The sequence below is a fragment of the Heterocephalus glaber genome, unplaced genomic scaffold (genome assembly GCF_053883595.1).
Source record: "Heterocephalus glaber isolate CG9 unplaced genomic scaffold, H.glaber_assembly_v1.0 deba00001428, whole genome shotgun sequence".
NCBI classification, from domain to species: Eukaryota; Metazoa; Chordata; class Mammalia; order Rodentia; family Bathyergidae; genus Heterocephalus; species Heterocephalus glaber.
Window position 1 is genome coordinate 4,224,506 of NW_028258293.1, and position 144,179 is coordinate 4,368,684.

Consider the following 144,179-nt stretch of genomic DNA (forward strand, 5'->3'; position numbering starts at 1 on the left):
ATGGTCATCTGAGATTTCCAACCCATTTTATAACACCCCAAAGACTCCGTGGTCTTTAGCGGTCACTGTGGCATCCATGCCCCACCCCTATATCCTTAAGAAATTCAATCAAACCAAAGACTATCTTGGTTAGGAGACACAGCATGGTATCTGGAGACTTTGCCACCCTATAAAACTAAGTCTATTTCTGCTTGCAAAGTTTCTGAACTGACCACTCACTAACTGGCCAAATCAGACTCAACTCCTACAGTCAAACTCTTGTTTAGTTTTTCACAGCCAAGGGGCTTATCAAGAGGGTTAAAGAATGGGCTGGAGAAGTAGTTTGCAGACATCAGCCAAGTCGGACCAGAAGAATGCTTACGATTCAATGTGATGTAACAAATAAGAATAAAAGCAATAACAAAACACAGCTGGTATTAAGCATTTACCATGTGCCAAATAATGTACAAAGAGGATCTCGGGGCTTGATGTCTAAAACCAAGTCTATGTCTCTTTTTTTACAATTAGTGACCATGCAACTTTTACCAGGTCACTTAGCCTGCTCCTTTATGAAATCCACACAAGGAAACCTGACCACCAGCTTCCCAGAATTGTTGGAAGGACAAAACAGTTGCTATAAGTGTCCTCAGTCAACTACATATTGCTGTGTAGAGTACATTGTTTTATTTTAGTTATCAGTTCTCTACCAGTGCCCAGAAAACCATTTATGGATTCTACTGGTTCAGTGATAGATGTTAAAAGATATTAGAGTTTAAAGACCTAAAAAGAGAAAAATATGCTCTTGGATTGTAATAAACAATGTAATAGTATAATAAGAAACAGGTTTCCCAAAACTTGTATAACCTAGGATGCATCAACCTGAAGTTTTACAACCTCAAATAAGTTCTTTGATTAAATTGCTCATATTTAGAGTGGGGATATTATCACTGCATTTCAAGATTGTTATGATAATCAAATGAGACATGACATGTAAAAGCAAGTTATGAAACTGAAAAGCATCCCACACATAAAAGATATAATTATTTTTGCCATGTACCTGAATATTCAGTTTCTGTAATATACAGAATTTAGACTCTAGATCCCCTTATAATTAGCACTTAAGCTGCCCCCAGCAAGAATATATTTTGAATTCCATTCAAGAAGGCATTTCACTTAATTTTTAATAGTCTGCAGCATTTCTATATTGGGCTGCAACGAAATGTAGTATGTCATAAAATGTTCCGCAAGACCTTCCACAGGTAACATTTCTGGCCTGGTTCCATTTAACACCACTAAGTGACATTAGTTAGAAATTTCTCTCATCCTACACGGGAAGCTATAGATTCTACTGCCTGAGGAAAATAACTATGGGAATAGCGGATGCTCTCTGCTTCCCCACCCATTACGCTCTGTCTTAAGTTTAGAAAAGATGCTTTCAAATATGCTTTCAATGGAAATCAATCCTGCTAGGCAAATGTACCTCCTGAAGGGTTAATTTACGGCTGTTTACTAATAATTATTCTAGAATTGTCTTGTACTGACTTTGTAATGGGGGGCATGAGAGTAAAGAGGAAAAGAGATAGAGAAAGGAGAGGGAGGAGGGAGGAGGAGAAGGGGAGTGAGTGGAGGGGGAAGAGCAAGAAGAGAAGAGAAGAGAGTCAGAGAGAAGGGGAAATGGAAGTAGAGTAGGAGGGAGGGAGAGAAAGGAGCTGACCGAGTTCTTGCTGCATAAATTCTCTGAACGTAGTCTCTGATTTCTACTTATTCTATTTCTACTCACTCTATTTCTACTCAGAAGGGGCCTCCTGTACCCGAAAGAAGCCACACACCACAGTCAGTGAGGCCGGAGTCCCAGCTTCCTCTCCTAAACCTAGGCACTTGCCATGCCCAGCCTCCTCTGGGCAGTGTGCTGTGGTCTCTCCCCTTGGGGAAATGGTGAGTGCAAGGCATGGCACCACTGTCACCACTCACCTTCACCTTCTACTTCCCCTTTTCCCTTAATCGTTAACTGCTCAGCCAACTTATTTATATTTTTAATGCCAGAAACGTGTAGTATTTGGAGCATAATTCCTTGTGTTGCTGTTTGTTATATACGTAAATTGCCCTTGCATAGTAACTTCTTCATCTGTACAGCTGGTTCTGTGGAAATGCCCCTGAGGCTACCCTAGGGCAGGGAATGTTTGAAAGAGAAGGGTGGACAAGTTTCAAAGCTTGGGACTCCTAGTCCTCTATCCCTCTGCCCAGCAGCTCTGCATTTATCTATTTTAAAAACTGAGATTTCCACATGGAGAGAGAATTCCACCAATGTGAAGTAAAGCAAACAAAGAAAGAACAAACAAAAAGATCTGCCAAATATCTAATGCCAGGGTTACATTTCCATTTTAATTTCTGATGGTTCTATCTATTCCTGGAAGGGTTTTGGAATGTTCTATCCTGAAGACCTACTTTTTTTCAGGAAGCTATAGAAGCTATTGGATTTAAAACACGGTTCTTACTCTTACAACTCAAAGTCTCATAGAGAAGAAGGAAATTTGGTCATGTGACTGGGGAAAACTTATGAGGGCAAATAGTACTTCAAGGGCTGGCATGGTGAGTGTGTTCAGCTGGGTGGAGAAAAGAAAGGGAGGGATTGGAGTTCTAAGAAAAGCATGGGAAGGCCACACACAGCCCAGAAGCCTGTCTGTGCAAGACACCCACTGATGCCAAACAGGCCACCAGCCAACCCTCTGGGAGCACCAAGTGCAGGTGTCTGGTAAGACCTTCAGTGGCAAATGTGGGCAATTTGGGTTTCAGCATGTGGTAACACAAGCCAGTGAGAACTGTTCGGACTAAGGCATAATAAAAACCATACTGTAATTTAATTATGTCCCATTTAATTTAACAATGTCAAATGACATTGAGAAAATTGCACGAGAATACCAAGATTCTGCTCAAGGAACATGTCGATAACACTCACACATCTCTACAAATGAAAAAGAAACCCAAAATCAGTTATTACATTACCTACTGGAGAAAAAAATGAAGGAGATGGTCTGGGATTGTCAGTGGACTAGCTCCTGGTCACCACACTTCTTTTAGATGCACATAATTGCCGTGCAATCAGTACCCCCTTTCTGAAAGAGAAGTGGTGTAAATGAGGGGAAGAATGCCTCCTATCATGAAGGAAAGATTGCTTTTCATGAGGGAAATCCTCTCCATATGTTAAGGAAAACAAAGATAACTAGAATTTCTCACTTTCAAAAATTTTGTCTTCCAAGACAGAATTATCAGTAAAAAAAGAGCTTTTAAAGACCCAGTCCAAAAATGGGCATCTGAAATGAACAGACATTTCTCAGATGAAGAAGTAGAAATAGCAAATAAACATATGAAAAAATGTTCAACATCACTGGTCATTCAAGAAATGGAGATGAAAACAATGCTGACATTTCACCTCACCCCCAGAAAGAATGGCTGCTATCAAGAAATCAACCAATAACAAATGCTGGCAGGGCTGTGGGGAAAGAGAAACCCTGTTCCACTGCTAGTGGGAGTGTCGACTGGTGCAACCACTGTAGAAATCAGTATGGAGATACCTCAGAGAACTAGGACTGGAAGTCCAATTTGACTTGGCTATTCCCCTGCTGGGTATCTTCCCCAAAGAATTAAAAGAATCATACCACAGCAATATATGTGCACCCATGTTTATAGCCGCACAGTTTGTAATAGCTAAAGCTTGGAAATAGCCCAAGTGCCCATCAACTGGAGACTGGATAAAGAAAATGTGGATTTTTTTAATAAAACAGAGTACTACTCAACCATAAAAAATGAGAAATTTGAGACATTTATAGCTAAATGGATGCACATTGAAGCAATACTCTTAAGTGAAATTAATAGGACACACATATGTAAATACTGAATAGTTTCTCTAGTGTGAGAAATTGAAATTGTAAATAAGGACTAAAACGTATAACAGATAATGTGAAATAGGAAGAAAAGGAGCAAGAAGGAAGGGGAAGTGGGAGGGGTAGGGGAAAGGAAAGAAGGGAATGGAATTAATATGAGAAAAAGAAAAATGGAAACAAAGTCTTTGTAGATAGGGAGGGGTGGAGGAGTTGAAGGGAGGGCAGGGGAAGGGGGAAAAATAAGAACCAAGACAGATTGTGTAAAGGTGCAAATTCCCAATGGTGAATGTCATTGTATTGTATACCTAAAATGTACCAATAAAATTAATTTTTTAAAAAAGTTAAATGACTTGCCCAAAGATAGAGTAACCATTCCTTGGAAACAGGGATCCTGATCATTTTCTTGGTCTAGAGCCTACTATAGTGCTTGACATTTAGTTGGCACTTAATGAATCTTGGGAGAATGGATTTGGACAAAAATATATTCAGGAAGTTAAGAATTCATTCTAAATCATCAGACCTTTATATACCGAGCACTGTCTGTTTAAACAACTTAATTAGTTGTTTAAAAGGGTTTTTTTATTAACACCTAAATATTATGCTAAGTACAAAACAAAAAGACAAAAATAAATAATGTGCTCCATAATCATCAATAAATTTGTGCCCATTAACTTAAAGCATATCATCCCTTGCCCTCAAGAAACTTTCAATCTAGTGGCAAGAGTAGCATACTAGAAAAAATCTACAGACAAATGTGACATATTATATTACTCAATAGAATCATTAAACAGATAAGAAGTTGGGTTGTATACATAGCCATGTAAGGGAATCAGAAAGGCTTTATTTGGGTGATCAAATACATAGTCCCTGGGGTGGGGGTGAAGGAATTGGTAAAGTCGCAGATTAGAGAGGAGAAAGGTAAGAACATTCTAGATGGGAGAATCATCAAGAAGGGGTCTCTAGAGCAAGTCACACACAACATCACAAAAAAAGAGAAGATTGCTCCCCAATTCCATAGGAAGACACAGTTTCCCAGAACTCACAAGAGCCAGGCCAACACTTACTTGAGAAAGAGCCTCAGGGTCCCCAGGTCTCGACAGTCCCTCAGGAGAGGAGATGCTACTCAGCACTTTGGGCTTCCCCATGTTCCAGAAAAGAGCCTGGGCCACGGAGAGATGGAAGGAGCAGCTCTCTGAAAACCCTCCTGCAAACCAAAGGAAATGAAGCCTTGGAGAAGGGAGAAAGAGGAGAGCTGAATACTCCTAAATCTTGACATTGCTCAGCAAAGCACCGTGCTTTAATAAAAATGAAATCTTCACAAGTTATACATATTTAATTTACTGATTCAAAGATGAGTCAGAAGAGGAAAACAATAGTTGTGAACCTTTCAGTGGTAGAGAGGGATGTTTTCTAAAGTGTTCCCAGAGCCTTTCTGAGGTCAAACTCAGATGAGGTCGCAACCAGGCACAGGATTTGTATTCAGAGATGCAGGTTGAGGAGACTGGGAGAATCATAATCCTTAGGTAGTAGATGCTATTAATCAATGGGGGGGAATGAAAAATGTCACAGTCCTCCCTCTGTGCGCCAGGAAAGGATGGCAGTCCATTTCCGGATGTGTGCCACAGCCGGCTGAGTGACTCATGATGTGCCAAAATACCACAGGGACATGAGGGGAAAGGAAGAGGTGAGGGCTATGACAGACCAAGAGACCAGTGGCCCCAGAGCCATCTGAAACAAGCCTCTGCTGAGTCAGAGGCCTTGGGAGCTGGAAGGGGCTTCACGGGGCATCTAGTCCAGACCCCTCATTTTGCAGATGCAAAACAAGTCTCAGAGGAGGACAGCACCAGTGCAAGATCAGAAAACCCTTGAGTGGGCAGAATTAACACAGGGCTGAGGTCCCCAGAAAGTGTGTTCTGTGATGGATGGCTGTCCATGGCACTTGTACTAATGGGAAGACATTCCACCAGCTGTGGTCAGGAACCATTTGCACAGTTGTTGGAAATTAACCCTTTGTACAGAAATCATGGTGTACAGCTTGGGGTTTGTAGAGCATGACGGAAAACTGGAGGGAGCTGGAGTAGTAACCTGGGGGTAGTTTCCAGGTTAGCCTCAAAAGCTTACTTAATTCATACTCTGCTAGAATAACAGTTCTACAAATGAAATCTCCTTATAGCCATAGCATTTCCATGGAATAATACAACTGGAACACTGGTCCAGGAGGCAGGCATGTGCATGGCGCCTTGAGCATCAGGCCAATGGTCTTCCCTGAGCGTCCAGATGGAGCAGGAAAGGTGGGTCTTCCACTCAATCTCTCCTTGGTTGTCCTGATAAGAAGGCAAAAGTGCAGCCACCTGACTCTGCCAGGCCCTCTTCACATGTAGGTCATTTTAACAAGTCCAGTTCTCCACTTCCAGGACTTTGGTTGTCCTGCTTCATGAGCTTTGCTCTGAACTGGGTGATTTTATATCACTCAACTCATAAACAAAGCCTGGCAGTTGTTAAATGACAAGGGAGGACCAGCTGTGACTATACCAACAACAATAATAAAAATAATAAGTAGCTAAATATTGCTGTTTGTTTTCACACACTAAGTGGGATGCTAATCATTTTATATCCATTATCAATAACCTTTGTTACACTTTTTAGTTGAAGTTATTAGCCTCACTTTGGAAAAAATGAAACAGGAGCTCGGGGAATTCAGTGACACAACTTTTCTATACAGCTAATAAATAAGAGATCTAGAATTCTAAGTCAGAATCATCTGGCTCAAAAGTCTCATCTCCCAAACATGTCATAAAGTCAAGTCACAGGGCCACACAGCCTCCAATTTTCCTTAGTATTACAAGGATGGCAAGGCTAGGAGGATATATTGTATCTTCACTCATCAAAAGACTATCAATAGGAAGCACACATTGTGGAAAGTGCTAGAAAAACAAGATGGGCAATGCCCTCCAAATTTCTGGAAGTCTTTCCCGTGACTTTAAAGGAGAACACCAAGGCCATGTGTTTTCTCATTGACTGAACCATTTACCGTGTGTTTTTGGAGGCCAGTTTCTATTTTAAAAACCCACCACTTGGTCAGGCCTTTCGGTGACTATCTTAGCTTAGATCATGTCACCTTTCTCCCATACTGGCTTCTCATCTGCTCTCTCAATCAACACACATTCTCTTCTCTAGACTATCATGTTTACTTCTGCCAAAGTCATTCCCCTTTTTATCCTCTATTTACAGATGAAGAACCGAGGCTTAGAGAGTTTCTGAGGCCTGGTAGGAGTGTCATAGTCAAGAAATGCTGGAGCATAGCTCAGAGCCATGTTCATCTGGACTTAAGTCCAAGCTCGAACCTCACTCCTTATCCTAATTTTGGAAGCTCCAAGTCCTATTTTTTGCAGAGGAGGGTGTGCTCAAGGAAGTCTGTTTCAGCTGAGTGGAGGAAATGCACCCAGAAACTCTAAACAGACCCACTGTCTACACAGAAGAGACAGTAGGCCAAGCAGTTTCAGAGAAGAGTGAAAACAGCTAACCTGTCTATGGAAAATAAAATAAAACAGTGACCACATCTCTCTTAACTCTGGTAGAGCTCTCTGTCACAACCTTTGGACACAATAGCCTGTCAGAAATTTTCTTGAGGGAAGGAGACATGGTAGCTTCTGAAATCAAGGTGTTAAATCTCTGGAGCACGCACTAGGTGGCTAAAGACAAGTGCTCTGTGATATCTGTGTCACATCTTCCTGAGATGGGGCCCTCTGTCTTTTATTCCTCTAAATCTCCATGAGTGGCTTGCTCATGGTGAGGGGAAATTCTCATTAAACATTTATTCACTGATTTGCACACCAATCTATTCATAAATCGGTCAAGATGGCAAGCCAGATTACATTCGGAATAGAAATATCAAGGTGGCCTTCCAAGTGTTATTTAACAATCACTGCCCACCCCCGCCCCATTTTAAGACCAGAGTTTTGAGACACAGCACACAGCAGAGCTGCAGAAGTGCAGGGCACAGGGCGCCTTCTGCACTGGCTGAAAGGAAGCCAACTTCAGCTTGTCATAAAGGACCACAGGTATCCAGATTTTGAACACTTTTTTTTAATACAGTACCAAGTAAGATAAGCATGGATATTGGTTTCCCCGACAGGGAGATTAGCATCAGCAAATAAAAGACAGAGAAGGTCGACTAGTACTAAGGAAAAGAGAGTTAATGGTCCACTAGCTATTTAGTAGGTAGAAATGATAAAACACCAAATAAGCATATAAGTGGTTTTTCTTAATCACTCTGAAAAATATCACTTAACCCTGAGGTCACTTAGTATGGCTCAATTGCCCTGCCTACTTGATAAGATCTGAGAAAGTTATACCTTCATACAGCAAATGTGGAAGTGTCTTAGGATGTGAGAGGTCTGCTTCAACCAGTTCATTAGGTAGGAGGAAAGAATGAAGATCAGAAAGATACCAAGTAGCTTATCCAACATCCTCCTTATGGTTACTATGGGTCAGAAAAGTTTTAGCAGAGTGTACCACACATTGGCTTACATGTTAGAGAGAGACACAAGAGTTCTAAAACATGGAGTATCTTTGCCCTCAAGGAGCTCAGATTGGTTCCACTGAGCATCCTTAGGATTGCACATCCCCCTGCTACAGTTCTGTGCTTCCTCATAGATAAAGAAGGGGTTGATGACGCAGCCAAGTGGGAGGGGTGAAGGACAGCAAAGGGGTCACCTGGACATCAGCAGGGGCTGAATTCCATGCCGACCCAGTGTAATGAACATCTGAAGCATTTCACTAATCCAGGCTAGAATTCCTACCTAGAAGAAGCCAGGGCCCTGGGGTTAATATGTCTCACATATACTCAGTCATCCCTACCACATGATCATTAGTTGTTTTCAAGAGCTCATAAGACACACCTTTAACAACCCACTTTGGAATTTTCCTGGAAATTAATGTGACATCAGTTAATTTATGATTCCCAGAATCTAGTTTTGCTTTTGTAGAGAGGAGTGGTACAAAAGTTGAATATGAGGGATTTATGAAACTAGCAAAGGATTTTAAGGGGGAAAGCGTGACCCCCACCCACCCCCAAGGAAAGGTAGAAAGGATCTGTCTGTCACTGGGGGCCAGCAGGGGGCAGCAAATAGCAGTTGAGGCTGAGTTCTTAGGCTGCAACTCTTGAATAAAGGGTGGGTAGTGATTTGGGGTACCCCAAACTCTATTGCAGAGTAAGGTGCGAACAATAAGGAAATAGAGAGATTAAGGGTGCACCCCCAAAAGGAATAACCTTTTAGTGCTATAAATAGGAACGTTAAAGTATGTTTATTACACTGCTTAAGAAAGCAGAAGTGTGCCAAACATTTTATAAACAGTCTCACTAACAGCAGTCAAACTCTGGATGAAGGTAAAAAAGTGTGAAGAATAGGACTTCCTGTTACCCAGAAAGCTTCTTCTATGGAAGATACCAAGTGGCAAGGGAATTATTTCAGTGAGTTTTTACTGAACTAAGATTCTGAGCATGCATATATAAGCAGGTGTCTGCCTGGATCTTACTAGGAAAAGGAGAGAAGGAAGGAAGCAGAAAGAAAAAGAAAGGAAGAGAAAGAGAGAGAGAGAGAGAGAGAGAGAGAGAGAGAGAGAGAGAGAGAGAGAGAGAGAGAGAGAAAGAATGTTTGGGAAATAGCATAGACAAAATAAGAGATGTCTGTCCCAAGCCTATTTTCCAAGTTTTCCCATTGTCTCTTTAAAAATAAGTCCTTCTTATCTAAAGATATTCACAGCTCATCTGAACTCTAAGGTGAATTTCTTTAAAAAAATTTATGTGAATCCATTCAGATCTCTTTTTGTCCCCAGCTACATCAGGATGAATAAAATAAAATTTTCCATTCTAAAAAAAGCCTGCAATGATTTTTCTTTCTACTCACCTAACTCGACAAAGAGTCAAGGCTAAAAAGTTCAAAGCTGACAGGATCTGAGCTCTCCTGGAAGAAGGAAAAGCATGACAAATATTCAGGAAAACAAAGGTTGCACATTTTGTGAATTACTAATGCTCTGGGCTGCCTCGCAGTAGACCCATTCCTTCTCAGGCCTGAGACCCCTTCTGAAGTCATCTGCGGAGATGCTCTTCAGTCAGGGTGTCAGCTTCTCCTGTAAAGTGCTACTAAAAGAAAAGGACAGAGATATTAAAAACAAATAATTTTAGGGAGGGCTGTCAGTGGTGGGTTTGGGTTTGCCATGATTAATGGCCTTCATTTAGTTTCCTGAAATCATAAAAGCAGAAATGTCTTGGTCATTAAAGATTTAGGCAGTTGTGGGAAAGGGGCAGAGGTGAAAGGGAGTTTGAAGTTGTCCAAAATAAAGCCTGAACTCGACTTCCACCTGGGCTCCTCCAGGGCCATGCACTGTGTCCTGACCGCACTGCAGACCGCCCGCTGCACCTCTTCCTTCCTCGGCTTTGCTTTAGCACTGGCATTTGATGGGTTCACACCCAACACACCCACAGTCTCTCTCTGAAACCCAGAAAGTGCCAAGCCTGTTGCAAGGGCTGGTCTGTGTCGCCTTTTCTGAATGAGTTTCCCGATTCTGAGGCACGGAACACGTACAGCTACTAGAGCACATGAAATAAGCACCCCATTTATCCGGCTGTGTTGGGGCCCCAGGTAACTGTCACCTTCACATCAGGCCTTTGTCTAGGACTCGGCTGTGCCCCTGCATTGTGCCAGGCAGTGTGGCACACAGAGGTCACATAAAAACTTCAGAAACGTTAGGGTTTATGTCTAGATGCCCCCCAAGAGCCTCGTGCGCTCCTAGGCAGAGATTTTGGAAGAAGGCGGTTGGATTATAGCAGTTTACAGAAGACTTGCTCTTGGTCAGAAGAGGAGGGTCACTGGGGCTGTGATCTGCAAGGGTTCATCTCCCTCCCTGGCCCCTCGCTTGGCTCTGCCTCTGCTTCCTGTCCACCGTGCCATGGGCAGTCACCTCCCCCTGCCCCTCTGCCACGCCACCCTGCCTTAAAGCCAGACAACCATGGGCTGAAACCTCTACAAACTGGGAGCCAAAATGAACCCCTCCTGCTTACAGTAGTGGGTGTTAGACTTTTTCCCAGTGATGAGAAAAGTGACTCCGACAGAAAATTAATGAATAAGTGATGCTCTATTAGTTACTTCGTACGGATTATTAATGACGCACATTTTATCCGCCGGTAATTCCCAAACCTATCGGTCTAAGTGTGTATTTTAATACAGTGAGAATTAATACTCAGTAGTTTGAGCAGACGTCATCGCGTCTCCTGAGGGACTGGATGGCTTCTCGAAAGACACCGTGATGTTCTTGAAAAGTAGATGACTATATCTATTATTCAGAAGAGTGAAGCCATAGCCAGCCAGGATGGGAAGGAAGCCATGTCCACGGAGAGCCACTGTCACCTGCAGGGATGGCCATGGTCTACATCCGTCCAGGACCACTCTGAATCCTCGTGCCCTCGTTTCACTGACCATTTCCTTTATCCTTCTTCACCTCCTTTATCTTTGTACCTTCAATGTTTTTACTGCAGTGCACTGGCCACTTGTCCCATTTCCCCTCCTCGTCTTAAAATATCTCATATCAGAGGTTCCATAGATGATTAGTGAAGGAATAGAAGAAGAACTAGAGAAGACTCTGAGAAGATTCTGTATCTCCATCCCAGTTAGGAATCCAAGCAAAGATTGCGATCATAATTTTTGTACAAAAGAGCATTTTGCAGGGAGTGGCGGTTTGGTAAACATTTTGAAGTGTGCTTAGGAAAGCTTAAAAATTCACCAGCAGTGCTTCATCTCCCCATTGGGGTGTTCTCGGGGTACCATAGGCCTAGTCATGAAGATGGAGGGTTATCCAAAATAAACTGTACCTGGACCAAGTCGGGGGACAGGGGCTGCACGTGGGAGGGTGCAGTTGGGCAGGTCGTTACCATTTGGAAGCCTCCGGGTTCTCACTGGTCAAAGGAGAGCCCAAACAGTGCCATGCTGTCAGGTTTTTTGGGACTCACCTGAGATAACCCAGCAATGCACATTCCACAGCACCTAAATGCAGCAAGCACTTCAGTATCAGCTCATCTCAGAATAATAATATGAAGCCTCTGCTATCAGGAAATTTTCTAACAGCTGATCTAGCCTACAGAATAAGAGAAAATTATTTTTATTTGGGGGCTCTCAATAATATAATCTGAATTCTTCTGTCATTTAGGCATCTGCTGGATGCTCTGTTCTTTTATTTTGATTTATTTTTTCATTGATTTGAATGAGTCTGAACTTTAACAATGCCAGGAAATTGAGACATATCAGAGTTTCGGGGGCATTCAGGAGTGAAAGGTGATCCCAAGCACTAGGGCAATAGGTCTCTCATCCACCCCACTGATAAGAAGGTGAGGATTCTGTTGCTCCTGTGGATCCACAAGTAGGAGCTGCAGCACTAATAGACCACCCATGCAGAAGCAGTGCCTGCAGCTTGTAGCCCTGTTGCTCTGGGAGGCTGGGGCTAACCCTTCTGCAAATGACAAGGTGCTTTTGTAACTCTTTTCGTAACTTTCCTTGGGGCAAGAATAAGGAGAACTTGAATTTCACCTCCTGTGGTGGAACTTGTTCATGGTATCCCTTTAACTCACTGCTTGCCTGAGCAGCAGCTCCTTGCTGGTCCTCATCAGCTCAAGGGAGTTCAGACCACAACCCCAGGGAGATCAAATCTCAAACCTGAAGTCCAGTCTCTACTGGGTGCATACCCTCTGTGTGCCCTCAAGCTGAAAAGCCCTAAGTCAAACGGTTGTAAGTCGGGACCATCTGTATTCGACAGTCAAAGAAACCAGTTCTTCCTTGAAAAATGAGACACACTGAAAACTGCCTGACTGAAGGCCTCGCAAGGAGGGAAAGATACTGTGTTACACATTCTTCTCCTATGAATATTGTTTATAGAAAGGAAAGAGCAGCAGTTGATGGCAGCAGACTAACCAAGCAGGACCTGGTTTAGTTGGTTGGTTGATTGGTTGGTTGGTTGGTTTGCTAGTTAGTTTCCTCCTATAAAGAATAGGAAGTAGACAGTCAGATGCCTGTGCTGCTCTTCTAGAACCTTCTCAAGCATCCAGCTCATTCTGTTGTCTTAGTACAAGGCTTGAGTCCTTACTGTGCACTATGGCTGTGCCTCCTGACATTAAGTTTGAGGCAGAGCCAGGAACGTCTGGAAGGGGCAAAGGGAAAATCTACTTGGCAGATAAAAGTGTCCCTTCTCCAAGAATGTAACTGCCTGTCCTGAAGCCTTCCACCCTCTCTGGAAGTTTGCTGGGACCTTTGGCGAGAACAGGGTCATTCGCCACCCCAGTTGCAAGGAATCGGGAGACGAAAGGTTTTAACTGAGCATGCTGATAGCTCTTACGGAAACAGGGTCCTAGTGGTAAAGCAGAAGGAAAAAAAGAGAATAACAAAATTAAGCGGGTATTTAATAGCATCCAGCTCACTTTAGAACAACACTGATCCATTTGTTCTCAGAGAACAAAATTGTTGCCGGATAACATTTCTTTGTGAGATTCCCTGGGAACGACAGTAATATTAACTTCTATTCAAAGCAGAATGACTAAATGACGCCTCTCCCTTATCATGACATTTATAATATTATCCCCTTCCTCCCAGGCGGGCTTCTCTCTCCCTTGTGTTCTCCACTGAAATCTTTTTCACATTTCGTGAGTCAAATCAACAACTCTGAAGCCTCCTGCAAACACTTCCTTTACTGTCCTCATACTGTCACTGTAAGGCTTCCCATTCCTGCAGGTCACTCCAGAAGAGCATATTAACATGTCAGCTACATCAGAATTTTATGGTAATCATGAGTTCAGAATTGATTATTAGTAGGCAATATTCATCGAGTGTCATATTCCACTGCTATGTACTTCATATGCATAGCTTTATTTACCTTTGTAACAATCACACACTTCTAATTTTACTGTAAGACTATTCACCATGTTCAAAATATGAAGAACACTTAAATGTTCATTATCAGATGAAATCATAGAGAAAATATTGCATATACATACAATGGAGTACTACATAGCTATGAAAAGGACATTCTGCTGTATGTGTCAACATGGATAAACCTAGAAAACATGCTCAGTGAAATAAGGTAATCATGAAGAAGTACTATATGAGTTGATTGAAAGGAAGTCTCCAAAACAGTCAAGTTTACAGAATTAAAGTGAAGGATTTCAGGGGTTAGGAGAAGAGACTAAGGGGATTGCTACTAACAGTCATGAAGTTTCAGGTTTTTAAGAAGGCGGTTTGTTACCTTCACTGGGCTGACGAGTAGTGGATCTGAGTTTGGAATCCCAGTCAAACTGAGTTGGGTCTCAGTGCCTGAGCCTGTCCTCTCTACACCACTCGTGAAAGTCTCTCTAGGAAATCACTATCCTTTTTTTTTTTTGGTGCTGGGGATCGAACTCGGGTCCTTGAGCTTGCACAGCAGGCGGCGAAACCACCGAGCTAAATCCCCGATGACAAGCACTGCTTCCTAAATTTGCTTTGACTCCTGTATCCCTCATACCACTGAGCTTTGTTCGCTACAGGGGTTCAGTCAACGTTTCATTTTACAGGTAAACAAATGACGAGTGAGAGCACCTACTAGTCACAGTCTGGGAGCACAGCTACTGTGCCACCCCCGCTGCCGCCCTGTCCACGCGTCTGCAGGGGAACATCTGATCTTTCCGGAACTCCACACAGAGATGGAGGGACCATGGGCCAGGCCGCTGCTGTGCCTTGCCTAAGTCCAGGGTCCTAGGCTTGAGGATCACAGTCTTGTGTGCTGGGAAGAAGCAAACAAGCAGACATCCCGGGAAGGCTCAGATAAAGCGTTTTCACCTTTTGGCTCGGGATTGGGAGAAACCAGGGCTGGTGCAGGGTCCATGGGAACCCTGGGTTGAAAGCCATCAATTCCAGATCCTTTATCGTTTCTCAGACCATGAGCTTCTCTGCCCCTGGGCCCTCCTCTCCCCACTGCAGACCGTTTCTGATGGACCAGCGGAGCAGCCCTGCAGATGACGGGCCTCTGGAAACACTCCACTTTTCTCTCCCAGCCTGAGTCATGCACCTGTCCCACAGCCTGGGGTAAGTCCAGCAGGGAACCTCCCAAGGCTTTAGATGTCAAAACTGTCATCGTCTGCTGGGAGATTTTGGGGTCTGCAATCTTTGAAACCGTTTGCAAAAAGGACTTCAGACAACTCAAGCTTTTATGCCAGGGAAAGGGTACAGAAAGCCCTTTGCTCTTTGCCTTCAGATGAGCCAAGCCACCACCCCCTCTGACAGCAGCTAGAATTAAACGCGGTCTGCAGGGAACTCTTCCCTGCAGGGGTCTTGCTGACAATGAAGTTACAATTAAGAGTACCCATCTCTTCAGATCTAGCTTCGAAGCCAAGTGTTCAGTGAAGAAGAGGGAGGGAAGCACACGTGAGCCATGGCCGGGAGCAGTCTGTCACCCCAAATGTCCTCTAAATAAAGGAAACTGACCTGGCTGGGTACGCTAACTTCGCAGAGTGCTCCCAAATCTCTCATGCAGCCATCGTGTAAGTGATAAAAATATTCTTTCTACCTCTTCAACATGGACCAACTCTTACTTATTCTCCTTCTTGGTCTTTTTTTAGAGAAGATGAGGTGGTATAAATGTCCCTTGATGAAGATATCTTGAATTATTCATGCTTCTAGAAATTCATTTTAGCAGCAACTCTTTTTCTTTGAATCCTCTCATCCACTTCTGAGAATATAGGAATGCGTCTACAAAGCCAATGCAGATGACTCATTCGAAAGGCCGGGGTCAGTTTGGTACTCTCTCCGAGAGGAAAACAATGGATCAGATGTTTCAGCAGGAAAGGCCATGTGGACCTTTAGAAGATGCCTCTGGTGCCCGCTCTTCCCATTCTATGGGCCTGCCTGCAACTTCAGTCCCAACTCTACCAGCTGATCTCAGCAGAGCGGAGGGTCCCCTCCACCTGTGAGCAGTCCCCATCCCAGGCTTTGCCTGAGGTCTGCTCTGATGCAGCATTCTGCTGCAGCCACAGCCTGGCCATGCCGGAGAATCAGTGCCCGTAGGGGAGACTTCCTGGCAGTGCGTAGGAGCAGGGAAGTGCGCCAGCCTCCCTCCTGCAGATGCCTCTCTCTGGGGACAAACGCACATCTCTCCAGAGGCTTCGGCCACCACCTCATTAACTGATCCCTACACTGGCCACCCCTCCACCCCATTTCTTCCCCTAGCCTCTTTGCTCCTTCCTGGGCCACCTCCCTGTCTTCAGTTTCTCTTTCAAAGGAATCCAAACCCAGACACTACCTGTATCAGATCATCTCGTTAGCAGATTCAAGCCAGTCAACTGGGTAAATTAGAAAGAACAAAAAGGAAGCGATGCATACTCATTGTTTGACATTATTTAGGCTTAGGAAAAAGTGTCTGATTAATTTTTCAGCGATCATGTTGACAGCACTTGAAAGCAGAGGATAGGCGACTTCGCACTTGAAACAATTGGCCTACTGTAACACAGGATTGTGTAAAATACATTAGCACAAAGATTGCCCACACAAAGCTGCCTTGGCTCCTTGCCATTCTTACCCAAAACAGACTCTCCTGCCAGGTGGGACTTCTGCCAATTTGGTGGTCAATTTGGCTCCTGAAATTTAACTCATTTGCATAGTATAAACATATCATAGCCTATCCAGGTATCCAGGTATTGTAATTCAAGCAAGAAAAGACAGGAGTTCTCCCTTTGCCATAAGGAGGCCTTTGCCACAGGCTGGGGTTATGATCGAGGACTGTGATTTAGCTGCAGCTGCTCTGACAACCTACAATAACATAGTTAAATGCAGTTCACCTGTACCTGGGTAATTATCCTCATCTGGCTTGCGTTGGCTGGGTACAGAAATAGGGCAATTGTGTTGTCTGTCTCATTTCATTGAGGCAGAATAAGTTGAAAATTGAGCAGTGAGGATTCTGCAAAGAAATAGAACCAATAACTGATATAGATATAGATATAGATATATAGATACTTATAATGGGAATCGGCTCGTACAACTATGGAAGCCAAGGATTCTCTCAAGTGTCTACAAGCTGAAGAGAGAAAGCAGGTCATGTTAGTCCAAAGGCCGAGCCCTGAAAACCAGCAGGAGAACAGGTGTAAGTCTCCGGGCCTGAGAACCGGACACTCAGATGTCCAAGGATAAGGGAAGCTGAGCATCTCAGCCCAAGGAGGGGAGAGAAGCTTCATCCCTCCCCCACCTTTTTGTTCTGTGGGGCTCCTTCAGACTGGCTTAGGCCAGCTCTGTTTCAGTCCAATGACTGAAGTACAAATATCCCTGAAATAATGTGTCACCAGCTATGTGGGCATCCCTTAAAGGTGACACATAAAATTAAGGAGTCATCCTAGGTTAAAATCATGGCACTGAGGTCTTTATTTTTCCCAGGTTTATTCCTCTCTCCCAGGTATACCTGTGAGTGACAACCCTAATATTCATCACAACATATTTTAATAATTCCATTTACCAAAATGCACTTTGAGGGACAATATACTCCACATGGTGCTCAATACATACGTTGGATGATAAACTGATCCATTCAATAGTCATTAAGCCAAATAGAAGGACATTCCACTTCACTGAAGACTTGTGAAATCCACAAGTTGCGACCCATTTTTTAAAAGTGAAAATTACTGGGCCGGGGATTTAGGTCAGTGGTTCCAACACCTGCCTCTCAAGCTCAAGGTCCCAAGTTCAATACCTGGTACCAAAAAAAAAAAACCAAAAAAAGTCAGAATTACTTAACAGGTTTAATGTTTCTTGTCCAAAGTGCTTCCAACCAGAAATGTTTCAAATTTTGTTTTGTTATTTTGATCTATTGCATGTATATAATGAGATTTCTTAAAGATACAACTGAAGTTTAAACATAAAATTCATTTGTATCATATGCATATTTTGAACATAGCTTGAAAGTAATTTTATGCAATATTTTAAATAATTTTGCACAAAAAGTAATGTGGAATCTTCCATTTGGGGCATCATGTTGGCATTCAAAAAGTTTCTGATTTCGAAGCACTTTGGATTGTGGATTTTTGAAGTGGGGACACTACCTGTAGGTTATGTTGTTCCCTTCTTTCGAGTGGGATGTAAAGTCCCTAGAATTGGTAACATATCCACCCAGATCTGCGATTGGGTGTCCTGTCGAGTCCCTTGCTGCTGAGCTATCCCTTCCCCACCCCAGAGCCTTTCTATCTGGAATGAAGAGTTACACTAAATGAAGGTAACTGGTAATCCATGAACTGAACCCTTTGAAACAGTGAATCAAATAACCCTCTCCTGCTTTCAGCTGCAGGTTTGGGTCTTTTGCCCCAGTGATGGGAAAGTAACTAGTCATTCCTATTGCCAGAAGACAAAGCTACAGAGACAGCCCTGAAGTACAGAGCTGAGAATGCTCACTCCAACATCTTCCTTGCCTTGCTGTGAAAACAGAGAGCAAAAGGAAGTTACAAGTTGGGAAGAAGAAATTGTAGAGTGGAGACCTTGCCCATGGGATTCCCAGGTGTGTTTGGAGTGTGTGTAAATTCCCACCCTTGCTACTCCATCATGACTTGTCTGTTTTGTTTTTACTGTTTAACATTTCCTGTGCACTTTGTACAAACTTTTATTGTTAGAGCAAACATCACAGAATAAAGCAGTTCCTGCTGACATGGAAGCCAGAAGAGTATGTAGGAAAGGCAAGAAAACAGTTTGGCTGAATCTGAGAAAACCATGTCATTCTGCTGGACCATTTTCTCTTGAAGGGAAGGAGGTTTGTCTTTGTATTCCTAGGCCTGGCATAATGGTGGGACTCAACAAATATACTTACTGAAAAAATAAATAACATGTGATTTTCTCCTATTAAATACAATACACACTTTAAATGCAAAGGCCTAGGGTGTTTCTATTTGTTGAGGCTTAAAAGAATCCAATAAATAAAACCACTCTCACAGCCAAATTCTGAACACGAAGAGAAATAGAATGTTAAAGCAGCTAGACATCAAAATAATACCCTTATAAATGAGAGAGCTCATTCTGGAGAATGTAGATTATTTCTGCCAGGAATGAGCTGCTTTAGACTACACTGCAGAAATAGCAGATATCTGTATAACCACAGAATCCTAGATATCTGTGGGCTTCTGGCCGTACACACAAGGTCTTTCCTACCAAACTCCTGCCTTCTGGAGGGGAGTGGATTCTCCAGAAGCAAAAGGAGAAGGGGCTGAGTTATTCCAACTCACCCAGTGGATTAAGCCTCTCCTCTCTGGGGAAGGGGTCAGCCAGAGGCAGAAAAACTACACTAGCGAAGGTCTCTCCCTATGAGGGCAACGCTAGGGAAAGGCTGTGTGGTAGCTCCCAGCTGTGTTCCAAAGCAGCGAGGATAAAGGGCATCTCGAGGCTGCAACTAACTGCTGCTGGCCTCCTGCCAACCATGAGGAAGTCCGAGAGAGGTCGGCTGATTTCTGAAAAGAAAGAAGCAGCCACTGAAATCTTAGAAGTTTCAGGAGGAAAGAAAACAGAAAGAAAACCTGCAGAAAGTAAGTCGAGTTCTCTCAGGGTAAGTCTTATCCTGATAAAACTGTCTCAGTGCAGAAAGGGCTCAGCAGCTGTGAGAGCTCCTTTTTAAGATTTTCTATGAAGTGCATGAGAAAGTCTGGACTGTGCCCTGCAGGGCAACATTCTGCCCAAGGTTGGAGGTGGTTTCCGCTCAGCTGTATGGCCCAGGCTGAAGGCACACTGGGACCAATCTGTCTATCACTGGGCCAACCTTTGTGGTGCAAACGGCCTGACTGCAGACCAGCCTGGAGCTTGCATTTGCTCCCAGGAGATGCTGCATACAAACACTGACCACCTTGGAGGATGGATCCTTCTGTTTCCACAGCGATGGCTTCAGTTTGGGAAAAGCACTGATATCCTTTCCTGGCATTTCAGCAAATAAATGAATGAGGGAGAAAAGAGTGACTTTATTTTTAAGTTAGAGAATCCTACAGCCAGCATCGCAGGGAGACTTAGAATTCAACTGTCTCCCTTACCGGAAACCATCTCTTAAATAATGCAAAGGTAAAGCTGCATGAACATCCTCGAAGAGCCAGTGCAATGGAAAGGGGAGAAAGCAGGCCGAGCAGATCCCGGAAAATCCCATTGCTGCCCTGAGGGCGCCGGCTCCTGGGGTGGACTCTGCCAGTCAAAGGGCTGTGCTGGGGGAGCAGCCCAGTGCCCAGAGCTCAAGAAAGAGCTCAGACTTACTTCTCCCCTCAAAGTACGAGAGATTTGTTGGATTCAGAACACATCAGCCCTTGTTCTTGGGATTGGTGTCTTTGCTCAGAGCCTGCACGTTAACACTTGGGGAAGCCGGACAAAAAAAATTTGGCTCAAAGAGGGGAAATTTTGAATTTGGAGCTCAGGACCCAAGTTCTGCATTTCACTAGCCATTTGTTTGACCTTGGGCACATTCTTTAAGTCCTTGACCCTCTGGGTACACACTCACGAAGCTGAAGTCCTAGCCTCTGCCCTGAAGGTTCATTGAGATGAACAAGGATGTTGATTATCCGGCTGCATTTTGCAGGTTGGCAGGGACATCGGACGACTCACAGTCAGGGTCCAGCAGAGGCCAAGAAGGCAAATCCCTGGGAATTTGGGCAGAAACAGGCCTGGAGCCGCAGCCCAGCCAGCCTTTATCTTTGCTGGTCCTCGATTCCTCTGCCCCCTTAGCCTTCCTGCAGGGTCTTCTGTCCTGTGGGTTCCTTTGGCTTTCACCTTAGGCAAGTGCCAGGACTTGCTCTTCTTTTTCTTCCATTCCCTTGCAGTCTTTCTCTTCCCTTAGGAAGGAGGAAATGGTGAGGAAGCTACTCAATGGCTCCCACACACAGTCCTCCCTGTGTCCATGTGGATTTGTTCCAGGGCAGCCTCAGATACAAAAATCCCAGAAGCCCAAATTCCTTACACAAAGTGGGGTACTATTTCCATATGACCTAGGCATGTCTTCCTGCACGCTTTATTTTGCAATATGTACAAACTTATAAACTTTTTTTTACAGTGCTGGGGATCAGAGATGGAACCCTCATGGGTACCGGCCAAGCGTTCAACCCCTGAGCTACACCCCAGCCCCTCAAGTGTACTTTGAGTCTCTTCTAGGTGACTTGTAATACCTAATGCAATGTGAATCCCATGTAAATAGCTATCATGCTGTATTTCTTAGAGAATAGTGACAATTATGATATCTTATGTGAGCATTCTCCAAGTTCAATCCCTAGACCACAGGCATTGGCATCTCCTTCCTACATTGGAAGAAATGGAAATTCTCAGGCCCTGTCACTGACCTATAGAACAAAGAATTCTGGAATAGGGCCAAAAAATCTGTATTTTAACAACTTCTCCAGGTAATTCTGTGAACCCTCCAATTTGAACACCACAAACATGATGTAATCCTCCCTACAAAACAATCATCATTAGCATCATTCAGTTAAGAAAACTGAGTTTGAGAGGTTAAATAACTTGCCTATCATCACACTGCTTGGGAATAGCAAGGCTAGGATTCAGATTCAAGCCAGCCTGGCCACACAGCATGCTCAGGCCCACACGCCCTCCTATGACACTATAATGTCTGGGACTAAAAGCAGCATCTGATTCCTAAGAGATAGAATTGTAAATCTCACAGCCTCTTGGTACTAGGGTTGGAACACAGGGTTTGGAATACTTAAGCCAAATACAAAAACTCTGACCAGGAATTAACTATAAAACTATGGAGGAGTCACAACATCAAAGCCCTAATTTCTTCAGCTTTAACTTGGTTTTATTTTGCAAACTTTAGCAATAAAGATTCTACATAGTTTTCTTGTTATTCCGGAAGAACAATGACTTTGAAGGATGGTCTTTATCTTATCTCTGGTGCTGCAGATAAATCTGTGTTTTGCAACTCTGGGCTTCTAGAAATTCATTCAAGTTTGAGTGTCCAAGTGAGGGAGCACAACCCTTGGCTACAGGAGAGGAAAAGGAGGAGAAGCTGAAAACCCACGTGTTCCTCAAGCCGACAGCCAGAGTTAGGGACAAAGCAACTCGGGTGTTCAGGGCCCCAAGCCCAGTTGGAGAGAACGCAATCTCTCATCCAACATGGGCGGAAGTGGAGTGAACACTTGTGAAAAGGAAAATAGCCCCACCATTAGCTGACATGACAGAAGTTGCATGTTTGAGTCTGTCACAAACGACACAAGAAGGGGTCGGGCCTGGTTTTACCATTTTCCACTGCTGGAGCTCATCCCTGCCTCACACTGACAGAGCCAACCAGAGCATATTTTCCTCAGCTCAGATCTGAATGGAAGACGCCTTCTCTTTCCTCTTCCATCTACCCAGTCTCCTCATTTGTAAAACAGAGATACAGAGAAATAACACTCCTAGAACAGCTTCAATAACAATACATTTACAAAGTCAAACTCATTGCCTGCCACCTTCTAGTTGTTTTTGCTGGTTGCTGAGAAAGCCACGGGAGGCTTCTGAAGCTGAGCACTGTAGTTGATTCATAGCAAATGACCTGAACATGGAAGGGCTCTGAAGTTAACATGCAAACTCCATGGCATGGCTTAAAAATAACCTCAGGGTCCAGCCTCATCATGTCTCTTAATCATATCTGTCCTCCTCAGCCCCCTAATCTGCTCTAATCAAGCCTGATAATTGTCGCTACCTCGGAGATAGCACTACAATATGTTCACCAGCCCAGAATGATTTGACTCTTACCTGTGCTCTTTACAACGTTTTATCTCTTTGCAATGTTTTTTCACTCTCTCTGTGCGCGCGCGCACACGCACACACACACACACACACACACACACACTCCACCACCATCAGCGTCACCACACTGTTTTTTGCAGAGCTTACACCAGTCATATCCTCTTAGGATCTACTGCTTAGCGTTCCACCCTAGCCATGAGACATGATGAACTGCGATAATCATCTTTCTTGCTTCCCTCTTTCCCTTGATTCTTATCTCCTTTGGCCATTGACCATGTGCCTGCTGTTACCCGATGTGGTCTGTATGTCCCATGTAGAGCAAGTTCTGTGTAAATAGTGTTGAATTCACATTTAGCAAACCAGTGATGGATACCTACAGTGGTCCAACAGACGACAATACGAACTGCAGTCTTTGAACTCTTCACATATAAGCCAGAAGCTGAATGTAATTAAATTATTAAGTTTGTGTCTCAAGTTCCTCAACTTTAAAATGGAGATATCACAGTACCTTCCCAGGCAAAATAAATATACAAAGAATTTAAAAAGTGTTTAGCCCAACATATATTTCAGCCATGACTATTATTCGCTGTTATTAACCAGTTATTTTGAAATCACCAATATCTAGACGATTTCTTAGTCTTGATCACACCAAAAGAGTCATACTGAATGTGTGATTTTTTAAAGTTAGGCAGTAAAGCTCGCAACAGAAACTTTAGCACTTGAGTGTGAGCCCTCCTCATGGACACCATTCTTACAGTAACTAGAATTCTTCAGTTCTTCAGCACTTAAACACTCATATGAATCCCACAGTAAACTCAAATGCATTGCCACAGAGTGTCCCACACAACACAACTAGTCTATACCATTTTATTAACTTTGGAATGCATATTGTTTTCCATTTTTGCTTTCTTTGGACTGGTAGACAATAGAGTAATCACTAGTACATTAAAAACTAAGTAAATGTGATTGGCTATGAACAATCATTCTCTCTGCTTACCTCATCTATTAGCACTTGAGCATCAGGTTTTTGATATTCTTAAAACAATTTCTTAATAACATTGAATACCTAGATCTAGATCTATAGCTTTAGCTATCGATCGAAATACCTATCAGTACTGGACTGTGAGGAATGCAGATAGTGAGGTGGGTAATGGCTAAAGCATGGCCCATATTCGACTCTCTTGGGCTTTCTTGCTTTGAGGTTCAAATTCAAAGCAGATTTAAACTTTAAACCTAGAACCTCTATTCTTCAATATAGGTAAAATAGCCAAAGAGTGTTAAAAATACCAAGATGTTTAATAAGTTTCAATTCAAGCCAACATTCTTATTCGATTCCCAAATTCATGGAAGACAACATGGAATCCATGTTCTTTGCATAATCAAAAGTCAATAATATCTTATATAGCAATGATAAGTGAATAAGTCAATGTAGATCTATTATTATAGGTCTGCAAAGATTGTGGATTATAAAAAGGAAAGAATGAAAACTTATACTGGCCAGATATAACTGATAAAGTTCTGAAATTGTGCACACTTACCAGTATGTTCACTATAAGTAATTCTATTTAAAAAAATAAAGGCTCTTGAGATTTTGTGTAAGTTAAGGTGTAGGGGAGGAATTACCAGTTTGAAAAGAATTGATGATCCAACTCCATAACCCTTGAGCAGAACCTGTTCTCGCCTTTTTAGCTCCATGCCCACCAATGGAGAAGGCACATAGTAGGTACTCTGGAAATATCTATCGAATGGGCTGTAGCTGAAGTACAGCCAGTATAATAAGGATTTCTCACAGGTTTAATTAATTCCAATCACATACAAAATTTATTTCAAAACTGCATTTCTCCAGCAGGGCTTAGTGTCATATACAGCTACATTTTCTACAGGGAATTGCTTTTAATTTGAAAACCCAACAAATGTAAATCCAAAGTCATGATTCCCAGTTGAGTTTTCCTTAAAACAGCATAACATGAACCAGCGCTCATTGTCAAATAAGCAACATAAGCAGAATCCAAGTCTCAGAATAATTTCATTGCTAAAGGAAAATGCCTCTCCACCTGTACACTGGTTAAAGCAAGGACTGTCAGCGAGGGTGTTGATACCACTGATGCACCCCAGGGAGAAAGCACACAGAAAGAATGACTGCAAGGTTCCCTCCATCAGAACCCTGCACATGATACCCACACCAGGTTAGTGAACAAGAGAGCTGAGAAGAACAAAAGACTCAGTTATTATAAAAGGGTCTGTGAGCCTAGGGGACCCTGCAGGCCCTACAGAGCCACTTGAAAGGGTGCCGAGGAGCGGGGTTGTCACCATGCACACCCCAACGGCATATGGCCAATAGTCTGTTGGTAAATATTTAATACACAGAAACGAGAGAGTCTGATGTCAAACCACTAGGGTTACAAGGAAGCAGAACCACTGGGACAAAGCTGGGCCTGCTGCAACTATGGGGCACTGCTGGAGCTCAACTCTGCAGACTAAAATTGAGCCTTGCTCTGGTCACACAACACTACTCCCTGCAGGACACTGTGTAGATTTCCTCTTTAGTTAAAGCTGCCTTCCGTGCTTCAGTGGCCTTAACGCAGAGGGAAATTACATTGCTAGACTCCCACATCTGGCCTATGTACTTAGGCACTGACTCTGCTTGCTGTTTGGTCTTAGAATTTCCAAATCCCCGGTGCTGACGTTTTGTTAAATTTGTGCTCCTCAGTTTGGTAACCTGGGACAGATTCTCTGGTAGTTGCCCAACATGGGAGCTAAGCTATCTGATGGTGATATATTTTAATTTTCTAGTCCAAAGTCTGATTTTTGGATGATGATAACTATGGTCCACTTGTCACCTGGTCTTGAAGAAATTTTAGAGTATTCAAAAGTGCACTAAATCCCTGCCACACAATACCACTGACTCATACCAAACATTCAAAATATGAAGTGTTACTATTTGTGATGGCTTTTTGCACTGGCCCTGTGCTAAATGTCATATGGATGTTATTTCCTTTAATTTTCATAATAAGGTGTACAGTAGCTATTATTACCTGCATTTTGTGGAAGAGAAATTAAGACTCAACGTCATCTGTCCCAGAGGGGAAAAAACTCCAAATGAGAACACGGTTCATCCCATATAAAGCCAATGCTATTCATTATCAAACTGTAATAAGAGTTTCTAACGAGCCCTTCTAAGGGAAGGGTCTCATGAAACCAGCCAGGTTTAACAAAAATGTGAGAAGCTGGCTGAGGGGAAGAGAGAGGTATAGCTATAAGAACTACATTTCTTAGCCAGATATAATGGTCCATGCCTCTCATCCCAGCCTCCTGGGGGCTGAGGCAGGAGGATCATGAGTTAAAGAGCAGCTGGGAAACTTAGTGACTTAGGGAGACCCTATCTCAAAAACAAAACTTAAAAAGGGGCTAGGTATGTGTGTCAGTGTAAAGACCCTGGGTGTAATACTCAGTACTAAAAAAATTGTACTTCTCAATGGTATTCCTGTTCTCTGCTGCTAAAGGAAAGCCCATTAGTTGCAACTGAACCTTGTTTTAGTTTCAGGGGTACAGGGGCCGGTGCTGTGGCAGTCAGCCCTGGTGAAGAGGGTTGAGCCTCAGGTGGCAAGATGGGTCCCCGGGGCTGACCACGGGTAGATGCCGATCCCAGAGCAAGGTCTGAGGTTCAGTAAGCCTCTTACTTCTCCTCTCTGACGGTAGCACAGAGTTTACACGAAGCCTGGCGTAGACTTGGTTTAGTGTGACGGAAAAGAGCAGGGTTGGATAAGGTTGAAGGGAAGAGAAGCTGCGGGTTGGGGAAGGGGAGGAGCTAGGTTTGCCCCCGAAAACCGGGACTGCCTCACACCTTAGGGTCCTGCTTTAAGGAACATCTGGCAAGAAAGCCACCTGAGAAGAGTGGCCACATTGTGTAAGAGATTTCTTTACGGATTCAACCTTCCTTGTTTCCTGGGTACAAAATATTTATTACATGCACATAAATGCATTTAACTGCTAGCTTCTTTATTTTTGAGGCAGGATCTCCTTATGTACTGCAGGCTGGCCTTGAACTCACTACATATCCCAAGTAGACCTCAAACCCATGGTGATGCTCCTGCTTCAGCCTCCTGAGTGATGGGATTACAGACATGCACACCATGCCTAATTTCCATTTAACTACTAGTGGATGAGGATTAAGATAATTGATTCCTATTCTGGTGTTCTGATCTCATTGCAAGATAAAGTACCTCTACACACATGCACGCACACCTAGACTGGTCAGCCTTGATCAGTGGGTTTTAGGGCACAGTTTGACTCATGGTTTCCAGATTCCCACTTGGAATGTTAGCTTCCAGCCAACTGGCAAGTGTGCCGGAAATCAGGTGACCAAGTCTGTGTTGCATTACTCATTGTCAAAACTTCAGCCAAAAGAGGAACATATGTAGAACTTATAGGCATTCTAGCATCACTCTTAATTAGTAACCACGATCTGAACATTTGTTATTTAAGCTCATTTAATTCTAGCCAGATTACAGTGTGTGGCGATGCAAGCTGCCTGCTGCATCATCCTGCGAGGCTCTGGGCAGGCTGTGGAGAAGCACAAAAAGTCACCGTCAGCTCCCAGAGCCCACGGCCAGGGTAACTGAGCTACAGGAGCGGCAGCTTGGCATGGGCACCACCAGGCGGCAGCATCGATGAGGGGCTGCTGGCCAGCATGGCTCAGTGACCCCCCCACAGGCTTTTCCAACTTCCCACCATATGTTCCATAATGATCATCATCTAGGAGCCCCGTCTTGTGAGGGTCTACACTCATTCACCCGATGGATCAGGGAAAGAGACTTTTTCCAACATAGATGACAGGGTCTGGAAATGTCATTGTTGACCAGGGTAGAAAGTGGGATGTTTAATGAAGATTAATGAATATTTAAAAATGAAAACAGGGATCAGATCAACGGTTCAAGGCTCTCGGGTGGCCGTTTTGCCGCACGTCTGAGGGCGCAATGCACTGTGGTCCAAATGGTACAGCTCTTTCTAATAAAACTTCAAAGTTTTGAATGAGAACTCTGGCAGGGTCTGCCTCCCCCAGACATGCAGGGCAGCGTGTTCAGGGAATGCAAAAACCAGGAGGCGCGAAGGCATCAGGAACAACAGAGACGACTGGAAAACTAGCGTCTCCTCTTTCTCCTTTCAGGGAAAAGGGTATTTCTACTCCTTGGCTGTGAGGTCTGTGCTTGATCTAGAGAAGAAGAAGAAGAAGAAAAGAGAGGAGGAGGAGGAGGAGGGGGGGGGGGGGGGGAGGGGAGGGGGAGGGGAGGGGAGGGGGAGGGGGAGGGGAAGGGAGGAGGAGGGGGAGAGCTCTAAGAGGTAAGAGGTGGAGCCCAAGCGAAGGGAATGAGCCCCTCCACTGTGGTCAGGATCAGTGCACTGTCGTCGAGGCCGTCTCTGCCATCACCTGGAAAGTCCCCAACCTGGATCCTGGTCTTCATTCCCCTCCCATGGGACTCGGGCTGAGTGTTGCATTTAACTGGGTCTCCTTTCCTTACTGTCACAAGAAGTAGTGAAATTGCATGGCCCTCCATATCTTTTCGAAATTGTATGTTCTATCATCATTTTGAGTGATGTACTCTGTCTTCTCTGTGATTCTCAGTGTTTGACCTAAGTCCTTGCTTAGTGAATTTAGACAAAGCTGAGGCTTCTGAAAAAGCTTTGCTATTGGACTTAAAACTTCTTTCAGTGGACCAGTGTGTATTTCGGGCCTTCCTGTACTCAGTCCTTGGATAAGAGCTGTTGTATGAGTCCTGTGGAGTAGCAGGGTGTTTGCAGGTCAGTCGAGAGCAACACAAACTGTACACAAAGCAATGAGCGAGTGGGTGATGTGAGACAGAGTGGTAAACTGTGAGGGACATCTGTAGAGCACTGGGTGTCAGAAGAGTGAGTGCCCAGCATGCGTTGGAGCAATCTTAGGGCTTGGAAGAGACAGGACTGATGCTGGGCTTTGAGAAATATCTACAGAAGGACAAAGGCAAGTTTAGCTTAGGCAAAGAAAGAGAAGTCATTTATAATTTACGTGACGGGTGTGAACAGGAAGGGGGCAGAGAGATTACAGGCACAGCCAGGAGACAGCCAAGACTGAAGAGAACAGTCCTAGGTGAAGCAGTGGGAAATGAGAGAGAAGCCTATGGATTCAGAAAGAAAGCCTCAGAAGTCCGCGAAATTTAAATATGTATTATTTAGCTCTATGTAGGTGTTTGGTTTTGAACATAGCTGATAATTATGCTATAGACTTCCATTGTACCAGGCTATTTTAATTTTGTATTTCTATAAGCATTTTTCATATAATAAATAGGCTTCAAAAACTTGACCTTAAAAATTTGTAAAATATCTGATCACTTCAGAGGCAACTAAATTTGAATTTCTGTTTTACACTGCGGCAGTTGGGGGACCTCGGGCACATTACTATTATCCATCTATCCCTCAGTTTCCCCATCTGCAAAATCAGAGCATTAATAAAATGCTCATGAAAACTAAATGCACTCAGACATGAGAAGCTTCTAGACAGCTGTTGGGCACAGTAGCAGCATTCGATAGCTCTTAGTGCTTAAGTAGATTTGCCGTAATTTACTCAATCATTCCCCAGTTTCAGGAATTTACATTATTTGCAATTTTTCACTATTAAAAGAGGCACTGCTGTACGTGTATTTGTGTAAAAAGCTTTTTTGTTGCTTAGAATTAGCCGTTTCTTTAGGAGAACAGTTCCCAGAATTGGAATCACCAGAGTCAAAGGGTGTGAATATTTGAAGATGTTCGTTACACATTGCCAAAGTAACTCCCTAAAGAGGCATACAACTGTGCCCGTGTGAGACAGCATCTTCTTTAAAAAGAAATAGGGGCACTGCCCATTGGCTAGAAGGGATTCAGTGTCAGTGTTTTGGGTCTGACCTGCCTCCCCTTGGCGTGTGGAAATCAACCCATCTTTGTCAAGGAGCAATCTCCCCATTTTTGTGCATTATCCCCTGATTTTTGTCCATGTGGCTCTTGAGATCTGGCTCATTTAATACTATTTTCCTTTACACTCTGTGTTCAGCTTGTGATTAGATGGCATTTAATGGGTACTGGCACATTCCCCTACAGTTGTCTTCCCATCATTGAATCCACATGCCTCTTCTACTACATGAAGCAAAATATCAACTCATAATTCCTCAGTGTCCAATCTTAACAATTCTTAGTACCTGAAGCAATGCTCTGTACAGAGTGGGGATCCAATAAATAGCTAATAATTCAAAGAGTATCATTTTTCTTTACCACTCTAATCAACAGCTTTCCAGAATTTAGAATTCTTCATGTTCAGGTCCAAAAATCTATGTTTTTATATATCTATATCTATATCTATATCTATAGTCAGCACATGACTCTTGACTGCAGTCACATGCTTTTATTAGTGGAAATGCCAAACCCATAGCCTATTTCCAAATGCACTACTGAAACTTGCGAAGGGCAAAAGAAGTATTCATTGATAAATCCAAATAGCATAACCAGGCACTTAGACTCAGGGAACTGTTCCCACAGTCCAAACTCCACCCCACTATACAAAAAGTGCTTGGGCCTGTAAAAAGTAGAGGAGAAGATGACACTGTTTCTCCTGAATACTTTTTGGGCACAGGAGGTTTGGTGGCTAGCAGGGAATAATGAAGTGCATATTCCCCTGGACAGCCTGACGTAAGCAGGGGAGGCAGAGTGGCCTATATTTCATGAAGCAGAACGTTGACAAGGGCCAAACTGCAGGCGCTCGGCACTCAGGTCATTTCATTAGCATTGGTTATTTTTATACATTGGTAGTTGTGGATGTCAATGGCATTTTAATATCCCAGCACACTCACTCCTACTAATATTGCATGCCTCATGAATCATCTCTAAATCGCGAGCCTGACAAGTGACATGTTTTAACACTTACTTTCCATAACAGGACAAGGCAAAAGGAAGGACACTCTCTCCTAGGTGCACATGCTTCTCTCCCCCTAAGTTTATGGAAACCAACATTATTTTTCATTTATTTCTAAGATTTACAGGAAGAGTTTCTTCCAGAAAAATCTACTCAGAATTGCAAGCACTTACCTCATTTGCTTGCCTGGTATTAATTTTTACTTATTTTATATTTTACACCATTTTAGACTCAGAGCTTGCTCACTATACTCCTTAAAATCCAAACCAAGCACCAAGCTCCTCCTGGATCTCCTTTCTTTACTGTCCCAAGAAGTAGTGAAATTGCATGGCCCTCCATATCTTTTCGAAATTGTATGTTCTATCATCATTTTGAGTGATGTACTCTGTCTTCTCTGTGATTCTCAGTGTTTGACCTAAGTCCTTGCCTAGTAAATTTAGACAAAGCTGAGGCTTCTGAAAAAGCTTTGCTATTGGACTTAAAACTTCTTTCAGTGGACCAGTGTGTATTTCGGGCCTTCCTGTACTCAGTCCTTGGATAAGAGCTGTTGTATGAGTCCTGTGGAGTAGCAGGGTGTTTGCAGGTCAGTCGAGAGCAACACAAACTGTACACAAAGCAATGAGCGAATGGGTGATGTGAGACAGAGTGGTAAACTGTGAGGGGCATCTGTAGAGCACTGGGTGTCAGAAGAGTGAGTGCCCAGCATGCATTGGAGCAATCTTAGGGCTGGGAAGAGACAGGACTGATCCTGGGCTTTGAAATATCTACAGAAGCATTGATTTTATGCTCAGAAGCCTTTACTTTATGATTAGCACCTCTATGCCATGCACATTAAAAGCAGAATGTAGATAAGCTTTCTTCTCCATTTCTACCACTCTATTACACAACATGGTATGCCTTGTTGTGTAGACAACGGAAGGTGTTGGCTGGTCTGCCCAGCGCCTAATGTGATAATCAAGACCTTGTATCTTGATTCAACAGATCACAGTGTTAGATTCCCAGATCCACCTTTGACAATGTAACCCACCCCTGTCTACTGCTGCATGGCTTGAAGGCAGCTGTCTGACAACTTAGGCCAAGCAGAATTTTTCTGAAGAATTTGAAATTGAGACCAAAAGAGAATTGAAGAAAAGGGAAAAGCACTCAAAAAATGGAACAGTAGAAGACTAGAGGATAGAAGGATGCATGCAGACGACCACAAGGAAATTTTACTGTAATGTGGAGTTAAAAGGAGGTGGAGGAGGTCACAGGTCTCAAAGCAGCACACACATATCCAGGGAGACCAGAAGCTCAGCCTGTAGAGAATCAGAATCAGAGGCAGAGAGTCTGGAAGGCTTTCGAGATCTCATCTCAGCCTTTTCTCTAGTTCCATTTACATTCTTGCCTTTGGCGTCAGCATAACAATATTTACTTCTTCAAATACATGTCTTCTATTTGGCTTAGACTAAATTAAATTGGTTTCCCCTGCTTACAACCAAAGTATCTCAACACATAGGTTTGTAAATGTCTTGCAATCAAAGCATCCCAGTCCATAAGATTGTAAATGTCTCGCAATTGGACCATGAATTCCTTGAGGACAGGGGCTCTACTTTACTTATCTTTATTTTTTCCCAAAATATCTAAATGGTGGATGCCAATATAACGTTCTCAATTAGTATCCATTAACAATGTCAAATCACTGAAGTATTCAATGTAAACCTGAGGTTATCACCTGAAAGAGAGCCACCCTAAACCTTTGGCAATGAACTTAGCCATTTCTTCTTGGGAGCTAGAGTAGTCTCCCTACTTTTGTGTGAGAAAGAGACAATATAATTCCAGATGATTTCAAATTTCCTTCCTGGTTAAAAAAGAGAGAAAATAAAGTGTGACCTCATGGTTTCAACTTTTGGTAAAATGTTCCTGTTTAGTGTAAAATATTCTGTACAGACATATACATTTTTTTTAAAGACTTCAACTGTTTTCCTATTCACAAGAGCTAGACAGCTACTTATTTATTAAACAATTACTGGCTGAGCTCTTTACTTCCCACTAGGTGCTGAGTTAGGCACCAATGTTGGAAGAACATCTAACCCTGAAGCATTCACTGGCTGGTGAGGAGAATTATAAAGATACATAATCATAGAATTCAACAAGGTCCTGGAGTAGAAGTCTTTATAAAACTCAATATAAAGGAAAATAGAGAAACTCTCCCCAAAGGACATATGTTTTCAACTGGATAGTGATGGGTAAATAGGAGTTAAATGATTCCAGAAAATGTAAATAGTTTATACAAAGTTGTACAAAGTAGAATATAAAATAGCAAGGGTGGAAAAGCTGTTTAAGATGGGTTATGTAGGTTCTTTTTAAAAGTCATACATATAAGCATCACTTAGCAAGCCAGGGCACAATAAAATGTGGTTTTTTTAAGTTGAAGGTACAGATTGTCACACATATGTTTAAGTTAAATATTTAATAGATGGCATTATTGAAAAATGACTAAGTGTTAAGTACGTGTTAAATATTTTACAAATGCATTATGAATGTACAAGGAAACAACTCTCTTGTAGAACTGTTGGGTGTGTTATCTGAGATTTCATACACAACTAAAATGTGCTACTACCTCCCACGTGTTAGTCCCCTTTTCCTAATTTGAGGTATACAGGAGGAGACTAATAAAAAGTTTCGATGAATAAATTGATTAAAAATTAGTCACTAGTGAATGGTAGAGGCACAATGGAGAATGATCCTATTTACAGTCAGAAAACTCTCACCTCCAGCTGGAAACTCATCTTGATCTTCCACAGTCTAGTCATCCCCTCTAAAGGATACTGCAAAGATGACAGCAAGCATAACAATGTAAAAGAAGAGACAGCAGGAGCAGAGAGAGGATGCCAGCCATTTGGGGCATAAATGATGGTGGCCATGCCACTGACCTCTCTGAATATGTCCCTGGACTCCTAGTACTCCACTTTCAAGGGTTTGGGGATCAATGTAAGTGAAACATAAGGTACTGCACGAATGCAAACAACTGTGTGAAATCCCAATAAATGAGTTGGAATAGACCTAACCATTAGGAAGGTGCAAGGTGAGGGATATGGAAATGAAGGAGGAAATGATCTTGATCTGGAGGAAACCACTTTTTTTTTCAAGGACTTCTCCAAATATTCACTATCTGTATTTTTAAATTCCTCCTCACTGAACAGGCTTCAGCCAGCTCAGACTCCATCTCTGGGGATAAGAACTAACAAGCACAAATGTTTCAGCACAAGGTATAGAGCAGTGTCCACTGAGGGGAAAGTCAAGATGAAAATAGCATAGCTGACCCACGTTTTCCACACAACCATCTGGATCAGGGCTTGGGGTTTGTGGCCCAAGCCCAAGCCATGGGTGCAAAGGGTGTCTTCTCCCCAAAGGTCTGGTCACCAGGCCAGCTGCACTGGAGAAGGGAAAGATTCATCTTTAGAAACATCTAAAATAAGCACTTGCCAGCAGCAAGGCACCAGACTCCAGGCCCCCAGCCTGTGAAATATTTTGAGAACAGATCAAAACAGTGCTTAAAAATGTGACACTGATGGAGACAGAGAGAGAGGTGCTTCTTATTCCTTTGAGGCTATCTTTCAGAAGAGTCTAGAAGACCACACTGAGACGACACAGAAAACTGAGGAACTGTTCAATAAAGGAAACCAGTACTCTCTTCACATTCTTGGAATCAAGAGACACAGATCCTAGACTCAGTGCCATGTTCTTCCTAGGCATCCAAGGAGAATCACTAGAGTCTGTGGGTCTTGGTTGGCTGTGTGTGAAATAACATTGAATCAGAAGGTGGATATTGTGGGAGTCTGGCTAAGGTGACTATAAAAGAGACTTATCAGAAGGATTCTGGTTGCTCACAAACTGAGAGAAGACTTGGAGAACCCAGCCAGGGAAAGGTAGGGACCCAAGAGGTTCTGGGGACCTACAGGGGAAACCACTACAGAGATAACAGGAGAGCCCACCACAGAGCAAAAATGGGTGTCAACTCTTCTTATTTTTTCTCTGCTGTTTTTATACAAAGTCTAGAGAGAAAGATCAAGGCTATTCACCTGGCTCAGGACTCCACTTATCTGCTGACTAGTTGAAAGCTCCCACAATCAACTATAAATACCATCACATCTGCATAGGATGGGCGAGAGATCGCTCACAAAATTGAGCATGGCTATTGTCATTGTAAATCCAGACAGCTAAAAATCCATAAGGGTTTACTTCAATGAGTACAGATGGGTTCCTTTCGAGGAGGTTCATTCTGAGATTCCATTTAGGTATTATTATATCAGAAAAAATATTACCTAGGCACAAATATTACCTAGACATATACTCAAAGGAAAACAGTGGTCCCACCAGAGAGTTAGTAAATCTTGAGTAGGCCTGCAAAGGTAGGCTTTGAACACTCCCAAGGAAATCATCAGCTGGGTCAGGGTTGGAAGGCACCACTGTCTTCCCATGGGGTTAGCACATTATAGACATACTTTCCCCCTGGGTGGCACTTACATGTCATGTAATGACAGCCAGGTGTGACAACAGATGACCTAAGATCGCAGTTCCTTAATCTTCTATCCTGGCCATACACTCTAGGCCTGGAGGGCAAAAGAGCAGAGTATTTTATGGTGCAGTTCAGCCCCAGCAGGAGCAGAAGATACCCTCCCACTCTCCTCTATTAGAACACTCAAGTGAGACTTCCTCCTCTCCATGCTGCACCCTGCTCCCCCTCCCCACCTCATACGCCATGTGCTTTTAATCATGCCCCCTCAGCTTCTCTTCCTGCAATGTTCCAGATAAATTAAACTCGAAAAGCAGAAATCTGAGAGCTTAGAGCAAACATGGAAATTCGTGACCATGGTGGCGATCAGCAACCAGGCCTAACTCTCCAGCCAGTAGGGGAGGAGATCATTCATCTGAGCCCATTGTCTGGACTTCCAAGGAGAGCTGGGTTAACCGCATTCTTGGGACTTAAACATCTTCTTCGTAGGTCTCTGAAAATCCATTCTGGATGAAATTCTTTAGAAAAATAGCCAACTCAAGAATTAAGAGTTTTCTTTTTTTTTTTTCTTTTCTTTTTCCCCCTGAGCTGTCAATGACGTACATTTTAGGAAGTTCATGAAATCTCTGACAATCTCCAAACTTTTGAATGATAATAATCATACACATCTCACTACAGTGCTCCTCCACAGCTTTCATCAGATTTTTACCAAGATTCATCTACTTCAGAAAATACAAAATCCCACTCCAGTCCCTTGTCCCAAAGGCTATAAATGTAATGAGTAAAATCTCTGAATCTGTAAATGAGAAAAATCTGCTTCAATTCTTTCCTCCATGACTTCTAAGACGGGAGCCTTGGCAATTTCTAAATCTGTTTCCACAGTCATTTGTGGCATATAAAAGGTCTGATTCATAACATAATAAGTTGGATGATTTAGAGGTATAAAGTGATCAGATAGTACCTGGCACTCAAAAAATGTTAGATCTCACCATCAGCATCACTGTCAGACAGAGAACTTGAAAACAAATGGTCCTCAGTATTATCAGGTAATTGGGAAATCACAGCATCAAGCCAGTTCCTTTTATTTCCAGTAAATTTCACCAATAGGGATAAATCTCCAATTTCATTGGATTTATTGACATCCTCTGGCCAAGAAAGGGGAAAAATTTGATAATATTAGAAGAAGCATGTTTTCAGCATAGCACGCTCCATATATAACAGACTCTGCTTCTTTTAAAGATGAATTCAACTCAAACACCAATTAGTGAAATCCACAGCTTCACAGCCTCTCAAAGACTGATGGGAAATCAGAAATCATTAATCCCATCACTTCATTTCATGGGTAGAAAAGTGAAGTGTAGATTGTTCTGGCAACTGAGACATAACCACAGTTAATTGCCCAACAGGGAAATAAGCTAAGAGGCCAGTATATACTGATTTAAATGTCATCCTGAGTCCTAATTGCATTGCCTAATATCATACCTGAGATTCAGAAAAAATGGGTTTGAATTTCAGGCTGTGTCATTTTCCTCATCACTAGGACAAAATACCCAACACCCACAGCTTAAAGCAGGAGAGGTTTATTTTGGTTCACATTTCAGAAGTCTTGGTTCTTGCATGATCAGCAGCAGTGGAAGGGCCTCAGTGGAGAAAAGCTACTCACCTCATGGTGCACAGGAAGCAGAGAGGAAAGGGTGGGGCAGAGAAAGGAGATGAACCTGTCCAGGTCATGGCCTGTGCCCCACCTCTCCCATCAGGCCCCTCTTCCTACCAGCAAGACAGCCATCACCCCCCTGACCCAGGCACCTCCCAAATGAGGGAGGATTGGGAGGCCTCTACATCCAAACCATAACAGATGCAAACTATATACATGAGCATATGTGTAGTTTACTCTCAGATATGTCTATTCTCAGAATATTTAGTAAACACTGATTAGGTGCAAGACATTGCAAGTATCAGGGAATCAACAGTGCATAAAACAAATCAGATCTGTGACCTTATGAAATTTATATTTAGTAAAGAAGATATCTATGAGATATCAAATGACAAATTGATAAGTACAACGATCCTGCCATAGCTAGGCATTTTGTCTCACACAGGGGTTAGCACAAGTGTTACATGAACAAAGGCAGGTTGGCAATGTTATCCATTGTGTTATTGTGGGTAACACCTGTTATAGCATTGTGTCCGCTTCTCCCTTCCCTACACTGCTGGCCAGCATCACTTTGTGTATAAAATACTTCAAGTAAAGAAATTTCATCTCACAGAGTGAGCTGAGTCCTGACTCCAAAGGTCACCAGGATTTAAAAAAAATGTTATGGACATACTGAAACACTTTCATGTTGTAGAGCTTGCTAGTGACCTTCTACAGTCTTATTCATTTTCTTCCCCAGTTCTGAGAAAGCCTGTCATCCTTTGACAAGTGAAATCATGAGTGACTTGAAATGAAAACGCTTTTTAAAGTTTAAACATAGAAGGATGTTTCTTTTTCTTCAGTGCTTGAAGAGGTGGAGCATAGAGCAATGTTCCAGGAGATTCTTTTCTGCTGCCCTGACCTAAAAGGCCAGGACTTGGAAGTTAAATTGCATCCATACTGCATGTCTTGGACCAGGTTGAAGCTGCTGTCTGTGGCTCTACTCACCCTGACAGGTCTCCGAGCACCTCTGTTCTTCCATCTGCTCCTCGCTGACACCACCTGTGCTGCTTCTGTGAAATCCCCGCCCCGTGCATTCCCCTGAGTTGTCTTCCTATCACTGCAGGATCCAGTCAAACTCTGGCTGACTTTCAAATCCCAGCTTGGCCTTGCGTTTACTGTGTGGCCTTGGGCTGGCTCCTAATTGTTTTAAGCCTATTTTCTATGTGTGTAGAAGGGGCCAATACCTTCCTCAGAGGATGATTACAGGATTAAATAAAATGCCATGAAACAGCTCCCAAGGCCACTTTAGTAAGGTTCAAAAACTGCTCTTTCCCCTTTCTTTCTCCAACAGGGCACCCATCCAATTACAGGGATTTTCCCAGGGTATTCTGGGAGACCTTGCCCTCTGCAGCAGAGCCTCAGGGCTACGAGGCAGGTGAGATAGAAAACAGACAGCAAGAGACCAGGCCTGTGGCCCTGAAGTGACTACAGTAAGTCCTTTTCCAGCTGCTCTGGGTATTGACATTCTGCAGAGTATTTTCTTTTAAAAGATAGTTTTAGACCTAAACTGAGCTGGAAAGTTAGCCAACAAAAAACTTAGAAGGAAGAGTCCCCAGAAACACTTCGCTTCTGATTTCAACAACTAGTTCAGAGAGGTGTCAGAGCCCACTTCAGGAACAATAATTCACCAGACAGAGGAGCAGAGCACTCTAAGAGAAGTGAGGCTCACAGCTACAGTGCGTTGCAGCTACAGGGTCCAGACGAAAATCAGCCAAAGTGTTAGGTGCCTAGTGCACAGTCCAGGAAGGTTACAGATGTGCAGCTCAAAGCTGTCCGGTCCCTGCAGGCCCCAGTGATGCTATTTTCCAGCATCGCTGTGTGAAAATGTGCTGAGAGCACAGCCAGGCAGAGCAGGTTTCTGGAGGCCCATGGTTCACATGGGGGCTCATCACATGTAGAGTTGGGTACCCACATGGCCAACCTCAGCCTCTAGATCCCTTGGGGGTGGACTGATACCATGTGATCTAAAACCCACAACCCAAGTCCACTGTTTCTATATGGTGTGGCTGTCCCACAACTCAAATCATATGGTTAGACTACCCAGTGCCACCCATGGACCCAAGCCATGACATTCCTGCTAGGCATGGCATTTTGTGTACCTAGAGAGTCCAATCCTGGAGCCAAGGGCAAAGCTCCAGCCCCCTTTTGAACCAGAATAGATTATTGTCATATAAGATACTACTCCCAAAGCCACGGGACACACTCAAGGTGAGTGACCAAGATTGGCCCACTTTGATCTCTCTTCATCTCCACCTAGGATTCCATCTTCTTTCTGCTTACCCTGAGTTCAGGCTTATCTCAAGTCACATTGTCTCACAGGGATGAGTGAGACAGGACTTAGGGTTCTATTGAACAGCAAGGACAGCAGCCCCCATATGTAGTTAGAAAGCCTGAAATGTAGTCTGCAGAGTCACCACCTCCAGTGATCTTATGAAAACATCTGTCAGGTGTCCTCTGGCTGCCTGGGACCTCCCCGGGGTGTGGTTAGGCAGGACACTGCCTCCGGGGTGCATGGGCCCTGACCGGGCACTGTGTATGCAGCCTCCTACAGGTGGAGATTGCATTGCTACACAACAGCCTTAGCTCCCTTCTAAGCCTCTTAAATATCCCTAGACAAAGAGGCCTCCTGAGCGTGCTCCTCAGAACTCCCTCCTGTCTAGTGGGAGCCTTACTTCCTTGCCGTTCTAGCTTTCACTTTCTTGCCTTTATACCTTTTCAGTGAATTTGTTTGCAGCCCACCTCCCCTGTCCTCAGTTTTGTTCTTCATCACCACAGGACACAGCTGCCGCGTTCCGCTAACAGCATCACTTTCATAACAGCCTGCCTTCCCCACACTGACCCATACCGATCCTTCATTTTCCTTATTTCCAGTGGTTCATCATTAGCTACCTCCTTGCTAGCACTTCAATTCAACAAAAATTTATTATGTGTACAGAGTTCTAGAGAAAAAAGAGAGAAATGACTAACATATTTAATCCCTGATTTAAGAGAGCTTAACATCTAGTTGAACAGGCAGGTTATTTTCATTCATTTACTCAATGAATATTTATAAAATCTCTACCATGCACCAGCCCCTAACAAGTGGCCAGAATGCATGATTATCTAGAATTGCAAACTGAAAAAAAATGTAAGAGCCAATGAAAACACATAGGAATAAAGAGTTCGGACTCTTGTGGGCCCTGTTACCATGTTAAGTGGCTAGCTAAGCTTTTATTCTGTAATAAATGGCAAAACACTTACTCTAAGATAATTTTTAAAGTTAGTAGCCATGTACTTATTTCAATGTATATGTAACCAGTATATTCCAATCTGTGATTTCTGTTATTGTTACATAAAACAAGGGAAACTCTAAAGGGTTATTTTATGTTTTAGTTTTTAATTTTTACTTGTACTAGTGCCTGTTTCCAGTACATGATGATTATATTCTTCACATGGCATTGGGAGATGTCCGTAGCACATTTTGATTCTTTTTGTGCCCTTTCCCATCTCTTCTTCTCCCTACCTACATCCCTAGATCCCCTTCCCATACAGAGTCATCTTCAATTATTTAACGACTATCATGGCCATATCATCATCCCTTGGTATGGGTGATCGACCCATGGCTGAGGTCACGTACTCAGGATGAGAGTGGCTGCAGTTCTGGGACTAGTGCTGTGAGGAAGGGGTGACATGTTCAGGGGTGGCTTGAAGTCGGTCTCCAAGGGACTGACATGGAAAACAGATTGGACTGAGGTGATGATGAAGCTAGGGAGACCAATAGACGCTGCTGGGACAGTTCTGTTGAGAAAAAGGGACCTGAGTTGGGGCTGAGGAATGGGGTTGCATAGAAGGTATAGATTCTTAGCAGTCTTTGGGAACAGAAGAATGGACCAGAAGTAGGAATTATAAAAGCTGAAAAATCTAAGATGCCCACCAGGTTGTATGACCTCAAGGTAATAGGGCAAGAAGACAGAAAACACAAAAAGATAGCATGTTTAGCAGGAAAGAAGTTGGTGCTAGAGTCTTTACTATATTTAAACATAGGTTATTATCTCACTGTTTCATGTATATGAATCTTATCTCTTCAGGTAAAATTTAATCAAAATCAATCAGCAATATACCTTTATATAATAGTGTCCCTTTTTGCATCAAAAACAAAAACTATTTTTATATATGCCAGGTCATGTTTAATGGAAGGGCATCCCCTTTTCATTGGAAAGTTTCAAGAATCCCAATCACAAATTAGTTGTGTAATCTAAAATAAGTTGCTTAACTTTTAAAAATCTGTTTCCAATTGCCAAAATGGGATACAAATATTAATACTAGTCAATGTCTCCTTGAGTTGAATTGAATCGTTTATCAAGATAGCAGTATCTTCATGCCTTTCTGTGAGCAGACCATGTTCAATAACCAAATGTATATAGCATTTCCTGCCCAATTGAACTTCCAGTCACCAAGGCCACCTGGTGACTGTATCCAGACATCAAGAGGGAAACATATTGTTCCACTGCATCCCACATTTTCTGCATTCTTGAGAAAACAGGCTCCACATCTCACATTCTCTGGTGTGGTCAAGTAGCTTTCTCCTTTCTGTCTCACCACCTCAACCCAGTGCCTGAGGCTGTACCAAGGCTTGGTTGTCATTTTAATGCCTTACCTGTGGATAATTCTCTAATGTACAAACAGCTCAGGCTCTCCAAGTGTGAAATGAAATCTACCCAGCACCAGTGCATTTTCAATGGGAAGAATGTCAATAACAGGTTTCCCAAAGCCAGGGAAAAGATAGAAGAGAAAGGTCAGACCGGCCAGAGAGAAGAACAAGAAGGCTTTTATTTGCATGCATCACTCTGAAGGTCAGTGGCCTTGGTGCTGGAGACACGGTTATTTTAAGTTGCCAGGTAATGTGGACTGGACATCTTCCACTTGACCCCAGTGACCCATCATTTACTTCACACTTGACCCTGGAGATTACAGTAACAAGCGCTCTCATCCTCCGGCTGTAATTTTTTGGTTCAGCCAACAGGAACTGAGCTTGCAGAGGAGGGGAGAGGGGAGGGGAGGGGAGGTGAAAGGAGGTTTGGAGAGCAGAGGAGACACTAATAAGATCAAAGGTGTTTTTCTTCCAGCTCCTTCTCTGAAAGGTCAAATAGGTGAATACCATCACTGAAGATCCCATTTCCTACCACATACTTCTAACACATCCTCTCCTTTGCCAGTTCTCATTGAACAACGTTTTCCCTTTCCCTGACTAGTTGTTGAGTATTCACCAGTAGTTCCTAAGGCTAGGTCCTCGTTCTTCGTGGCTTTGCAGAATTCTTCTTTTACTTACCTACTTCAACCACCATTGGTGACTTCCCAAACTTTATGTCTAGCCAGGAACTAACTGTCTCAGCATATTCACCATTTCTTAATTGTTTCAATAAACACTTCCAGTATCCACTACATATCTGGTTTACAACAGCACAGACCATTAAACAGCAATAGCAACATCGACAGCGACAATGACTCACATTTATGTAGTAGTTTTACGTGTCAGGCATTGTTCAAGGGCCTTATGTGAATAACTCATTAAGCATTCATACCACACTCAAAGTCAGGGCTATTATAATTCTCAAGCTAAGATTTTAAAAACATGACCATGGAGAAATTTGGAAATTGCCGGAAGTCACGCAGCTAACCGTAGGTAATAGAGGAAGCATCTAAGCTCCTTAATCACTAGGCCTCACTGGCCATGGCCACTGAGAAGAAGGACAGTTCCCATCCCTCTCACACCAGGAACCACACTTTTAATCCTTGAACAAGATATATTCACAGGGCACCAAAATCTAGAAGTCATGACTCTTCTTAAAATCTTCTAGAAGCCAGAATATCTTAATTAAATGTTAAGAGTTTGTTTTGAATTTTGGTTCATTTTTTTAGTCACTGTAGGTAAAGATATGCTTAAACTCAGAAAACAGTATTTGGACAAGAGAGTCTGATATTAGTAGGCAGGGGCGATGTGACAGAAGGGCACCTCCCTAGTTTTCTTCATGAAAACATATCAAATTTCCTTCTAAAGCTAAAGCAAATCAGAATTGGATATATGAATATTTATTTACAAGGGCATGCTTATTTCTAAAAGTCATGGTTCTGCAGAAATTAAATACGACAGTACTATCAATATGAAGTCTGATTTCTTAGTAGATGTCTTTTCTATTTCATTCATCGAGGTCTGATTTACAGATGGCTTCTCGTGCATTTTCTCTTAATCAAAACTTAATAAAAGGAAGTACATCGTGAAAGGGGGAAACATGCACAAGCAAACAAAAACAACTGGAGTTCAGATCTCTCTTCTTCGGATATACGATCTCAGGAAGTTATTTCGTATTTTCTCACTTCAAGTTTGTTTCTCTGGATGTGGGGATGGAAATAAGCAAGTCATTAACATTTTAGGAGAGGGGAGTGAGGTATGTGGAAGAACCTCCTGTGCACTGAAGCGTTCTAGGAATGAGGGAGGTTTCGTTGCCCCTCGTGAAAATCCGGGGACCCCGACATGGTCCCCAGGCTCTCCCCCGCAGGGCAGAGGCCCGCCTTCTCCGCATCCTCCTGGGAGTCCGCTGGCCCGCCCGTGGGTTGTGACGGCTTCTGGCAGAGCCCTGGGAGACGCTATGGAAATTGGGCCCACAGAAGTTTGGCAGGAAGCGCGATGTTGACTTCAGTGCTGATAGGACGAAGGCTTCCGAAGAACAGTTCTGTCTTCTGACAGAAAGGGCCAGGACGGAGTGCGAAGACCTTCCGAGCCAGCGCTGTGTACAGGACGGGACCCCAGCCCACCTCCCAGAGACACCCCGTCTGGAAGGTGTGCTGGGAGCCCTGGAGGTTGCCCCGGACTCCCCAGAGGTCCTGCCGCCTCCACTCCACTCCACTGTGTTCTGGTAGCAAAACCTCGGGCACAACAGTGCTTCCGAGCAGAGAATGAGCTCCCCGTGGAAAATAACTGCTGGAAAAACACTCCAGGTTCCTTGCAGGGAAAGACACCAAAAAATGTTTAAAAAGAAAATAAGATTAGAGGTGGAAAGGTGTTTCATGATCAGCTGCTTCAGCCCAGTCTTCTATAAATGAGGAAACTGAGATGAAGGGAGGGAAGAGAGAATGAGAAGGAAACAGAGTTACTCAATACCTAGGCTGTTTCTCAGTACACACACACACACACACACACACACACACACACACACACACACAGAGTCTGGGCACACACACATGCATATGCAACATATTATACACGAATGACATGTTAATAGGGATACTACCAAGATGCTAAACAGCTTTCATGATGCCAACCCACATAATGCATGTAATTTAGTCTCCATTTCCTTAATAGGAAAGCAGACAATAAGCAAGATTGAGTGACTTCGCAAGGTCACAAATCTAATTAGTGAAAGATCTTGGGCCTTTTGTCCTTGACAATCAAAATCAGAAGAAAGGAAAACTTTTTCTTTTCTTTTTTTTTTTTCCTTTGCAGCTTAAAACATCCGGCCCAGGGATGAGTAAGCAGCCACTAAGGTACCTTTTTAACTTCCTAAAGATATAACAACTTGGATGCTTCTAAGGATCAGCCAGTTATTCCTTTATAGTCTTGCTTTCCATCCTGGCCACGGGCAAAGTGGCATTATCACCCTATGAGTCATCATGCTAATAAATACATCTAATGTGAAGATAACCCCCTTTCCCTTTCCCTTTCCAGCATGCTTCACCCTCCCCCTCCCTCTCCGTTTCTTCCACCACCAGCAGCATTCCCTGGTGTCTAAAAACAAAATGTCACTGAGCCAGATTCACAAAATGAAGCAAGGACAATAAGATCCTAAAACATTACAAAGCCATGACTTTGGAAAAGAACTTCTAGATCTTTTTGGGATGACTTAGAGTCAGTACCTTTGATAAATAGAAAAGATGCAAGAAGAAATACATTCAAGTTTAAGCCAGAGTTTGCAAAGAGACTGCCTTTCCAAAAGTATCGCTAATGGTCAGGGGGTAAGATAGAGGGGCAGTGCATGGGGAGCCTGTCCATATTGTTCATTTCTCTCAAGTCCCCACAGCAATTTGTACTTTGGTTTGTGATTACATTTACCTCTCCGTACTTCAGCTATTTCTTTTCATATCTGTATCTTCAAGGAGAAGTATTATGGATTAAAAGGAGAATACCCTTTTAATCTTTCCATAATGTTTTCATAAGCATATTTTAATTAAAAGTATACATTATGTAGAAATAACAGGAGTTCAGCAAGGTATTTGAATAGTTTGAGTTTGTATAGCACTCCTTCCTGGAGGGAAGCATCCCTCTCTAATCCTACAATGACTTTCCTCATTTTGAAAGATTCAGATAGGAATAACTCACACACAATGATACCAGGGATACACATCTGGACCCATGTATTCATCAGTTTTTGAGTCACTGGGACACAATACTATAAACCCACACCTTAAAGGAAGAGAGGTTTAATTTAGAGCATGGCTTCAGGGGTTCAGTCCATGGTTAACTGTCTCAAAGGCAGAAACATCATGATGGAAGGGTGTGGTCCAGTAAAGCTGCTCAGTTCAGGGTGGCTGGAAAGGAAAGCATGGGAACAGTGCCAGAAAGGAAGGGGTGAGAGGCCAGACATAAACTCCAAAGCCATGACTTTGTGACCCACTCAAACAAATCCAGAAGTGCTCGTCAATGCCATGGGTGGCTCGCAAATCAATCAAGCTCACACAACAAGCTTGACTGTCACAACTGGGCCTCACCTGCAAGAGACGCTCCCTACCCAGTCTCTCAGGTCAGACAAAGGTATGTGAACTAAGCCAGGCCAATTAGGACTTTCCCCAAACATTCTGTCAGCACAACAAGGAAAGCTGCACTTTTTTTTCCTGACTTCAAGTGCTCTAAACAGCAAATAACTTAGAACTGTCATGGAATAGTTTGATAAAAACAGAGGCACTGTTGTGTGAATATACAAGAATAAAACCATATGAATGCTAGCAGAGTTGAGAGAGTGAGCTTTGGTACAGCTTACATAAACCTGATCCCAGCTATATATGAATACCTAGCTTTTTGTCCTTCTGGTGATGAGTCCATAAATTCTCCTGCAATTTGAATTGGGATCTCTTGCTAGTAACAAAACAAGACCTGGTCAAAGAATGAGGCCTCTTCGATACTCTTAAGTAAAATACATAGGACACACATGTGTAAATATGGAATAGTGTCTCTAGTGTGAGAAATTGAAAGTGTAAATAAGGTCTAAAATGTATAATAGATAATATGAAATAGGAAGAAAAGGGGCAAAGGGGAAGGGGAAGTGGGAGGGGTAGGGGGAAGGAAAGAAGGGAATGGAATTAATATGAGAAAAGAAAAATGGAAACAAAGTCTTTGTAAATAGGGAGGGATGGAGGGGTTGAAGGGAGGGCAGGGGAAGGGGGAAAAATAAGAACCAAGAGAGTATGTTAAGGTGCATATTTCCAATGATGAATGTCATTATATTGTACACCTAAAATATACCATAAAAGGATATACAAAACAATAAAAGAATGAGGCCTCTTACAGTGCCTTCCAGCCCCTTTTTAAACTCTGCCATCTTATTCAGAAATAACTGGAAACCATGAGCCACTGGCTTAGGAAAAAACAGTGCAAAGGTACTGACCAAGGGTTTCGCAGGTGGTTTATGTTTTTGTTTTTGAAATATATGTTAATGAAGCTTTTCTAGGTCTTGAAGGGTCTTAGGAAAAACAACGGAGGATAAGTGGTAGAACTTACACATTTAACCTCTCACTGTTTTCCTAGTTATGGGACAGTCCATGTATACTAAAAAGATTACCAGGCGTAGACTCAGAAGACTTAGAGGTCTCAATCAGCTCTTACGCTGGATCTCACTGTAACCTTACATAAAGCTGCATTCATCCTTTTATGTCTCACATTCCTTATTGCTATCAGGGAATTAATAACACCTATTTCATGAGCGGTTGGGAGTTAAATGAAACTATGTATAAATATGAAGGCTTGATTGAGCATCAGGCATAAAATATCTTCTGTTTGTCTCTCTCTTTGTGAATGGAAATCAAGGAGAAATCAAGGAGAAAGACAAAGGGGAATATATATATATATAATATATAGTTGCAGAAATATATAATTATGTATATATTCAGAAATAAAAATATATTCAGAAATTTAAAAATGCAATGAATAAAACAAAGCAGGGTAACAAAATGTGCCACTTTCCATATAGTGACATAGAAGCCATCACTTAAAAAGTAGTTTAAGGAGAGACCTAAACAAAGTGAGGTGATAACCACATGACTATTTGAGGAGGGACATTCCAGGCAAAGAAAATAGCCATTGAAACGCTTGAAGACGCGCAAAGAGGCCACGGAGGCTGGAGCAGAGTCAGCAAAGCAAAGAGTGGGGGAAAGTGGCACATGCATCTGATTTTAATGCAATTGTCCACTTATACGTCAACTCCAAGCTCCTAGAAAGCAGGACAGATCTTCCACATCCACATTCCCAATGCCTAGCATAATGTTAACAAAGAGTAAATGCCAGAAATCCTCAGTAAATATGTATAATAAATTATGCATATGTTATTGAATTACTGGGATCTCAATAGATGATTGTCAGGCCTGTATCTGAATAATACATTTGGGTTAGGTTAGATGTGACATGCTTAAATACCCAGAAATGCTACAGAAATATTCAGAATCACTTGCAGAAACAATATTGCAGGAATAATGGTAGGTCTTACACTTTTTATTTTTTCCTTTTTGGCACTCTTTAGTCAAATGACATCACTTCTGTGAAAAGCAGTGAGGTAGTTATTACAGAAATACTACTGGACATGTATTTGTTTGTGGTCTCTAAATACTTTAATGTGCCAAGAAAGTTGTTTTATGACTTTCTGTTTAAGCAATATGCAAAATAAGAGAAAGCTGTGATAAAGGGTTAAGAAATGACTCAGGAAAAACCATTGTTGTAAAACAAAAATAGTCATCACACAGGTAACCAACCTACTCTGGAAAAATTCTGAACAAATTCTTCCTTGCCCAATTCTCTCATTTAATCTAAATTTGAAATAAAAATGTTTTTCTGGACATGTTTGGGAATAGAGAATCTTTCATATTTTTACACACTTTTGAATTTTGCATGCAAAATTAAGTATTTGTTAGGCCAATAGGAGGTTTAGGAGAGAAGAATACTGTAACAAAATATATCATTATGAGGGTTTTTTTGGTGCCAGGGAGCGAACTCAGGTCCTTGTGCTTGCAAGGCAAGCGGTGGAACCACTGAGCTAAATTCTCAACCCCCATTGTGAATTTTTAAAATATAAAGTATCAACAACATTTATAAAACAAGAGCAGACAGGAGATATTCAAGAGCTCAAGGATACTGTAATAAGGCAAGAGAAAATGAAACATTAGTATAGCAAGTTCAGAAAAGAGAAAGAAAAAAATTAAATTCAAGTTAAAAGCAAAGCAAAAATTGCAACAATATTGAAAATGCAGAGATGTACAATATACAAATGAGAAACATGTGAGAATAAGACAGAAATGAATAAAAAGATAAAAGTGTCACAGAGAAAATATGCATGTGTTTTCATATATACATATATATTTATGTGTATGAATTAAAAGTATGGAGATATAACAAGTGAATAAATAGGAGTCCTCAAAAAAGAACTCAAATAATAGACAAGAAAAACTGTTTAAGATGTAATTAAAGAAAATATTCCAGAATTTTTTAAACCCTAAAGTTAATGACTAAAAGAATAGTGCTCCTCAGATAAATTTTACACAAAATGATTAATACTGAATGTATTCCTGTAAAATTTTTGAACTATAAAATAATGTACTATTCCTTTAGACAAATTAAAACAAGGTGAACTTATTTATAAGGGGAAATTTTATAGACTAGTCTACCATTCCTTCACACACACGTTTAAAACTAGTATATAAAGATTTCGTGTCTTTTACAATCTTCAGGGAAGATTTTTTGTATCCAGTTAAATTCTGTTTTAAAGCAAAAGACAACAGAACAGAAAGTATATTTTTGAAGATGCATGACTTATGTTTTATAAATGCTTCCCAAAAGTACCAAAAGATAAATTTAAGTCTAGCAAAAGAAAAAAATGGATAAACTGCAGTAAAAAGAAATGTATTTATTGGTGGGACTATGAAAAATACAAACATAGAACTTATAACACTGAACAGAATGAAAACATTTTATACATCAACTAACAACAATGGGAAAACAAACCAAGCTTGATGGTGCACATCTATAATTGCAGCGCTCTGGGAGGCTAAAGCAGGAGGGTTAAAAGCTTGAGCCCAGCCTGGGCAACTTAGCAACTTAGAGATCCTGTATCAAAATAAAAACAAAGCAAAAAAAGGTGGGGATATCGGCCAGTGTGAAGGTCTCATGTTCAATCCACAGTACTACCAAAAAGGGATATATAGTGGAAGATAATATACAAACATTTATTTCTTCATCTTACATAGCTGGGTGGAAAGAAATGCTGGAACTAATGCATTATTGACTGAAACAAGAGAGATTTTAGCTCATTCAAAGATTTCAACAAGAAACAAAATGTCGTAAGTTAAACATACTAGTGGAAATGACACAGGGATGGCGAGGATACTGGATATATATTGCCACTGATCATTATAAGGATTCAATAGGTAATATTTAAAAATTAGAGGACTTGTTTTTATTACACAAATTATGGTTAAAAAGCTCACTATAATTAAATTAAATCTTTATAAATTATCAGGAAAGACAAAATAAACCAGAAAGTGTATACCATGCAGGAAAATTTAAAAGGTAATAAATCATGTTATAAAATAAAAGAACAAAAATAGCAGCCTACATACATATAATCAACTAGTACAAGAAAAAATAACCTGGAGATTAAATTGTGGAGCAAATCCCAACTATGATTTATACACAAGAAATATAATAAAATGTTTAAGAAGATTTAAAAATAAATGATGAAAAAGGCACACCAAGTAAGCCTAAATTGCAAGGGTAATTGTGACATTAGGCATATTAAATTCACAGAAAAAAAGTTCTTAAAGAGATGCAAAAATAAAAAAAGATTTCATTCAAAAGTGAATATCTAATAGCTATGGATTCTTCTGAACTAAACTGTAAACTATCAAATGCATAAATGTAAGAACTAGATAGAATTAAATTAAATCTAGGTGGTTTTAAGGGTTGGGATTTAGCTCAGTGGCACTGCACCTGCCTCTCAAGCGAAAGTCCTGAGTTCGATCCCCGGTACCAAAAAAAAAGTAGGTGACTTTATTACTAATCTAAGGCTAATAAATTCAGATGAAATTACAGCTCATACAATATAAGACTAAACACATCATATATTCTGGGACAGTAAGTTTCTATGTATTCTAAAATGTAAAAAGGGCAAAATAATGTTCCCTGATCACAACAGTGTAAACATATAATTATTTCCATAGATGCTGCCAAATCAGCCCACAGAATTTAACACCAACTCTTAAAAATACCTCTTACTACAACAGGGAGAAGAGGACTCAGAACCAGAATCTTTTTACTCAGTTTTTATTTTTTATGCCTCATATTTTTGGTACACGATGGTTCTATCCCTTGTGGGTGGACAGGGCACAACTCAATTCTTTTTTCATCCTCTTCTCTTCCTCTCTCTTCCTCCATCTCTTCATCTTCTTTCCATTGAAAAGATCTCCCTGTGCTATTATCTATCTTTCATTTTGCTCTTTATTTATATTTAAGTGAAATAAATCAGACACACAAGCTTACATACAGTATCACATGGTTTATTTTATATCAGAATCTTAATGAAGAAATAATAGGGCCATGTGCCTAAAGTAAAAGCTAGATAAGAATGTTTTTATTTTCCTTGGTATTTAACATTTTGTAAAGGAATTAAGTAGTGCAATTGGGAAAGAGAAAGGAGAGATAGCATTTAAAAGGTAGAGGTCAAATTATCTATACACACAAAATGATTTTGTAGAAAGCTCAGAACATAGATAAGAAACTATTACAAATTTAAAATAATTTAGTATGGTATTTATGTACAGCATTTATATAGTAACCAATGGCCTTAGTATTTGACAATAAATACCATCAGATGAAAATATTCCCATTGATAAATTCTGAAGGAACACCATGGAAACACACTTAACGTGACTCTGAGGCCGGGACCCCTTCACCTGTGCATTCCGCACCCATCAGCAAAAGGTGTGCGTGAGCAGTAACAGCGCTAAGGTTTCCCCAAAACATCTGACCTGCGTCTCTCAAAGGCTGCAGCTGTCCAGACGCGTGGGACAAGTGGCTGTTCCCCCAAGGGTCCAAAAACAATCATTCACACGTGTGGGCAGACTCACCAGAATTCTCCACGCGCAAGTGTCTTCCCCATCTGTTGTCATGATCGTTAATGTTCCCACCCGGGAGAAAGCAGGGCCCTCAGGGATGCCAAGCTGGCTGAGGTTGGCTCCACATTCATCACTGGAATTAGGAGAGGAGAGAAATGTATACAGCTCTGATTCCAGGCGGAGATAACCCTCCCTCACCAGTGCTCACAGCTGCATGGTTTCCCAAACACCCAAAGCCAAAAAGACAGGCTGACCCTTCCAAGCTTAGCTAATCGAGATACATGTTCATCTCACCGAGGGGGGGGGGGAGTGGGGGAGAGAGAGGGAAGGAGAAAGGAAAGAAGGGAGGGAGGGAGGGAGGAAGAAGGAAAAGAAGGAAAGGACATTCTACTTTTGAGTGCAACACAGGAAGTCCCTGCCTCACCTGTAGAGACACTACCTGTCTTCAGAATTCCGGTGGGCTGTGGAACTGGAAAACACTGCTCTGTCTACCTAGTTTAAGATTTCATTTATTCACTCACTAAGGCACATAACAAATGAGACTCTATGTATTAGAAAAACCTTTGGCAAACATTGAAATCCTGCCTTGCTGTATGAGTGCTGTGCATCGTAATGGTGGTGTCACGCCCTGGCTCAAGTAATTTCAAAAGCTCCTGTTTCCCACGCAATCAAGTCCTAACTCCTCCTCAGTACTGGAGAATAAGTAATCCCCTTCTCTTAAATCTCTGTAAAAGCATGAGGGCATTTCAAGTACGCCCTTCAAAAGACAGTAACACTGCAGGCATGTCCACTGCCTTGTTTGGTGCAGTAATTTGGGCAATCCATGGAAGTGGTGATCAGAGAGTGAGGCCAACCCACTGACCAGTTGGCAGAGGACCCCAGGACTCAAGGGAATGTCTTAGCTTTCCATTCTAGCTCCTTTCCTACAAACAGGTAAAGAGAGATCTGTCCTGAGACATTGAGGTCCAAGCTCCACTCTGTCCTCTCCGATTCCCAGGGGCAGCCTCTCATCCTTCCTCGGTTCAGGCAGAAGCACGGAAGTGATGAGGCTGAGAAGTGGAATCACAGCACCAGCACATGCTGGGGCCCCAGTTCCCTGTTGGCTCCAGAGTCCCCACCTAGGCCCCAGCCCTGTCCTCTGCCCTATCTCTGAGGGTTCTAAGCCGTTGACATTGCCCAGATGTGCCTTTCCTTGTTTATACAGCTTCCTCAGCCTTGGCTGCCCCTCCCCTAGCTATGCCTTTCCAAGCTGTGGCTCTGGCCCCTGGCTTCACCCTAAACTCACCTGCCAAACTTTGAGCAAGTAGGCTTCCAAGGTTGCCCAAAGGCTATGATTCAGTACGAGCAGAGGAGGGCCCAAGCCCTGCTAGGTTTTTTTAAAGCTTCCTGATTATTCTAAATTGGAGCTGGACTTGAGGACCATGGGTCTGTCTTTCCTCAAATCCTACTTGTCTACAAAACACTCTTAGCCAAAACATAAAAGAACCATTACTTTTTACAGGTAGGAAAGGTTGACATTTCCTGAATATAAACCCTGTGCCATGCAAGATGCCAAATATTAGCCCTGCAGACAGGCTCTTTAAGGGTAGGGTTCATGGTGAAAGGGTCGCTGAAGAAGGGGGCACACACCGCCGTTCGAGCAGCAAGCCTTTATTGGGGGCGGCAGTCTGCAGCCTGCCAGCCTGCCGGGACTGACTCACAGGAGGGGGATCAGCCGCAGTATGAGCTGAGCTGAGCTGAGCTGGAGGCTTATATGGGGTTTTGCAGGTGGGAGAGCACCAGCCCATCGGTGGGGGTGGGTAATTGGGGCTGGGTGTGTAGCAACAGGTTTCGGTCAAGGGAATGGAGTCACTGTTTTCAGGAAGCCCCTATCTTACTGGACCATCTGACCACGAAACTGGTGAGGCAGAAAGACCTTAACTAAGCAGGGAATCCCTAACAAAGGGAGGTCATGGCTTAGTTATGCGGAAGCTCCCTGTTCCCTGTGGCCGGAGTGGGCAGGGGGAAAGGCGAGGAGGGGGCTTGCTCCGTGGGGCTCTGAAGTACCTAACACACGGTGTAGTCAGTGATAGCAGGATCCAGATATTTGGGGTTATTTCTTAGATCTTCCACTTACTGGTTTCACAACATTGGACAAGTTACTTAAATTCTATGTACCTCAGTTTCCTCACCTATAAAATGAGAAAAATAATAGCACTTCTCATATGGTTGATATGAGGATTAAATGAGATAGTATTTGTATAGGGCTTAGAAAAGAACCCAGGAAGTGCCTATAAAGGTTTGTTGAGAAATAAATTACATCATTTAAGACTCACAACAATCCTAGGATACCAAGGCTATGAATTTGCATCTAGAGAAACTGAAATAGTCTAACTTCAGATCTGTGCTCTCAACCATGCCCAAACTACTGCATACTCAATGACTAGGTGAGGGACTGAAAAGAAAAGAAGAGTGAAGGAAAGAGGAAAGAATTGAGGAAGGAAGCAAAAGTGGGACAGGAAAGCAGAAAGCTAGAGATGAAATTTCCTGATCATTTTACTGGTTCCCTGCTGAAGAGAGACAGGAAGAGGCGGGACTGCCTGTTTCCATAACAATGGCATGACTGATGGACTGAGTGCCTTCCTTTTCCAGAAGTTCTCAGATGGTGCAGGGATTATAATTACTGCAGGACCCTGCTGAAGACAAAGTCACTGCAATCCCCACTCAGAGGAGGCCAGGCTGGGGCTTGAAACTTCCCAACCTGCTTCCTCTCTAGCCTGAGTATGAAGAGGCAGACACTTGTTTGATTCTTTTTTCCAAAGAAAGATGGAAGATGGGAAGGGAGGCGCAGGAGGCTGCCCCTGGAAGAGACACTAACTACTCTTGGGAAGAGGGGCTATCCCCTATTCTTGAAAGCATCTCCGTCAGTTTGGGCAGCTCCAAGAGAACACTGAATGGCTTAAAGCACCATAGTTTTTCCTCCAAGTTCTGCAGGTTAAATCAGGCTGCCAGCACAGTCCCATTCCTGGTGACTATAACAGCATTTCAACTCCTCTGGGCTCAGGGACCTTCTCAGACACAGCCTCCTTGAGCAGTTTCACAGATAGAGAAAGTAAGACTCTGAAAAGACCAGCTTTCCATGACCACTGTGTGTCCAGTGCTTCCACAGCCCAGAAGAACCGGCCCCAGCCCAGTGGAGAGATCCATCCACGAGATCACTCTGCACACCGTGCCGTCCAAGTGGAGAGAACCATCAGCCACTTGGAAATAGGCCCAAATAAGATGGAGGTATTTTTGTCCTGCAAAACTGGTCTCCAGAAAATCAGAACCACGTGTCCTGAGCCCATGTAGCTTTGGTCTCCAGGGGGCGTCAGATGCTGTCTGGCCTTGGAATGTGCTTTCTCCAAGCAACCAGGGCCTGGAGGAAAGAGGAAGGCTTCAAGGTCCTCCCCAGCGCAATCACAGCCCTTTGTCTCTGTCTTTTACAGATCACCCCATCAACCTTCCCCAGACAGAAAAGAGCAGCGTGGTGCTTTCACAGTGTCACCCCTTCCTAAGTGACACCTCATCCAGAGTCTCCAAAAGAGCCTCTTCTGTAGGTGTTGGGAAGGGAAACGAGGTATTCTGTAAAATTCTCACTGTGGGGTTACCAAAATGTCTAAGATTGTTCCTTTTCATAAGCCCCAACACACACACTTAGACATGCATCAGATTTTAAATCATACTGTAGCTTACTTCCACTCACAAGTGTTTGGTAAGTATATTAACCACTAAGTGCCAAGCATTATGCTAATCACTAGTGATATAGAGATGAAGAGATGAAGTGATCCTTTCTTCATTATATACCACACAGAAATAAACATAGAGTTTTACTTCAATTTAACTGATATTCAGGGCATCGATATTCCCCCGGGAAAGAAAAAAAAGGTCTCTAGGAGAACAAACTCTGATTGAACAGATAGTAGATGTACTTCCTTCTTCTCTTCTTCTCTTCCAGTTATCATTTCCAAAGTTTTCCTCATGGACCAGGCTCTGTGTGGAAGGAAGCCTGGCTATCAAGGGGTGAATGAAACGCTCAGAAACCTTCCTCTGGTGGAAAAGTACAGCCTGGAGTGGTAGTACTGCATGGAAAGATCATCCCCAATGTGAAATCATAACTTCCAAGATGACAACATTGATGGTAGTCCTCACTGGAGGAATGAATAAATGAATAGGCCTACCAGGAAAGTATTCTCCATGCCCACCTGGACCAAGGGCATCTGAGAGAGCCCACAGGGCCCGGGAATGTGGGTGAAATTCAAGCTAAGAGTAAGGCCAAGGAACACTGGAACAATGGGGGTGGAGTCAGTCAGCCTATCACACACCAGACCCTGTCAGTTCATCAATTCTGCCTCGCCCTCTTGAGGTACTCATTTTTGTCCACATTTTGTAAGCAAGGGAAATGAGATTGGAAGAAATCTGTCTACCGTCAGAGTCAGGTGATTTAGTAATGGTGGAATTTCCTTTAAAGCTCAGAACCAACCAGGAAATCCTAGACTCTTCACCTCACACTACGTTCCCTCTTCCTACAATGCCATTGAAAGTTTTTGAGTAGATAAGCAACCTCATATTTGGCCTCATTCCTCATCAGTCACCAGAAGCCTCACTCATTGGGCTCCACATTGGCCTCTGAGTTCCTCTAATACCCCAAACTTGTCCCCACATCAAGGCCTTGCAGGGTCCACACAGCTGGCAGTTCTCACCTCCCTCAGCCAGATGCTCAATCAGAAGTGACCTCCTTGGAGAGACATCACCTAACCTTGTCTCTCTGCTGGGCTAGTCACTCTGTTATCCTGTTTTGTTTTCCTTCCCACACTTATGGATACATGACCAAGCACTTCATGTTCACTTGTTAGCTATTTCTTCCCCACTACAACATATGAAATGAGTTAGGAACTGGATCACCCAGGGGCCCAAAACAACATGGATTCTACCTGATGATTTAACTGAAAGTACTCAAAAGAAGAGGTGAGCTTTTCACAGAGGTAAGTACGGTAGGTTTAAAGAAAGCAATGAGAAATGTTGAGGTAAAATCCAGAGGCCATTGCCACCCTGAGGCACAAAGGGACGGCAAAGTAGGAATGTTGCTGCTGGGATCCATGATTGCTCAAGGTTGGAGAAAGCATGCTCCACCCCAGCCGGCTTGGACCTAATCTAATTAAAACCAGGTTGGGGCTCACTGAAGAAAAGGAAATCAGAAAGAGGATCTCTGACTGAGCAGAAGGAAGCAAGCACCTACTTTGTGAACTGCCCTTGGGGACCCAGGTAGAGGGGGCTGCTGGGGCCTCTGGGAGCTGAGAGAGTCCCCGGCCAACAACTAAGAGGAAAACAAGGGCTTGGTACTACAGCTGCAAGGAGATGGATACTCCCCGCAGTAGGGAGGCTTAAGAGAACCAGAGTCCCATGTGAGAACTGACACTGGCCGCCACCACCATGCCAGACTGGTGAGACCATGAACAGAAAGTCAGGCTGTGTTGTGCTTTGACTTCCAGTCTACAGAAATTCTAATTTTAATCTGGGAAATTCCTGGTAATTGTGTTATGCAGAAAAGGACAACTGGCTGATACACTGGTGATGAACTTCCCCGTGCAGGGCTTTTGGCTTCAAGGTATTGAAGGTTGATCAAAATCACCTTGAGTAGAACACAGAGTGGAAATGGTTACTGTAAAGGCATAGATGGCATAAAATGGAAGGTTAAAAAAATCTAAAACTCAACAACGACTAAGCCTGGGTTATTGCAAAACTTTAACAACTGAATTTACCACCTTATATTCTCACCAAACTGTACAGCCTATGTTCTGGCCACATGAATGAGTCACAATTACCTCAAACACTTGACAAGCTGAAGCTGTCTGGAGTGCAGCATTGAGGAAGGTTTGGAGATTAACATTTAGAACCAACGAGAACTAGGATAAGACAGCAAGTACTGGCTAGCCAATCTCTGGTAGAGGGTGACTGTCTATGGCCATCTGTTGGCCAACCCAGCAGTTTACCATTTTCCATGCTCTTTTGCTTGAAATAGCTATTCCTCACCCTGGCCAAGCCAGCTGCAAGTCTACTTATCATTCAGTGTTCCTGCAGGAAGCCAATCCTAATGGCTCTTCAGTTTCGTCTACTCACAGACTCTTCTTAATCTCAGAGTATTTCTTCATTCCCCTATATCCAAATGTGATAGTTTTATGATTTTAATTGCATCCTGCTCAGAGATATGTGGAAGTATTGACCTTCTGTGCCTCAGAATGTGCCCATGTTTAGAAAGCAAATCTCTGCAGATACAATTAATTCTATGAGATCCTAATGGGGGAGGGGAGGGCAGTCATCCAGTATGGCTGAGTTCTTTAAGAGGAGGACAGAGGCACAAACACCGCCTTATGAATATAAAGAGAAGACTAGTTATGCAGCAGCAAGCCAAAGCACACCCTCAGCTGCCAAACTGGGAAGAGGAAGGGAAAAATCCTCCTCCAGAGGCCTCATAAGAAGCTTGACTGCACCCAACCTTAATTTTGGACATCTGGCCTCTAAAACCATGAGAGAACCAATTTCTCCTGTTTAAAGCCACTCAACCTGTGGTACTTTGTTATGCCAGCCCCAGCCTGGCACTCCTGGTGCACTAGTAACTGTGTGGAAACCTCTGTCTCTCTCATTAAGCTCTAAGCTTCCCAAATTCAGTGTCTGTGTTGTAGTCACCTTTTTGAAACAGGCGGCAGATATGCTTTGTAAACCTGGGATAGATACACAGAGATGAATGGATGGACTAACATTCATTCATTCAGCAAATATCAATGCTTACTACACTTAGACATAACTTTACAAGCTTGGATGTGGGTCAGGGCGCAAATACATGCTGAAAACCGTATGTCAAGAAGCCTACAAATGAATGAGTAAAAGCAGATGGATGACAAACTGTTAAAAGAAATTTTAAACCTTCCCAATTGGCCATGATAGGTTTAGGCATTTGAAGTCATCTAAATTTGAAGAGTGAGTTTAAGAAATTGAATTTCTATGATTAAAACATTGGTTTTCACCTGGAGCAAGTCTGTCCTGCAGTATATTTAATATTATCTGCAGATATTTTTGGTGGTTATGACTATTAGAGAAGGCCAGTGACATCCGATAAGTACGGATCAGGACTGTTTCTAAACCTCCTACCACACACAGCTCAGGCTCCACCGTGTCGAAGTACGTGGCCCAACATGTCAATAATGCTGAAGCTGAGAAACCTTAAATGAGAGGTGTTTGGAGAGCCCAGGGAATACATAGGACAGCATGAATATGAATATGCAGCAGCTTCCATCAGCTAAGCACTGTGCTAGGAAGTATTTGTACAGGTTCATATTCTTTACCCCATTGAGGTAAAACCACCTTCTTTAGACAGAGCAGTAGTTCATCATTGGCCACGACCAAGTTTAGCCAGGTCTGGCTCCCACTGTTTCTTGGCCCATGTCACAGATGCTTGGTTCAGTCTAACCTCCTCCACTCGGAACTGGAAATGAGTGAAACACCCCATGAGTTCAGAAATTAACTCCTCATCAGCAATGAAGAGGAGATGTTTGTGGTCACTGCACTGCGGTGCTGCACTTTGCAAGGTCCCCTCGGCTACTCTACTAGCAAGGCATGGGGACCCAGTGACTAGAGGGGCAGCAAAACCTGAGGAACAGGTAAGAGTGGTGATGGGGAGACTGGAGAAAGAGCCCCCCTGAGCTGTGAACCAGCTAAGGACATGAGCAATGACAGGCGATCATAGCAACACAGACCTTAAAGGAAGAAGGCTGCAGGGAAGGAGCATACCTGAAAAGAAATGAAATCATGAGAACATAAAGACCATAGCAAGCAGACATTAGAAATACCCAAGAAACACAACTTCCTTGTCGTTTCCATTTATGAGTGCTTACTGAGTGCCAGGTAACTGCACAAGCTCCAGATTTTACATTGGTGAGCAAAGAGAGGGTCACTCACATTACGGAGTTTATAGTCTGATGAAAGATGTGCAAACAATCCCATGATAGGCACACTGGTGTGTATACTACATAGATTTGTTCTCAATTAGATTTAGAGGCAGTTTGGAGGATCAAGAGGCTATTATGCAGCCTCAAGTTTCTGTGTTTTCTTAAATTATGCATCTCCGTCAGCCTCTTTACATGCTTCCTTCAAGGGTAACAGCATAATGATGGTAATGATCGGCTTCCTTGTGTTCAAAAAGATTGCTCAGAGCCTCTGATGAGGCTTGAGGAGTTGGGGAAAATGAGTGCGGAGCCTGGAGTGGCACATTAGAGGGAATTATCTGGGAGGGTTCAGGCCCTTCACAGACAGAAGGGCTCTCTCTGGAGAGACCTAGTAGAAATGACTTTAAATATGTCATACTCGGCACGCTAATGGTATTAGGGTCCTAACTTTCTTACTGATGTGCCCTCCCTGTCCTCCTCCCCTCCTGCAGAGCACTTGCTGACTAACATTTGGGACTAGAACAAGGGCCTGAGGCAGGGATGGCTTTGGCGTGATCTCTTCTCCATCCCCGAAGCTGAACATCCTGTCTCCTGGGCCCACGCAGGCCAGTGCCCAGGAGCACCCTATCCTGCAGTCACTGCTTAGTAAACTTTCTGGAGCTGTCTCACTGAGGCAAAGTAGACCTGGCTTCCACTCTCTCATGACTGCAGGAACCGACTCTGAGTCCCGGACCAGTCCTACATTCCAATACTAAGTGTGAACAGAAATACAGTGAATATAGATACATAGTTCTTAGAAACCACAGTGCAAAAGATCTCTGAAGTTAAGAAAAAAAGAAAGAGTACCACGTACTGTAGTCAGAAATGACAGAGAATAGAGGAGCAGTGGAACATAGACAGCCATTAGCTCTGGTCCGAGTGTCCATGCCCCACCCCCCTAAAATCTCCTCATCTGAAAGTTAACCTCGAGGTGCTGGTATTAGAAAGTGGGGTCTCTCGGGGGTGACTGCATCCTGGTGGAGCCGGACTGCTGTGCAGGGAGCCACTGACCCCTCAGAAGAGTCCCCCAGAGCCACCTCCTCCACCTGTTAGGAGAGCCAGACGGAGCCATCTGAAACCCGGGAGTCTGGCCCTCAAACTCACCTCAGTTCACCCAGTCTAAGGTGTTCCATGAGAGCAGAGACAAGTTTATTTTCTTCACAAACCCTCTGTTAAACCTCCCAATAAATAGCTCTCCCTGGACTGCTGTGGAGAAGCTTTCAGAGATAAAAGGTGGTTAAATTGTGTAGAATCCTGTCTTTTAGAATCTCTATTTTTGCTGAGCATGGCAGCACATGCCTGTAATCCCAGCGCTCTCAGAGGCTGAGGCAGGAGGATCACAAATTCAAGCCCAGTCTGGGCAATTTAGCAGCTTAGCAAGCTCGTGTCTCAAAAATAAAATAGAAAATAAAGGCTGGGGATGTATCTCAGTGCTGAGGCCCTGTACTGAAAAAAAATGGATTAACTTCTGTCTTTGTGTCACATTTCATACATATATACATCTTTTTTTTTTTTGGTACCAGGGATCAAACTCGGGTCCTTGCGCTTGAGAGGCAGGTGGCAAAACCACTGAGCTAAATCCCTAGCCCTCATACATGTATACAGATATACACACATTACATTAGACTCACAAGTCATAACAATATGTCAGACTCCTTTCCTGTGTCCAAGGAAGAGTTTAAGCTCTGATGGGTTAGACAGTTGTGGTGTGATGTACCAATACCTGAACAAATCATTCTTGGGGTAGAAGCAAGTTCATATCATGGCAAGTTGTATTGCAATTCGGCATCTCAAGAATGAAGAGGGAGTTTGCTTATTAGAGAAGTTAAGAGAGTCGGGGGGAGGGTTTTATATCTGGTAGTTCTTGGTCAATAACAGCCCTTCAACCAGTACCCTTGAGCTTTGGATACACAAAACACTCTGGGATCCTAATGTGTGTTGAGCAAGAGTGGAAAGTATCAGGAAGAAACTGTTAAAACACAAGATCCTACTTCCTCAACCTTTGCTTATTTAGATCTTATGTAACAGCCAGGTGAAAAAGTATAAAATAAAAGCTAATAATTAATCATCTTGCTGTCTAGTAGCTTCAAGATTAATATTTTAATTTTTGTTCATGATCCTAGTCCTTTACTCATAGCTCCTGTGAAATATTGCAAGTATCATATGGAAGGAGAAAGAATTTATTTTTTCTCAAGTCATCCCACAGGGATAGGCAGCTGTGTGGCTGCTTAGAGTAAGAATTGTCGATGGGCAAAGCATCTCACACACTACCACCAGCATGTTCTGTGTGCTCATTATACGGGCTCCTTGGAATTCTGCAAACACGTACATGCTTTTCAGAGTTCCTTCTTTCCTACTGGAAGCAAAACTATTGAGAAGTCATCTTCCTCTTCGAAGATTTCTACAACAAAGTCTACCGCTCATTTCCTGCTTTCAGTTAATTCAATTCATGCCGTGTTCCTCTCTGACAGTACCTATACAGCACATGGAGCTTCTGGTTGGCAAGTCGGCCCTTCCCCACCTCACGCTCCAGTCCTGAAGATGTGTCATCATAACTCGGTCCAGTGTGCATTTTCAGCACCAGCACCTTGCCTGGGACAGAGGTTTGTGGGTGTTTGGACAACAGAGAAATTCTTGCACTGCCATAATCAGCCAACAGACAATGTTTGTTTAAATGACAAATCTAGGGACACGGGTAATCCTTCCTCCATATGCACTGAATATCGAATTCTTATAGTCAGGAGTTTAGATATCCTAAGCCAATGTTGTAAATCTAATCATCAACCCTCTGCTGTAGTTTGATTGTGTCACTCAAAAAGCACATGTTGAGACTTAATTCCTGATGCAGTGGTGTGGAAATGGGGCTACTTCGAGGTTTCAGGTCAGGACACAATACTCCATCCCTCACAGATTGACTAGTTTTCATCTGAGTTTCTCCCTCGCCCCCTCCATCTCTTCCATCCCCTCTCTCTCCTCTCCATTTCCCATCAGCTATGAGATGATGCAGCACAAAGCCTCACAACAGATCCAGCTCCTTGGCCTTAATCTACCCAGCCTCCAGAACCACGAGCCAATATTTTTTTCATTATACAGAACCTAGCCTCAGGTATTCTGTTATAGCAGCACAGAACTGACTGAGACACCTTCCTTCCCACTAAACTCACAAATATATACCTGTTTTTGTGGTTCCAACCTCAGTATGTGGCACCATGACCCACACAATTGTCCACCCCCAGGAAATCATACACCATATAAGATAAGCATCTCTTATTTATTGCCCAGGAGCTTTTGAGTCTCAACCTGATACCCACCCTATACACTCTGTTTGGAAGAGATGCCCTGGCCAGCTCTGAGCTCAGGTGCTTTGGGATAACACGGTCTCAAGGGGACGCACAGGTGCCCCAGTCTAGCTGGGCCAAATCAGGCAGGTCAATTCTGCTGCTACTTGTCCTGACACTGTCCATCAACATTGTAAGCCTGCGAGCTTTTCCAGTTGCTCCTCAGCAAGGCTGGATGGGGTGCAGTGACCTTGCGCATCCGTCTCTCATAGCACTTGTCACTGACTCATGATTTTTCTTTCCTACATCGCAGCAAATCCTAAGGCAGGAGCTGTGTGGTATTCCCAGCCTCTGACACTGGGCTTGGCACTGGATCAACTCCTAATAACTGTCTGCCAACTGCATGAGGTGCATAGCAACTTGAAAACTACTCTATCTGGAAGTAGAGCAATATTTTCCCCTAAAGATGGGAGTCAACCTTAGCTGCTGCCTCCTCCAGAGCTGAGAACAGGTCTCCCCACAGCAGAGGGAGGAATAAGCAGGAACAGATGATGCGGCATATGCAGCATCTTGCTCTTTTCCTGCATCAGGCACTCACTTTCACTTTCAGGTAGGCCAGCTGCTGCACAAGCCTCTCTGGGCCTCCAGGGAGCCCAGAGGAAGACTGCTCGGCACCGAGTGAACCAACTGGGTTCTGAGGAGGAAGAGGATTTCCCACCAATGGTCAGTGCGGCCAGACTGCCAGGTGGCCGCATTTGCTGGGTGATGAGGAGGAGGAAGAAGAAAAATAAATGATCCCAGCCAGCGGAGCAAGGAGAGCAGAAGATTTTCCTTGGAGAGCAAAGGGGGATGTGTTCCTTCAGGAGCTGAGATCACCCCAGACCTGTGCAGCACAACCCTTGCAGTGTAAACCTGTCACCCCCCATGCCTCTGTGAACCCCCAAATCTCCAGCCTCATGCGGGAGTGAGCCACTGAGCAGCCTCATGCCCACTGCTGCTGAGTGCTGACCATGCTGCCCCAAGCCACTCTGCCTCAGTTGTCCTGTGTTTTGTTATTTATCCCCCTCAACTGGACTGAAAGGTTGGGGACCATGTTGTGCTCTTTTATGGCCTTTCTGTGCTCCCAGCATTAAGCTTAGTTCCACGTGTGGTCAAGATAGCAAGAATCACTCAACACCTGAATGAAAAAGTCAAGTCTGGTTGCTGATTCATGAAAAAAGTTCCCACATAGGAGTCTACTGATTGGGCACTGGTAAGGCTTCCTACTCAAATCGGCTTCTCCTGACCCAAAAACACCAGAGCAGCAGTGGCAGGTCTTCTCTTCCTCCTCAAATGACATGTGATAGATTAGCTTGAGTGCTGGAAAATATGAGCTGCTCCGCGGCACCTGTATCGTATGCTACCTGTCCAAGTCCTCTTATGAGCGAGCCATCCCAGAGCTCCTGGGCTTAGGGCTGAGTATACTGGGGTTGACCCTCTCTACCTTCAGTGGGATAAAGATGTAGCTTACTCAAGTTGTAGTGAGGTGTCTGTTGTCCCAGAGAAAGAATTTGGCCTCTGTTCACTGGGCAAAATATGAGTGGATCCACTCTCCTGAGATACGGGAACCAATGTATAGTATTTACTGCTCCTACCACGGGCAAGGAAAGATGTTGTTTACAAGGCCTCAGAGCTCCAAGCACAATCAAGACATAGGCTTCCACTCTCAGAGAGAATCCACTCAAGAACCTGTGCACAGCAAAAGGTCAGTTGGCCAGGAAACAGGAGTTCAGAAAAGAGAGCAAATAAGTCAAAGGAAAAGGGACTGGGCTGGGCCCCAGGGGATGCAAGGGCTATGTCCGTGAAATAGGCTAGTTGGCTTGCAGTCATTCTAGGCTAAGGAAACTGAGTCACAGGAAAGTCAAAGTGTAAAGGCTGGGATTTGCCAACCTCTTCAAGGAACAGGTGATGATCATTCCCAAAACAGATATCCTCATGGATGGTGGCCCACACAATGCACATTCACCACAGGAGTCTCTGCAACCAACACTGGGAACCTATTGCTCACTCGAGGGAGCTGTTGGAAGTCTGCTGTTGTTTTGTGGAGTTGCTGGAGATCTGCATCCCATGTTTGGGGTTGTGCAGCTGGAAGCAGCTCTTGAGAGGCTGTATTCATTGGTTAGTGCTGCAACTGTGCTTCTCAAATTTTAATATGAACATGAGTCACCTGGGAGTTATATTAGCCTGGAAGTTCTGATTCAGGAGATCAGGGAGCTGGTCCTGAAATCCTACATCTCTACTACAGGTGCACAGACCTGACTTTGAACAGCAGAGTGCTAGAACGACTCTCACCCAGCTGACGTGATTCCTAACTGTTACCAGATCGTTTACTAAACATTCAAGATGGAATCCTTGCAACAGAGGCCTGTACATCGCACAATGCGCACTGTGATAACTATGTAATCAACTTCTTCTGCACGCTAGCTCAGGAGGGACCAACTGCTCACCCCTAAATATGTAGTTTCATCAGGGCAACAATGAAGCCCTTTTAGGGACTGTTACAGAGGCCAGCAAACTGCTGCCTGAGGGCAAAATGCAGTCCATCACCTACTTTTATAAATACAGTCTGTATTGGAACACAGGTACTCATAGGCACAGACACACATGCACTCTGTCTATGGCTGCCTTTGTGCTGCAGTGTCAGAGCTATTACTTGTTGGACAGACCATCTGGCCCAGAGCCTAAAATTTTTATCATCTGGCCCTTGACAGAAGAAGTTTGCTGAGCCTTTGGGCTGTAAGACTGAGAATATGATTTCTGAGGGTCTCAGTTTCTCTCATGTAACCTGCCCTGTAAGTTTTTTGCTCTGAAACCCAAATATCCAGTACATTTCTTAGAAAGAATACAAAGTCCTCCCACATTCTCTTATTAGAAGAGGAATCAGACTTACCCAGGAAATCTGGCCCATGTCATCTGGCTGGTAAAGGACATCTGAACCCAAAAGACTTTGAGCAAATGCAGAGTATTTCAAAGCATCTGTATCCACCATGCTGGGTCAAGCAGTACGAGAGCACCTTGCTGGTTCAGGCAGAAACCCAAGGAAAAGCAAAACCAAACTGCAGGTGTGGGGTGCTTCCCACTGTCCCAGCACCCAGACTGGATGTGGTGGTGGTCTGGCCCACCTCCCTTGATAAAAAACCTGCTCCCTGAGAAGCTGTTTCAGATCAGTTGGTGTCATTCCAGCCATGACATAGAATTATGAATGCGTCAAAAACACAGGAAGTCAATCCTTGCCAACTGCCTGGAGAGTTTGAACTGTGCCAGAAGGGAGGCCTTAACTGGACAGATGCCTTGCCTGTGGCATTGGCTTAAATTGGTGAATTGAAGATCAGAAGAAAACAAGAAGGAGGGACAAGCTTAGTGAGTAGGGACAATCATGAAAGTAAGGCCTAATGGTTTGGCAGAAGGAAAAGTGAAGGCCTCCCAGGAGTTAAAGTATAAAATCAAGAGAAAATCAATCAGAGTAAAAATATGAGAAGTCACGTTAAAGATTCAGAAGAGCTCTTTCAGGCCTGTTAGGATTTAGCACTAACCTAGATGAAGTTATTAGCATGTTTAGAGGGGGGAAATGTGCCTAGTCACCAAGGGGCTGCTCGGCAGCACCACATGGAGTTCGAGAGACACAGTGGGTTAACGCTGCTGGTGCCCTCTCTGCCCAAGCCGGAGGAGAGCACGCCCGGGACAAAGGGCTTGGTGAGCCTCTCCAAGATTTCTTTCTTTCCTCTTGCTTTCTCCTTCTCCCACTTCCTCTTTCCTTTTCTCCCATTCACCTCCCTCTTCCTTTCTCTTTCTTCTTTCCATAAACGTGTATCAACTGTGTATTCTACCTGACACCATGAATACAGGTGCAGAAACACTGCGCTTAGGAGTCTGATGAAGGAGCCAGACATTAACACAATAATGGTGCATACAAGCATACAGCTGCTTATGTAATGCCTGTGGTGGGCGCCGTGAAACAGGAGCCAGAGCATCGCCCTGCCTTGGGCACTTTGCACTCACTCTTCTTGCTGTCTGGAATAATTTCCCCCAGATATTCTCAAGACATCTCACTTGCCACAGGTTGCTGCTCACACACGTCAGTGAAATCTTTCCTGATAACTCTGTGAAACGGCAGCCCCCACCTCGCTCCCTGCCATTTCTCTGGGGCCACTCACGCTGTCTCCATGATATCTGTTACTTTCGGATGTGACCTATGTGTGTGGGAGGATGCATGGCACTCTTCCCTCGGGTTGGTGCTCTCCATTGCACACCTGTCATCATGGAAGGCTAACGTGGAACCTCCCGGAGACCATGGCTGAGGTTCTGTCCATGGTTCTACTTTAACCCTAGTCCCCTTAGTGGACGCTGGCATGTTTATTAAAAGCAAGTGTCACACAGTTCTTTCAAGAGGAGTAGGAGCAAAGGAAGCTAAGAAGGAGAAAAGCACTACAGGAAGAGCAGAGCAGGAAAGAAGATCTTAGGGAGAGAAAGCAGGCGTGAAGCAAGGTGAGAGACGGGGTAAATCACGTCAGACCTCGTGGAACACTTATTGCTTCCTCTTTTATGTCAAGAGTAATTCAAAACCACTGCAGGTTTTAAGCAGAGATGACTTGTTCAGATTTGCATTTTTAAAATGTCATCCTGGCTACTTATTGGATGTTGGATCACAGCTATCAGCAAGATGCCATAAAACATTTGAATCATGAAGCAAACATCCCTTTCTCTGACTCTGTGCTACCCGAAGCCTTCCAATCAGAGTTTGGCCTTCTAGAATTTGACAAAGACTATGACATGCACTTTCTCATGCACACAAGGGCTGTGCGAGGCAAGAGAAAGCAGTAAATGCACATTCCGTGTTATCCGTCGCTGTCTTTGAACTCAGATTCTATGAAGCCCTCCCGTGAGAAGGATTCTGCCTCTGGGAGCTGCTGAGCCAGGTTTGTCCAGTGGTGGAGCTTGGAGTCAGCCTTGGACCCCAGCCCCAGGCCAGGCTGAATGTCCATCACGTGTGCCACACCAGAAATCCCCAGCCTCCAGTCCTGCCTTCCTCTCCAATCTTTGGGCTACTAGCAGAAAATCACAGTTTAATTCTGAATCCGGGCTTCTGGGGCTCATCTGAAACTTTGAGCCAGTATAATACTCAGCCTGGCAGGGGTTCGACCTCAGGAAACAGGCAGCCATGTTGAAGGAAATACAATGGCTTGATAACAATGGCTGTTTCTGGAGGAACACTGAAGGACAGTCTATAAAGATCATTGTTCAGAAGCCCTCTCAGTCCTCATGGGTGTGGCTGCTTCCCTGGTTGGGTTCACACTACCCAAAATAATGAAGTGAAAAAACATGGTCCAGAAAGTAAACAACTGCACTCCCAACGTGATGCCGTCCCACCAGGTTTCTTCTGTCCTGACATCCAAAGAAAGTACCCACTGCTTGGCTTCTTAGGTTCTCCAGCATCCACTCCAAAATGATCCTGAAACCAAAATCTTCTAGATCAGCAGGCCACCTACATTGTCTCCTGAACAAACAAAACAAAAGTCTTCCCTTCTCTGCCAACTTGACATCCATGTCTGTGCTTTTTTGCTTCCTAGTTTCTAAAGGAGAAAGTTACTTCCTCCAGGAATGGGTGTTATAACACATGGATCCTATTCTCAGCTTTGCTTCTAGCTAGCTAGGAGACCTCTAAAGAGATGGGAGCTTTGGTACGTCAGTTTCATTTGTTTTATCATTCAAAGCCATTGATTCTTTACACAATTCCAGGTTCGATGCTATACTCTTAAAAAATAAAAGTGAATAGGAGAAATCCTTCTCCCCAAGTTCCTTTGGGGAGACAGACAAGAAAAGCAAGTGGTGCAACAAACAGCAGCACAATAACGGCTATAGCAGAAACATCTACAGGGTCTTAAGTGGGCTTAGAGGATGACACAGCTCTGCCCCGGGGCATCTGGGAATGCAGCCAAGAGGAAGTGGCAGAGAACTGAGATTGAGAAGCATAGGAGTTCTCCAGGGAGGGCAGCAGGATTCCTTGGGGCCTATGGCTGTCACAAGCCAAAACATAGTATGTGCAGTAGTGTTGGTGAAAAAATCTGCACATCTGAATGAGATCCAAGGGTGTGGTGAGTTTCACAAAGCAGGGGTGGGCAAAGGGCAGAGAGCACACCAGGATCCCTTATGTCCCCAGGCCCTGGCCGTATCTCCTGTCACTCAGGGTTCTGGAGGTGCTGATGACTCTTGCGCCAGGACCTGGAACTCCCTGCTGGAGACAATCTCTGGTCTCAGGAGCATGTCCTGCCCATTTGCGGGGTGAACTAAAGTGCTGAGATGTCAAAACCACACACCAATGGTGCACTGCAGATCAATCCCCAAGGACCTCAGCTTCAGAACAGGTTCTGCCTAGCACCTAGGACTCCCAGTGTGCTCTCGTAAACACACACATTAGCCTTCTTCCCTTTCCTCTCTCGCTCCCCAGCCTGCCTAACATCACCCCTGGGACACTTTGTAGTCAAACTCCTTGCATAAAAATCCTTCCCCTACTTTAGGTAGCCCCTGGATTTCAGCACAAGGAGCTTATTTGGCAATAACCACACCAGGTGTTGCACCAGTTACCGAAATGTGGGCCTCCAGGCAGCCCACAATGGAAAGAAGGCAGAAGTTTAGACAACAGCTCTAATATTTTGAAGATATGGTAGAGACATGAAACACAAAGGTGGTGAAGTTGGTTGTCTGATTTTAATGACAACAGAAAACTTGAAAGCACAAATGCCAGATTAGGCAACTCTCAGCTCAGGGCATGATGGGAAGGAAGATGGGTAGATCGTCTCCATGGCAATGTGTAAAGTGACCTAAATTTCTGCAAAGTAAAAGCAGATGATGCTGAAGGCCAGGCCCAAGAACTGGTACTGTAAGAATCCCAGAGTTAAAAGAGGGTGGAGCTCACAGCGCTAGCAAGTTCCTTACATGAGAATCAGGGCTCCCGGGGAAGAGGTTGGATCTGGAGAACAGGAATGAAGATGTTCAGGGGTAACTTGGGAACGTTCTGGAGCTGGATGGGGAGCTGTCTCTCCCCAGGGACACAGAGCAGCTCCTGGAACCCACATGACGCCCAAACTTGAGGCCGACTCACTGCAAGATGACCCCTCCCGGGCCGGCCCTTTCCTGTCCTCCCCACTCCGAAGAGAGTGGGAATGACTAATTAGAAGATTTATTATTAGATTAATATTTAGCATACTGGTGCCTCTTACCATACACAGTCAAGAGAACTCATTTTCAAGTATTTTATATAAAAACATTTCATTTTTAAAGTAGGTTTAATTACAAAAATGTTTGGCCCTGCATTTGTATTTGTTTAATAAAGATGGAAACGGAACCAAAAAGATTAACCCAGCTTTAGTGAATTTCCTCTTCTCTTCTCCTCCTCCTCCTCCTTCCTCTTTGTCTTCTTCCTCTCTCTCTCTCTCCCTTTCTCTCTGTCTCTCCTTCCTTTCCCCCAGACATGGTCTCACTATGTTGCTCAGACTGACCTCAAACTCCTGGACTCAAGTGATTCCTCCTACCTCAGCCACCCAAGCACTGGAGCTATAGGTCTATATTTCCATGCTAGTTATGATGAACTTATTTTCCAGATAGTTAATGTATTAATATCTAACACATGGAAATTTAATCATTATAGAAAATTTTTTCAGACACCACTGTCTAGATGTGCCAGATGTGTAAGACCGAGTCTGAGCGTGAGCATTCAGAGGTCTACTGACTGTGACGGGCCATGACCAGGAGGCCTAAGGAGATTCCCGGTGGGCCATGGACCCATCAGAGGCAGGGTAGGAGGGCAGCAAACACGCATCAGTGTGGCTTACACGGCAAAAATATAAACACGGAAACATAACCCTCAATACTAAAACATAACTCTAACAGCAAAACCAATACAAAATCAGCAAAACATTTGAACATGTTTGCCAAAGAAGAAAACTGAAGACCTGTAAAAAGGCAATCAGTATCACTAGTTATTGAGAAATGCAAATCAAACCACAATAATTGCTGAAACTTAAAAATCTGATGGTACCAAATATCAGAGAGGATGTTATATAACCGGAACTCTCATGGAACAATCACTTTAGAAAATACCAGTACTTTCTAAAAGTTTAATTTAACACACGCCTATTATGTCATGCAACCATAATAAATGGCATCGTAACAGCCTTGGGTGCTGAACAGGGGAGAAGAGATCGTATGGCCATTTTAACATTTGTGCGTGTATTCTTAGAGCAGCATTACTTGTGAGGCTCAAAAGCCCTAATCAGCCTATAAATCCATCAATGAGTGAGTGGCCAAAAGGAAACCACAGCATACCCTTAATACGGGAATTTACTCAGCAATAAAATTAAATGAACTGTGGATACGCATGGCAATATAGACAGCTTTTGAAATAATTACATCGATTGTTTCATGTAGAAAAAATACGGCTATGCTCACCCCGGCAGAGCAGGCTTGTTTTCATGGCTCTAATGGCAGAAGAGCAGTGTTCCAGTCCATACTGGGCGTATCCCTCCAAGGGCCGCCACACTGTCACCTTGGGGGTTTGAGTGGGGACAGTGGTAGGGACTGAGATGATCCACGCCCCAGGGCATCATGCCCTTCTCACGAGGCTGACGGGATGATCCCCACTGCTGAACATCGGCCTGCTGGCATTAGACACCAGCATCGAACCCTTGACTGTACTGTCACTCTCTGAAACCAAACATCCATTTGTTGGGAAGTCAGTTACATCAGACTTCACTCTAGAACGGGCATTGACTCATCTTAACCGAAATTGATAACATGCTGGCCTGGGTCTCCTTTCCTGCCTACAGCGTCTTGGCCCACGTACCACATAATTTCACACCAGGCAAAAGACTCACTTTGAGGCAAAGATGCAGAAGACACACGTGGTGAGTTAATTTCCCTACCGTCGTGCATCATCGGGGAGCACTGCTGGCCTGATGGGATATGAGGATACCTTAGAAGGAGGAGTAAAGCACCAATGTGGAAACTGCCCGTGTGGAATCACCCTCCACAGAGCAGCGGGCGTCTGTAGCCCATAGCCAGCATTCAGGCAGGGAATACAGGGTAGGGACAAAGGCTAGGACCACTTTCTTCCGGGACTACTGGGGCTTTGTGCGTCCGTGGCCATGATTTTAGGTTCTTCGGGTTTCACAGGTAGGGGGTGCTACTTCCACAAATAGGCACAGTAATCCTTCTAGCCCGGAAGTGGAACCGCCTGCTGCTTGCTCACTGGGCCTGTCTATGGGCAGGGACAATTAGAAGCTTCCAAAGATTAACCCCAGTTATTGTGAGGAGAGAAGATTCTGACACACATTTGCAGTGTGTGGAACTCAGTCACTGTGGACTTCTCAGTATTTCCAGGCAGTTGGTAAACATGAGCCATCGATTGCTCAGACTCATTGAGAGTGATGAGAAAACAGAAATACTCAGCAATGAAGGTCTGGGTTATCCTGTCTGTCAAGCAATCCAGAAAATCATCAGTGTGTGACTGGAATAAGAGATGTGCAGATGGACAGTGCAGGGAAGATGGTAAATAGCAGCAGTAGCTTGAGGACCATCTACAAAGAGGGTACTGTGGTCACTCACCACAAAGGAGGATAAACACTTCATACGGGCCACTGGTAGCTCTTGAAACAGATATCCTGTGGGAAATGCCACTGGTCCCTGTCCCTTGCCGCTACCTGACTTCCTGGATGCTCCCAGTGGCTCACTGCAGGCTCCCATCACTGGGCCTGGGGGCTCTGGGTGCCTGGGCCACACAGAGGCAGGGTTAGAAGTCCTGGACAATAGGCCTCCAACAACACAAGCACGGAAGAGGGGCAGAAAAAGAGCTCTGCTTCCTGCCTCCTAAATACACCAAACCCACAGCATCCCCACCCATCATAGGAGCCAGTGGCCCACAGCAGAAATCCTGTGAATCAACCAGCTGCCACCCAACTCCCCCACTAGCATTTCTTTCCCATGAGGACTGAACTGTGGTACGAAGGAGCATCCATGGCTGATTTCTCTACTCATTTCTAAAGCTCTACACTTTGAAAATCTAAGGCTCAGCCTGTAGGATTTTCCTGTCTCAAGTCCCATATCAAAAGGAGCACATCTCTCCTACCCCACTTCCTCCGCCCTGGAGATGTGGATGACTCAAATGCGGATTTATTTTGCTTTCTGGTTGTTTCAGAAGTGCTAATCTTTCCATCCAGACACCTTCTCAAGCCAAGTCATCTAAAGCTGTGAGTTTCCAAGTATTTTGTCCTCAAGGTAACAATAATAACCTCACCCAGGTACTCAGCACAATCCCATGAAGTAGGTTCCATTATTGCTCCTATCGAGTAGACACAAGAACTGTGACTCGGGGAGACGAAGCCATTTTCCCGAGGGCTCTCTGCTCAAAAGTGGAAGTGTCAGGCTTTGAACTCGGACACTCGTCTTTCTTAACCATTATCCACTACCACTCCCCAAGAACTACTTTTAATCACATTTTTGCTTCATGAAAACCTTGTTTTGAAACATCCTTCTATATAAAATGTTTAGCCATGAATTACCTAATTTTATTAAATATGAATTTGTTTTCTATTTCTAATTAACCAAAGACATATAGACCTTCCATCCATAAAGTTGAACTGCAGTGATAACTGGATGACGAATCTCTACCAAAGCTATTTTTTAATAAATGAATAAGTAGAAAAGCTTGGCTCGTATAATTTCAGCCAGAATTAAATACACTCTTAAGTTCACCTCTGCAGGCTAGAAGCAGGTAGCTTTGCATTAGGCTATTCCAAACATCAAACACCAAAAACAAATTCAATGAACCTACTCTAATCTTCTGGTCTTCAAGCGGTCTGAGGATTCCGAATGCTAACTCCTCAGCCATGGACCTATGTTTTTAACAGTTTAGGTGGAGGAATTGTTGTTGTTTTGTCTTTTTTAAAATCCTTTGTTCTTCTGGAGAGCTTAAGGTCTCTTACAGAAAACAACATAAATTCTTCAGGAATGTCCAGACCATGGTTGTAAGGGTGTGGGCCCTCCATCTTGCTCTGAAGTACTCTTGATGTAACCGATTTCTCACTTGCTGCTATAGGCTACAGTTATAGGGATCACATAAAAATATAAGCCAAGTCTCACCTCACCACTTTCCTACATAAGATCCTCACAAGGCTGCCCATGTTTAGGTTAAAATTCAGCATAAGCCTCTTGCCCTGGCACTCAGTCTCTGTAAGACTTATTTTCCAGGCAAAATATTGCATGATTTCTCCCTTAGAAAGCTGAATGGCTCCCAGAAAATCTACAACATTCTGAGGACCTTTCTATCAAAAGATCCCCTCCTCACTTAATCACCTAACAGTGGTCCCCTGGTCCACTGCCAGAAGCAGAAGTGTCAATTGGTCTCTTAGTGCCTCGACTTAACTAGGAGCTGACTACTACGGGTTAACAGGCACTTTAGGAAGGCTTCCAACTCAAAAGGAAAGTATTCCAACAAGCAAACGAGCAGAACTATACTTAAAATCCTCATGACTAGAGAAAGATATAAAGATTTTGTCTCCGTCACACAAGGGAGGATTCCACAGGAAAAAAAGAAACAGAGGAGGAGAAACACTCTTGTGGGCAAAATAAAGCCTTCAATAGGAACTTCACCAGAAAGAGTCAAAGAAATTTCTGAGAAAGTCCTCAAAAGAGCAAAGAGAAAACAGGAAAAGGAAGAGGAAAATGAATAAGAAAGGAAGAGGGCCAAAGAGGAGGCTCATGTTCCTTCTTTTCCTGTCTTTCATTAGTCCATGAGTGCAGCTCACGCTGTTGCCACCCTTGTGCGGAATTGACCCCTGTACACAACACATCTTCCTTCCGTTTTTCACCCCTTCCCTGCCCTCCAACTTTCAATCCCCTTCCCATTTGAGAAAGATCTCTCTCCCTACTTTCTGTCACCTGTCTTTTATTTTGCTCTGTATTTATACTTTGGGTTTCTTGTATTACAGAAACCATGAAATATTTAAGCTTGTGTGTCTGACTTATTTCACTTAACATTATGATCTCAAGGTGCATCCTTTTGCCGACAAATGACTCCGGTCTGTTCTTTATGTCAGAGTAGTACTCCATTGTGCTTACAGAGAGATTAAAATCCAGAAGTGATGAATTTATCTATGAAGAGATATGTGAATATTTCCCAGAACTAAAAGCATAAAAGAAAAAGAAGTAAATTTTTACTCACCTTACATAAGTTAATAACTAATGTCCAAAATATTAAAAAAAACAGTAGAACATTATTTAGAAATGTGGAGATAAGCACCAAGATAAAGAGTCTGGGAACTGAAAGCAATTCCCTGAAAAGTGGATCTTGGGATCAGAAGTATAAGAAAGAGTAGAGCAAGTGATTGCTGGCTATACGTGTGTGCTTCAGGGTGTCTTAAAATACGCACATGTGTTCCTTCTTACAGTATAAAGCAGAGCTCCAGTGGAGACATGATTTCTAACAGACATTTGCTTTCCTGGGCGTAAGTTCTGTGCCTGAATCCTGGCCTCTTGGAGGTGCCTTTCCGGAGGGTCTCTCTCCAGGCGCTCCTTGGAGACACATGTGGCTGTCCCCTGCAGTGGCTTCCTGAGTGACTGTCAAGTGGGTGACCACCGAGCAGTGCGCTGTCTGTTCCACAGGATTCCCTGGATTCCCGGAAACCAGAAGTGTAGCAGCTCAGCCAGGGCTTCTGCAGGGAAGGTAAGGGAGTCACACACCACACAGGCAAGGCGGCTCTGGTCTCTGTTGCGCATCTTCCCTGGGAATTGTGGAATGAGCTTAGCCAAGGATTTGGGCCGTTGGTGGCTACCGTTTCTTATCCTGCCCACCCCAGGAGCCTTGACTGATGGCCAGCAACACAGCGCTCCCTCCAGTAATGATGACCTGGAAGTTACCCAAGGAAAAAAGGAGGATCCTGTGGGAAGAAACCAAACTTTTAGTACCTGAGATGCAGAGAAAAGAACAATGATCCATTAGTGGGGGTTGTGTCTAAGTAAAGAAAACGTCTGATTGGCCGGAGATTTAGCTCAGCAGTTTCACTGCCTGCCTTGCAAGTGCAAGGACCCGAGTTCGATCCCAGGTACCAAAGAAAAAAAAAAAGTCTGATGACTTTGACACTCAAGCTGTAGTTACTGAGCAAGTACCCAGCATGAGCTGTCGGAAGTAGATAATAAATAAATAAGCAGTAAGTAGTGCCTTGCTGGTTCTTACAGGGGCAGCCTAGAATCAGGGCTGTTTCGTTCTGGACTTACGTCTGCTCACTTATTGCAGATGATTCTGAAGATCAGTAAGATGTGGCAGGACAGAGGAGACCAAGCCTTTACCCGGAGGAAAGGCCAGCCTGAGCTGAGATGGGTGGAAGGAGATGCAGATTCAGCCTCGGGGTTGATCTGCAGGGGCCTGCAGGTGGCTGAGCCTTCAGGTTTGGGCTCCAGACAGAGTGGGATACAAATATAGCTCCACAAGCCAAGCCTCAGGATGCACACCTACCATCTCAGCATTCTGCAAGACAGAGGCAGGAGGACTCTAAGTTTGAACCCAGCCTGGACAACTTAGTTACCTAGGGAGACCTGTCTCAAATTTTTTAAAAACAATTTTTTTAAAGGTCTAGGGATGCACATAGCTCTGTGCAAAGGCCCTGGGCTCAATCTCCAGTAGCACTAAAAACTGAATAAATAAAACTAGCCCTGCGGTGCACAGATGGTGCAGAAGAGGAACAACCCCCAGCCTCTGTGTGCTCGCCTATAAAATGGGAGGCATCCCCCGGACGAGATTCCAACGCCACCCCGGACCTCCGAGAGGCTCTGTGGCCCGCTTTGGCTTCTCGGCCCTGCTTGGCAGAGCGCGGGCGGCTGGTCCGGGCCCCTGCTCTGGTCCCCAGCCGGGTGAGCCTCACAGGCCGGGCTCCGACAGCTGCCGGGCACGGTTCGGTCCCCTTGGGTCCCTCTGATCCCCTGCGCGGCCCCAGGAGCCCGGCCGGGCCTGAGTGCACCCCGGCCCTGGGCCACAGACTCGGCCTGCGGGAGCCGTAGGCGGGGCCCACGGAACAGCTGGGCCTCCGGGTTGAGCTCCCTCGGCCGTGGCCAGCGAGAGTCCTCTGGGCAGGGCAGTGTGGCCCCCAAGCTCTGGCATACCGCAAGCTTCTGGATCCTGAAGCGCTGTGACAAGACAGAACTCATTTGAGCCGTCCTTTCTCGGTGCTGGTGATGCAGCCCTGGGACGCTGATGCACCCCTCCTTGGTGGCCTCTTGTCCCCAGCACATGCACATCCTTCCGCTATCGCAGCTTGGTCACTGGTATTCAAGTTCTGTTTTTCAGTTCGGTCTAACCTTCATTTGTAGAAGAGGAGAAGAGAGTTGTATCACTAGCCAAAGTTTTAAAATCCACCACTTTGGCCAAATGGAACCATATGCTCTTTGCAGCAGCTCCTGAAGTTTTTGCTGCCGTGCGTTTCCACACCTTTCTCTTAACCTGCAGATGGCACCTGCTTTTCATCGGTTCCGATAATAACCAACCACGAAGCTCAACTTGAACATGACCTCATCCACAGGACGGGGCCTCTGATCCTGTGATTAGCTGTGATTTCCTCCGCATTCAAATTCCAGCCGAATTTGGGGGTCTTCTCTAGAAACACCTACCCCCTTCAACTCCATCTTCCAGCCACAGCAGAGTGTTTTCTTCCCCACCCGATTGCATCTTGGACCTCACATTTTACTCATCTCTGTTCCCTGCTTTCCACTCTCCCCATGTTTTCTAGAGACTATTCGCGGAGCAGTTGTGAGAAGCTGCCGGTAAAGTGTCACAGGCCTGTTTGTGCGGGTTACATGTGCTGGACAGGTGCAGTACCTTCCGGTGTTCCAGCAGGGTGAACTGTTCCATGTTACCTTACTGTGACTTAGGGCTCTACTAGTGAGACAGACAGAGCAACGTGGATTTTAGGACAGAAGGGCAGAGAGGACCCAAGCACAACTATTTGCTTGCATGAAGGGGAGCTCAAGACCCTTGGAAAACAAAATAAGCACAGAGCACTTATGAAACAGAGAAGCAAACACAAAATACCACTTTCTTTAACTTCGTGATCTTGCTTTATTAGAGAATCTAAAGGGAAGGAGGAAAGGGGTGTGCTTTCGACCTCTGCTTTGCTAAACATTCCTCATCTGATATGTTAATGTTCGTAGACCATAGTTCAGAAGAACCAATTAAAATGTTTCTAATTTAAAGAAATAAAGTGTTGTAGTACAAACATAATCTTACATTGTCAACTGTGGCTATTTAATGATTCATGAGGAAATAAATCTTCTGTGATATTCCTCAAGTAGATACTAATTTCAAATTCCTAATCACCTTTTTCCCCTCCAAAATATGCCTGACTCTCAGAAAGTTTCCTGGGCCACATTCTTTGCTAAAAGATAGCTTGTTTTGTCTTGCTTTTTAAAAATGGTGGAAATGCCTGAGTCCATGCAAATGATCTGAGACAATGGGTTCTTACCATTGGAACCAAGCAAGTAATGAAAAATAATCCAAGATTCATAGGATGACATCTAAGTTTGATAACATCTTCCTTACATTGTAATATACACTAAATTCAGCTAAGTAAAACCTGTGCAGCTGTCTAGTCCTTTAATCTGACGTGTTTGCCTTCCATGTTTGGGAAACAGAGTCTAATGGGCATAAAAGGCACTGTCTTGGTTGCCAGGCTTGTTGGCATATGCTTGTAATTCTAGGTGCTAAGGAGGCTGAGACAGGAAGGTTAAAATGTAAAAAGAGCTATGGACGTGCTCAATGCTCCCTGGGTTCAATCTGCAGTACACAAAAATAAGAAGTTACTCTCATAGGGTTCTTAAGGTTAGCTTTTGTTTCAACCTGCAAGTGTCTCAATCTCTTTCAGTTTCCTTTAATATTCCTCCAATGCTACAAGGACAGGGCTGTGTTTTACTCATTTTTGTGTCTACCACAGCTCCATGAAATAAACCACACGGCAATGGCTCGATGAAAATCCATAGAATCCATAACAGGGTCATTTTTAACCCACATAAACCCTGCAGCATAGCAAGATTCTCGTGATGTCTATTAAAAAGGCAGAAAAGAAAATGTGGACATTTGTGAAATAATATAAACAATTAAATAAATAATCAGGGATCACAGTGGTCCAGAATCCCCCAATCTGCAGAAATCTATGCCATCAAGATTTTTTGTTCTCTGAAGACAATGAAGCCCAATTCAAAAGGCCTCTGGATGTAGAGGCCAATTCTACACCAGTGTTCTGACAGGAAAGGTGGCCCGTCCTGGTTAATTGGCTAAAAACACTATTTTCCAGGTCTCAACGATGTTCTCTACTTGGTGGCTGAGCCGTCTCTGTCGGGTTACCACGTCCTGACGCGATTCTATTTTCGTAAGTGTTCTTTCGTCACCAACACATTTTCATCCTTCTTAATATTTCCAATGGCATCACTTGACTCCGCTCAAGTACAAAACAAGCAAGCTAAAAATTCCCCTCTGCTGTTTCCCACTCATCTTCAGAGAGTGGGCTGCCATTTACGCATGCTTGCTGTTGCCGTGTTTTTCAGAAAGTTGGCCACTCCACAAGCTTCACGGGCACCTAGTATTTATTTAGCTCAGACTTTTCTGAGGCATTCCTCTGCCTCCCTGTTGGATCATGCGTCTGTCTCTAATCAAATGACATTTTTTGCAATGTTTCCACACTCAGCGCACTAGGTTGCACCTCCAGTTTACCCCGCACCAGCTCTTTATACTCACCCAAGGAGGGCTGCTCACAGGACTCACTGCTCTTTCTGAAACACAAGTCTGACCTCTGTCATTTCCCCACTCGCCACAATCTGGTCCCACACTTGTCCGTGCCTGTAAATACCAACTAATACTTTGTTATTTTCTTGCTCTTTGGGAAATGATATAATTTCTCTGTTTGGATCTGGTGTTCTATAAAAGATTGGCCAGATTAAAAAAAAAAAACCGTGGTACAGAAAAAAACAGCTTGAAAAATTAGCAACAGAAAGACAGATTCAAATCTTACTTCACAGAAATGTGATGTTGGATATGAGGACATCTGAATCTCAATTTTCTCATCGGTAAAATGGAGATACAAAGGTTTGAACAGCAGGGTAAGAATTGAATGAGATCATGCACTGAAGGTCACACATCTAACACTATGTGACAAACATTGGGGGAATGGCAATGTCTCCAATGATAGAAATGTTAGGGTTATAGCAAGGCAGTAGGGTGGGAGGTATCTTCATACAGCAGTGATGGTGAAACTTTAGATACCAAATGCCCAAACTGCAACCTAAACCCACTTATTTATTACAAAGTGCCAGCACTACAATTAAACCTGAATACTGAAATTTCCATTTAGAAAAAACAGTTCATCCATTAACAGCTTTAAGCTTAAAAGAAAAACACAATAACATGAGTGCCTTAGGTTTGCTACCACTGGCAAAGAATATGGCCACTCACCACCCATTTTAGTTTTACAAATAAAAAGAATTTGTTAAGGTTAAAATCTGAAGTCTTAAGAAGAGAATAGTTTTAGTTTCAATAAGACATCTCAGGAGGTCTCTTGGGGAGTAAAGACAAAGCCTACTACAGGATGGCAGAGGAAGAAACTGAAATTCAGGGATAGGGAAAAAGAGAGATGGCCAAAGGAGAAGATGGAAAAATGGAGGCTGCAGCACCATGCAGAATGCTGCAGGGTAAGTTAGCCAATGTGGTCAATGGACTTTTTGAAGAAAAATGAGCAAAAGTCTAATAACCAACTTTGAGGGTTTTACTCTGTGATAGTAGTACCTGCCATATCCACATAGCCTAGTTATTCCTCGGAGTTCTAAAAGAATGCTTCCCTAGTTGGGGCTTGTGGTGAAATGGCTGTGGACCTTGAGAGTGGAGATAGGATTCCCCCTAAAGTCACACCCCAGGCAGCGCATCTGTGCCATGGTGAAGTAATCCAAGTAGGAGGACAAGGGCTGAGATGGAAGAGCTAAAACGTCTCCCAGAAACTCATGTGTTCAGAACATGGTTTGGAGAGTGGGTTGGGTCATGAGGGCTCCAACCTCACTGGTAGATTAACCTACGGCAGGGACGGTACTTCCACGGCACTAGGGGAGGATGCTGGCCACTGAGGACAGGGCACGGGCGTGGCCTTTTGGACCACAGCTTGTCCCTCGCCCCTTCCTGGTGAGGGCTCCCCAGCTGCCCTGAGGAGGGCAGCTTGCCTCTGCCACACTTCTCACCATGATCTTCCTGCCCCGCCACAGGCCTGGGAGCAATGGAGCTGGGAACCGCGAAAGCCAGAGGGAAATCAATCTCTATCCCTGTTAGCTGACATCACCAGGTATTTTGTCACAGTGATGAAGACGTGACTAACACTGGGATGCAGACCTGGAGAATAAAAGTTCCCTGGAGGTTTGCAAAACATTTAAGGAGGTAATAGCCTTCCCATGAAATGGGAAAAGGACCTCTTTGGCAATGTTATTTAGATCAGGATTGACAGACTATTTCTCTAAAGCCTGATAGTAAATCTGTTAGGCTTTGAGATACGGCCTCTGTTACAATTACTGAACTCTGCAGTGTAAAAGCAAGCAGCCTTTACAGATGACATGTAAACAAGTGGTTTTGACTGTGTGTCAAAAAAGGCTTTATTCTGAAAAAGAAGCTTCAGACCAGGCATCAGCAAACTACCTTCCACAGCCCACATCCTGCCAGCCGCCTTCTCATACATGGTCTTATGAGCCACAGATGTATTTTACATGTCTAAATGGATACATTCTAACAAGAAGAAAAGCATCTACACGACATCTACTGTTTGGCCTCTTTTCCTGCAAAACCTGAAACATCAATGACCTCGCCTTTCAGGGAAAGGTGATGCTATGGACTGCAGGCTGGAGTTTCCTCAGAATTCATGTGCTGAAATCCTACCCCACAGGGTGTTGGAATCGGGAGTGAAGCCTTTGAGAGGTAATGGGGTTAGGAGGGGAGAACCCTCAGGAATGGAGTCTGTGGCCTTGTAAGAGGGAACACGAGAGAGGTGATGCTTTCCCGACAGGTGAGGGTACAAAGAAACAGGAAGTGAGCCCTCACTAGACAACAGCCCACCTGACCCTAGACTTCTCAGACTTCAGAACTGCAAGAAATAAAGGTCTACAGTATATGAGCCTCTAGTCTCTGGTGTGGAATTAGCTATGGACCATTAGCCAACACCTGCTCTTAACCCACTGACACCTGAATTGCATGTGAATTAAATCACATTTCTGTCCCTTGTGCTAAGGCTCAAAGTTAAATTTTTAGGGGAAAATATGGAGTGAAATTTCTTGTGAACATGAGTTCATAAGAGCAAACGCCATCTTCTGCATCTTAATGAAAGGAGCATCATACACAGTTACAGAATCACCCAGAAGTCTTCCTTAACTCTCAACTCCTCATTTAAGAAAGAGATTTGTCAGCTCTGTTTTTGAAATACCTTCCTGGTACACACTGCTGAAACTAGCACACCAGCAGCGAAGTTCGTACCATCCACTCCCTCTCCCCAGATAACTGCCTTCCCCACTCCCATCCCTCACTGACCACCTCCTGACCCCCCATCCGTACCACCACTGCATCCAGAACAGGAGCCACAGGGGGTTGCTTCAGATTTCAAGTTGTTGCTTTACAGAAAATCCTGCAATTGCATCCCTGTGACATTTAGAATAAAATAATTCAAGTTCCCGAGCACGGCCTGGAAGATGCTGGCAGCTCCGTCCCGACCTGCCGCTCAGATGTCCAGCGATGCGAGCCCCTTCCCAGTCTGCTCTCCTCTGCCTCTGTCAGTCTCTAAGCCTGGCCCAACCTCTTCTCCACACAAGGCCTTCTGGCTCTCTCCCCTCTGCCTGGAATACTTTTCCCTTGGCTTTTGACATAAGCGATACCATTTTATCAGCGAGTTCTCCACTTGAAGATCACAGCATCTGAGAGAACTGTCATAAAGTTGATCCCCCCAAATACACTGCATCCCCCTGGCACCTCGTTCAATCCTTGAAGATGGGGTCGCTTCATGGGCAAGCCCAACCCTTCCCACTTGCTGTGCCTGCTGCAGGATGCTTAATACTCACTGCCATGCACTCGTTCCCACGTGCTGGGTAAATGGCAGCAGCCAACAAACTCCACACAATCATCGCAAAATAACCCAACAGTTTGCTGTGATTTTCCCATTCATAAAACTTTTTCAGATCCATTCACTCGTTTAACTGCCATGGAAATCCTGTGAGGTAAATTTTGTGCTTACTGTGGATAAGGATCAGGAGCTTCGCAGAAACTGAGTAAATTATGTGAGAAAAAACAGTAAGGAGAGCAGCTCAGGCGTGGGATGAGGGTCCTCGCACTTCATACCTGCACCCTGTCCCACACAACCACATCACCCACCAAAGAGCTATGGGCCACAGGTGGACTGTGGCCTCAGATGTGTCTCTGCAAGCCCTCCAGGTACACAACTGAGTGGGAAAGATAGAAATTACCTGACAGTGGGCTTAAGGTGACAAAGCTCTACAAATACAGTGCCTTGTGAAGACAGAAGGAACCCTGGGTCCAGGTCATTAGGGAAAGCGAATTCCTTTCCCAGGTCTGCCATAAAAAACATACATGAGCAGTGGGGTAAAACGCCAGACCCTGAGTTGCTGAGAGTTCTGCAGCTTAGAAGTCCGGAATCCGGGGGTCAGCAGGGCTGGGCTCCCTGGGGGATGTGGGGCGGGCCAGTCCTCCCTCCTCCTCACCCTGCGGGCTGTGTCCCTGACTTGCTCCTGCACCCCAGCCCTCACCATCTCTGCCATCATTTTTGTTTTTGCCTCCTCTTCTCATAACCTTGTTGGGCTCGGCCCCACTCGGAACAGACACGCCTTCATCTTAACAGGACAACACCTGCGTTTCCAAGTAATATCACAGCAAGGGACCAGAAGTGACCAGAAAATGTCCTGGAGGAGGAAAAAAGGATAATACTTTGAAGAAATTCATTCTTAAAGTGGTGTAAAATGATTTTACTAGTCAAGTTCACTTTTAGAAAGCTGTAAGAATTTTTTTTTAAAAAACTCAGTGATTGCAACAGCAAATACATTCTCAAAGCAATTGCAAGATCACTCAGCTCCAGGGGCGGTGAAGCCAGGTCTTTCTTTGATCTCTTGTTAGAGGACCTGGGCTCTGGGGGACGCATGTCTCAGAGTGGACAGCCAAAGTGTGAGGAGCCAGGCCATCTAGCAAGCACATCGAAGGCCTGCATCACCTCTGGACAAGTCCACTGGCCACTCATGTGACCTAGCCCAACACACGAGGGGGCCAGAAAAGATGCTCCATCCCCTCTAGAAGGAGGCGCATGGCAGAAGAAGAGAAGAATCTAAACAATTATCCAGAACCTCTTGTAAAGTCTATTATCAAATCTTGATTTACAGTATTTTGGGTTCTGATGCTTCCCAAGAAGTTCAGAGATGTATGTGTTCCCTGTCCTGGCCTGTCTTTCCCACACTCACACGAAGGCCAGACATACGGGGAAGCTGTATTTATACCATGCAACAGCTGCACATCTCTAATGAAAAGTGTCCCAGGAATTTGGCTACTAGAGATACACTACAATGGATGGGAAACTGGTTCTCCCACACACTCGTGTGGTCCATTTTCATCTCTAATGGTGGCCAAAACTGGCCTCCCCAGTGCAATAAACACAAAAGGTGCTGCAGGGGAAATCTTCCAAGAGGCCAGAATGAGGAGGAAAATGTTTTATGTGAGGTCACTGTGAAGAGAACAAGCCAAGAAGCAGGGTTCAATCAAGGCACTCAAAAGAGTGCTGAGTTGGAGCCAGGTGAAAATTCAACGCGCACGCACGCACGCGCACACACACACACATGCATATATGCACATGTGTGTGCACACACATACACACACAGAAATTAATTCTTACCCAGGGACTGGGTCAAGTGGAAACCAGGCAGGAAGAGTGAGCCGAAATGAAGTCCCCAGCCTTACACCTTTGTGACTGACATGTGTATGGTCGGTGGGTGTGTCAGCCCAGCTGAAATACAGGTTCACAGGGAAACAGGGTCCACCTAAACACCTAGATTGCAGAGAAACATCCAAACTAGTTTTGCCTTCCTGGAATAGCCCACTCTATCCAGGGAAAGGTGCTGACAAGGACAGAGCTGCAGTAGGAGAACTATCTGGTCAGTCACCGCAAAAGGAGCCCAAGGGCTCCAGACTAACTCAGCCCCACACAGGAAGTGAGCAAATCCGCACCAAGCTTCAGTGCCCACTGTTGACACAGCTGCTTCCTCCCAATGGGTGCAGCCTGTGGTTTTCTGGTGACATTTTCAGGTGAATTAGGAGGACAAAGGTCCTGGAAAATAAGATACCTGAGAAACTCAGAAGCCATCAGAAATTTAGCAGCTTTGGGGACACACAAGTGTGGACAAATATTTAAAGATTCTCTGAAGGACAGGAGAGAGGGGCCCCTCCATTCATTTCCAGAAGACAGCCCAAGGGGGGAGGCTGAGCTCCACCTCCGAGATGGGAACGTGAGACCCCCACAAAAACACTCCTTTGAGTCCCACCTCACTGGCCAAGCTTACAGGGAGCTTTGTGGCAGCTCCATGAAGGACTGGGACCTTTTACATCATGCTAATATCTAGCACCCAGCACAATGCCCAGAGAACAGCAGAGGCTCAATGAATGGATATTACATGAATAAACAAATTACTTAGAATATTGGTGGGTGTTAAATGAAAAACACTGCATTAACTATTTTTTTTCAATTTTCTCTGTTACCGTTTTCAGAGTCCTTATTATGCAAAAGAGCATGGAAGAGCTATGGAAAGGAGATACATTGCATTTGCTCGATTCTAAGATGTGCTTATACAAAGGAATTTTATATTTCTCAAATCCTATGTGTTTCTTATAATAGAGTGCTTAATAAGCTTTTTCTCCACCCTACCAAAAACTCTATTGCACTCTTATTAAATTTTAATGATCATTTCCTATAATTAATGCTGTCATAGAATTAAGGGAATCCATTAGTGTTGAGTATTTCTCAAATATCATTGATTATGGAATCCTTTTTTCACAGAACTTCTTGGGGGACTAGTGTTCTGTGGTGTACATTTTGGAAAACACTGGAATAGAGTACCACTTCCAAATTTACTAACATTTGAGCCAGAATTAGGGAACAATAGATGACAAATGAAAATAACAACAAATGGTTACCACTGATACTTGGCTATTCCATGGCCAGTTTTAGTAATCTAAAGAAGTCACTTGAGCTCTCTGAATTATGAGTATTTGTTAGGAAGCTAGGGACAAGGATATCTTCCCTGCTTAACTCACAGGACTATTATCAGAGAATAAGAGGAAAGTAAAATGTAGAGAGGTCAGATTCTGATTAAAGATAGAATGAGCAAAAAGCTTGTGTTCCTGTCTTCCCAAAATTCTACTACATGGCAGTTAAGTTGTCTTTTAAACAAGGAAAATCTCAGGAATGAAGGAGAAGGAGCAAATGGATGAGAGGAAGAGGAGGGGATAATGCAGCAGCATTTGGGACCTGGAAAGCAGATGAGTGAGTGGTAACTGATTCAACAGATCCCAAAATACAGACTTACAGAGGAAAATAGATGAGTAACTTAAATGACATCCATGAGAAGGCAAGAAAGAGAGAGCCAAAGAAAAACAGGACTTGAAGTTGTTTCTAGTTGAATGGAGGTCTTTCTAGTTGAAAATGGAGAAGGGGACATTACAAGAGATAGAAAGAGTAAAGACAAAAGCAAGTGTCCCAGAACTAGCACATGTTCCCTTGCTGGACGTTCCCTTATTGAAAGCTGGGGCTCCTACAGGATGAACAAAAGAAAGTACCCACAGCACAGCATCATAAAGTGAGAATTCAGCAGGTGAAGGTACTGAAAACCTCTCTGGGATGGAGAAGAGACAATCAGAATGAAATCAACCCCCTTGATAGCAACACTGTTGGTCTTTCTGATGAGCTTGTTTGACTGATAATACACATTTACACACAGAATTGGGAGACGGATTAGTAAATGGCATATAGGAACTAGATCAAAGGAAAACAGTGCAGTGTAACTATTTGTCCTAGAAAATGAGAGCTTTTGAAAGAAAGGAAATGTAATTACAGAACACTATATCACTCTCCTGGAGAGTGTGTTCATTTATGAAAATTATAATAGCATCAACACTGAATGTAAATTTTGATAGTTATATTCAAAGGAGGGCCTACTGGTCTTCTCTCGTAGTATAGGAGATGATCCAGCTCAGCATCTTGGAGCAACACCGTCTATTCCTGCACATTTCTGGGGGTGAGAAACCCAAGCGAAGGTTCACTGAGTCCCTGCTCAGGCTCCCTGGGCACTGTACAAGGTCAACGAGGTCCCCTTCTCAGCGGGGGCTTTGTGGGGATGCTCTATCAGATCCTCGACAGAATTTATTCCCTGTGACTGTAGGATGTATGCCAGCTTTCTTCTTCAAAGCAAGCAAGGAGACGAGAACGGATCTGCTAGGAAGATGGGGCCCTCCATAACACAGTAAGCTCCGGAGTCGTGTCCCATCAGCTTTGTTGTATTCCATGGCTTAGAAGCAAGTCCCGGGTCCTGCCCACACTCGGGAAGAGGATTATTCAAGGGTGTCCACTGCAGAAGGGAATTGCTGAAGGCTGAAGTATCAAGCCCAACACAGAGGGTGGCCTCTTCTTTTTGTGATACCCGAGATAGCTGCACAGTTTTGTAGGATTAGAGAGAGCTCTCAGTAGAATCCTGGCTTCTCTATTTAAAAATAAATGGTTTCTAGTAAATTTACAAAGTTGTATAACCATCGTCAAAGTCCAGTTTGAGAGTATTTCCATCACACCAAAAACGATCTCTTATGTCAAATACAACCAATTCCCGTTCTCAGTTGAAGTCCCAGGGAGGCACTAACGTGCTTTCTGTCCCAATAGATTTGTCCCATATCTTTTCCATGAAAATGATCCAGTCCAGCATTAGCCTGTCATCTGGTCCACCCTGCCTCTGTCCTTCTGTCTGCTCTAAATTCCCAGGGGTTGAGTCCTAAGGCTGCATTCTGCATGGAGAGATAGTAAGGTCTCTCCGTAAGTATCCTGCTCATATCCCATAAGCTTACTAGGGTTGCAGCTTTCCTCAAGAGGCCTCAATTCCCAGTCTCTCCCCTTTGCCTCTGATCGTATGCTAGAGTTGGCTTTGCTGACTCATGAGAGTCAATTGTTAAGTGCTTGGGAATTTTTAGAAGCCTGCTGTTAAACCACTGGTAGCCTAAAATTGCTACCAGAGTAGAAGTATTGCTTTGGTTTTTCAGAGAGCTGGTTTATCAGCACATTGCTGCCTGCTTTCTATTACTGCTAATCTCTGTGTTACCTCCTGTTGAATCTAGCCTGCAAGATGTCCCCAAATATCTTCCTGGTATTCACATGCTTCTGTACTCCCCTCCCACACGCAGTGAATAAGGTGACCTTTGTAACCAATAATTATTGCAGAAATAATGATATTTGAGTGCCAAAGCCAGTTCATAAAAGGCACTATGGCTTTTGCCTTCCTTCCTTGAATCACTCTCTAGGTGAAACCAGCTGCTATGTCAGAAGCAGACTCAGGCAGTCTGTGGAATCCTCTCCATGTCAAGTGACTGGGCCAGCTTGGAAGCAGATCCTTCAGCTACATGCAACTTGCAAATAACCACAGCCCAGCTCAGTCTCTGCTCTGCAACCTAGTGACAGATTCTGAGCCAGGACCTAACCACAAAGCTGTTCCTGGATTCCTGACCCACAGAAACTGTAGGAGACAATACACTATTGGTGCTTAGGTCATAAAGGTTTTGGGAAGCTTGTTTTTCTTTTTCATGCAACACAGACAGCTAATACAGATTGAGGCACCCAGCACGAGGTGCTACCATATCAAAAATGGATGGTGGAAGGAAGCTGGTGGAAATTTTGGGAAAATGTCAGTGAAGTCCTGAAGTCTTGAAAAGTCTGCTGGTGGAAGACTGCAGGTGGGAACCAACAGGAAATTGGACAAAATACTGCTGGACCCTGGAGGAAGGGGACTCTCGGTTATGGAATGACAGAACATCGAGCAGCCTGGTCTCCTTTGGTAACAGAGAGACAGGAAAGGCACTCACTGAGCCAGGTTTTAGCCAAAGAGGTTTCCAGCAGTGTTGCCAGTCTCCCTCATTTCTCCTGATGTTTATAGGAAAATGTAAGCAGAGGGAGAAAGTTAAAGGAAGAGACTGATTTTAAGAGGAGTCAACAATTGTTGGGTTTGAAAACACTCAACCTCTCCAGCCAACTTATGATACTAAAATTAAGAAATAGCTTCCGGGCAAAGATGAAATCCTGGACACTTTCAGGAAAACATAATTTAAAGATGAAGCCAAAGGTGCAACCCCAGCAAGATCCAAGCCAGTGTCTCAAAGAGACGTTGAATCAAATACCAGAGCTCCTAAGTAGCATTAGGACCTCAACCCTGCGCAATCGCAGTTGGCTCTGCAGGGGAAGAAAGCCATAGCTCCAGGAAATGTGTGGATGTGGTGTTTGTCTATTTAAAACCCAAGAAAGAATAGCCCAAAGGTGATCTTTCCCCTCAGCCCTGTGATAATGTTTATGTCAGCTCTGACTGGGGACTGCAAACCCCAGAGAGCTTTCTACCTCCGAGACAACTGAATATTGAGTACCCTGGGAACCTCAGAGGCACCTGACTCAGGATGAGTTCCCATACCATAAATCCTTATTTGCTTCTCAGCTCTGCCTTCAGAAATGAGCTTTAGCTTGTTGTGACAGCCTTGATTCATTTATGGGGAAGGGGCCCTTCCTCTGTCAACAGCTCTATTTCTACAGTAAGGACAAGGGACCCAGATGATGTGGAGAAAGAGTTAGGACCACCATAATATTTTATTTCTACACAAAAGCATTCTGACATCCACAGCATTCCCAGAAATGATGGAGATAATGGGATAAAGAGGGACAGGAAGAGAAACTAGGTTGGGGTTCCTGAAAATTTAAAAATGAGCTACTTTCACCTTCACTCCCTTCACAGTGTTCCTTCTGTTTACACCAGGAGTTCCTGAAAGAATCAGTCAGCATTAATCTAGGAGGACTCATGCAATCGACGGCAGTCTGAAGTTTAGGAACATGCAGGAAAAGTTCTTAGACAATATGGGGCAAGAATAGGGAGATACCATGTTGTCACCATAGATTTTTAGAAAATATAGACACTCTGTCCCAAACAGCAGCATAGAAGGCTCCTGCATGTAGGGTCAGAACACATCCTCCATCCAGTAGGTAACTGTTGACCTAAGAGTCAAAACTTGTAATTTGAACAAAGAGCAACTTAAAGTTCTAGCTGCCTATATGGTTAAAGAAGGATTGTCCGAAGGATTATCCAAAGGATTACTATCCTTGCCCAAGTTTGACTTTTCTGATAAATGGTTACATTGTCTACAGATGATAGAGCTTTATGAACTGAAAATAATCAATAGTTTTGTTTTGGTTTGAGATTTGGTTTTTTGTGACAGGGTCTTGCTATGTAGTCCAGGCTGGGTTTGAACTTGCCATCCTCCTGCCTCAGCCCCACCCGCTAGTCTAGTACTAGGATTACAAGTGTGTGTGCACCACCCTGCCTGGCTCAAATCCATAGTTTTGTAAATAAATTGTGCAGGGATGGGTGCTAAGTAGCCCAAAGAGGGCCTTAAATAGGAATGGAAGTCCACACAGTAACTCGGAGAACAATGGCCATGGTGTGAAACCATGAAGGATGAATTCCATGGACCACTCAGGTCATTTTTAGGGTCATAAATAACAAATGGCAAGCACTTGAGAGTATTTTCAGAGCTTACGCACATTATTTTTCCTGAATATAATAATAAGCACTTATTAAATGCTGAGTACGTACTAAGCCCAAGTACCAACTAATCAATTGTCACAACCACACAATAAGCTAAGTACTATGAGGATTCCCAGCTTGCATGTGTGAAGAAGTTTGCATGTTAACTAACTAGCCTAACTCTCATGGCCAGGAAATGGCTAAGACAGGCACAGAAGCTAAGTCCACACTCTTAACCATACTAGGTAGAGACTTACAAAGCCAAAGTAAACTTCCAACAATTTCAAATAACTATAACAAGCTGTTTCTATAAATAAAAGTGAAGGCTCCATTACGAAAAGGTACAAGCCAGTATGGGACATGGAGAAGATAAGCACCCTATGGTTTTCATAGTCATTGGACGTAAATTTTTGTGAAGTTTACTGTCTAACGAGAGATAGATACAGGTTTCTTCACAGCATGTAAAGTCATCCATCTATGCACAGTCTCTTTTATTGCTCCTATAAGATCTGAGTTCAAAACCACCCCATTGCTGTTAGTTCTATATCTGAAATGAAATACCTATTGGTAACTGATCATAGTAAAGACCACGGTCCCCCAGTGGAGTAAGAAAGAAGCTGCCTCTTACAGGATCCTGTCTCAATGAAGTTTAGTTTTGTCTCTGGATGTAAAACCAGCCCAGTCTAATCGGGTGTGACTAAGAGAAGCTACTTAGCTCTTTAAGTTCATTTAACTGGATGTACTCGAACCAATGACAGAAAGCATCCTATTTTACTGATCATTCCAATAATGACATTTACTAAAGATTAGCATGAAATCTCAAAATCTCTGTATAAATTCCAAAATTAACTAATTTTTTGAGTTATCTTTGAAAATCATAATTCGAATTCATCTCATCTTTAAAGAATGTTCCATACACGTGAGATTGGGTGCCTGGAAATCACTGGAACCTCCTGAACAGTGTTCTTTTGTGGATACCTTTCCTGATTCTAAGCTCAAGCTCTGCTGTCAAGCTCTGACCACATGGGAAAAGGAATAATACGTATGCCCGAAGAACTTCTCTCCAAAGTTGCATGCTACCTCCGGTCCTACCTGATAGAGGTGACACTTCTCAGGAAATAGCTACAGAAAGAGATGGGCATTTCAGAGGAAATGTGCCATGCTGGAAAAGATAGAAACTGACACAATGATTCCATCTCACCCGTTCTGTCCAGAAAAAACCAAAAGGGACTTGGTTTGATTTGGCTCTGATACAATGCTCTGGTAATTTGTGGGGAGGTGATAATCTAAAACTGAATGCAGATCCTAGTAAACTATTGAAACCCCTAGTCAGACATACTGAGACTGAATGAATATACCAGTGTGTGTTTCTATTACTTTTCTATAAAATACTATAGCTATGATCCCAAAATTCACAAGAGTCTAAAAGTCTAATTCTTGATGAAACACAATGAGCATCGCTTGGGTGTTTGTTACATGGCAGGCAAGGGATTAGGTGCTGGTTGCTATGGCAATCATCAGCCATCAGCTCTTTGAGGGTAAGAGTTAGAAAAGACATGCTTTTGTGTCTCAAGTGTCCAATTCATTGCTTGAAATGTTTAGTGAAAGACATGGAATAGATAAAAAATTTTCCTAAGTTGTAAAACACCTGGTTATAATTTTTTTACTATTTCCAAATGTCAGAGGGGATATGGCTTCTTCTTCAAATGGGTCTTAATTGGAGTTTGGATCCTTTGACAGGAGAAAGGTCAATCTCAAAAGTGAACAAGACTGGCCTCCACCAGATGCAAACCTCAAGGCATATTCACATGGATAAAATTCTCTTTTATCTCACTCAACACAGTGCTTAAAAGAAAGTAGCCTGAGGAGATTGTGCGGAAGATATGAAAGTGCTGCAGCAGAGGCGGACTCTTGCGGAGGCAGCATGGTAGACCCAGTCCTGCTTTGCTCCCTCTGAGGACAGGTGCCCCACAGGGCACCAGATTTCAGAGAGACCCTCAGAAGAGTCCAGGTTCAGCCAGGAGACCCCGGGCAGGGCTAGGATGCTACAGGCCATTCCACGTGGATTTGCTGAGGAAAGAGAGAAGAAAAACCAAATGCCTGTGATTGTTTCTAACTAGCAGGGTGGAGAGGGGAAGTTAAAAGAGATGAAGACTCAACCATTACATTTCTCAGGAATGTAGGAATCACTTTTAGCTGGTAAAGTTCTACTGTAAACTACTCACCTCATAATGTGCTCCATTTTCTCTGCACCAGCTTAGTCCTGAAGGGATACAGAATTCAACACACACTGTGCTAAGGCACACTCACTAAGGCACAGGAAGCCTGAATCGTGTAACATCCTTGCCCTGAGTATAGTCCCTTTTATATTTAAAATTTATACCCATTGAATCCAGAAAACAATACACTGCCCAATGCACAGTGTAACTTACAGCAAACCACAGGTCCCCTTAACCGAGAGAAACTTAAGGAAAACATGTTCCTATGCACTTCAGTGAATAGGCTGTACAAGTGTTCTGACAAATTTCATAAAATTTGGCTCTAAAAAGTCTGCCAAATTTGACAAAACTGCAAAAACACATTGAGTTATAGCAGTCTCATTTCCAGTGACAGGGAAGGATTTAAATCTAGGTGGAATTAAAAATTTCTTTGGAAACAGCATCAAAGAGAAATTTATGCAAAACTAGTAAAAGAAGGATGCCACTTAACAATGGTATGGACACTGTTCAAACCTAGTTCTACAAAAGACAGAGAAAGGCCTCAAAAGGAATAATTTTCATGTCCAATTTCTACAAAAGCAGAAAGTATCATAAACTAAAATTGACATAGGGCACTTTTGCAGGAAAATATAAATATCATTTAAATATTTTGTTTGACTTCCTATAGGTAGAAAATGTGAAGTCTCTAGTTCCACAGATTATGGAAATATTTAGCCAAATGTCAACTGTCTTAGAGAGCATTTGGCTGATGACAAACTTATGAACGGATGCCCGAGTAATTGCCAATGATATAAATGATTGATTTACTAATGAATGATAATGATAAAAAGCAAGTATAGAACTTTTTTCAGCTCATCAAGCATTTTCTATATCTATTATCATATTGATAATTTTTTAATATTTTGTTTTATTCTTTATTGACATACATTGTTTCTAGTAATTGAGTTCCATGTTATTTTTCACTATATGCATCTAGTATGCATGAATCAAATCCAACCCCTTTTTATTGACCCCACATCCAAACTTCTCCTCCTCTAATAAGCACTATTCTACTTTTGGGTTGACTATTTTTACCTTCCACATATGTGAGATGTCGTGTGGTATTTGTCTTTCTGTCTCTCTTGTGGCACTTAACATACTGTCTTTCAGTTAAATCCACTTTGCAGCATAGGACAGGATTTCAGTCATCTTTATGGGTGAATAATATTCTGTTGTGCATTGATACCACATCTTCCTTCTCTATTGATCTTCTGGCAGGCACTTATGGTGATTCCGTACCTTCGTTATTATGGAAAGTGCTACAATACACATGGGGAGGCAGGTATCTCTTAAGTATACTGATCTTATTTCCTTTGGATATACATCCAAAACCCAGCTCACTGGATCACATGGTAGATCTACTTTTATTGTAATTCCGTGAGACAGATTTCAGCATCAGTCTTCTTAGGGACAAAGAAAGAAAGGCTCAATTTGTTACCTTATGAGGTACTATGGTATGTCTAGAAAGGACCAGTCAGAACTCAGTCCCAACTTTTCTGATCTTAAATTTTATTTCCAACACATATTTTCTTTTCACCTTAAGTTAAATACTAACTCAAAGTACATTCTCTTATGAAAGAGGAGAATTTTTGGCTTGGGACCAGATGAAAGCATTACTTCAGCAAGCTCTAGTCAAGAAGGTCAAGGAAGATGGGAAGAGGAAGGAAGAGTGACGCTATTCTCTTGAATGTGGACCAGATCCCGCCCGAGTTGATGACTTATAAAAAAGAAACTTGGCCTCTTTGTAACCATTGATGCTAATAATTGAGAACTACGAGTTTGAAACCATGGAACACAGAACAAAGTATTTTTAAGTGACCTAATGGAGATTTAAAAATGATCCTTTTTGCCTTAAAGCATTTCATCATCCATTCCATGACTCCACAACACTCTGTTTTGGCCAGAACGCCCTTTCTCAGCACGATCAGCACAAGCCCCTCTCTGGGTGGACACAATCTGCCATCATCTTTCCATTGGCTGAGGGGAAGGAGCATCTGATCTCCCCTTGTGGCCCTGGCCCAATCTGGCCAGGAGGCTGGGAGTACTTATTTTTCCAGTCAACCTTAGAAGTGGAGGGCCAATTACAAATTCCATAACTTGGCTGCAGGAAATGATACAAGCTTTGTCTTTCAATTTGACCTTGTTGGTCTACATTAATGCATTCCCCCTTTCTTTACTCATTGCTGGGTCTCTTAGGATGGACTAAATCCAAAAGACAGCACCCAATATGTGACTCTGGAAGGGACAACAGCCACTAATTTGCCACTCTTCAAGGCCCATTCTTGCTATAAGTAACAAACACAGTTTTCCAATGTCATGGGCCTAAACTTCTTAAGAGAGAATGTGCATGCCACACATTTCAGCCCCAATGCTACATATGACAGGGACATGGGGATTGAGAGACACAAGTTAAATAATGCTGTAATTTCTGGTTTCAATACCGTGATAGAGACAAACTGGCTTCCTTTCTTCCTTTTTTTTTTTTCCCTGACAATGCAATCAATAGAATTGGAAGGTAAAATAGTATAGGACAATGTATGAAAACTCTCCCTAGTAGAATCCAATAGTCCTTGTCTGTTCTGAGGGATCCTTAAAGTCATTTAGGATGCCTTCCAGGTTCCCAGCATAAGTCAGTGATGTTAATGTTCTTTCCTCACAGTGTGCTGGTGTTGTTATCTAAGGCATAAGACTTTGGTATTTCCCAGAAAGGAAGTCACTTGACTAATTTGATACTATCAAGTCCCCTCATACCAAGGTAGAAATAGATTACATTAGAAGAGGTTACTATAAGATCTCCAGAGCAATCATTTGCCAATCCAATAAATAATTATTGAATGGATGGCTACAATGTGTGGGGACCAATCATAAGTACTGGGGATATAGCAGTGAAGACTCATGACTTCTTTGCTCTCATTGAGCCAATGGGTTAGTGAGGAAGACAGACACAAAACAATCAGAGAAAAGCTATATATCCAGAACTGCGCTGAGTGTTTTCATGGGAAATTAGAAAGAGGACATTGGCAGATGAGACTTGGAAGACCTAACTTGCACTGGGAATCTAGGGAGGAAGCTTACCTGAGAAGTTCCTGTTCGGGAGATGCCTAAAACAATAGTTGGAATTGTGCATATGAAGACCACAGGGGTGTGTATATGCAAGGCATATGGCAGAGAAGGAAGAAAGTAGCATTCTATGAGGAGAGGACAGCAAGGTTGGAGGACACAGTGGGAAAAGAGAAGTCTGTGAGGCTCAAGTCATGGCACAGTGTGAGGAGACAAGGTGGAGAACAGGATATGGACCAGATCCTGCCAGCCTTGCCAACTATTTTTAAAGTAATGGGCACCAACCCAAAAATGGGAGGAAACCTTTTAAGAAAGGGAATTAACATCATCAGATTTGTATTTTTTAATTATTCCATCTGGAGGTGAGACTGGGAGAGGTGAGAATGAATGCAGAGAGGCCTTTGGAGGCTTTGCTGGGGCCCATGCAGGAGGTCACAGTGTCAGGGTTTGGACTGCAGCCTCGGAGGGCAATGGAAATGGTGGGAGGGATCTGGAGGACCTGGAAGTGGTTAGCTCTCAGGGTGATGTGAGTGAGGCTCTGGAAGCAGTGCGCTCTTCTAAGGTGGGAAGTAAAGGGAGAGATAGCTAGAGGGAGCCTAAGTAAGTCTAGGAACTGTACATACACATATGGCTGGCCCTTGGCATCTGCAGGCTCTGCATTCAACCAACTGCAGATTGAAAATATTTGGGAAAAATGCATCTGTACTCAACATGGACAGATCCTTTTTCCTTGTCATTATTCCTGGACAATGAAGCAGAACAACTATTTAGACAGCATGGAATTGTGCTAGGTAGTAAAAGTAATCTAGACCTGATTGAAAGAGTAGAGGAGGACGTGTGTCAGTTATATGCAAATACTGTGCTCTTGTATAAAAGGGATGAACTTCTACAAATTAGCATCCACAGTGGGTCCTATAACCAACCCCTTGAGGATACCAGATGATGTGTGTGTGTGTGCGTGTGTGTGTGTGTAAGTGTGTGTGTGTATAAGTTTAGCAAACAAACTTACAGGAATATTGTATGTGAAAATGAGCAATACTTGAGCTTGAAGTAGAAGGAGTAAGTATACCAACGAATCACCAGATTATGAGAGTACTTCACCAGTAACACTTATGAACGGTGTGCTCCATAAAGTGCCATTCTAATACAGATTATCTGTCTAAATTTTCTGGGCCATTTCAGAATATTTTCATATTAAAAGAATACTTTAAATGTTCAGTTTGTAAACTCTGGACTTCAGATACCAACTTTTCAAATGAAAGAGAATTAGTGCTGCCATCTCTGAGAAGAATAACAGAAATGATCGGAAAACGTTAAGATTAGTTTATCCCAATACATATTTTTAATTATCTTGTTCTTCTCAAGGATGCAGTTCTCCAAAACCTTCCTTTCTTGGATGTAGATTTGTGTTTTGAAATAATGTCATATGACCAGGCAGCTGGTTGGAGAAAGGACCAAGATCTAAAGAATGCTTGGATGTGAGGTAGAGAGAAGTCATAGGTTTTAGTCATAACTAAAATAACAGTAAAAAATTATAAAATGGTGATAAATTTTATCGTTTCTAGAACATTTTCATCATGTAATCTCATATAATTACAACTGGTCTATTTCTCACAGGGAAAACATAGCAATTAACCAAAAGCCTACAAAATATGCTGAGTTCTGGACCCCTGTAATTTGTGTGTCTTGTAAAACTTTGGAAGAACATATAAGTTGAGGATCAATTAAAGCCACCCTACCTGACACAAGAGATAACAAACTGTGAAAAGAAATACTTTTCCCCAAGAAATAGCCCTGGCCAGCATTTATTTAAAAGACTTCAGTTAAAGATGACACAGCTGCAGTGACTTATTAAGGGAAGCCCAGGGTTGCAAGGGCATGGTCCCACATTCAGGAGATGCTGAGGAGATGAGAAACCCACTCTCCCCTCAACGCAGCTGTTGATGCCTCTGTCATCAATCGTTCCAGGCCAGACGGGCAAAAGGTCTGCTCCAAACTGGCAATCCTTATGCTCTGATGATGCATCTTCATCACCGAGCTCTAGAAGAAGAAAGACCATCACCACCAACCAACATCCTCTCCTTCTGGTGTCATCTAAAAATACCTGCAGACAGTGTTATCCTGCAACTACCTCACACTCCTGCCCATCAGCCACAGCCACCCCCTACCTCCGGCTCACTAATAGCACAGCCCTGTATCACCTCCTACTCAGCCAAGCAACACTACTGTGTCTGCTTTAGATACACTCATATCTATATATATAGTCTCACATATAAATATATATTCAGACATATACTCATGTGCACGCACGCAAAAGCATTTTCCAGAAGGAAAAGAGGAAGCTGCTATGTCCAAGGAGCTGTACTTCGGAAAGTTCGTGTGATGAGCCATTTGGGAAATCATTCCTGCTCCTTAGAAGGTCCAGCTCTCTGCCTATATGGACACAAGAAGCATTCGGTTTTATTGACTCTTGATTCTCGAGCAATCAGAGCTTCCCTTTTCTAAATACTTCGCATTAGACCTTATATTTCCCTCTTTTTCTTATCATAGTAGATTATTATAAACATGGTGTTTGTAATGTTGTAACATAATTTCTGAACCAATCTGGAACATTTTCTACTTGAAGGATACTTTTATGGATACTGTGCTCAGCATTCAACAAATATCTACTATTCCATTCTCCTTTTTTTGCTCTTATCATCATTATTATTTAGTAATCTCCTGAGGTATTGCCATGTCATTTTGAGACAGGAATGAATGAGATAGCATGCCATCTGAGCGGGCACAGGGGAAGCAGAAAGGAGAGCGGGGTGCTGGTGTCTGTTAGCAACAGCAGACGGGGCCAGTGTGAGCATGGCCAAGCAACCCCAACTGCGACTCAGCAGCTCGGAGCCCTCGCCTAGCCAGGAGCCGGGAGGCATGGCCTCCAGTGGCACCTGGGTTGTGAGCAGCAACTGAGAGCACAGCTAGGGAAGCACACGCGTGGCAGCTCCGTCTGCTGTTTGCAGCACTCCTCTTCACACAGGGCACGGAGCGGCCAGCAAGGAGGATGAGGCACCAACTTGCTCAGTGAGGTGGAGCCCACCTCACCCAACCCTGACCCTTGGTTTCCCCTGGAGATGACAGCAACCTCTCCTTTTGGCCCACAAAGTCACAATCCACACGAACCGCCGTCCAAGCCTTGGAAAGCATGGGAAAGTATCTGTCTGTCCGTTTGGCTGGAAAACTGCATCTGAATAACATGCACATCACCCTGCAGAGGCATCTCCCATTGTCCCCACTGTCCACATCCCCATGGGGACACAGGGGCTCTTCCAGGCACACACCAGGCCTCACTTAGCATATGCTGCATACATAAAGGAACCCACTCAATTGCCGGGGAAGAGAGCCATGGTCTCCAAGGGGCATCCTGCCCTCCATCCTGCCACCTCTGATTAATCATCTTCTCTTCCTCAGTCTCCTCCCTCGCTTGGCAGGTGGTCGTCCCAGAGCAACTCGGGTGTGTGTCACTGCTGGCTGCACGTGGCCAGCTGTGGACTTGGTCCAACCTAACTCTCCAGCCACAGCCTCTTCAAATCCTCACCCCCAGGAGCTGGCTTGGCTCCCAGACACTCCTGTCTACACTGCCACTACCTGGACCTTTCAGGAGCAAACACCTGATCATGTAGTTTCCTCTCAGAAACCTCACCAGCTCCTCTGCTGACAGAACAGACCCCTAACCATGGTGTGACCCAGGTTGTTCACAGGGAAGCAGCTCCCAAGGCCCTGCAGCCCCATCCACCCTCCAATGCCTCCCACGTGTTGTGTGACCTTGTGACCTTCACTTTATTTCATACTTTTATGTAAATCCAAGTATTTATAGAGAATGCTATTTGGCAATATTTATGACAGTATACGATATCCAAGTGATTTTCCCTATCAGGTAGCACTTATTTATGGTGTAATATAATTTTTAAACATTTTAAGATATTTTAAGAATTTCCACCTCTTGCTGTCTTTGCTGCCTTGTATGTGCCATGTTGTTTCTCCTCTGCAATGCCTGTTTGCCATCCCTGCCTTGGAGCCAGCTGATTCTGGACTGCAACCTGTACAAACTTTACAGGATGACTCAGAAATGCTGCTGCCTGGAAGGGATCCTGCCAATCATATTGCAAGGGCAGATGAGACTCTATTAGGACAACTGGTTGAGTGCTGAGAACACAGAAAACAAGGCATTTGATGTGAAGAATTGGCAGCCTATGGAGAGTGCCAAACCGGCTGGGAAGTCTGAAATTAGCTTTCAAAAAAGGCAATCATGAGAGCTGCTCCAGTGCTGAGGAGGAGCCTTCCAGGCAGCCGAACCACCACCCCCAGTGCCAAGGAGGTGAGCCGCATGGGCACCAGAAGCACACCAGCCCCACCTTTGAAATGAGAAGACACATAAACAAATCTCAAAACCAGATTTCCAGATCACCTAAAGCAACCCCAAAGGGAAACGAGATGGAAAAATCTGATACTAAACCAACTGGACTCCCTGAACGGGCAATGAAAGGGGATCTGGAAAAAATGAAATGAGAAATAATTTTGCATATAACAGCAGAGATTGTGCCCACAGTGCAAGATATGATTAATAAATCTAGAGAGGATACAGATAAAAAAAAATAGAGGAGCTGAGGAATATGATGGAATCCCAACACAGGGAACAAATGGAATCCATAAAAGAGATGCAAACAGATTTCCAGGAGATTAAAAACTCCATTGAAAGTTTAGGCAGCAGAAGGAACTAATGTGAGGACAGAATTTCAGATATAGAAGATAAGATTGCAATTAGTGACCAGAAAAACAAAATTTCTTTAAAATAAGAAGGGACTATGAGAAATCAATCCAGCAGCTGATAGACAATGCAAAGAAGAATAACATAAGACTGATCAGAGTCAATGAAGAAACAGGAGAGAGTGTAGATGACATAAAAAAAACTGTTCACAGAAATGATGGCAGACAACTTTCCATTCACGGGAAAAGAACTTGACATACAGGGCCGGGGATTTAGCTCAGTGGTTCTGCCGCCTGCCTTGCAAGTGCAAGGACCCGAGTTCGATCCCAGGTATCAAAAAAAAAAAAAAAAAAAAGAACTTCACATACAGATAAGTGAAGGATGTAGGATTCCAACTAGCCTTGATCCAAAAAATATCTACACATAGGCATATAATAGTTAGGATTCCAGAGACCCAACAGAAGAACAAAATTCTGCAAGCAGTTCTAGAAAAGAAACAAATCACATACAAAGGAAAGTGCATCAGAATCACAGCAGACTTCTCAAACCAAACCCTCAAGGCAAGAAGAGCTTAGAGTGATGTATTTCAAGCCCTAAAGGAAAACAGCCTCTAACCCAGATTGATGTACCCTGCAAAACTGTCTTTCAGGAGAAATAAGATACTTTCATGACAAAGAGCACCTTAGGAATTTCATGAATACCAAACCAGCACTCAAAATAATTTTAAACAATATCCTAGAAAAGGAAAATGAAGATCACAACCCTAGGAAGTCCAGCAGAATGAATCCATTGGGCACAAGAAGAAATTAAACCAAAGGGGGAGAATCCAACAAAAGGAAAAAGTCATGACAATGATAAGTCAATACATATCAGTTATAACCATCAAAGTTTTCTGGTCTCAATTCACCAATCAAAAGAAATAGACTGGCAGAATGGGTCAAGAAGTAAGATCCAACAATATGCTGTATACAAGAACACACTTAATTCAAAAAGAAACTCAGACCGAAATTTAAAGGGTGGAAAACAATACTCCATGTGACAGGAACCAAAAAAAGTAGAGCAGGAGTAGCTATCTTCTTTGCAAATCAAGTGGATTTCAAACCAACACTGATTAAGAGAGACAAAGAAGGATGCTACATCCTTGTAAAGGGTACAACCCAAGAGGAAGAGATGATAATCATAAGTATATATGCACCAAACACTAGTGCACCCAACTATATAAAACAAATACTAACGGACATGAAAAATCAAATAAGCGCTAATACAATAGTAGTGGAGGACCTCAATACCCCACTGTCACAAATAGATAGAACAACTAGAAAAAAAATAAGCAACAAAATACTAAAACTCAATCACACTCTTGAGCAAATGAACTTAACAGATGTTTACAGAGTGTTCCACCCCACAAAATCAGAATACACATTCTTTTCAGCTGCACAAGGGTAATTCTCCAAAATAGACCACATACTTGCTCATACAACATGTTGAACTAAGTGCAAAGGAACTGCAGTTATCTTCTGTATATTGTCAGACCATAATCTGATGAAATTGGATATCAATAGCAAAATAAATCACGAGAATTTCATAAACACATGGAAATTGAAAAACACACTTTGGAATAACCAATGGGTCAAAGAGGAAATTAAAGAAGCAATCAGACAGTTCCTAAAATTAAATGACAATGCCAATAAAACATTTTGGAATCTATGGGACACAGTGAAAGCAGTCTTACAAGGGAAATTCATAGCAGTGAATACTCATATTAGGAAAACAGAGTGTGCCCAATTAAACAACCTGATGCTGAACCTCAAGCTTCTAGGATAAGAAGAGCAGGACAAACCCAAAGCTCATACAGGGAGGAAATTATAAAGATCAGAGGAGAAATCATTGCAATGGAGACTAAGAGAACGATACAAAAATCAATGAAGCCAAGAGTTTGTTCTTTGAAAGAATCAACAAAATTGACAAACCCTTAGCCAACCTTATCAGAAAAAGGAAAGAAAAGGCCCAAATCCATGCAATTAGGAATGAAAAGGATGAAATTACAACAGACCCAGCAGAAATCCAGAGGATCATCAGTACCTACTTCCAGAACCTATATGCCAATAAGATAGAAAACACAGAAGAATTGGACAGATTCCCAGATAAGTATGAATTACCAAAGTTGAATGAAGAAGACCTAAAAATTCTAAACAACCCAATATCAATCAGTGAAATTGAAAACCTAATTAAAAACTTACCAACTAAGAAAGCCCCAGGTCTAGATGGCTTCACAGCCAAATTCTACAAGACATTTAGAGAGGAACTACTGGCAATACTGTTGAAACTCTTCAGTGAAATTGAAAGGGAAGCAATAGTCCTGAATTCATTCCTAGAAGCAAGTATCACCTTGATCCCCAAAGCAGAGAAAGACCCAACTGAAAAAGAGAACTATAGGCCAATCTCACTAATGAACATAGATGCAAAAATCCTTAATAAGATACTGGCAAACAGAATGCAGAAGATCAACAAGAAGATCATACACCCTGACCAAATGGGATTCATCCCAGGAATGCAGGGATGGTTCAACATATGCAAATCAGTAAGTGTAATACACTATATCAATAGAGTCAAGGACAAAAACCATATGATCATCTCAATAGACACAGAAAAAGCATTTGACAAAATCCAACATGCATTTATGATAAAAACCCTACAAAAAATTGGAATAGATGGTCTATACCTCAAACTGATAGAAGCCATCTATGAAAAACCAACAGCCAATATCATACTAAATGGTCAAAAACTGAAATCCTTCACCCTAAAATCAGGAACAAGACAAGGATGTCCTCTATCACCACTGCTGTTCAATGTACTTTTGGAAACATTAGCCATGGGAATTAGACAAGAGAAAGAAATAAAAGGAATAAAGATAGGTAATGAAGAAGTCAAATTGTCATTATTTGCAGACGACATGATACTCTATATAGAAGACCCCAAGAACTCCACCAAACATCTTCTAGATTTAATAACCAAATTCAGTAAGGCAGCTGGATACAAGGTCAAGACAACAATCAATAGCTTTCCTCTACATGAACAACAGACTCACTGAGAGACAAATAGGGCAAACAATTCCTTTCACAATAGCATCCAAAATACTAAAATACCTAGGAATCAACCTAACAAAAGAAATCAGAGACCTCTACTCTGAAAACTATGGCACTCTGAAAAGAGAGATTGAATATGATATCTGAAAATGGAAAGACATTTCTTGCTCCTGGGTAGGAAGAATCAACATAGTGAAAATGGTCATACTTGCAAAACTGCTTTATAGATTCAATGCAATCTCAATTGAAATTCCAGCAGCATACTTCACGGACCTTGAGAAAATAATTCAAAAATTCATTTGGAACAAGAAGAGACCTAGAATAGCAAAAGGAATTCTAGGCAACAGAGACACGGCAGGGGGTATCACAACCCTCAATTTGAAACTATACTACAAAGCTACTGTGATAAAAACAGAATGGTCCTGGCAAAGAAACAGACCTGAGGACCAGTGGAACAGATTAGAAGATGCAGAAACAATGCCAGACATACTCACCCACCTCATTTTCAACAAAGGAGCCAAACAACCTCACTGGAGGAAAGATAGCCTCTTTAATTAATGGTGCTGAAAAATTGGGTTTCTAACTTGCCAAAGATTAAAACTAGACCTATATCTTACCATGCACTAAACTAAAATCAAAATGAATTAAAGATACAAATATTAAAACAGAAACACTGAACTGGCTGGAAGAGAGGTTAGGTAGAACTCTTGAAGATATTGGTGTAGGAAAAGATTTTATGAACAAAACCTCAGTTGCCCATGAACTAGCACAAACAATCAGCAAGTGGGATCTCTTCTTACTAAACCTTCTGCACAGCAAGACAAACCACCAGCAGTGTGAAGAGACAACCCATAATGGGGGAAAAATTTTTCACTAGCTGTTCCTCAGACAAAGGTCTACCATCTACAATCTATAAATAACTTTAAAATATCAGACCTCCCAAATTTAAAGACCCAATCCCAAAATGGGCATCTGAAATGAACAGACATTTCTTAGACAAAGAAGTTGAAAGAGCAAACATATGAAAAAATATTCACCATCACTGGTCATTCGAGAGATGCAAATGAAAACACTGAGATTCCACCTCACCCCAGAAAGAATGTCTGCAATCAAGAAATCAACCAATAACAAATGTTGGTGGGACTATGGGGAAAGAGGAACCCTGTTCCACTGCTGGTGGGAGCGTAGACTGGTGCAACCACTGTGGAAATCAGTATGGAGATACCTCAAAGAACTAGGGATGGAAGTCCCATTTGACCCAGCTATTCCCCTGCTGTGTATCTTACCCAAAGAATTAAAAGAATCATACCACAGTGATATAGGTGCACCCATGCTCATAGCAGCACAATTTGTAATAGCCAAAACTTGGAAGTAACCCAATGCGAAATTAGAAACATTTATAACTAAAGGGATGCACATTGAGGTGATACTCTTCAGTGAAATAAATAGGACACACATGTGTAAATACTGAATAGTTTCTCTAGTATGAGGAACTGAAAGTGTAAATAAGGACTAAAAGGTATAATAGATAATGTGAAATAGAAGAAAAGGGCAAAGGGGAAGGGGAAGTGGGAGGGGTAGGGGAAAGGAAAGAAGGGAATAGAATTAATATGAGAAAATTTAAAAATGGAAACAAAAGTCCTTGTAAATAGGGAGGGATGGAGGGGTTGAAGGGAGGGCAGGGGAAGGCGAAAAAATAAGAACCAAGAGAGATTATGTAAAGGTGGAAATTTCCAATGATGAATGTCATTGTATCATATACCTAAAATATACCAATAAAATTCATTAAAAAGAAAAATAATTTCCAAATTATAAAGCATGATTTATACATAGAGAAAAAGACATCATGTAGTTGAATGAATAATTGTCCTTGTAAATGATTATGAAGGTCATGAAATGTGGTCACAATCTTCCTTACCCAATTTTTTGTTACTGTAATAATAACCTTTTTTTGGTCTTTTTCATTCTTTCTTTTTTCTTTTTCTTCAGTTTTTATTAGTCCACATTTGCAGTACAGAATGGTTGCATTCCAAGTAGGGCCTTGATCCATGTACATAACACATCTTCATGCTGTCTTCACCCCTCCCCAGATGAATGGACAAAGAAAAAGTGGTATTTACACACAATGGAGTACTACTCTGCCATAAAGAAGTATGACACTTGAGTCATTTGTAGAAAATAGACTCACCTTGAGACCATAATGCTAAGTGAAATTAATTAGATACACAAGCTTCAATATCACATGGTTTTTCTTGTATGAGAAACCCAAAGTATAAATACAGAGCAAAATAAAACATAGATAATTGGAAATAGGGAGAGGATAGATCTTTTGCTCACATTTCCCTTCGGGGAAAGACACTTCTTTCTCCTCTCCATCATGTGGGCCACCTACATGTGCTCCAGGCTCAAATCAGGAAGTGCTTCTGCACCACAGCCTCCTCTCTCATCGTTTATCTCCTCTGTGGCTTCACCTGTCAGCCCTGACAGCAGATTGCTCGCTCGGTTGCACCTTTGTGTCATACTCCCAGGGTAACAGGTGCACCTTGCATTGCAGCCATTTGCTTATTGATCACTCTTGCTCTGGCCCTGTGGCCTCTGTATCAAGACGTAGCTTCTTAGGGAGCCTCCAAAGATCTGGACACTCTCAGTTGAGGTCTTGCAAAGCTTTGCAACTCTGTAGACCAACAGCATCAATTTTACCTGGAACTTAGAAAAGCAGAGTCTTAGGTCTCACCCAGAACTAATAGAAAGCAGAATTTCCATTTTAAAAAGATATATTGATGATTCATAAGCACACTAAAACTTGAAAATCTCTGGTACAAAGAAAGACAAGCAGGGTCAATTATTTGAACTTGAGAACTAGGCAAAGGGAGTGATATGTTTGGGAAGTGGGGATCTATTGACAGTTTTTAAACTGTGGAATTGTCACAGCCAGAGTAAAAGTCACAGATAATCTCTCAGCTGGGTGAAATGGTCCAAAACAATCCATGAATGCAGTGATTCTCATGTGAGGATGGTCTCTCTTCTTCTCCCCTGTCAGGGAGATTGGGAGATCTCTGCAGGCCACTCAGTTTGTCACGAGTGGGAGAGTCCTTCTGCATCCAGGGGGCAGGGGGCTGGGGTGCTCCTGACTACTCTGCAGCACACAGAACAACCGCTCATGGCAGACGATGGTCCAGCCCCGACATCAGGCACAGGGGTGTGAACCCTGGGTAAAGGAAAGAAAGACAGCAAGCTAACAAAGAGCTGGGCTCACCACTGTGTTGGGGCCATGCTAGCTCAATCAGAGGAAGGAGAAGAATTACTGTTGCTTCAAAATAAATGAAGAGGATTTAGTGATAAAGGCCAAAAGAGAAGAAAATAGAAGATAGCTCCCAGTTTTTCCCCGGAGGTGACAAGAAAAGGGGTGGCAACCCTGGAATAGTAGGATCAGCTGTCATTTCTCTTCTGGACAAGAGAGAGATAAAGAAGCACAATTCAGAAAGACTGGGCAAATCACAGGGGTCCCGGTATCTGTAACTGAACCCATCTCCGGAGCACCTATTACATTACCTGAGCTGTGTCTTTCACATGTTTGACCACATACTCTCTTCCAACAATCCTCAAAGTTTACGTGGTAGCATTTCCTGGTGGGAAGAAATTGAGGTTGAGAGAAGTTACCTAACTTGCTAAAGAAAGAATTAGGCTTCAAACGCTCAACTTCTGACTCCCAGTCCAGTTCAGGGTCCTCTCTAGTTGATGTAGAAAATAGAATTAAATCAAATGCCTTTTGAACAGGAATTCGGAAGCACAGCCAGGCTCCTCAACAAGAATGTAACCAGGATCAGACTGTCGCGCAGAGTGAGGGTGCCTGCTGCTGCACATTTTGGTGCCCATTTGAGTGAGCGAGGTACACTCGGAGTCAAAGACTGCAGATTCTGCAGACAACTGGGTCTTCATTCATTTTAAGGATGAAATGTAAGCATTCGAAAGTAAAAGACTACAATTCAAACACTTAGTAAAACTCTCCCTTTCATGGAATATGATCACTAAATCCATATCCTACATCTTACAGAGCAATGAAAATGAACTGGAAAAAGATAGCACTCAACACACATTATCATCGATGAGTGTTAATATGGATAAATTATTAATGTCATAAGCATACAAAGCTCCAGTCATCCTTTGTATTGAAAGAAAACCAAAATTGTGCTCAGTTCACATCAAAACTGTGGTGGTGAGATGAGGTGAGAGGCACCGATGTCGACAGAGATAGGACATCTGAGTCAGGACAGAGACAGGGGAGCACTGAGGCCATTCTTTGTCCCTGGACTTCCTTGCCCATAGGAACGTGAACCACTCTCCTGCCGACAACCCACACTCAGTGTTTGGGGCCAAACAAAACTGATGTCTCCTTCCTTCATCTCTCCTTGACCCTTTGGAATAGAATTAGTTTTTTCCTCATCAGGGTTCACACAGCACGAAATACACACCTCTGCACAATGCGCCATATTGGCATTTTAGTTACATGATTACATGTGTACTCGGGCTTGCCTTCCTTTAAATCAGGAGCTGTTTTCATGCACATTGCACCTTAGCACATAGAACAGAGTCAAGTTCCAGAAAAGCTCAATAAATGCTTGTTGAATTCAATTAGCATAAACCCAGCCCTAGCCAATGACAGTGTGAGTTTGTAACTATTGCTGTGTCTTTTGCTTTTTTCAAGTGCATTTAATCTTCCTAAGCTGTTTGCAGCAATGCACACTTTTCAGAGGCTTTGGGGAAGTATAAAATAATTGGGTATCAGCCCTTGTTCACTTAACATATTTTCTAAGTTCATTCCCATTGTAGCATGTATCAGTATTTCAATCCTTTTAACAGCTGAATAATATTTCATTCTGTGGCTATATCACATTTTGCTTATTCATTTGTCCATTGACAGGTGAAATGTTTCTATCCTTGGGCTATTGTGAATGGAACTATTGTGATTATTTCCATAACAAATTTTTGTTTGAACACTTGATTCCATTTATATGAAATAATCCAGACTAGGAAAATCCATAGAGACAGAAAGCAGATTAATGATTTCCAGAGAAAGAGGAGGAAGGATATATAGGAAAAAAAGTGAACTAGGAAGTAGATAGAGGTACAGAATTGCTTTGGGGATGAACAATAAGTTGTGGGACTAAATAGTGACTTTGATTATATGACATTATTAGTGTAATTAATGCTACTCATAATACACCTTACGATTGTTTCAATGGATCTATCAGTCAGCAGGCAAAAAATTCTTTTATTCAAGAAAAGCATTCTTTTCCATCTGCATTTCTATCATTTGCCTAAGTTTGCATCCAGAAACAGAGATACTATAGCCAGCGCTGAACAAGTCCTCATCTATTGCTGCTGGTAGTATTGATATGACAATTTTTATAGTAATTTCATAACATATGTCAGGAACCATAACCGTGTTCATGCCAGTTAAACTTGGAATCCTTCTAAGGATTCATTTTAAAGAAGTATTTCACAAGAACAATATAATGATGTACATACAATGTTTATTACAGATATGCTGCTAATAACTAAATATTGGGAGGAAATCTTTTCCTAACAGTATAGAGAATTGCTATTTAACAGATGCAACATTAGCATAATAAAATATATGTATGGAAACTATATAAAGATTTTGTGTTGTGTGAAAAAATACTAAATTTTAAGTCACTGTGAATACAATTTCTTTAAAATATATGCAAGGAGTTAATTCACTTTAGAGAGCTGTATACTGAAATGGAAAGTATTATAGGATTTAAGTGACATTTTTGCCTTTAAAAATTATTTTATTATTTGTGACAGTTAAACTGGATTGTCAACTTAAATAGCTTGAGAGCTGCCTAGGAGATTAGTAAAGCACACTTCTCAGTGTATTGGATGGGTCATGGAGTGTGACCTTGAGAAATATATCTGGTCCCTGTTCCCTTCCTAGCTGGCACTGTTCCCCTGCCCTGCTTCCCAGAAACTACCATGAAGTGTGCAGCTTTGTCCTACTAGGCCTTTCCTCCATGATGTTCCTGCCTTGGAGCCAGATGAGCATGGACTGACATCACCAAACCATGAGCTATTTAAACCTCTCCTTTAAGTTTTAGGTGTTAGATATTGTACCCTGACAACAGGAAACCTGACTAATACAGAAAATTGGTACCAAGAGTGGAGTAATTGCTGTGAGTATATCTGACAATGTGCCTGAGAAGGCTTTAGAACTAGTCTGTGGGAGGAGTTTGGAACAGTTAGGAGAATCAGGCTAGAGAAGTGTTACAATATTATAAGCAGAGTTTGATAGGTGAGTCTTGTCAGAAGACAGAACACCAGAATGCTGATAGTAATGCAGACAGTAAAGGCCAGGCACATGAGGTTTCAGTTGGGAATGAGGACTTTTGAGAATTAGGCTGGAGGCCATGCACGTTACATTCTGCCATTTTTTCTGTATTTGCATGAGATTGACTGAAGAGAAGGTAGACTATTGACAGAGGAAATTTCATGGCAGCTCAATATTCAGGCTGTAGCACAGATACTATTGGATGTTTCAGCCAAATGTATAATGAAAATAAAGAGCAGAAAAGCAGAGATGTGCTTGAAAAATTTTAATTTTGACCCAAAAAGAATCACATATAAAGTTTGTGCCAAAGAAGGTAGGTTTGCAAAAAAGTTTGATACCATTAAAATGAATCCAAGTACTTTGAATGTAGAGAAGAAGAAAGACACCTTGAGGGCTTCTCAGAAATCAGGAAGACTCTATCCATTCCAGGCTCAAGGAGTGTAAGAGTATAAATCTTTCACTTAAGAAAAGAATCCATCTGTTCCCTGCTGGAAAAGAGTCTTGAAGGAATTAGTTTCCCAGGATTCACTTCACCATGCTCAGCCATCCAGACGTTCAGAGGCTACTTCAGTGATGGTCCAAGGAGGCCTGGCTACTGCTTTCTCTAGCAGCAGACCCTGGCGATGTCTACAGGATGCTAGGAATGCAAAGATGCAAGAGTTTAGGCCTGCAGAAATGCAAAAGTGGCAGGGTCAGGGGAGCTTCCACCCAGATTTCAAAGGGAGATCTGGGAGGCTAGGCAAGGTATATCAGAGAGGGAAGTGGATGAAGCTATAGGAATGAAGCTGAAGGTATAGCTGAGCTTCGAGGAAGTTAGAGGTTCCAGGAACATACAAAACCTGCTCAGGAAAACCACAGGCAGTGGATGGAGCCAACCTGAAAGAGAGGCCATGTAGGCTACAACTGACAAGGCCACAGGGAGAGAGCTGCCCAAGCCCTTTGGAATGCATCTCATCACCTTGCCCTGAATCCTGGAAAATAAAGCTATAGTGCATAATGTTTGCCCTGCTGTGTTTGCTATGTCCTGATTTATCCCTTCCACTTCTTCATTTTGGAATAGGAATGTTTACCCTATACCACTGTATACTTAGAATATGTTAATAGTTTTTTTAAATTTTACAAAGATTCACAGTTAAGAGTTTAGTTTGCATCTCAGAGGAGACTTTGACTACAGTTTTGAGCAATGCTGGTAAAGCTGAGGTTTGGGAAGGAATTAGCACATTTTTGGTTGTATGTGTGATAGTTACATTATGTTAGGTAGAATAATGACCTCGTTATTGTCTATTTTTGGAGATGAAGTATGGATTAGGAAGATGTGTTTGGGTGTCAAAGTGACAAGGGGTGGAAATGAAGCTAAGATAGTTAAGCTTACTTGTCAACTTGACTGGATTAAGAGGCTCCTGAAACAGTGACTGGATCACGGGGGCCCAATCTTTATCAGTGGAATAATTCACGATGTTTATACCCCAGTATGATGTTGGGAGATGAGGCTCAGATGGAGGTGAGTCACTAAACCTGTGTCTTTGGTGGGTCTATCTCTTGCAGCTGCTCTTTCCCTGTGCTCCTTCCTTGTGATATTCCTGCAACGGAGCCAGCCAACTGTAGACTGAACTCTCTGAAACCATGAGCCAAATAAAACTTCTCCTGTAAATCATGAGTGTTGGGTATTTTGTGCCAGCATTAGGAAAGCTGAGTAGTACTTTATTTGTTTTTTCAAAAATATATTGGAGCAGCTAGAGGGTTTGGAGAACTGTGAGTTGTGCCTACCTTGATAAGCACAGTAGGTTTTCTGCTCTCAGGAAGGTTTAGCTCAAATAAAGATGAGTAAATAATTACATAGCTATTATTTAATTGCAAATGTGACAAGGTGTGGAAGAGATGTACAAGGAGTCTTAAGAACATGGATATGTTCTGTTTCAGGTGTCTTTTGTATACTCAATGGAAATATTCAGTTTGGTAATGGTTGGATATAAGTGTCTAGAGATAGCAAGAAAGGTCAAGACTACCAACATAATTATGGAAGCTATTAGATTTTCAAGGGTAATTTAAATAATGGCAATTTCCATGACTGCCTTGACAGGAAGGATAGAAGTAGAAGATAAGACTGAGGAATAGGATATTAAGGAATTTCAATAAATAGAAAAGCAGTTTCATGTAGATGTTAAGAACAGAGACTCTGCAGTTAACCTTTTCCAGGTTCAAATCCCCCCTCTGAGAATTATAACCTTCACTATGTCTCAATTTCCTTATCAATAAGCTGGGACAACTTTTCCCAGCATGTTTATGAGCATTTACTGAGAAGATATTTATAAGGTCCTTAGAAGAGGGGTTGACATGTAGTAAGATGTAATTAAGTGTTGGTTATGTGAAGGTCAGGTATGAGAATCTCCCAAATAATTCTACAGAGGAAAAGGCAAAATAATAGAAGGGGGAAAAAAATCAAAAAAGTAAGGTAAAAGGGCAATGGATATAAGGGTCAAATATTGTTGAAAGTTCATATTCAATGAGAACTGGAACATTTACATTTCATTATATCTCAGAGATATTGGTAGAGAAGGCCTGGAGCAAGACTGGAGTGAGATAAAGAGAGAAACCTACTTTTGCATCTCTGTTTCCTAAAAACAGGAATAATATTGTCATGTTTTTTGAGGAAGAAACAGGGAGAGCAAGAAAAGGTGACAGAAAGCCTCTCACACATGCACCAAAATGGCCTCCCGTGCAACCCCACAAAGGCCCAACTCCAATATGGCCTCCCTCCCCAACACCAGAAAAGCTCAGCAGCACATAGGAATTACTTCCCAGCAGGGTACTTGTGGTCCTAATCATTTTTTCTGGGACATGAGGCCCAAAAATAAAGACTTAAGTATTTCCAATATCTTCTTTAAAGGCCAGGCGCTTAATTGCCATCCTGGCTCTCCCCTGAAGCTCTTCTAATTCCTTTTGTTAGTGTCTAACTGATTGAGTTACTGAGGAGGCGGCCACATTTATCATTACAATTGCTCTTCCAGTAATCACATTTGAACCCACATCCTACTGAAGCAAAAGTGGGAGAGTTGAGACCCTTGTGCTAATCATGAGGACTGCTTTGGACATTTCTAGTTTGAAAAAAACTGCTAATTCTTGACTGGTAAGAAAGACAAGGGGCTCTACAACCTATCAAGGGGAAAAGGTGACTGTGATGCTAATAACAATGGGCAACTTTCAAAACAACAGTGCTTGGACCAAAATGGGCTCCCAAGTGTCCTAGGAAGGGCAGCCACGTGGGGACAGCAAGGAACTAGGAGCAGCCAACCCTATATCTCCAGGTGGAACCTGAAGTTACAGCATCACCAGCATCCGTGGGACAGCTCAAGGGTGGAACTAAAACAAATCGGTCTCATTGTGAGTGCAGCAAATGGGAAGCTCAAAAAGGTCCTGAAAGCGCAAAATCTGATCCAAAGTCTTCAAAAGCAAAATGAAAAGGAATGTAAAGGAAAAGAAAGGAAAGGAAGAGAAGTGAAAGAAAAGAGGAGAGGAGAGGAAAGGAGGGAAGGGGGAGGGGAGGGGAGAGGGGAACAACTGGAGGGAAAATGAGTTCAGAGTCCGGAGAGGGTGAACCTCTTAGAGCTTTCAGTGATGCAAACAGCCCGCTGTGCACGCCTGCCATAGGTTTGCCTCCACTGGATTGGACCCTCTAGCTTATAGCTTGAGCTCCAGAGAACTGCTACTTAACCCACTTTCTCCTTTGCAAATTAGGGATGATATTAATGACAACTGCAAAGGGTTGCTGTGAGAAAGCTAAATAACACAAGAAAGGGAGCTGGTACATAGGAATTGCTCATCAGATGTTGGTTTTCGGCCTTCTTCAAAGACAATTAGAGCTCCAGACACTGCCCAGGGATTTTAGGCTTCTATTTTTATTAAGACAACCAGTCCTATCTGTTGGCCCTGCCCAGAGAGCCAAAATTCTTGTCTTAGAGGAGCCTTAACCCAGATAAGGAACTTGCTGTACTGGCTTCAGAGGGCCTAATGATGTGCTCACCCTCTGCCCCTGTGGCACTGTGTGTTCTCAGCTAAAACCACTTATCCCTTTGGTTTTAGCTCCTTATACCACAGGCTCTGTGGGCAACTCCATCTTTAGGGCAATCCAGGGTCTCTGTGTAAGTCACTCGGAAGTCCAGCGTGCTAACAGTCATACTCAGTCCTGCACCCAGTGCCTCTACCATGTCCTGGGTTTGCTCCTCTTAGCTTTGGTTTCAGGCTTAGGTGAGCCAGAGGCTGTATTGTATCCTCAATATCCATGTCTCCATCTTAGAGAACGGCCCCGAGTCTATGGCCCTGGAGTACAGACACTTGTACATGATCTCACGACTGGATCACAGATGATTGAACTAGTGGCAAACGTCTGCCCAAAGTGTTCTCCCATCCATTTGGAATCTGGACATTAAAAGGTTATGGCAGTTTGTAGCAAGCCAGGCAGAAAGGTCACACACAACAGAGACTGCCGACTAGGCAGATAGGCTATAAATAAGCAAACAGAAAAGATGGATCTGAGATCAAGTCTCCTAAGGGAAGGAAAGATGGGAGCCCGTGTGCCTCCAGAAACGAAGAAAGGACAGAGAGGAGCTGGGTGATGATTTTCCAGATCCTCTGACATTTGGCTGCAATTCCAGGATTGTGCTTACAGGGAACTTTTCTACAATCACACAACGTGTCCCCTGTTCTAAAGTTATGTGAGTATTTTGCTTTTGGTTTGTATGTCAAGCAAACATGCCCATGACACAGGCCTAGAGTCCTACCTTCAAATCAAAGTCTTGCTCCTGAGTATCTCTGCAGACTCTCTCAGTTCCTCCTACCACCTCCCTCTAACAGCTTCCTTCAAAACACAGCCTTGCTCTCCAGCTGAGACACATGTGCCCTGGACTTCATCCGCACCGTCAGGCTTCCTGCTCTGCTCTGTCCTGTCAGCCACTTTCTTGAGAAAGCCATCCGTGACAGGGGTGGGACCACGTTTTCAGAATAAAATGAAAACACCAGAGAGCTTGGGGGATATGGAAAGAAAGGGCACAAAAACACATACACACAATGTTCTTTGTCTGTGCAGAGAGAAAGGTGGGAACTTGGAAGGCAGTGGCTTTACTTCTAATTCTAGCTCAGCTGCAACCTAAGTAATGTGATCTTGGACAATAATAGCCTTGCAAAACTTCAACCTCTCAACTCTAAAAAATAAAAATAATATCACCTACCCCATATTATGTTCATAGAGTGGAGAGATTAAACATGAAAGTATCTTGTGACCTATTAAAGACCACACAAGTAAAGAGCCTTCATTTCCTTTGTAGGAAATAAATTCAAAGGCTTTTTGGAAAACCAAAATCATCTGAAATAAGAATGCCAGGGAATTCAGCGGCTCCCATTTGAGGACCAATCTTAGATGCCTCAAGGCACCATATTTACCTTGAAAACAGCAGAGACTTGGCCTGCCCCAGACGTCATCTTCCAGCGCCATCCCTGCCACCCTGGCAGTTCATGTGAGAAAAAGACCAAGAAGAGGAACTGGCCTTCCATGCTGATTCTCATATCCTGAGCCATACAAATTACCTAAAATTATGCACAAAGCTTCACTAGGCAGAGACTTCTGTGACCCGCTCATTTATCTGTGTTCTAATTTGAGAAGAATTTGGTGGGTTTAACGTGCACTCAATACCATAACAGACATGATAAGGATAAAGGAGGAAACAATCCAGCTCTTGTCCTAGAGAGCTTTGACTCCCAGTCAGTGGATAAGGCAAGTGCAGTTCAGCCCTCCTTCATACACACATTGCTCCCACATTCAATCACTCGGTCCTCAGACATTAAGGTTCTAGTGTGCGCTAAGGCAAGAACAAGCCACTCCAGCTACAGTAATAAGCGGGCACTCCAGGCACTAAACAATGAAATCCACACAGTATAGACTGGAGTTAAAATGTGCAAAATGGACCAGAAGAGGAAAGGTGGCTCCCTCACCTGTACCAAGGATGCTAGTATTACCACACACAAAGAACTGGTCATTGGGTGTTCCTGAAGATGAGTGAGGCCCAGCACCGCAGCACACATCTGGGCTTTGAGTCCCGGAAGCGGGGTGCCCTCAGGCTGGCCCCAGCACCCTGCTCACCTCCAAGATGTGTCCTCATGTGGAGATGGGTGTGACTGCCTGTCGGAGCTCTCGGGGTGTGAAGCACATGCAAACCCCTTAACTGTTCCCCTGTGGATGCTGTGCCCCAAAGGGCCATGTGTCTGCGTGGTCACTCCGAAGCAGTGGAACCTTAGAGATCTCTATGACTTCAGAAGATGGCACCATGGTTTCTGCATCAGGTCATGGTCAGTGTGGGCAGGAACAGCTTTGAAATCACATTTCTGGACCTGCAGCAATGCAGGCCACACTGCATCTTTTCAGGCTCCTGATGGAGAAGGGAGACATTCTTCCTCCAAATACATTCCCATGCCTCAGCGCATCCTACTTGCTTTTCCAGGCATATTGGCCAAGACCATGCGTACACTCTGGAGTCATGACTGCATGGACTTAAATGTAAGCTGTGTGGAATCAGGCAAGTTACTTAAACTCTCCGTGCCTTGGTTGTGAGCCACGTTGTGCCTTATGTGCAGAACAGGGACTTCAGAATTGTGGACCTCACTCCATTGTTAAAAGGACTGAGTGAGTGATTTCCTTATATAAAGGGCAGTCGCTACTTAGTATCATTAATACCATTGTTCTTATATGGGAAATTCTGGTAAGGGCTAATAGCTCAATTCGCTTCCACAGTACAAATGGAGAAAGCAGAAGCCAAAAAGTGAGGCCATGCAGTACAAGACCTTGAACCTCAGACTCTATTCTACGAGCAATTAGGATCATTGAAAGACAATAAACCAAACCAGGATTGACAACTGACTGTGCACTCCAGCAAGCACAAGGCCATGGATGGCAGGGGAACATTTCTTAGGGATGAAAAGCTGTAGGCAGAGAAACCAGTTAGGTACTTGTGGCAGTAGTTCCAAGCAATGAGAATTGAAAGAAGGGCAGAGATTGAAAGCCACTAAAATGCAGAGTGATAGGGCATGGTGATCAACTAGAAATAGGCCTGCAGTAGCACTGCAGCCCAGCTGAGACCATCCATCGGCCAGTTATTTCGTCACTGTGTGCCTCAGTTTACTTACCTGAAAATAAAAGCAAACACAAGTCTTTGTGATGGCTGAGATTTCATTAAATTATAGTGTGGATTATAAGGGCACAGCCTGATGGGATTGTTATGACAAAGTGCCTAGAACACTGCATGATGAGACACTGTTGGTACTATAGGAACAAGAGTTGCCTAGGACACATCTTGTGTCCCTGGCCTGGACGAGTGTGTGAGCAGTGATGTGAACCAAACTAGAGGAAGCAAAACTACCAGTTGTTTCAAGACAGTGAGTTTGAGGTGCTTGGGCTAAGTAGAAGGTTCACTGTGTGTGTGTGCACGTGTGTGTGTGTTTGGGCTCACACATGCATGCCCACTAGTGTAACACACTAGAACATCTTTATCATGTATCATTTACAGAAGCAATAGTAGCTACTGAAGTATTTACTCTCTTCATTTTCTAGATGAAGAAATTAAAACTTCAACCAAGCAATACAGCAGCAGACTCATACGGTGATGATAATAATGGCTGAGTGGAGAGTTTAGACAAAACACTTGCACTAGTTGGCACACAGTGAGAACGCAGAGACTGTGATTAACACTGTGCATGTGGTTGTGTGTCTGCTATTGCAATTTTCCCAGCATCACGCAGCTACTGAGTAGCAGGGCTGGAACTGGAATCCGGGATTTTCTAACTGCACCTCAGTCTCCCAGTTTCGGTCAGGTTACGGTTTGGGTCCCTACCCATGCAGGCGGCTGGGAACCTGGAGTATGCGAGGGTGCACAGATTTTGCCCACTGAGGACTCACAGTTTCACAGCTGGAGATGGACAATTGGTGGACAACTGTCTGAGCAGGAAAGAACAGAGTGTGGGTTGAAGACTGCCTAGACAAGAACAATGAATCATAAACTGGGTTTTAAAATTCAGTTGGATGAGGGGAGTTGCAAGTGTACCGTGGGCAGGAGAATCCAAGTGAGCAGAATCCTGGTGAGGTGGAGGAGCAGGAGAGATATGGGGGCCCCAGAAAAGCCGTGGTAGAGTCAGAGTCCCATGCGTGGCTTCCCAGAGCAGCGGGGTAGACCCCATAGTCCCAGCTCTGAAAGGCCTAGACTAATCTTTAATATCTCAGTTGGCTTTGGAAGGAGACTTCAGTTGTCAGAAGGAAAGCAGCCAGATCCGTGTTTGCTTGGTGCTGCTTGCTGGAGTTACACTCGTAAGAAATCGTGGGAGGTGCACGTGGAACTCCCCACCCACTGAGCTTGATAATCCATGCTAATTGTACACATTTCCAAAGCCTCCCGTGTGAGAAGGAAAAAATAAAAATGTTCTCTTAACATTTCTGAAGTTCACAAATGTGGCAAATGTTCAATAACTATATTTAACTCCCGTTGCATACTCCCTAGCTCCTGAAATATATTGAACCAGCAATCGCGTGCACTTCCCGGGAAACATTCCCTTCCCGCTCTCTTCCTTGGCTTTCTGGTCGACCCAGCTCACGTCTGTCACAGTGTTGGAAGGCCAGCTCAAGCTCTGCCTCTACCAGAAGTTGCTCTCGACTAAGCATGCTTCTCATTGACCTCCTCTTGCCTTCACTTGGCGTTTTGCTTTGGTGTTTGGCATCAGGCAGCTGGCAGGGAGAGGGAAGAATTGGGGAAAGGGTGCAGAATGCCCAGCTTCTGAGAAGCAAAAACTTGGAGATGGACAGTCAGACTCTGTGCCCTTGGGGTGCGCCTGAGTGTAGGGAACAGGGAAAGGGGACATTACTAGAACCTCTGCAGTAAGTCCTAGTCTCCTGCGAGCCATGACAGCACAAGGCGAATTACAGGAAAGGTAGAAAAATGAGACTGAGAAGAAGCTCAGCTTTGGGCCTGATCAGTGCTGCTCTGGGCGGCAAAGACGAAAGCCCCCAGCTTATTGCACCTTTTATTCAGTACTCAGTACATCGGGAGAAACAAATGTAACAAATGACTTGGAGAGAGTTCAGTACATCCTGCATAAATAAGATGTAACAATCCAAGATCAAGGAGGAACTGAGTAGATGTTTGTTCCTTCCAGGATGTTCTCAGCTGCCCGGATGTTTCTTGTCCTGGAGAATCACAACATCACGGGATCACTGAGGTCTCCAGTTGTGAGCAGAGGCCAAAATGCAATTATGTCTCGGAATTCCATAGCTGGGCTGTAGGCAGAGCTAAGCTAACCAAATGATTGTTCCCTAAATTATGTAGCATTGCTCCCGACACCTGAGGGACCTGACCGTTGCTCTAGGCTCCTGCTTCCCGAAGCACAGTCCTTGGGACAGAGCCAACCTTGGTGACTGTTAGAATTTCAGGCTCATAGGCGCCTCGCCCCAAAGTCATTTTTACAAGATGCTCAGAGGGTCCTTGTGCATGGTAAAATTGAAGAACCACGGTGCTAACACAGGCTCACCACACCCCATCCCAGTTGTTTCCTCAGCTGGCTTGCCCTGCCTTCAAGTTCCTCTCCAGGGAATAGGGGCACGTGCACCACGCTGGTCTAGCATGTAGCCTGGTCCCCGGTAAACAGAAATAAAATAGTTATCACTGATTACATGCTTATGATCTGCCAGGTGCTCATGTAGATGTTCCTACCATCTAATCTTTGCAATGCCCCTTTAAGGAGACCACTGTTACCTCCATTTTTCAGACAAAGACATTGAGGCTCAGAAATGAACACTAGCATCACAGAACAGAAACCAACCAACAGAACTGGCATTCGGGGCTGCTCTCAACCACTACTGCAAGCCACTTTCCTGCTGTGTGCCTCACGGGTGTTCATGGGACTCAGCAGCTTGTGCTTTGCACACTGAGCTCTGAACCTTCGCTTCACTCTGCCACGAAGTGAAGGGGCCAGGGTTCCAGGTTTAATTCCCCAGGCAAAGTTGCCAAGGAATAGGAACAGCAGCATCACATCTGCTCAGGGAAATGGTCTGCAGCCCTATCAGGAATACACACACACACACACACACACACACACACACACACACTCAGCCCTCATCTCCTGGAAGATCTGCAAGGGTTAGTAAGCCCTGCAGACAGCAACCCTTCAGGCAGAGGCAGAGCCCTTAAATAAAACACTCGCACAGCCTTCCTTCCAAGGAGAGCTGGAGACAGTGCAGAGGACTGCCAGGTGTCACTGGGATTAGGATGACGCGCTGAAGGCTCCTGGCTGCACTCTCAGGCCTCCCGCACTCTGAGTCACCGCTCCCCCTGGAGCTGTGCTCACGTCATTTGGGGACAGGGAAGGAGCTATTCACAGATCACTGACTGAAGGCAAGCTCCAGCCAGCCTGCGTGCCCCTGGCCCTCTCGGAAGGACTGAAGTCCTGGCCAGCAGGCCCTGGAGCCTCCCGCTCCTCCACAGGAGGACAGAGGAAGGAAAGACAAAGCTTTCCGCTCCCTCCCATGTGCGCTGCTCCAACTGTGCTTTTGCAGAGGAGAACTTTCCTCTGGTGCCAGAGTAGGTCGGAAGCTCTCTGCAGAGAGCAAGCAGAATCTTGACCAGGCAGGGCACTCCCCACAGTTTATTATTTATTATTCCAAAAAGCCTTTGTGATGTTATTTTCATTCCACAGACATCTCCTTGCTAACCCACCCTGGAGCTTTCCATTCCCAAAGTATACACACACACACACACACACACACACGCGCGCGCGCGCGCGCGCGCGCGCGCGCATGCGCTTTTTTTCATTGTGTGACTGGTTGTTTGAATTTATTGTAATTTCACTTGCTTGTTTGTTCTTGCCATAATGGGAGCATCTAAAAGACAAAGAAATAGAAATGTAATATTTTCAGACATCACATTTCCACTGCCCTGACAAAATCTTTTGATGAAACATCACTTTGTTTTCCCGCCAGGCACTTGTCTCTGAAATAAAGTCACAGGTCTGCTTTGGTCACTCTGTTAATAACTGTGACAATTAAATGTTTCCAAATCGACTTTGAAGGAATCACATTTTGGTATGTATTAAAAGTACTATATTTACCTGCAGTCTGAGAATGACTCCGAATGAAAACTGAATCTGAAAAATCAAGATCTGGTGAACTATTTGGGGGAAATAGGTAACAACTATAGAATTATTTTCTCCTGAATAAGCCTTGATCTGCTTGATAGCCACTTTCATCGCATCTTAAAAACAATCAGTACAATGATTTATACAAGTTTGAGTTCCTCAAGATTAATCACAGTTTTATCTTGGAAAATAATTTTCCTGATTGACAGAAAATGAGAGTATTAACATGTAAGGCAAACAGACTGGAAATACATTTTAACTCAATTTTTCTTTCTATGCTAATATCAAAACATATGGAATTAAGCGTTTGGTTAGTAACGGGAGAATCATACTAGAATCATTAAGATGGGTCACCTAAATGATAAGAAAAAAGGACAATTTTTTTTCAGACTTCTGGAACTCTGACACCCATGTAGAGAGCACAGTTCTCTATGTCAGTTGCATTGTCCAAGGAATGATTGCGAAGCAAAAAAAAGTAATGTTTCCCACCTTTATTAAAATAAAAGTCAAGTTTAGTATGGACACATTTTCCTTAGATACAGATCACAGAGTCTCACCTCTGAGAGATGTCATTTGGAGAAAGTAAGATCTATCTTTTTGAACACATAAAAGTTGATTTATAAAGAAGCTCTTACAAAGCCGTATTCTAATCAGCTCTGCTCCTGACCATGGGAATGTGACCAGACTGTTTAAGGAATTTTAGAGATCTGGTGGGTTCAAGAACTGTGGAGTGTTTCTTGTTGATGATATGCATATCACATTTTGGTTGTTAACTTGTATTCCCATAACTTGTGAGTTCCAAAATTGTAGGTAATTTACAAGTCATCGATAGTGAGCATTTTAAACCTACTTTGAAGATTGTGCGTGTGTGTGTGTGTGTGTGTGTAAATGTGTAAAATGAAGCTGTGTATAGAACTTTCAGGAAAAGCTTTAACCTGCAACCCAGCCCTTTACAAATATTTCTCTTGAAAATAAATCAGATCTGTTACAGTAGTTGCCTTTGGCATTTTAAAAACAGATTTTAAATACATTAATTCAGGAGGAAAATACTCAAGGCTGCTTCATTGTTTAAAAATAAGCTACACTTATCTTCAATCTATTTTACCATTTGCCATGTATTTTACCATTTTTATATATATCTTATTCTTTTAAAGAAGGAAGATGAAGCACTGGGCTAAAGGAACTCATTTGTAGTTATCAGGTCACCAAAACAAACATTACATAGGAAAAATCAAAAAGAAGGGAGGCTTTGAAATATTGGAGACCTGGCTTCCATACAAACTCTACTAATGTCTGAATGATGCTGATGGAGGTAATTAACATCTCTTAGCATCAATCTCCTCAATTATAAAATGAGTTAAACATAATATTTATTCATGGAATAACTATAAAGAGGGGGAAAGGCATATTTTAAAAACCCAACATCATCCTATTGTTTGACCTATGTGCGTGGTGTTATGTTTTGCTTTTATTTTTATTTTATTTTCCTGGATTCAGTGACTTCCAGAAGTTCCAAGAGAAATCCCAAGAGGTGGTTTATGGAGAAATTGTGGCTGAATCACATACAGCCCTACCTCAGCTGCACTCTCGGTCAAAGTTCACTTCCAAGAGAGCAAAGGTTTGGGAATACAGAACTCATAGTATGTGTTCTAATTCCTTGAAATTTTCCAACAGTTTCTTGAGCTTTCTAAACTAAAGCTTTTTTAGCTGGCTCCATGCATTTTGGAGAAAATGTGATTGGAAACGATTTTGTCAAAGCCACAACCCTTTTGCAGATGGTCTGGGAAGATCTGCTCTTCTGATGTTGGTGAGAACCCTGCATGCTCCAAAGAATAAGTCTGACATTTCTGATGACAGCAGCGGTGCCACAGAGCCTTCATCCAGCCACTTACCATTGTTTAATTCCAAACCACAGCTGATATTTTCGGCCAAGGCAGAAGTGTTTGTTTCGTAAGTATTCTAGGCCCTCTGTCTTTATTGCCTTTACATGGGATCATGCTCCTTGGTGAGAGAGAAAGAGAGACTATTGAAGTCACGATTGAGGATAAAGTAAAAGTCGCTTTCTTTTCCTCAGTAACATTGTAGGTTCCTAAATGTGAGGTATATCATTCTTTCATGCAGTATGTAAGCAACAGTAAGCACTCTCGTGTTCCAGGCAGGTACGAAGGATTCAGAGAAAAGCAGCTCCTCATGGTTTCTCAGAAATGGCACTATTGACATTTTGGGCCACCTGAGTCTTTGCTGTAGAGTTTGTCCTGTCCTGTGGAACATGTTTAGACGCAACTCTGCCTTCTACCTCCTAAGGTTGTCCCAGGTTTGACAACCAAAACCTGTCTCCAGACATTGATAGACATCTGCTAGGAGGCTTGTGGGGCTAAACTGCTACAACTATCAGTCTAGACCTCCACATCAATAAGCAGGTGTGACCAATGCATCTCCCCTTATGTGCTCAGACCAGAGCACCCGAGTACAGAACTGAATTCTAGATTCTGCATTCCTGGAAAAGTTTGTAACACTTCAGTGCACGTGGTCTCTCTCTCTCTCTCTCTCTCTCTCTCTCTCTCTCTTTCTCTCTCTCTCTCTCTCTCTCTCTCTCTCTCTCTCTGTGTCTCTCTCTCTGTGTGTGTCTCTCTCTCATACACACACACACACACACACACACCCACACACACACCTATAAAACTCAAGCCTTTCACAAGCAACTTATCATTTTCAGGGCAAAAAAGTGTATTCCATTCAGTTGCCTAGGATGATTCTGTCTCTCTCATTCAATAACGAACACAGTTTAGGGGATATTGTTGCTCACAGCCTGCACGTTGCAAAAAGAGAGAAGGGCAATTTCTAGGGTATGGCTAGAACGCAGAAAGCGATTCTGTTAGAATGGAACACTGTACAATGAAAGGAAGTAGTGGGAATGACTTTAGAAAGATGCCTAAAAATTAGAATAGATAGACATGATCTTTTAACAAATGGAATTCCAATTTATACTTAATGAAAGAGAGAATTGGATCATAACCTCCTTCCTTTTGTATTTATGCTCAGGAGCGTGATTCTGCTGTTAGAAGAATTGGCCGCTTGCCCACTTACCAAAGGAAGCCAGGGGTTGTCTTTTCTGCTGATGACATTTTTATTTTTATAAACTAGAAGTGGTCTTAAGAATGGAAGGAATTCTTTTGCTAATTACCAGAGACTTAGTTTTTTGATATGCTGTACAGAAATATAAATCATTTTATTGGCACTTATTATTACATAATCCAATGCAGACTTAAATATAATTTAAACATCCCATAAATAGCTCATTCACCATCTTCTCTTGCAAAATGGTGAGCCCATTAGGATAAAGCTGTATGCAAAAACTTATATTCTTCAGAGAATATATTTTAGATGATTTTATGACTGAAGCAACTAAAAGGTAATAATAGAAACAACTACTCTGATTGAGAAGCTACTATGAGGCAAATATTACGTGAGGCCTTATTTAATTATTCGCTCTGCAAATGTTAATGGAATACCTGCTATGTTGAAGACATAGTGCTAAGCAAAGCAGGGAGACTCATCAGCAAAAATGGGCAGATTTATCCTCTGAAGGAGCCCAGAGGCCAGTAATCAAATGATCCTAGGAATAATGCGTAATTATGAGGGATGACAGCAAGGTACTAGAAAATACATTTTAACAAAACAAAGAGTCTGAGGCTGTAAGTAAAGAGAGGCTGAGTTATGAAGGTCCTGAATTCGAAGTAGGGTGGGTGGAGGCAAAACCATTCTGATCAAAGGCAACACAAAAACTCAGAGGCAGTAGGGAGCATGGCAGGTTTGAAGAATTCAAAGAAAGTCAGCAAGCCAGAGAATAGAAAGAGAGGGGGAGAGAATGCATGATGAGATGAGAGAGTTAGCCAAGGTAAGATAAGGTAGACATTTGTAGATGCTGCCTATGATCAAAGAGAAAATAGTGCAAAGTTTAAAGTTGAGAGTCTAGAGGAAGGAAACTTGATTACATTCCACCATGGGAACATTGCGTTTACTTCAGTGTGGATGTGGATACAAAGAATGCCCGGGTGGACGGTGGGGCCTCTGCCGCAGGCTACAGGCTACTACGTTACTGAGGCAAGAGCCGAGGGTCTGCACCAGCGGGGGTGGGACGGACATAGGAAAGACAGAGATGAACACATAACACCTGCAGGGTCTGGGGCCGGGAAGGAGGGTCTTCTCCACGGTTTGACACAGGGCAGTGCCAGGCATGTCGGAGAACACAGGAACAGAGGAAGGGATCTAAGTTCACAAGGAATGAGCAATAGCCTTCTTGTAAGTTCTCTCCCCCTGTGTGATGGCCAAGTCCAGTTTACAGAGAAAGAAGCAGAGCCTCTTTGTACACATGGCAGCCAGGATTGGAGCTTAGGGCTAGAGTGTGTGTGTTTTTGTTCTTTCTTTAAAGGTTAAAATAGTAAGTTATGATTTAAAGTTCCAAAGTCTGAGAACTCAACCAATTACGAAATGTCATTTAAATTTAAAAGTTGTTAGAGTAAAAGACACATTGCCACGAAGACCCCTCGAAATCCTCCCCTTCGCTTTGAACACATCCTTCCCACCATTCTTGCCACTTCCGGAAGCAGCTCTGAAAGTCCTCATTCATGCACGACCTTCGTCATGCTGGGGTGGCCGCCTCCATGTCCTGAACGCACTCAGAACATTGACCTTTCACAGTCATTGTGACCTTGGAGAAAAGGCAGAAGTCGTAGGCCCCGGGTCCAGTGAATAAGGTGGCTGAGGACCAGCGTTATTTTTATGAGCCTGCCTCTCCGCTGGATGGCACTCAGCAGAAGCACTCACTGAATTTTTGATCACAGCTCATAAAAACAGGAAAGAGGACTTCCAGAATGGAAAGTGGGGCTGCTGATGGGGGAGACCGTGGGGAGGGAAGGGGGCTGTAAAAAAAGATCAGGATACAATAGGTATATGTACCAGTTCCCCACAATGAATGTTTATTATGTATCCCAAATATATACCAAGAAAAAAAGAAAATCTCAAGAATGATGGGATAAGTGTGTTCAAGGTGAGGAAGATTAATGGCTATGTGGCTTTCACTGCAACAAATTTTTAAAATTTAAACATCATATTTGTGGATCAGTCCTTGTACTTGTCTAAATTCTTGAGCACAGTCAAACTTCCTTTGGAAGAAAACAACACACATGCGTGTTGGATGGTGTGGATGGTGAGCCCTTCCCATGCCTGGACTGGCTCCGTGAGAGGTAAAGGTGGCCCTGCCACTGCTCTCTCCTCATAGGGAGCTGCAGGAAGTGCATGTCAGCACCACCCCACTCATACATAGGCTCTGCCTACATGCCCTGGCATCGTCAATTTCTGGCTGAATACTCAGATGAGTGTCTGGGAGACCCGTCCTCTGTATCATTGCTGTTTCCCAAGGGAAAGACAGGTTTTTTTATATATTAAACAATTGGACAAACCAACACTGAGTAATACAGCTATAGTATTGACAACCTACCAGCATCATTGCAAGAATTAAATGACTTAAACTGTAAAGCAATACCTGACACACAGTGAGCCTCAGTAAACACTACAATTATTTCTAATGCTCCTGCTGTTATGCTTATTAATTATTTAAATGATCCAGCTCTTGATCACTTCTAGCTTACTTCTTTATTGGAATTATCTTCCCTCCCAGAAATACTTTACTTTTCCTCTGTATAAATCCAAGATTGTCTCTTCCCTCAATGCCCCATTTAGGACTCACTGATTAAGGGGAAAGTCTGCCCGAAAAAGAAACTCACTTATTAATTCCCTTCACAAATAATGCTTTTATCCCTGTTCTGGGCACTGACTTATTCTCCCAACAAAGCAAGGTTCTTACTTTCATGGTTCTGTGTCAGAGTGAGGAAACGAGTCACTACACCAATAAACACACCGGAGATGACATATCATTTGCCCTGCAGGGTAAATGCCATGTGAACACCAGCCAAGTATGGAGACTTACAGCAAGGATTACTGAACCTAGGGTGCCCAAGGAGAGCCTCTCATTTATCCACCCTGTGAGGAGACAACCAAATGGTGATGGGTGAAACAGTGGGGAGGCGAAGCTGGAGCGTGCTGTGTCCTCTCAGGGACAGCAGCACAGTCCGTGTGACTGGAGCTGTGAAACTGAGGAAGGCACAAAAAGCTGGGTGAGGGGCCCAGGCAGAGGCGCAGGAGGGCGCAGGGTGAGACACTGGGTGTACTCGGGAGACGATGAGAAGCCACCTCAGTGTCCTGATAGGAGTGCCGCCCTCTGACTTGGGTTTCACATTTAAAGCGCCACCCCTTGGCTCCGTGTGGGTCAGAGCGTGGGGCAGGAGAGGAGGGACCAGCTGACAGTTTGGCAGTCGGGGGACAGGTGCTTGGGGCTGTCTGGGGTGGGGGCACTGGGAGGAGTGAGGGAGGAGCGCGTTCTGACTCTGTTTCTGCGATCTAGCCGGCAGGATTTGTTAACCGAGTATAAGTAAGGCAGGAAAAAGCAGAAAACGTTATGGATGATAGCAAGGACTGGGGCCTGAGAAGCTAAAGGATGGGCTAGCTGTTCACTGAGACGGGCGCAACTGAGAGAAAAAGGGATTTGGACAGAAAAGAGAAGAGCTCCCTTGGGACACGTGGAGAAGGGGTTCCCGGCCAGAAGCGAACGTGGAGACATCCCACAGGTGCCCAGGGGAAAGGCGAGAACTCAAAGGATAAATCAGGGGATCATTACTCTAGAGATGGCAGGACAAGCCCAGGGACCAGCTAGGATCACCTAGAAATAATGTAAGAGGAAGAGGGTGTCAGAGGGGCCGCCCCAGGCACCCGCAGCTCAGGAAGGGTGAGGGCAAAGGAGCCTGCAGTAGAAGAGGCCGCGTTCAGAGGAGCATGTTTCAAAGAGGGGGGTGCAATTCATTTTAGCAAATGCCAGCGATGACAAGAGAAATAAATAGCTCCAGATCCAAGCCCCCCGAATTCCAAGTGTCATTTTCTGCATCGTTCTTTCCAGCATAGAGAGAATCTGTTCTAAAGTCCACATCTGGTGGCCAGTGGGGCGGATTTGACCCACAAACATATTTTGTTCGGTCAGCACAATCTTTGTGAAAAAGAAGTGAATTTGAAAGATTTTTGTTGACCATGTGCTCTGTAGCTAACCAAAAGCCCTCATGTTTTGTTTAGAACAGGCATAGCTTCCTGTGTCTGGCAGGCACTTGTGATTATGATACCAAACATACACTCAACAACTCAAGCAAATCCAGCAATAACAGCACTGTTACCTCCAGGCAGCCACAGTGTGATGCTAAGGCAAAGCCTTTGAACTTTCCAGTTCTTCCTCACTCTGTCTCTGGCCAGGAGAAATAGAACCTCCAAGAATAATCCATGCCCTGATTCTGGCACTGTGCATAGAGTATTACCCTTCCTGGCAAAAGCAACGTTACACATGTGATCAAGGTCAATTTGTTGATTTGCAAATAAGAAGGTTATCCTGCCCTGTGTGGGTAGGTCCCATGCATTCCATGAGCCCCTAAGAGCAGAAGAGGAAGCAGAAGCCAGAGAGATGCAAAGGGGAGGAGGATTTGTTCTCACTGGCTTGAACACAGACAGAGCCATATGTCCAGGAAATGAGGCCCCGAGACTGACAGCCACAAGAACTTGAATCCTGCCAGCAACCTGGACAAATGGGGCTGCAGAGCCTTCCCCGGAGCCTGCAAAAGGGAAGCGGCTCTGTGGACACTTGGATTTTAGCCTGTGAGACTCTGAGCAGAGAGCCCAGACATGGTCCACCCGATTCCTGACACACCGAGCTGTGGAATCATTTTAAAATGCTGTTTAAGCCGCTAAATGTATGATGTCACAGAACACGCACTAAGGAACACAGTGTCCTTAATATGCTCTGAATTCACAGCTCCTCTCGGTACCATCTGCCACTACCTATTGTTGTCTTGTTTGGCTACTTAACTCTCCTGGTATTTAAGTTTCCTTGTGTATGTTTATAGCTCCTGTTGAGCAGACTATGTCTTGAAGGCAGAGCCTGGTTCTTCTAGCCTTATAATCATCTTCTGAACATCGGGTCCGATCAGTTCACCTTGGTACTTGAACTCCCGCATGATTTCAGATGCCATCGTTGTAAACAGTGTTGTGGGCCCAGGCAACAACAGGGAAGAGCGTGGCCTGGCCCCTCCTATGGTGGCCCCAAGTCCCAAGACATGAAGGGTGAAGGGCACCTCCTACAGGCTCTGCAGCCTCGAGGCTCAGCACTCTTGCTCCAAGGCCTGGCATACTCCTCTCCCTCTACCCAGGCTGTCTTCCTACTCTTCCGTGCTCAGTAATTCCAGCCACTCCTTTGGAGCTCAACGCAATGGCTCCTTCCTCCTGTAAAACCTTCTGGGTCTCTTTTACTAGGTCAAAGACCCTTCTGAGAGGTTGTCATACTCACGCCTTCCTCAGTGCAGCTGCAGTGTAACACTTATCTGTGCTCGCCTAGTCTACATTGTGTCACCTTGCTGTAAATCTCTCGCCATCAGAGATCAAGCCCGCTTTGCTCTCTAGTATACTTCAGTGTCTAGCAGGGTGCCTAGAACATAACTGCCTTGAAAATCCTGTCAGATAAATGTGTACATAACCATCACAGGCAGCATAATATTGCCCTTCAAGATGCCCATGTCCTAACCCCCAGAAGCTGCAATACTTTAGATTACATGGCAACATGGACTGGAAGTTGCAGATGGTATTTCGTTCGCTTATTAGTCAACCTTAAAACAAGTTTGTCCCAAATAATCACAAGGCTCTTTGGTACAAAAGGGAGGCTTGAAAAGAGAATCAGTCAGGGAAATGTGGCAAGGAGAAGAGCCTCAGACAGATCTAGTACCCTCAGCTTCAGACACAAAGAAGGAAGAGCAGGGTCAAGGGCTCAGGCAGATTCCAGAGCCTGGAAGGGCCAGAGAGTGTTTCTTCACTGGAGCCAACCAGGGGCAGCTCTGCCAACAGCGGGATTGCATTCCAGTGTAGCCATAGAGGATTTCTGACCTACAGGACCACAGGATAATAAGCTTGCATTGTTTAAGATTCAGCTTGTGGTGGCTTGTTACAGCAACAGGACACGAATGCAAAACCCACACACCACTGCTTTGCCCACAGAAATTCAATACCCTTCTTGATTGACTTCAACTCTAACTACATCTAGTGAGCAAAACGGAATTGTTAACAACATCATGCATTGTGACCAAAGGTATACAACTCAGGGCTGGGGGAAAACCCTTTAAGATACTTCCTCTATCCTCTATCTCATATTACAGACTTTTAGAAAATGGAGCTCAAAAAAGTAAAGCAACTAGGAAATGTGTGCAAATCTAGCTGTTCAGAAAGCCTCAGTAGATCGTCTATGTGGTAGAATAGTGAGAGAGAAAAAATAACAAGGGTTAGAGAAGCAGCTTTGGGTACTCTGTTCTGCATATGGTGATTTCAAGGAGTAACAAGTAGTATAGCATTTTTCTGCCTTGAAGACCAAACGGGTAGGAGGTCTCTACCCAATTTTTTAAAAGAATACTAAATAACAAATACAATGACAAATAACAGATTGGCTGCAAGGGAGAAAAAGTACACTTGGAGCAGGATTTGCCACAGGGGATTAGTGACTGCCTCGTTATCTGTTGTCTGAGTTTTAAAAAATGCCCATATTATATAAATAGATTCCTTTACTCTTTGGAACAAAGAATGTGCATGTTTAGGTTGTAAACTGGAATACTGGCAAGCTGGAGAGCTAGCTATTCCGTTCACAAGCATGGCGGGTTTCTTTTGTGTAGTAACATTGTAGACTTTGGTGCATGTCAACAGTGTGACTTGCTTTAGGCAGCTGTTTATTTAAAATTGTAGTGGTGGGGAGTGATGAGGAGCTCTACTGCACTGTTGGTAGGAGTGTAAACCAATGTGACCGCTATGGAAACCAGTGTGGCGCTTCCTCCAAAGAAGTAAGAGTAGAAATTCCATTTGACCCGACTATTCCCCTCCTAGCTATCTTCCTGAAAGAGTTAAAATCATCTTCAGGGATACATACATACCTGTGTTTACAGCAGCATAACTTGTAACAGCTAGATCTTGGAAGCAGCATATATGTCCATCGATAGATGAATGGATAAAAAATATTTATATACAATAGATTGCTGTATTGCCATAAAGAAAGACAAACTTGAAGCATTCGTAAGTGGATGCAACTTGAGAAAATAATGTGAAGTGAAAAAAATCAAACTCACAAGCTCAAATATTGCATGATTTCTCTTATATGAATATATATATATATATAGAAAGAGAGAATACATAGGGAGAAATATAGAGAGAGAGAGAGAGCAATATAGATATATAAAGATAAATAGAGATATGTAGATATATATAGAGAGAGAGAGAGAGAGAGGGAGAGAGACCAAGAGACAAAGAGAGAGAGCAAAATAGAAGAGAGATAAATTGGAAGTAGGGAAAAGTTCAAGTACTTCCCCAAATTACATAGTCCATTGGTTAAAAATATTTCAATGTATATGCTAATTAGTTTCATTTATACTAACAGTTTATCTTAGTTACAGTTTAAATTTTTGTTTTATTTTTTTCATAATATAAAAAAGAAAAAATAAATAAAACCGCAGTGTTGGAGATTTAAATTCCTGTCTCGTGTTACCTACCAGATCTGGGAGATTGTCAGCAGATAAATAACAAAGTAATATAAAGCATCGTCGCACTCAGAGAAGAGGGTGGAGGAATGATGCACACAAATAATCTTCCCAGACTTGGTGCCCACTGATGTCAGTGGTGAACCCAGCAAGAAACTGTCTTGAGAAGGAGGAGCTCTGAGGTTTTCACACGGTGAACCTCCGTGAGAACACAGCCAGCACTGTTAGTGGTTTACGAAGATTCTAGTCTTGGTTTTTCTGTTAAGTCACTCACCTATTTTTAACTTGAAATGTGTTAATGGAAACCATCATCTTGCCATAACACAGGTACCTGTAGGTCTTGTTAATACTGCGAAAACTAACTCTGTTAGTAGAAAGTGCTATGCAAGTGCAAATTGTTATTATAGAGACTGTGTACAAATTAGAGAAAAATGACTAATAGTAACATATTGTTCTGGGATATCTTCCCCCAAGCAAGGCAAAAATATCAGCCAGCACTCAGCCAGCCTTTATTTAGCACTTAATCTGTTCTCAAAAGTATCCCCGCCTAGGATGCAAGAGAAGCAGGTGGCCACCACATTTGCAGGAACAACTAATTCCACTGGCTAATGTTTACTGAGGGCTCTATACGCTGGAACATTTCACCTGGGCTAGTCATAGTCTTCAGACCACCCTGCAGTGTGTACCTTTCCACTCCCATTTACAAGGGAAGAACTGGGGGAAAATGGCCAAGCAGTCAAGTAGCTGACCGAAGACTAGTGACTGGGGCCTGTGATACCACAGCAGGTCTTTATTCCACTCCACCTTTCTGATGTGGAACAGTGTGTTCCCAAGAGCAAGCATAACAGGAGAATTATTATGGAGCATGATGCTCACAAGTACTTGCACTATCAGCAGGTATTGGTTCCACCAGCAAGCGTGTCTGCTGCCTTCAGGAACCAGCGGAGCATGGTTAGGTAGGTGCGAAGGCTCAACACTAAGGTTGGCTGGATTCAATTGCCCTTTCCCAACTGAGCACTTGCACGCAGTGCCTCTTAGGTGCTTTGACATCTTCCATCTCCCTCAGAAGACTATGAGGAGGAGACTCATAAAGAGCAAGTACCTTCTTCCTTACAGAGCTCTCCGAGTTGACACATACATAGCCCTCAGAGCCGAGCCCCTGTCTGTAAGCAACAGTATGTGAATGTTCGTGGTGCTCAATGGAAATCAAAGCATGGGGTAAGGGAAATTTGAATTAAGGCAGCATTGAATTACTCAGGCAGCAGAAGTTACAAAATTGATCAAATTTGTTCATTTACTGACCATTCACTGAACATGAGCCCTAAACATGTAGTAGTACCTAGAAATTAATCATTGCAGTGTAATTTATTAGAGATGTCCTCCAAAAGCTTGATCTTCCTGCCTTAATGATTAAAGCTAGACTGGGACTGAGGAGCTTCCGATCAGCTTCAGGGGAAGTAGCCAAACCCCAAAAGTAGGCTACTTACCCTTCCGTTCCTCCTGGTCTTCTTTTTGGAGCATCTAGCTGTCTTCCTCTATTCATATTTTCCAGTCATGCAAAGTCGTCACCTTGAACACTGCAAAAGGCTTTTCAGTCCACCTTGTCCAGTTCTCTCCCAGTCCAAACCTCTCATACTCAACAGATCTCAGTGATCTGCTTCTCCAACCACATATCACTGTTTTATTTCCAACACATTCTAAGATGAGGGCTCTTGTTCTAGGGGCTTTCCAAGGAAGCCACCCACGCTTCTGTATTCCTCCTGTCTTCGCTGACCTATCCTTTGTCTTAATTTCTTACCACATCAAAATCCCTTAAGCATACAGATAATCCTGGGCATCTGGCACTACAGTAGCTATTCAGACCATTCAACTCACCTCTGCTCATTCCTACCCCCTGCCACAGAATTTGGACTTGGCTTTGTGGATACCACTTGATAGCATTGTTACAGGGCTAAGGCTTGGCACTTGGGCAAAATCATTCTCAGTAAATCAAAAAATAATTGATGGAGTGATTCCTATCTTTCTACTTCAGTTCTCTAAGCGTACAAAGAAAGTCTTCCAAGGACAGAGTGGAAGAAACAATACTGGTGGATGAATTCTTAATTTTAAATCTCTTTCATGTTTTCATTCCCTGAATTGGGTCATCCACAGTGACAGGGCTGGGAGGGTAATCACTAAGAAGCTAATTTATATTATCTGTCCAACAGTCAGTATCATGGGAGACAAAATTTTTTTGTGCTTAGAAACCAGAACTACAGAATGGCATACAAATGCATAGATGGGTGAGCAACTAATAGAAAAAGAAGGCTTGTGGGAGTCATAAAAAACAGGATTAATCCTGAATGGAAAAAGGAAATTACTCTAAAGGGTAAGTATAAAAAAGTAGTATGACTATTCCTTATGTGAAATGACAACATGTTATAAAAGATTCAGGGAGTAATAAAAACTCTTTACATTGTGTTAGCCTATGATCATATTTTCTGTTTGATAGTAACAAGAACATTATCTATAATAATTATTCAGCTCTTTCATAAAGTTGCTTGGCTAAGAGTGATGGAAGATACATGAGCCAAAAATCCTATGTCTTATTCAACCTAAAGATAATCTTAAATATTCTGTGCTGGGTGGGAACCTGAGGAATCTTTTGCTGACTTTTTCTCTGGCTTCTCAAGAAATCGAGGTGGCTTGAAAACTGAGGATGCTCCTAAAGCTGCCTGGCCAAAGGCAAATTTCAGGGTCAACCCTCTGGTACATTGATGACAGCCCTCACTCTCAAATCTTAAAAAGAAAGCAAAAAAAGGATTGATACTAAATATAAGGTTCTTTTTATTCATTTATTGAGTCCATTCTTATTGACAACTTCTTAAATGCAAGGGAGTATATCAGTTATGAAGAATGAGACATGGAAAACAGATAATGATAATAGTTAATTACTAAGTGGTGAGCACTTTACCTGAATTCTATTAAATCTGTGAAATTCCTTGAGGTACTGGTATTCTTCTCATTTTGCAGTTAAAGTAAATAAAGTTTTAAAAGACTTAGTAACTTTTCCATCTGGGGATTTAGATCATTAGCACCAAGCCTGCCTGGTAAGCACAAGGTCCTGAGTTCGATTCCCAGTACAAAAAAAATGTATGAACTTTTCCAATATCATATTACTTAGAAAATTTCAATTGAGGATATCAAATCCAGGGCTGTCATGTTACAGAAAAAAGAGATTTCATGGAAGAGCTGGCACTGAATTGGCTTTGAAACATGAACCACAGCATTAATCCGGTTAGGCTATGCTATGCTGTTATAACACACAATCTCAGCGACAATTTCTTTTTCTTCTTGTATTACATATGTTTTGTGGCTCAGCTATACATCTTTCTTTTATTCTGCAACAAGGTCAACAAAATATATCCTATATGAGACATACCTTCAATAGCAGAGGAAAAAGAACAATGAAGGAATGACGTGATGATTCTCAAAGCTGCCACTCAGAAGGGGCTGACATAGGATTTCTATGACACCAAGGGTTACACACGTGGAAATGGAGAAGTATATTCAAAATAGTGAAAGTAACTTTATTCCCGTCACCATTAATGTGCATACAGAGAGTGCAATTTCAAATCAAGATGGGGAATCATTGAAGAGGTTCCAAAAAGGACAATGGCTTGGGAATATCTGTGGGCTGAGCTGACAGTATTTTGGAGAGAGGCCGTTGAATGAAAGGACAGGAGAGAAGAGAGACTGACTCAGGCTTCCGAAAGAACAGGAGACTCCTCCTCCCCACTGTGTGCCTAAACGTCTGGCAATTCTATCTTTACAATTCAGAGAGTGGCGGCAGTCACCACCTGGTCTCTGATCTACTCTCTTGACTTTGAGCTGAACTGGGCACTGAAAGCCACCGGTCTAAGCTCGCAGCCCTTGGGTCTGAGCAAATTGGCCACTCGCTGTCTACAGCACTGAAGCAAGAAAGGCAGCTCCTCCATTAACACCCTTCTCTCTAAAGCAGCCCTCATATCTAAAGTGATTTTCCCTGGGGAGCAATGGAGTCCCTGAAGGTGTGAGATTGACTTAAAGTTACTTTCTGAGTTTCACTCTGGGATCAAGAATAAAACACTGCAGGGCCGGGGATTTAGCTCAGTGGTTCCACCGCCTGCCTCGAAAGCACAAGGTCCTGAGTTCGATCCCCAGTACCAAAAAAAAAAAAAAAAAAGAATAAAACACTGCTGTTTTCTGTACTTTTATAGTGAGCTCTTATTTCCAAGGAGACATCCCTTAAGCTAACTACACAGCGCCAAGGGATCCAGTGTATGCCACAGCATTTCCTGGCAAGCCAAAGGTTGGTTTTGACTTCAGATAACTTGCGCCATCTACCTGGTGACTGATGACCTGGAATAAACTTCACTCATTGCCTCACTTTACCAAAATTGAGGACTCCACCACCTAGAGTTTTTCCAGTCTCCTTGAGTAGTTTAAGTATATTCTAAATTTGGCATATTAAAAACCAAAAAAAAAGAAGAAAAGGAAAAGAATATATGTCATTAGAAAATCAACTGGCCTCCTGGAGCATCCATGGCCTCTTCTGAAAGCAGCAGAACTGAGATCCAAGACCATGTGACTGGGGTCCCGCTTATGCCCTTTCTAAGCACTTGAGCAGGATGATTCCGAGCACATGCTGCCTTAGGAAGATGCTAGCATCCACATTTCAGAATCTTTGGAATCAAGCAAAAGTAGTCACCATTTTCTGTAAACCTCTAGAGAGAAGAAAGCAATAGAAAACAGCGAGTGGCCAGGATACTGTAATTGTATAGGACTTCTTCAAGCTGAAGGGTATTTTTTCAAATAAATTATGCTCATTGCATCTCACTGGGGAATCTTTTCCATTCTGGGACTTCCCTCTAGCTCACCTACAAGCAAAGCACATGCCCCAAATATCATAATACAAATGCCCTTTTAATCTGAATAAGGCCCTCTAAACTGTACATACATGCTTGGGCACTATTCAAACCACAGAATTTTTAGAAGTGCAGTTGAATTAGAAATCCTGTAACCCTGACTTGAAGCAACCCTTGGAAACATCATTTCAAAGCATTTTCCAGATTTCTCAGAGAACACTAAAACAATGGCCTTCCAGTGCTTTTCCCTATGTCTCTAGTTGAGGGAGAAGGAAAAACCTGGAGCAGAAGAATCCTGCATGTCCCTGAGTCTCCGTCAGCCTGTGCTGGCTTTGTTTGTGTTCCATGTTGCGCACGCATGAAATATTTCTCTAGGAGAAAGAATTCTAGTGCTTTGGGGGAAACAAACAAACAAAAACTAGCTTGAAACCATTGCCCCAGGCAGGAGAAATTAAAGACAAAGCTTAGCATGGCAGCGAGGTCCAGGGCTCTTAGCTCCACCAGGCCTTCAGGACCAGCCACAGTGGCAGAGTGACAAAGGGGGCCTTGGGAACAGAGGCAGCAGCGAGGGGAAAGCAGGCACACGCACCACCACGTCCCTCTCGTGGGGCACAAGCTGCCCCTGGCAGCGATCGCTTGCAGGGAACCTGTTCTTTTTAAATATCATAGGTAACCAGTGGTGCTTGTCAGGCCCGCTTAATAGCAGCACTTTAAGAAAGTGCTGCCATTTTCTTGTCGTACTCATTTCTCTATCCTCTATTATCTTTTCAAAATCATATTACAAAATATTATGAGCTTCCTGTATCAGACACTTTGGGTCTTAGTCACTCAATTATTAAAATTGTATGATTTTTTAAATTGCCATTATGTGTGGGCTGTCTTTACCAAAGCGACAAAGCAATCAAGTTAACCCAAATGGTGCTATGATTGCAGGATCAGAACATGGAAAATTATAGTGTTGGAGAGAAAAAAAATAAAACAGCTATTCCACATCAGTGCCAGTAAAATCCTGGGAAACTCACCATGGCACCATTATGTTAGAGTGGAGTAACTGCACCCAATGTGACCCCACGGAGGATGAGGGAAACAAGCCATGAGGAGCTTAGCTCCTCACCAAGCTCTGCATCTACAGCCTGCCCTGCAAGGGTGTCCAGTCACATGGCAGGCCAAGCACGCTGCTGTTCCTCGGGTCTGCTGTGCCCGTCAGCTGAGGGCCTCCACGCGTCCGTACCGGAGCTGCACGTAACCAGGGCTGGCTCTGCCACCCTCTCCGGGAACGAGGGGCAGAGCGCCAAGGGCACCAGGCTGCACAGGAGCCTGGCGGAGCTGAGCTGCCTCTACAGCTTAGCGAGTCCCTGACGAGCTCAAACCGAAGCAGAGCTGGGGTTCTCAGGTGCCCCTCCACCGGGGATGTGGGAAGAAACCAAGCAGCAAAGGACTCCATTGCCAGGCGTGCTGCATGCTGCATATAGCACTCTGTGCATGGCTCCTGCCCTTGTCCTCCGGCGTGGACGTCCGAACTGTTCCCTAACATCAGCCCACAGAGGAAGTCTCGCTCCAAATTCTAAATTCCTATTGCTTATCAGACAGGACGATGTCCAATGGCTGCAGTAAGGAGTGAGAACAGCCAAGGAGATACAAGGCACGGAAAATGGCAAGAGGCCGGACAGTGAGAGAGCGGAGCGCGGGGCGCACTGGCGCCAATGCTCCTGCAGAGAAGGGAGCTCGTACCTGCTGGGAGACTCTTCCCTTGCCCAGCGCCAGGCTGCCTGCACGGAGCTTCCGAGCTGGGTGCTTTGATGTCAGACAGGCAGGCTTTCGTGTGAAAGGACATGCTCAGCACGTTTGCCCACTGTGCTCTTCTCCTTTTGTTGCTGCAACAGATCGTCAAAGTCTTAGCTGTTTCGAATGACTCAAGAATGTTTTCTTAGAGCTCTGCAGGCCGGAAGTCCACGCACCTCTCTGGGCTGAAGTCGGGCAGGGTGTGGGCTGGGCCGTGCCCCTCCCGGGGCTCTGTCCAGAAGACAGCTGGTTTTCCTACCTTTGCCATTTCTGGGCGTCATCTCCATGCTCCGGCTAACGGCCTGCCCCTTCTTCAAAGCCAGCAGCAATCCGTCTTTGAATCCCTGACTCTGACATTCTTGTTTCTCTCTTACAAAGACCCTTGTGCTTATATCCGGCCCAACTCGATCACAAAATAATCTCATCTCAACATCTAACTTAGCCACATCTGCAAAGTCTCTTTTTCAGTGTAAGGGAACGTGATCACAGGTTGGAGACAGGGGGACCATTCTTTTGCCCTCTCCACCACTTTTCAGCGCTCTGACTCTGAAGAGCTGCGAAGCTCAGCCCTCACCGAGGTCCGAGCTCCATACTGGGCACCAGTATCCAGCACTGTGTCTCTGCTCCCGACAGTGTCAAAAGCAAGAAGCTATCCTCCCTTAGGACACTACTCTGAAAGGTTATTCAATGGAAACGTTGACCCACAGTGTGGAATTTAGCTCTCTATTGGTGAACCAGCTCCCAGACTTCAAACTCTTACCCCTCCTACATTCCTCTCAGCCTGGACCATTGGCAGGACCTGTCGACTGCTCCTCCTGAATGCATCCCTGCTCTAGGAAATACAGCTTCACTTTTTTTGGTTCTTAAGCCAGCTAATCTTATTTTCCAAGCTTTGAAATGGAATCATCTTGTGAAGTGTTATACCTCTCTATTTTGAAGGCACACATCAAAGGTTAAAACAGCACTGCAGATGCATCCCCAGGTCTGAGTGGGAGCCTCTGGGATTCTCAGAGAGCTGCAGCAGGGACAGGGTGTTACTGACTTTACCGCACTGGACAGACAGCCCCGAGGAGGAGCCCAGTGGTCAGGGTGAAAGTGTCGTAAGAATCCAGTTGTGAGACGGGATATCTCTTGGCTAATTAACGTAGGCTCCTGTGTCTATTTTTCCTTTTCTCAGGGAAAATGAAGAATACAGTAGTTAATCAAAAAGCAGATTCCTCCAGAGGCAGAGAAAGGAGAGGGAGTATTGCTAATGTTAGGTTTTATTTTCCCTTCTCAGTAGTATTGAGTTTACCCCAAAACATGCAGCCCAAGGCCACTATTTTATGTAAAGGAGTTCTAGCTTTCTGGAGCTGACCAGGCCAGAGCAGAAGGCACCTTTGCCTCTGAGGGTCCATGGAAGTGGCCCCAGCAGGGCCAGAGACCCCCCCATGCCACTCTTCCTCCCTCCTTCTTCCTAATTCTCATCCCTGGGAAGCTCTGTCCTCCCTGTCCTCCTGTGGGTAAAGTCCCCATATTGCAGGGGCTGTGCACTTTCTCGATTTGAAAGCTGATTTTGTAGGGCTTTGGTCTACAGCGCTGGCCCCCTCAGAGCACACCATACCCTCTGTGAAGCAGCCCCAGGAATAACCCTCACCTCTCCAGCCTCTGCCCACAAGAGGCAGACACAGCACAGACATCAGTGTGCTGGGCCCAGTGCCGCATCTGTCCCAGTGGCACACTCAGCCACATTATTTTACCCAAGTGACAAAGTCTTAAAAGCCGGGACAGGATGTTCCACAAAACAGTGCAGGCAACCTGCCTCTCCTTCAGCCCTCAAGTGTAGAAATGGCACATGGCACCTCTTCAATATGCACAGTTGTCCTGTATTGGCTAAACCAAAATTTAAAGTAAAAGAAAAGCAATCGGAAGATCTATTTTCCCTGGACCTGGATTCCAACAGGCAATTCCCACCAGGAAATAAATAGAAGCTGACTCTCTAAAAGGTGCACTCTTTCCCATGTGGCCAGTGAGGTATCATGTAGTAAATAAATCCATGAACTCCAGCAGGCCTGGGTCTGTTTCTTGATTCTGCATGTAACAAAGGGCTCAGACTTACGAGAACTCTGCTAAGTATCATTGGTAAGGGATTGAATCCCATTTCTACAGAGTAGGAGACTCCAAATTCTCTTATTGCATCTGAATATTCTTGCATGGTGGATTTCTAAAAGCAAGCAGATCGTCAATTAGTTCTTTGAGATAACTTTGTCAGCTACAGATTAGTGTTTGGAGATGACTTCTCTTTCCAATTATATTCATTACATCTGGACCGCCTCCAGGGTTCCATGATGCCGCACTAGGAGCGGGCTGCTGCTTTCTCTGCTCAATAGTTGCAAACTCCTAGCGAGGCCAGGATGATCATGTAGTGGTGAAGGGTACAATACCAGGGCCAGGCCACCTCACCCACGCCACTCCTGGTGTCAGCTTCCTGGGGTTTGGATTCCATTTCAAACACCAGTATCTGCTCAGTATCACTTTCAAGACAGACTTGAGGTTGAGGAGGAACATTTTAGCACCTGATAGACCTGTAAATTGTTTTGAAAAATGTTCTCAAGAGACTGTCCACTGGGCCATTTGATTTTCAGGATGCACAGGAAATGTTTGTCTTACCAATATGAAATAAATGTAATTGACCTTTTAAACATAGAACCTGAGTGATTTAGAGAAAAGAGAAAGAACCGATTCAGCCTAATTCTATTAGAATGAGTAACAACGGCAAATCTTCGATAAGACCTTCAGCTAATAAAAGCAGAATGTCCCTTCTAATGGTTATTAAAAGACTGGGTATCTAGAGTCTGAAGATGCGAGAATTAGTAGCAGGAGTCCAGCCGCCACACCCCAGAGTGAGACCAGGAGCGAGCATGGCATTGCTAGGCAACGCTGTGCAGTTAAACAAGTGTTCGCTGTCTCCATGTGGTATCGTAGATAGGAAGCTGGAGTCAAGAAAAGCAAAGGAAAAAAGGATGAAATTATTTACTTTAATAGGATAGAGATGGAAGGAACAAAGGCAGATGCACACATTAGTCACAGCCAAATTTGGGGAATTTGAGATGTCAGTTCTACAAAAGAACTCTAGAGAAAATAAGAGTTCTAAAAAATCCTAAATATTCTTTTCACCAAAGCAAAAATAATTTAAGAAAACATAGGGATTATTTGCCAGGTAAAATACTTTGTAGTTATTAGTCAGGTGTAAAGCTTTATAAACATTAAATTGTAGTAAGAGTGGTTGTACTATTTTGCAGATGAGGAACAAGGGTCAGAGAGGTGAGTTAAAGTACCAAGGATTAGGTACTAGAAATAGAAGGCAAAATTTGAATGCATTCCCATGTAACTTCAAAGCTCCTACTCTTCACTCTTACATGTTAAGGTGCTTTTACTTTAGAGTAACTCAGATGTGACTCCTTAGCTTTCCTAACTCTTCAAGGTTTCCAACAGAGCCACATATTTGCCAGGAAAACACTTCGGTGCTGCTATCCATCCATTCACTCATTCCTTGCCCAAATACTACCTCCCATTTCCCAGGCTCTCTCCTAAGCACAGAGAAGAGAGTGGTGAAAAGAGATCCTGCCCCATAGAGCTCATGCGCAAGTGGAATTTGGAGAAACGAGGAATTAGAGTGGAAAGGAGATGATATTGTTCTAGGAAGAGGTGAGCACTGTAAAGAACAGCATGGCAGAGTGAGGGCGTGGGGTGAGTAAGTCAGACAGGGCCAGCCTCTGCCATGCTACCAAGCTACCCAAGAGTCACTGCCTGCCTGATGATATTTTCCTGCTATTCCTCTCATTTATTTCTGTATTTATTCATTCATTTGCTTGTTTTGATTCTCTTCTACTTTGAAGAATTGCAAAAATACGTTTTTCTTCTTGACTTTCTTCTACTCTTCCCAGGTGACTGTCTTGAAACTAGGTTATCCGCTCCACCTTGAGAGGACCCTCACCATCTCTGCCACTGCCTCCTGACCCAAGCCCTCTCCACTTCCTGCCTCCACTCAGCCCTCCTGGTCTAGGAGACTTCTGCCACCTTCCAAGGAAACTCCTGGCACTTAGGAGAAAACAGAGTCCCTAAAGATGGAGCCATGATCTGCCTTCTTCCATCCTCCATGCTCATCTTGTACAGCTTCTTGCCTGTGTGTTCTACCCCAATATTAGTCATTGGCATGATGAGGGGTTTTAGCTGTTATGAATGAAATGCAATTGAGCTCATATTGGAAATATCTTAAATATTCTTCTGAAGTAATTTTTCTGATATGTCTATTTTAACAACAACAAAAAAACCCTTGAGAAGAAAATCCCATCTCCTTTTCGGGCCACAGTTCAGAACTCCACCTTCCTCACTTACTTCCCTGTCCCCTCCATCACGATGCTCTCTGGCCATCCCAATGAGCATGACAGGTCCCCAGGGGCCCCTCTCACTGCCCACCTCTGGCCCTGAATTTCTGCTTCTGAAACTGTTGCCCAATCTCTGTCTCTCCCATTTCCAATTACTTACATCTCCTCTATTTTTAAAAATTATCTGGTGAAGCTATCATCTCCTCCTATAAAATTGTCTTCAAGTTTCCCAAAGGAAGCTGAGCTCCTCCTCACCCTTCACATGGTACCTCTTGCAGTCTAACCTGTGTTAGAAGTTTCTGTATCCGTCCAAACTCCGCATATTAGATAGGGCAGATGATACCTGCAGTGCTAGACAGCCCGTCATCTCTGGCTTAACAAAGTGAAGACTTATTCGTGGCTCGTATCATCACTCGAAGTGACACAGTGAGTATGGCGTGGGGAGGGAAACTTCTTCCCAGCCATTCAGGATTTCAGGCTGCTCCACCCATCTGCTGCCTGTGCCATCTCCTTGGAATCCTCCCTTGACTCAGAGTCCCATGCATCTTGGTCAAAGCAAGAACGGAGGGAGGGTGGAGAAGCCATACCTGCTCCATACCTTTGTGTAGCAGAGATGCTCGGCCCTTCTCCTCGTCCATCCATCAGAAGTGGTCTCCTCTAGTTCCCTTCTATTTGCAAGGGCCCTGCTTCCCTCTTTCACATTATTTACCTTTTATTTTTCTCTTTAAATTATTTACACTTAGGGGATCCAGAGATGGAGGAGCATGGAGGGAGAGCAGGGCACAGGAAAGTAAAAAGAATTAGATGCATTGTGTACCTGTTCCAACTCCCCACAAGGAATATTACTGTTACGTAGATCAAACGTGTACTAATAGCCATAAAAATGGATAAAATGTCCAAAAATAAAAACATTTTACAGTGATGCAAAAACAAGAAGAAGAGAAGGAAGAGAAGGAGGAGGAGGAGCCATGTGGCCTCACCTGTAGACGTGAGGTGGGACAGTCAGGTACCAGCGAGCCCAGGAACAAGAGCAAGTGTGTGTGGTGATGTCTCGCCAGTCTGTTGCAGTCCAGCCACAGACTCCAGCAGGACCCCAGGAGAGCTAATGCGCTGTCTCAAACATAGAGTACACTCAATACTTGCCCTAAAATGGACAAAAATAATATGTGATGAACCTTTCTATTTCTCTAGGCCTCGCTCTATCATCTGCTGCAGATCCCCTATCCTTCCATATGGACAGAGTCTGATTTCCAGCTTTCCAGTAAGTTAAACCCTTTTGGTGTGGATGATAGCACCAGTACCACACAAATGTTTCCTATTTTTCCCCCCTCACACTTCCCCCAGTGTCTGAAATGTGTATGTGGAGTCAGTCTTCTGCTTGTGATGTCTAGGTCCAACATCACCCAAGCTATTTTTCTATGCATTATGGAAATACAATGAGACTGAAAATAAATAGCAAATGAATTTTTAGGGAAAAGAAAATACCATTAACTTACTCTTTGGGAAAAGAAAAATCATGAAGAAAATTTCAAAATAATTTGAGCAGAAATGTAGTAAACGTACATATCC